Source organism: Oryza glaberrima, chromosome 3 (assembly GCF_000147395.1).
Source record: "Oryza glaberrima chromosome 3, OglaRS2, whole genome shotgun sequence".
Classification (NCBI taxonomy): domain Eukaryota; kingdom Viridiplantae; phylum Streptophyta; class Magnoliopsida; order Poales; family Poaceae; genus Oryza; species Oryza glaberrima.
Genome location: NC_068328.1, coordinates 27,865,212 through 27,982,722, shown reverse-complemented (window position 1 = coordinate 27,982,722; position 117,511 = coordinate 27,865,212). Strand labels below are relative to the sequence as shown.

At 41.9% G+C, this 117,511-nt stretch overlaps 6 protein-coding genes, 1 long non-coding RNA gene and 1 pseudogene across 21 annotated transcripts; 4 read left to right on the top strand and 4 right to left on the bottom strand.

The window, feature by feature from the left end:
- Nucleotides 1-11,988: 11,988 nt before the first annotated feature.
- On the top strand, nucleotides 11,989-21,383 carry LOC127765914 (uncharacterized). 9 transcript variants are annotated; one of them, XM_052290889.1, is made up of 20 exons: nucleotides 11,989-12,332; nucleotides 12,791-12,934; nucleotides 13,059-13,140; nucleotides 13,230-13,307; nucleotides 13,420-13,479; nucleotides 13,569-13,673; nucleotides 14,572-14,682; nucleotides 15,314-15,355; nucleotides 16,342-16,443; nucleotides 16,517-16,605; nucleotides 16,724-16,839; nucleotides 16,916-17,028; nucleotides 17,136-17,178; nucleotides 17,267-17,358; nucleotides 18,239-18,287; nucleotides 20,055-20,125; nucleotides 20,431-20,544; nucleotides 20,668-20,783; nucleotides 20,890-20,935; nucleotides 21,022-21,383. In XM_052290889.1, the coding sequence occupies exons 2-20, from the start codon at nucleotides 12,858-12,860 to the stop codon at nucleotides 21,052-21,054; spliced, it is 1,539 nt and encodes a 512-aa protein (XP_052146849.1). In that variant the 5' UTR covers nucleotides 11,989-12,332; nucleotides 12,791-12,857; the 3' UTR covers nucleotides 21,055-21,383. The 9 variants fall into 9 exon arrangements, with proteins under 9 accessions (XP_052146849.1, XP_052146845.1, XP_052146848.1 ...); XM_052290885.1 differs by having other exon boundaries at nucleotides 12,791-12,957; nucleotides 20,890-20,930; XM_052290888.1 differs by having other exon boundaries at nucleotides 12,791-12,957; nucleotides 20,890-20,930; nucleotides 21,006-21,383.
- A 955-nt stretch (nucleotides 21,384-22,338) lies between these two features.
- Nucleotides 22,339-25,444, bottom strand: LOC127765915 (uncharacterized). The gene is made up of 8 exons (XM_052290893.1): nucleotides 24,792-25,444; nucleotides 24,429-24,670; nucleotides 24,202-24,324; nucleotides 23,772-23,888; nucleotides 23,474-23,656; nucleotides 23,237-23,378; nucleotides 22,851-23,016; nucleotides 22,339-22,736 (listed from the first exon to the last, which is right to left on the bottom strand). The coding sequence occupies exons 1-8, from the start codon at nucleotides 25,162-25,164 to the stop codon at nucleotides 22,718-22,720; spliced, it is 1,365 nt and encodes a 454-aa protein (XP_052146853.1). The 5' UTR covers nucleotides 25,165-25,444; the 3' UTR covers nucleotides 22,339-22,717.
- Nucleotides 25,445-33,123: 7,679 nt separating this feature from the next.
- On the top strand, nucleotides 33,124-40,877 carry LOC127767097 (uncharacterized). Its single transcript, XM_052292320.1, has 14 exons — nucleotides 33,124-33,635; nucleotides 34,192-34,282; nucleotides 34,366-34,450; nucleotides 34,549-34,633; nucleotides 36,258-36,327; nucleotides 37,059-37,128; nucleotides 38,352-38,397; nucleotides 38,476-38,725; nucleotides 39,004-39,209; nucleotides 39,289-39,363; nucleotides 39,519-39,588; nucleotides 39,690-39,770; nucleotides 40,218-40,297; nucleotides 40,385-40,877. Exons 1-14 carry the CDS (start codon nucleotides 33,502-33,504, stop codon nucleotides 40,461-40,463), a joined length of 1,422 nt encoding a protein of 473 aa, XP_052148280.1. The 5' UTR covers nucleotides 33,124-33,501; the 3' UTR covers nucleotides 40,464-40,877.
- A 9,860-nt stretch (nucleotides 40,878-50,737) lies between these two features.
- On the bottom strand, nucleotides 50,738-61,335 carry LOC127765962 (transcription factor TB1). The gene is made up of 2 exons (XM_052290946.1): nucleotides 59,613-61,335; nucleotides 50,738-50,809 (listed from the first exon to the last, which is right to left on the bottom strand). The coding sequence occupies exon 1, from the start codon at nucleotides 60,836-60,838 to the stop codon at nucleotides 59,651-59,653; it is 1,188 nt and encodes a 395-aa protein (XP_052146906.1). The 5' UTR covers nucleotides 60,839-61,335; the 3' UTR covers nucleotides 50,738-50,809; nucleotides 59,613-59,650.
- Nucleotides 51,202-58,590, top strand: LOC127765963 (uncharacterized). 2 transcript variants are annotated; one of them, XR_008016184.1, is made up of 6 exons: nucleotides 51,202-51,477; nucleotides 51,647-51,781; nucleotides 53,394-53,912; nucleotides 55,750-56,483; nucleotides 56,663-56,764; nucleotides 58,230-58,590. It is a non-coding gene; the product is annotated as an uncharacterized LOC127765963 (long non-coding RNA). The 2 variants fall into 2 exon arrangements; XR_008016183.1 differs by having other exon boundaries at nucleotides 55,750-56,764.
- Nucleotides 61,336-71,873: 10,538 nt separating the features above from the next.
- Nucleotides 71,874-75,118, top strand: LOC127766389 (uncharacterized; annotated as a pseudogene).
- Nucleotides 75,119-76,216: 1,098 nt separating this feature from the next.
- On the bottom strand, nucleotides 76,217-79,954 carry LOC127765956 (uncharacterized). Of its 6 annotated transcripts, none has more exons than XM_052290937.1 (5): nucleotides 79,246-79,954; nucleotides 77,894-78,365; nucleotides 77,635-77,790; nucleotides 76,509-77,013; nucleotides 76,217-76,406 (listed from the first exon to the last, which is right to left on the bottom strand). In XM_052290937.1, the coding sequence occupies exons 1-2, from the start codon at nucleotides 79,848-79,850 to the stop codon at nucleotides 77,966-77,968; spliced, it is 1,005 nt and encodes a 334-aa protein (XP_052146897.1). In that variant the 5' UTR covers nucleotides 79,851-79,954; the 3' UTR covers nucleotides 76,217-76,406; nucleotides 76,509-77,013; nucleotides 77,635-77,790; nucleotides 77,894-77,965. The 6 variants fall into 6 exon arrangements, with proteins under 6 accessions (XP_052146897.1, XP_052146900.1, XP_052146898.1 ...); XM_052290940.1 differs by having other exon boundaries at nucleotides 76,221-76,406; nucleotides 77,635-77,992; nucleotides 78,122-78,365; XM_052290939.1 differs by having other exon boundaries at nucleotides 76,236-76,406; nucleotides 76,509-76,556; nucleotides 76,963-77,013; nucleotides 77,645-78,365.
- A 17,536-nt stretch (nucleotides 79,955-97,490) lies between these two features.
- On the bottom strand, nucleotides 97,491-99,609 carry LOC127765296 (protein FAF-like, chloroplastic). Its single transcript, XM_052290162.1, has 2 exons — nucleotides 99,417-99,609; nucleotides 97,491-99,285 (listed from the first exon to the last, which is right to left on the bottom strand). The coding sequence occupies exon 2, from the start codon at nucleotides 99,231-99,233 to the stop codon at nucleotides 97,929-97,931; it is 1,305 nt and encodes a 434-aa protein (XP_052146122.1). The 5' UTR covers nucleotides 99,234-99,285; nucleotides 99,417-99,609; the 3' UTR covers nucleotides 97,491-97,928.
- Nucleotides 99,610-117,511: the final 17,902 nt, after the last annotated feature.

Sequence of the window (117,511 nt, the reverse complement as noted above, 5' to 3'; positions counted from 1 at the left end):
CGAGCGAGCCGGCTCCTGCCACGTGCCAGGCAGCGCCCATGTGCTGCTCCCCGGTGGATCGCTGTGAGAGCACCGGGTCTTCGTGGACCAGACAGAGACCGTGGCGGGGGTGGGGGTGGTGGGGGCACAGGGGCGGGCGGCTGCACCTTCCCGGGAGATCGATGCACCGTGGACCGCGGTCACCGGCGCTGGAGTTTTTATCGTACAGGCGTACAGCCATGAGATGGAGGATGAACTGGTGAGCCTGTCTTTTTTTTTTTCCCGTTCTTCTTCTGGTGGCGCGTCTCGTGCGTCAGGACCGGGAGAAATCGCTACGCCTACCCGGCTATCCGGTCGGTTGGAGCAGATGGTACGCACGAACAAGTCGTGACTTGTGATGGTTCATTGGTGTTCATGTGAAGTACTACATGCCACATGCTAATACTTGAAATTTTTTAAAAGAAATATGTAGTACCTTTGTTTCATTGTTGAAATTAAAGGCTACACGCATGCATGCGGCCACATTCATCAATAAACCTAGAAAATGCATCTATTGAACTACAAAATTTCCCGCAAAAAAAAAAAGAGAACTACTCCTATATATATATATATATATATATATATATATATATATATATATATATATATATATATATATATATATATATATATATATGCAACAAAAAGGCAGTTTCGTTAAAAAAACAAAATAAGCAGTGGTGTCATTTTGTACATACTAGATTCTTTCGCAATGTATTTATGGTGATTTTACAGGCTAGTGAAGCACATCACTCGGTTTAGAAAAAATCTCGTTCATACAAAAATTAGTTGTTTGCCTGTTGTCACAAAACATAGTAGGTACATCCATGCTATGCAGGTAACATTTTCTTTAAGGCTGTGTTCGGGAGGTACGTGTGATCAATTAAGTATTAGCCTAAAAAACTTTGTTCTGTATATTTGATTAATTGTTTTTTTTCAAACTTTCTTTGATTACACACTGGCTACGGCTATGATTGTTTTTGGATGAACAACACCCTTCTCCTCCACTGGGTAGTGTTATTGTTTAGCCCGTGAATATTTCTTTTTGCAAGAGAAGATTCACTATTTAAATGGAGTACTAGCATACTACTCCTTGAAACATTTTCCTGTTATGTTAGATCATTCGATCAGACATTGGTACAACCATAAACTACAAAGAAGTTGGTCCCTCAATAATACTAACACTAATTTTCTTTTGACCCCATGTACGTACTACGCCACTTCTTGTGATCAAAACAATTGCCCATACATCAACAGAATCCTCTAGGGTAGACAGCCCAACCTTAGGTAGGAGTACAAACGAAAGCTGCTTTGTTCAGGGATCACTCATTACCCGTCTTTCCTAGGGTACCAAAAATCACATCTCAGGAGCTCTCAGCCATCTCAGCGCCTACTACTACACCACTTTCTTAGAGTCTGTCTTAGATTATGGGTGTAAAGTTTTGGCGTATTACATCGGATATATAGACATATATTTGAAGTATTAAATGTAGACTATTAACAAAATAAATTATAGATTCCGCCTATAAACTGCGAGACGAATTTATTAAGCCTAATTAATCCGTTATTAGCAAATGTTTACTGTAGCACCACATTATCAAATCATGGAGCAATTAGGCTTAAAAGATTCGTCTCGTAATTTACACGCAATTTGTGTAATTTGTAATTAGTTATTTTTTTTATATATTTAATACTCTATGCATGTGTTCAAACATTCGATGTGACAAGATGAAAAATTTTGCTAGGAGATTTAAACATGCTTTTAACTTCCCACTCATCGGGACATTAGGAGCTGCTAACCAAAACAGAAAAGGCTATACGTACTAACTTTTTCTTACTAAATTATTACTAATACTGATATGTCATGCTATGAGTGTATCTAGATTTTTTTTATAACTTTCATCTACTTAAATCAAACGGTTGAGATGATTGTTAGTAAAAGTTAGTAAGAAAAAATTTAATACGTGTAGCATTGCTCAATTAAAACCGGCAGGTGTAAGGAAACGCAGTGTACGTAGCAGTGCAGGGGCGCTCCCCCAATTCCCATGCATGCAGGTGGAGGACCAACCGAGGGGGTGGATGGCCCCCGCCCACCCCCGAGCAGCCGGCCGTACGTACGCACAGGCCACTCGGGCCCCTCCTCACTGCCATCCGGGCCCCATCTCCCGTACGCACAGGCCACTCGGGCCCCTCCTCACTGCCATCCGGGCCCCATCTCCCGTACGCCGCAGCAGAGCCAGCCACCCCCCCCCCCCCCCCCCCCCCCCGCGCAACAGCGTGGCCTCTGCCTCGCGAAAAAGCCCGCGTCGATCTCCCACCACGCTCGCGCACGTTCCCGTCGCGCTCGCCTCGCCCCCACCACGCCACCCACACCACCGCGCCCCGTGTCGCGGTCACGGGCTCGCGATGATGCGCTGCGCGCCTGCGCCTGCGTGAGATCGAAAGGTGGGGTGACGGCACGGCGAACCGTGGCGCAACGGCGTACGTACTGCGGGGCGCCCGCGCGGCGCGAGGCCAGCGACAACGTCACATGGGTTTGCCACGATCCGGCGCGCGGGACGGACGGCTGCAATGCAACGCACCCCGCGGCGCGCGCTACGGGGAGGGAGAGACGGTTACATGCATGATCCGCGGGTGGGACGTGTCCCGCTTGCATGCTGGCGCCGCGGCCCGCGGGTAGCGTGGACACCAACTAACTACTCCCGCTCTTCGCCTTGCCTGCGAGATCTCGATACCGTTCCCATTCATCGCATAACTCCCTGTATGCTATTGCTACTCTACTCCTGCAGGCTGCAGCTTCTATTTCTTCCAGAATAATTATAGTCGTACTAGTACTCGCAAGCTATATTAGGTTAGGGTGCATTATTAGCGGCATCAAAATCTCCCAATCGTAGAATGCTAGTAGATCTGTTGTCAGCGTGCAATTTTTATTCTAGGATTCTCTAAACAACAACCTAAGTGAACATATTTTTGAGCGGCTGTGGCTACGGTAGCACAATTCAGATTCGCTATATGTACATCGGTAGACCGTGGCGAGCTCTACCAATCTTAGCTTAGAGTGACCACTGACCACACTACCATGCGTTAGTGCACGACAGGCTAGGAGCTGGAGGGGGGGTACATGCTCGACTCAAACGTTCTATCCCTGGCCCTCCCCCACCTCACATTGCATTGTCCTCCCAGCGATTATTTTCGATCACTGCATAGGTCGCCCACGCTACACTACAAAGGCCCAGCATGTTGGCCCTCCTGGCACAATCGACGACGCCCCAGCCTTTGTTATTCCCATTTCTGGCTTAGCACAAGTGGGACGAGTGTACGTAGTGGTGTGTATTTTCCTTATATATAAAAAGTTGTTGACATGTATTCAATTCTCTGTTTTTAATGATTTACTCTTTAGCTTGTTAGCAGTAACTAAATTTTCAGTGTTTATCCCCTATAACTTTCTTTTTAAGTTTTTTTTATCTTTCTTTTTTCTCATAGTTTATTTTTTAGCATTGGATTAATATGATTAATTCACAGATCATTTTATATCCCTAATAAGCGTTACGATTTATAATAATTAGCTATAGACACCAAAACGATGCGTTGTTTCCGGTGTTCATCTTAAATATGTTACTTGCAATGAAAAAAAATAGTTTGACAAGGAGGGATCTGTGGAACTGTTACCGGTATCTTTTCGGAGTAAAAGTATCACAGTAGACGCATGTTTACGAAGCCGGGCATTGTGTCTGAAGCAATTGTTACAGCGACCGGACTGTGATATTTCAGATGGCGTTTATTGCTGGTGTGTTGTGCTCACTGTTGCAAGGGCATCTCTATCGTTTCCGGAATTTCGAGGCTGATGCTCATCAGGATAAGAAGAAGAACAGTAGTACTACTCAGGCTGGCTTGGCGGATCGACTAGCACCCTGTAGGTATGCTGTCAGTGCCAAGCTTTTCTTTTGTGTGTGTGTGTATGTAATGCTGAACTAAAAAATTAGTTACACGGTGTTGAAAAGCACAGCAAAGAATAATGGCCATGGCCCCCCTCCTTAAATCACACCAAGAATACACAGTGGTGTGGCTGTTTTGCTTTCCTATACGAGAGCTTAGCTCCAAAACATCAATCATATTAAAGACGTGTTTATTAGAGCATCCCAGCTTTACCTCTCCTATCTTTTTCAGCAACACCAGTCTGATCGGTTTGGCACCTTATTTTTGATATTCTCTAAGTTTTTTTCTTTCTTTCTTTCCTCTGTTTGGATAGGTTCCTTTGCAGCTGTACCGGGTCGCTTTGTTCTTTTCAATGTCAATTCAGCATTCCTCTTTTGTTGGGGGTGAAATTCCTGTGTCTAATTAAAGGTTTCTATTGTCCGTAGGACATAACGGTCACATTTAGAATGTGCGATTCCACATAAGTTTTGTAGTTAGTTCGACTTGTACTAAAATTTTATTCATAATGGAGGTTTTTCCAAACAAATTAAAACAACCTATGGACGTGAAAATTCTATAAAATGTACGGCCCGTTTATTAGGGCTTGATTACTTCAACTCTCAACTCTAAACTCCAACTCTACTGGGAGTTGGCTCATATATGAGCTGGAAGCGGGTATGAAAATGTTTGGCTAATTTGGTCAGTTCCACGCCACCATATCCAGCATCGCCATTTCGTCGAACACTTGGTTGGCGTCTCGTAGTCTCGCTGTCGTGCACCTCTGCTCCGCCCGCGTGCCACCGCACGCACGTCGTCTTGCCGATGCCGACCCTGCTCCGTCCACGTGCCACCTCTTGCTGCCCTCGCGAGCTGCCCAACAGCCACGCCACCCAACAGCTGCCGCTAGTCCCTGCGGCTGGTCGCCCTAGCCCTAGCTCAAGGGAGGAAGAATCGTGGGAAGGGGAGGGATGTGAAGGGGTAGTTCAGTGGCATATTGTGTAAATGAAAGAAAAAAATAAAGGGTAGTAGATCTTTTGAGATGGAGTGGAGTGGTAAAAACCCAACCCCACCCCCCGTCCTACAATTTTGTGGAGCAACTGTGCTAACTCCGCTCCAAAAAATATAGAATACTAGGTGAAACCCCGCGCATTGCTGTGGGAATTCAGTATGATAACGATAAAAAAAATAACGTGTAAGATAGCTAGATAACATCAGATTAAGTAAATTAATATGGTTTATGATAATTTAAATTTAAATAATATGTAGAATGGCGATTCAAACGTAAAAAGTAAGGTGGTATGATTTTATGGAAGAAGAAAAGTAGGGAGATAGTTTGGACCGTAGATTAATCATCTAAAGTCTAAAAACAATTGATGTGATATGACTTAATTAGAGGGAAAAAGGAGAAAGATAATTTGGACCATAGATTAATCATTTAAGCACTAACTAAGTGAGGATGAACTATATAAGTATGTAGGATATTATAAAACATAGTAAAGATATACATTGAAACATTATGTGAATTATGTGGGATGATAATTTAACATGCTTGTATTTTAAAAGCTCTTAAATTATAAAAACTATAAAATTATAGATAATATAACATGTTTGCATGATGTTTAAATGTGATGATTGTTAGTGGATGATGATGTGACATCTTGTTAATTAGTGGATTAGTGGATGATGATGTGGCATCTTGTTAGTGGATGATGATGTGGCATCTTTGCATGTTAAGCTTAAGGAGTTAGTGGGGGATAACTTTATAGTAAGATAGGATATGTTGTTTGGCTTGACACAACTCTATCTCTAGGTAAGTTAGAGTTGTGAGTTAAAGCTGTGTCAAACGGACCATACGTACTTCAAAGAAGTCATGAAAAGAGAATTTCCTATGTGTCAGAACAGGACCAAACAAGTACAATTGCTTTATGGAAACTCTATAATTGTTAAGAGGATCTTAAAAACATTAAACATATATATTCATATAATGTTTTAAACTCCCAGGTCCATTCTCATTTGTTTAGATTAGGTGCTCGTTGATACTCCCCCAATCAAGGAAGGACAGATACAGCAGCCACAATTTAACAAATTCCACACGCTTGGCTAGCTAAACATATCAGCAACTTTCGGTTTATCAGACCTGTGCAACTTGCAGGCTGTTGATCACCGGAAAACAAATTAAATTGTGTAGAAGTCGCCGTTCCTAATAGGCCCTGAGATTCTTCAAAATACGGGGAAACTAATTAATAACGAGCAGCGCCAGAAATGTACGTGTGGTTTATGTTGTTTTGTTTTACTCTAGCAAATCTTCCCCTTTCATCATCAATAGGATTTCTGAACCTAACTACGTACGTACACATGGCACTCCTGTAGTACTGTCACCGAATGATTTAGACAAGTAAACGTGCTGGTCGCTATTAGCATTAAGGACTAAGCGTTGGTCCTTAAATTGCACTCTACGGTTACGAAGACTACAGATGTGTTGAGTGATTCATCAGGAGACCAAATGAGTTATTTACTTGATATTGTAGCAGATCGATCACTTGCAGATGAAAACTTGCTAACTCATGTACGTAGTATCTTTCAGGAAAAGTAATATCAAGTGATTGATACTGAAGTACATGAGTTAGCAAGTTTTGAAATATGCATGAAATATATATAATGATAATCCATGCATATTTCAAAAGTAGGAAAAGTAATTTTACTAACTTACTCTGACTTCACAACTCAAATGACTTTGTTATCTGTCAGATTTACTCGGCATTGAAAAAGACAAGACATTTAGTTGCGAGAGGGACAATATTAATCTTAAGTATAAAAATGTGCAAAAGCTACGGAAGCGATCTACATTTAAAGTCGAAGAAAATTAAATCAGCCTAGTGTGTTATACTAGAAAATAAAATAAACTCCCATATTCCAGAGGAGATGTATATAACCTATCGAGCTGAGCGTAGGCGTAGGTTTTGAAACGGACGTTTGATGATTAATTGATGCCAGCATGGGACGTGAGCTTCGCTCTGATTAAACAAAGTCAGCTGGGATGATTTGTTTAAGTACGTTGTTAAACAAATTTGAGGTGGCTTTGTACATGTAGCAATCAAAATCAGCTGAGGGCACTTGCACCAAGTTGACCGCCTCCAACTATTCGCGAACCGTATCTGCACGCACCAGCCGTCTCCAAGCTAAGCTAAGGTGGTGTTTGGATAAAGGAACTTAACTTTAATCTTTATATTTAGACACTAATTTAGAATATTAAATATAGACTACTTACAAAACTAATTACATAAATGAAAGCTAATTTATGAGAGAAAATTTTTTAAGCCTAATTAATCCATAATTAGAGAATGTTTATTGTAGCATCACATAAGCTAATTATGGATTAATTAGGTCCAATAGATTCGTCTCGCGAATTAGTCCAAGATTATGGATAGATTTTATTAATAATCTACGTTTAATATTTATAATTAGTGTCCAAACATCCGATGTGATAGCTACTTAAAACAACAAAGTTGTTTTAGTCCCATCCGTCTAGGCCTTGCCGGCCAGACGGCCGGCCGGTTGATGTTAGCTCGGCGAGTGCTTGTTTATTGCCACTGGACGTGAGATTTGTTGCTAGTACGTGTCGCGTAATAATTTTTTGCTCCTGCACTGTTGCGTGAGAAATGTTGGATGTCAAGTTGGCACCACAATGGATTGCATTTGATCATCCTCTGAAAAAACAGAGTACGTCCAGTATGTGTGTATGTGCACGTGTACTCCTGCTTTCCTGCTCCAAGAGAAGTGTCCTTACTGGACACTCTCTCTCCTTCCGTCGATCGATTGAATAATTGCGTGGAGTATATATATCCAATAATCCAACATCAAACGTGATCGTTTGGTTTCTCCATTGAGTATACGCGCAAGATTTGGCCCAATTCATTTTTGTTCTAGCATACATACGTTGTTCATAGATTAGAAAAAGGGAAAAGTGAAATCATCCTTCGAGGGGATATCCTCTCGTTTCGTACATGTCATCCAAATAGTCATTAAAAAATATGACAAAAATTGGTAACATAGATTAATATGAAATATATTACTCCACAAACATGCAAGTTTAAATTCAGCTTCTACAAGTTGTAACAAAAATAACAAATATAGTTCTAAATGTGCGATAATTATTTTCAGTTTAATTTGTTATTTTTATTGCAACTTATAGAAGTTGAATTTGGTCTTGCATGTTTGTGAAGTGATATATTTCGTATTAATCTATATTGTCATTTTTTTTCAATTTTTTAATAACTATTTAGATGACATGCAAACAACGAGGAGATGTTCTCTCGAGGGATGAAAATCCACATCCTAGAAAAACCGGTGTTGCACCGAAACAGCCCCGCGCAACTAGGCAACCTCGCATCCACCCACCCGATCCCTCCACCCGCTGTGCTGTTCTGAGACGGACTGGTTAAGGCCGATAGACACTACTAGAAAAAGGATTTTTCCAGGCGGCCCAATACTATTTTCGCAGGCGGGGAGGAGGACCGCCGCTAACACGTCGACTGAGAAAATAGACCATTTTCGCAGGCGGGCCCGTGGCCCGCCTGCGAAAATCATCTCAGAAAAATAAAAAAAAACACGGGCGCTGCCGCCGGCCTCACCACGGGCGCCGCCACCAGCCAGGGCTCTCCTCCATCCACTACCCTCACATAGGAGAGGGAGGAGCCGAGCTGCCGCGTCGGCGCCGTCGTCGTCACCCGTCGTGGCTTGTGGCGGAAGCGGCGAGGAGGGAAGCCGGCGGCGGAGGAGGCGAGCCGTCGTTGTCGCTCGTCGTGGCTGGCAGCGGAGGGGGCGAGGAGCGGAAGCGGCCGGCGGAGGCGGCGAGGAGGGAAGCCGGTGGCGCGAAGGTCGTCGTCATGGCCGAGGGGAGCCGTCGGCGCACGGAGCCGGCGTCGCGGTCGTCGTCGTCCCCGAGGAGGGAGCCGGCCGGCGGCGGAGGTGGGGAGCCGGCGGCGTGCGGACGTGGGACAGAAGGGAGCCGGCTGGCGGCGCGCGGACGTGGGGAGAGGAGGGGAGCCGGCGGCGCGAAGGTTGTCGTCGCGGCCGAGGGGAGTCGTCGTCGTCGCCGGCGGCGGAGGTGGGGGTGGAGAGGAGATTTTTTCTAAGTGTGTGTGAGAGAGAGAGGGGAGGGAAATGAGTGGTAGAGAGGAGAGGTGAGGATAGGATAAGGATGGGGGAGGAGAGGATAAGGAGGTAGGTACAATTTTTGTAAGCAGATCACATAAGGTGCGCCTGCGAAAATTGATTTTCACAAGCATCGCTTAAGTGGTCCGCCTGCGAAAATCAGGCGGACAGCGAACTTCACCCCGATTTATATTTTTGTAGGCGGTCGTTTGGCTTCAAGGGTCATGTCCGACTACAAAAATAAGACCCTTACGTTGGGAAAAATTCTTTTTCTAGTAGTGAGATGGGCGTCGGTACAACGGTATACGCTTGCTAGCGGAGGTTGCTTTGGTGGGATGAGACGGGATAGCAACACCGGGGAGAAGGGAGGTTGTGGGTGAAAGCATAGCCATGAGTCTTCTAGGCCGACAATGATGACACCTCTAGGCATCGAGATCCCTCCTTAGGACATTGTCGAGACTTTAAGATTCCTTCCTGATGGGTCTCTTCCAGTGAAAATCAAGTCTAGGATTTTTTTTTGACGTGTGGCACTTCCACGCGTTGAATAAGAGGTTCTAGTTTCCCACCTCCAATTAGTTTGCGCTTCGTCAATGCTCTTCGAAGTCACTGTTGGGTTAGCGTGAGGATCGAGTGGTCTCACCTTCTTCCTCAACAACTTCTTCTATGTGAGGATAATCAGCAGTTCGCGCATGGTTAATTATCTTCTATGTTGCAAGACAATGTATTTGTACTCTTTGAGGGTTCATCGTAACCGGCTTGGTGCTGTCTCTTTTCTCATGTTTGTATAGGAGTCTCGATATGGGGTAGTGTGTGTGTGTGTTTTTTTTTTCTGGTTAGAGCTATCTAGGGTTGTAATTTTATATTTTTTTTTCTACTATATCGATATAAAATCTTGTATTATCTTATACTCCAGTTCGTTTATAAATAGATGAGGAAACCCTAGCTGATTTTTTCTCCATATGCCTCCATGGCAGTTCACGCCATACATCTCACTTTATCGATCGCTACTCGCTAAACCCTCACATGAACATGCGTACGTGTGCAACGACTAATCCAGTGGGCCGCACGCACACAGATTGAATTCCCGTTCCTTGTCGCCGGCCATGCGCTGCTGCGTATCATTGTCAATATATCGGCGTCTTCGTCACAGAAATATGGAAATCTGGTCAGGAGAAAAACACCATGGGTGCCTGGAGCTGACCGGGGAGGAGTCTATCTACCTTGCCTAACGACCAGTTGTAAAAGTGGCATGTCGCTCTCTCTCCCTTGCTGCTGCCCTCGTCGCTCCAAATAGCTAGCTCCTTGTAGAAGCAATGGCTATGGTTTTTAATCAGCTGGTTGATGTGGATGGCTAGGATTTTATAAAGATTTAATAGTCCCTGGGCTGAGCTGGGTTGCAAAGGTTTGTTTCTTTATCCTCCTTTCATCACCCACGTTATGGCCTAATGATTTTTATTTCCATTGTAGCAGTTTAATGCAACTTGGGAGACCATCATGTACACGATTTAGGACAATGTGAGTTAGTTAGATATTCATGTTCTAGTTGCGCATTGTATAGTCTAAGGTGAAAACATCTTTAAGGTTATCTTGGTTATATAGAATAAACGCGGCATCTTATAAACATGGAAGTGTGTGGTGGTAGTTTTAATTAGGCTATACCCTTTTTCAAAGCTCCGACATTGGAAAGCAAAAGGAATTGACAATTTCTTCCTGTTAATGAATACTATATCCGTATCATAATATAGCAATATAGGACCTATGAAATATCTTTTGTTCTATATAAAATGTTCCGTTCGGACCTATGTTGTTTTATTATAGGCCAGAGAGAGTAGTCTGTTTTGGGCGGTTATGTTGTATGTTACTACTTTATACTATAGTATGTGAAAGGGAATGGTATTTGCCCATGGTGATTGCAGCTAAGTTCTAAATATTCGTACGGTTTATCTACAGTAAGTACCATTAATCCTATTTTTGTTGATACTAATACAAGATTTTCTTCTGCAAACAGAGGCAAATCAAAATGGATTTTTTATCCAATCATCGTTTGGTTCTGATCTTTGAGTTGTGAATTGTAACACCATCAGTGTCCACCACACAAGCAAAAAAAAAAAACGTAACGAGCTGCAGTCACATGCGTTCCTTGGAGTTGGAGTCCGGCAAAATTTGCTGCATTTTCCAAATCCACTTGTCCCAACGAATCGCCTTTCCGGGACGACAGGGAGAAGAGGACCACGCTACTTTTTTCAAACGCGTTCCGTTTCTTTTTTGTTTTTGTTTAGGAACAGCATGCTCGAGAGGGAGTAAACTAAACTAAAAAAAAAAATAAAGAGGGCAATCAAGTTGTAGAATCAAGTTGCATCTTACATAATTCGGTAAAATCTTTACGGAGATCTATTCAAACGCAAGCCCCGTGCTCCTCCCGTAACATCGTCGATCTCCGTAGTCCCATGTGTGGCATCGATCTCCAGCTTCCTTGCCTTGCAACTGATTGATTATTGCTCGTTCCTTTATGTTTCTGAATTTCTTGCGCTGAAATCTGAATCGCTGCGCCTTCGCGTCACGTGTTTTTCATGGTTCGCACCTGCGAATTGCGATTGGCCCCATTTGGGATATGAAAATTTTGCTTCGGTTCTTGCGAGAAATGACCTGAAATTTCCTTAAAATTCCCGAGTTCCAAAAATGCCTAAAATGACCTGCTCTAATGACTCCATTCTAGTATATTCCCTATCGCTGGCTAGTGACCACTTTACCAGGCGCTTAACGGCGCATTTAGTCGAGCAGTTGAGCTAACAACGACCCCTGAACTGAGTATTGTTCGGTTGGGTCTGGCATCGGATGTTTCCGGCCCAGTTTAAACTTTCCGGCACGGCCCACCAGCTGTCACAAAGGGGAAGAATCGATCATTCGATCTCCGCGTCCCCTTGTCCTCCTCCCTCTCCCTCGACACCACCCCCCGTCTCCACCCTCCCCGCCGCCTGCGCCGCGCCGCGCCGCGCCGCCGCGGCGATCCCCACCACGGCGACCCGCGTAGCCGGCGTGTCCTGCTGCTTCCGCCGCGTGCTCTCTCGCCGGTGACCCCTCGGCGCCCAAGTCGACCTCCTCCCCCCCGCCCCCGCGCCCCCTCTGCCTTCCCCCGCTCCCGTCTCCTCCCGAGCTCGCCTCGCCCTCCCGCCCGCCCGCCGCCTGCGCCGATCTCCATCCGTCCCGCGCGCGTCTGCCCCGTCGCCCTGCTGCTTCCGCCTCCGGTGAGCACCCGTGCCCATGAACAGCCTCTTCCTTTCTCTCGGTTCTAGCCACACCTTCTCGCTTTTGCCTTAACCGTATCTTCTCTTCTAGATCTGTGGAAGCTAGGTTTCTTTCTGTCTTAACCTTAGTAACAATAGCAGTTTTTTTTCCCCAAAAGAAATTTGGGGTTGAACTGAATCAGCAGCATATGCCCCACGACCCACGTTAGGTCCGCCAATGGTGGGAGATATTGTGTGTTGTGATGTATCTCCTCTTTGATTGACCCGTTCGTGGACGCTGCCATTAGTTTGATTGGATTCATCCTTGTGTAGAACATAAGCGAATGCAACACAAGCGATCGGCCTAAAGTACTAACTTATAGTATTATTAATGATCAAACTAGGTAGAATTAATCCATGTGCTGTGTTTTTGTTATGCTGCCATGTGCTTGATCAGCTGATACTCCTACTTTCTACAGAGGAAGAACATGCGTGATCCATTCAGTGCCCCAGTCGATTTCAATAACGAGAATCACCGTGCTGGAAATGAGCTTACCAGGACTAACATGCCGTTGTCTGTTGGGGACTATGGTTTGCAAAATGGTGACGCTACAACCTTTGCTGTAAACACCGACACTCTAGTGAGGTCCTTCATTCTTGTGAGAAATACAACTATTGTGGGCATACTCGTAGACTGTACTCACTTCTTTGTTTATTGAGAAATGGGTCTATACCTTGTGCTCACAGGCATCAACTCCAGGGTGCATCCCTCCAGAATGACTTGACTGCAGAAGATTCTATTACTCGTTTGATGGATCCAGAAACTAAGGTAACTCTGCAGGAATCACACTGGCAACTGGTTCTTTCAGTTTGTACTCCGCTTTCTTCCTTTTAAGACCCTTTGCTGTTTTGTTGCAGGGGTTATACTTCAGATCACGGTCACAAGAGGAAGAGATCTTATTGCTTCGCAAGCAAATTGCAGATGCTTCTGTAAAAGTATGAGCTAGCCAGTGTGACTTTTTAAAATTATTTTACACACAAATACTTTTAACGTTTTCTCCTACCATTTCTGCTTAATTCCAATATCAGTTACTTCTTATCTTGGTAGGAGCTACAGTTGCTGAGCGAAAAACATATTCTGGAGAGGAAGCTTTTTGACTTGAGAATGGTCTGAATGAATGATTCAATTTCATTTTACTGCATGGCCAAATTGTGAGGCATTATATTGACCTATTAACCCAAATCTTACTGTGGTAGGCTGTTGATGAGAAGCAGGAAGATGCTATATCTGGTGCTTTGAAGCAGCTAAGCCAGAAAAAAGGCCATGTCAAGGAAAATATGAGACTAGCAAATGATCTGAAAGTATGGCGCTACTGTACATTAGAATAATGTTGGCACAAGATTAAAAAAAAAAATCTTAGTTTGATTGTCAAAACTGAAAAAAAAAGAGACTATTTCTTTAGGTTGATTATTTATATATTATGTTTTTATTTAATAGAATATGTTTCATGCGCAATGATAAATTGGCTTAGACGAATACCAGTGATGCCAAATTTATGTCTAAATTGTAATATGCTACGACAAAATATTTGCTACTGAAATTCCAAATTGACAGACAATGTTGCTTCCACATTTGCTTTGAGGGGCTCGAAATTCTTAGATTGGTCAAATGAATAAAAAGGTTTATGTCAAGTTGTTTTATGGTCCCAAATTATAACTGTGAAATCTCCCTAGGAGCCTAGAAATTCTTGCATTAAGCACAAAAAGACGGAAGATCTATGTTGCTTCTTTTGGTGGTCGTTGGCCCTTGATTGTAAAGGCTCAAATTAATCTCAAATAGGTTGAATTAGATTTACAGATATATTACAGTTGGTTGCTTGTGTACTGTCATATTAGGAACATAAAAAAATGCCTCACTTTCTTTAGAACTCAACTCCTATAGTCACATTGCTTCATTCATGGGATTTTTCAGTTGCACGCTACTCCAAAGCTTGTAATTTTAAGAAGAAATGGCAACTGCTGTGAGTATAGCGATCATCATTAGTTCTGAGTCCACATGTCTGTTAGTGTAAGAATGATTAACAGTTTACTGAACAAAGTTCAGGGTGGTATGCTTATAGTTAATACAGCTGTTGTCCTTGTTTTCTGTTTTGCATTTGGCTGTTCAACCTCTGTTCGTTACTGCCAACCACTTTATAAGTTCATTACATGCCATTGTCTTTTTAACAATTTAGATACTAACTTTTGATTATTCTTCTAGGGTGAGGAAGAAGAGCTATTCTTCTTCACTTCTTCATTGCTTAGTATGTTAGCAGAATACAATGTTCGCCCACCTCAAATAAATGTTTCAGCCATTACAGCTGGTACAAAGGTAACTCTTTCTTGATCATTATCAGTTGAATTGTCCATAATCTGGGAATATTTATCATAGTATTATCTCAACTTACACCCTTTGGATGCTCTTATGGTAATAGTGGTGAGTTTTTCCATAGACTGTTGTATATGAGCTCACAATTTGTTTACCTATGTTTTGCTAACCGCCTAATATAAAGTATAATCAATAATGAAGACTGAAAGTGAGGGGAAATAAGACGTACTGATTTAACTTCTGCTTAACAGCCACCTCTGCACAATGTTACTGTGTCACTCCTTATCAATAAGCTACAGATTAGTCTAATATATGTTGCCTTCTATGTTGTTTACAATAAGATTATTACATGGTTTCCACTTAGCATATTTGTTGCTTGGGCAACCAACTGTTTATGCAGTTTACTTAGGCTTAAAAAGCTGCAAAATAAACTAACATGTTACTTATTTTTGCTACTATAGTTATCATGTCAATTATTTTGGCATTCTTTTCTTGAAATCTCTGGTGGTGGAGTTGGTTCATTTACTTACCTAGATTAATATTTAAAACCGGACATATTTAGTAAATTCTTTTTGATATTTTTGCCCTGTCTGATATGAGGAAGTAATACATTTCTATTGGCCATAATTTTCAGCGCTTGTACCACCAAATGCAATGGAAGATCAAATATTTAAATGTAAGTGACCATAGTTATGTGAACTCTAGATATTGAAAGTATTGAATGCTGCACTCTCTGTTTGCTTTTATGGGTGGTCATCAGGGCATCTGCCAGGATTCTGTGACTTAAAAATGATCACATGATGACAGTGTGTTTGGATGAAAGTAATCATACAGGCTCATATTTTGGGTGACTGCAGCCTAGTTAATGTTGTTTCTAGAAGTAAATATCGACCGCAAAAAGTAGAGATATGAAACTTTCATGCTGTTATTCAACATCTCTGAAATTCCTGTGTCCAATCAGGATAAGCATGTTGTTGCCTTGTTGGCTGTGCATGAGTGTGTGTTTGTGGTGGAAAATTCATGTAAAATATGTTCACACTTGCTTTTACTTTTTAATGGAAAAATAATATCTTGCATGCAAGTAATCCAATACAATGAGATATGGGGTGCTGTTGGACTTTATTATTTATGTGCTGGAGACATTGGTGCAAGTAGATTTTGTATATCTGTTGGCATGGCTGCTCATTGACATTGTACGCACCCTGTTTTAATCAGCTGTAGTAGGCAGCTAGGCCACATACAAGGAATGGTCCCTTGTTCTTGTAAAATTGGCTGGTTTGATCATATAATCAGTTTTAGATGGGGTGATTGAACAATGATAATTGTTTCGTTGTTCTTTAAAATGAGTGATGAATATGCATGCCCCAAGAGTGATAGATTCATACACAATTTCACATGTTTTAGAGTTACGTCAAAGCAATGCCATTTCAACTTGGTGCAGAAGGGCACAAGCTCACAGCACAATTATGACAGTTTCGAATATTTGCTTATGGAAGGTCAAATGTCAATTGAATAGCTTGAATATCATATAGTTGATCATGCCCTCTGCATGTTTGCATGTTACACCAGCCATTTTACATGTTATATTGTAAGATACTGTCGCTAATGAATTGATATTTCAAAAGATTTGTTTTAGACACTCAGTTTATTTTACTGATTCAGGACAGTTTAGGTGAGATAACTCAACCTGGACACATATATAATAATCCCAATCATCAACAAACAACGCCCTTGAGGCATGAACCTTCCTCATCTTACAATACGGTATAGAATACATGGCCCTCTAGCTAGCTTGTGTAATAATGTAGCACCATGCATGACCTGATCATATCTGCAGGATGCAACTAGGAACAATTTTCATCAGTATGCTCAAGATCCAAATGACCGAAATACTGGACAGATGTACCATGGATCCAATTATCATCAGTATGCCAAAGTTTTGTTTCAGAGATTCTTTTACGAATTACAGTTATTGGCTGTCCAATTAATCTGTCATCTGATTGAAAAGATCCTTCATCTGATGTTTAACTGGCCTTCCTTTCAGGGAAATAGTAGCTGCTACCCCCTCTAATTATTTTGAAGAAAATAATGGTCCTAGAGAAGTAAGATTAGACGACTCACAGTTTTATAGGCAGGATAATCAAGAGTATTCAGCTGATGGTAAATAAAGAGCAAATCAAGCAACTAGAAAATATTCCACATCATATCTATTGAATTTTTTGTATTTATTATCTAGATGATCCTTTGCCTGGTATTGAGGGGTTTCAAATTGTTGGGGAGCCTAGACCAGGATTTACATTAACAGCATGTGGTTTCCCTACCAATGGTACCACCCTTTGTAATTTCCAGGTGTGTTGTGTTCTGAGTTCTGATTCCAGATTGCAATTACTTATCTTCTCTATTAATTGTTAACTTCTGCAAATAAAACCTCTCATTACGAAACGTTATTGTTTTAGTGGGTTAGATATCTTGATAATGGCACCAGGCAGTCTATTGAAGGTAAATAAGAGATTATTGCTCATTCTATTTGTTGCTGCTTAGAAATAATTTGATTGTATTGATTAGCTCTCTATATTTTGCAATTCAGGTGCTACAATGTATGACTACGTTGTTACTGCTGATGATGTTGACACTCTTCTGGCTGTAGACTGCACGCCTATGGATGATAATACCCGTCAGGTTATTCACTTATCTGCTGTAAACTGCAGTGCAATGCGGTTATTTCATGTGGTCAATCATAGCATAGTGGCTAAGTCTAAAGAGTTTGGCAACATGCATTTTGGAACTTATCTCTTTGCTAACTGGAGGGAGTGTAAACTTTTAGACGTAAAGCTGTGATCCCAGAGAAGGAAATCCATCAACTGACTTGGGAGCCATCTCTCGTTCAGAGGGGGTTAAAACTTTTTTCTGTGCCTAGCTGTTCAAATTTTGGTCCTGTGTCCTGTACATGGTATTGCATATTAACCCCATTAATTGCTTTAGTCTGAATGTGTTCTTTTACTGGGAGTGTGCCATCCTCAATTTTTTGTGAGTCTTTCGGTGGCTTCTCATTATTGGTATTCTCTAGAGGCTTACATCCATTTTGGCTCTTCAACTACTTGTTAACTATATGGTTTGCATTATTATTTTGGGTATTGGAATCTTCTTGGCATTCTGATAGGCTGATCTTGTTCTGTTGTATCTTTTCCATCCTTTACTGCATCAATTGAGTAGTTTACAGAGTACAACCCATTTTTGGATGCTATTTCTTTATTGCATCAGCCAGAAAAAAAACTGAGTCATAAATAACTGTCCCTTTGTGTATTTGTGGTATTCATTTTTAGATATATCTGATATGCAATAAGTGTACATAAAGGTTGGCACATCGGCTTTCCTTTTTGAGCAAAGACGTGCTTGTGCACTGATAATATGAGTGTGCTTGAAATCTGTTGTTAATTCATGGGCTTGAACTTCTAAACAGAATTATCCACACCATTGACACATGGTTATTTTACTATGGCAGTAATTACACCTAGAAACTATGCATGTCAATTTGATGAGTTGCTCTTCTTCATTGTAGGGTGAATTGGTTACAGAGTATGCTAACAACGGGAGCAAGATAACTTGCGGTGAGTTTATGATGCATGCATTGCTGGCTTTTTGGACCATTGATTGAATGGATTATTATATTGCCAGTCCCTGCTTCAATTTTGTTTATCAACATATGGGAATTGTTATACTTTCAGTGGCACATTTTTTAAAATTTATTAAATAATGGTTATATTTTAATACAAAGTAGACAAAGGCATCCTGTTGGTAAAAGGGCAAGTTTTCACCTTCACAAGTTGAATCTTTATGATTTTGTAGGTTTCACTGATTAACCTTTGACATTATTTAATTAAAATTTGACCATAGTGGAAATATAATTTTTTGGGGCATATTTACCTTCTTTGAGTTAACTTTCTTGATGTAAGGCTTGTCATATTGTAGCAAAAACAACATTTTAATGTAGAAAACATCTGGATTTCTTTTTGCATTGCTAATTTTATTTTCAGGACTTTATTTGTAAAAACATAAATGGTTGTATCATTATTTCAAGCACAGTTTGTGGAAAAAAAATACTTGTTTGCTTACAGCAGTAACCATACTTATTGACACTGGACTGGAGATTGCTGGCTCAGCCCTCAGTTCACCCGTTGAACGGCCAATTTATATACTAAAATTTTAGCATGTGGATATTACCTTTTTTTCCTCTGAAATTGTATTCTGCTTATTGAAACCTGACTGTAGATTGCTGGCCCAGCACTCAGTCCACTGGTCAAACGTCTGGTCTTAAAATTTTAGTATGTGGATATTATTTTCTCTGAAATCGTATTGTGTGGTACTGTGGTGGAAGAAGTACCCAATTCATAGAGCTTAAAATGTAAAATTACGACACATGAAATTTATGAAAACCTATCTGTTGTGCCTTGCTCTTATTTTTAACTCAAAGCATTACTTGCTCTTATTTTCTCAAGGCAATTTTACTCTTATACTCAAGGCATTACTTGCTCTTAGGTAAACATATTAGTTGTACCAGGATAATAGATCCAGGGGCCTTGCAGCTTTGTAGTGGAGTAGCTATGAGGTGAAGGACGAAGAACAACAGTTAACCTAGATAAGTCTCATTCTTGGGTCCAAGCTCCAAAAGGATAGTATGTGCATGCTTTCACTTCCGACTCACTGTAGACTTTGCTGACAAATGCTCCACCCGCTGTGATGTACCACGCCTCCAAGACTTTTCCAGCATAATGAAACCATGGATCAAGCACAGAACAATGTTGCTTTGCCTAATATGGAACTCATATTCATTGGAAGAAGAAACAGGATAGATAGAAAGATTGTGTGAGATTGATAGGGGAAGATGTAGGATTTAATGAGAGTCTGGAGCGATGGCTCCACACACGATCACTCAGACCTGCTGATCAGTTCAGCCCAAGTCTTGGCCACACCATGTAAATAGAAATTTCTCAACTGATCGGTCATTGACTGTCAGATGCACCGGCGTCCTTATAAAACCACTGATTCGCCTTATTTTTAGGTCAAAGTTCATAAATGGTCTTCAAAGCAAAGCCATCACACACAACTGCTGATCCAATCCAGTTCTAATGACTATGGCTGAAAGAACTAGGATATGATAACTCTATTTGCTGACCCATCACTAGAACCATTGGATACAGACATCATGAATAATTTACCTGAAAATGAATAAGCTTTCCATAACTAACAAGAGTTTTTGTTTCTTTGGTCCCTAAGTAAGCATAATCTATACAATCAGTTCTTAAGCCACCATAAGTAACTACATGGTACTATTGCCACATTTTATAGGTTTCCTAAAACTATTCATGTTTCTGCAGATCCGGAGATGCAGAACACTATTGATATGCATATATCGAATGGGAGAGCTCACTTTAATCTTCTTGTGCTGGTATGTGTTTTAGTGTTTAAAATATCTACTTACCATCAATCTTTATCTTTACTATTACCTCCATCCCAAAATATAGCAACTTTTAGCTATGCATCTGGAGAAACACTTGTATATATAGCTAAAAGTTGTTATATCTTGGGGCGGGGGTAGTAAGGTATACTGCCCCATGATCAGAAAACATGTTTCGATTGTTTCTTCTTCAAGATGCCGTATTGTTACCATTTCCACTATGTTGTGCAGAGTTTTACTTATGCCAGAATACCCCAGAATGGAGGCTGATTTGCACCGTTTTGTTTGCGACGCAGGGATATTCTTCTGATGAGTGGGAACTAGCCATCTTGACGCTTAAACGAACTGGGTACCATATTAAGGTCAAGGATGAAGTTCTAACCGAAGAGAAATATTCATCAAATCTACAGGTATGTTCTCTTATGTATTTATTGATCTTTTTTGTGTTAATTTATAAATGCTCAAGCATATTGGCTATTTTGATTCACGTGATATGTTTTTGTTTGATTTTGCTATGCTTCATGTTTTGGCAGACAAAAATTCCAAATGGACGCACTACTCAATTTGTTTTAGTTAGTTCTGGAGGTGTAAATATACCATTTAACACACAGGGAATATCAGAACCAAATAACGAGGATAGCGATGTTAGGTGCCAACTGCCTCCTTAACTCCTCTGTTACTTGCCTCCTTAGTGCATTTTTTTGGTTGATGATGGGAATAAAATTCACACTTCTGATACAATCCTACTTCTGTAGGTTACGTGATCTAATCGTATTGGTCTTGAGAACTTTCCAGAGTAAGGTATCTCCTATATAGTGCATCTTTTCAGATATGTGGCTGTATGTTAAACCCTTATTTAGTCTCATGACAGGTTGAATCTAATGCAGGCATTAGATGCTAAAAGGAAAGGAAAGGTTTAGACTTGGATTCTGTGTAGAAGAATTTTGCTCATTGTTTTGTGCAGTCTTCACTTTTTGGATTTTGAGATGAAAGGACACATTTTAAGACTTAAATGGTGGTGTGTAGGCAAAAAAAAAAAGAAGATCAAATCAGTGTTAAAAATGTGTAGTATGTGTTGTTCTGCTTTTCGCATTTCTTTTCTTTCCCCATGTTTTCCCCCTCTGCTAGGTTATTTAGTTTTAGAGATACTGTTGTATTTAATGAAGTCTGAGAAAAATCCAATGCTGTAAGTAAACTTCAGAGGTATTCTCTGCAGCCATCTAATTTTGATTTATTAGTGCGACTGCAATTTTTTTAATCTCGTCACTGATGTTGTATTTAATTTTGTTCAATGGAGGAGGTCCTAGACCATGTGTAATTTTGTATGACTTTGGATTCCCACTGAATCCCGCTGCTGTTTTTTTTTTGGCCCTGGTAATTGCCGCCGGTGCCTCAAGTTGGTGAGATTGTGGCTTGCCTTTTACTTTGGTGCATTCCTGTTTGTTCTTTGAATTATGTTTTTCAAGCAATATCATCAAGCTTGTGTGCTAATCCATTCTCTGACCAGTAGTATCTGTGTTCATTTGGGACTATTTGTGAGATACGGGTGTACGGCTCCAGAATATTGTGTTTGATTGGGCTTATAGCCAATGTGTTAGCATTCCAATTTTTTGGCAACAAACCAAAAAATAATAACCAAATTACATTGCCCTTGCCAAAATTTTGGTATGCTTGAGAATGGAAGCAAACCAAACAAACCCTATTTTGCTGCGCAACCTTGTAATTGCTTTATGCTTTGACGTTCACACTGCATGAGAAAATCCACTAGTAGCTGTTTCATACTTAAGGGCTTATTCGTTTCAAAGGAATTGCAAAGGAAAAGCATAGGAATAAGAATAGGTTTTAAACTACCATTCGTTTCATAGGAATGCACCATAGAAAAACTATAGGAAAGTTTTCCATTCCTCCATTTTTAAAGGAAAAGCATAGGAAAAAATAATCCACTCCAACCTAATGTTTGCATTCCTTTGGTTGGCTTGCTCAACAAGATAGGAAAAATTCCTGTGTTTCTCAATCCATAGGTTTGCACATGTATTCCTATAATATTCCTACGTTTTTTCTATTCCTACGTTTTGAAAATCCTGTGAAGCGAATGAGCCCTTACATTGTTTCTCGGCATGAGAAAATCCACTTCACATCTTGGTTATGCTTCCGAGGGCCAGACCAAGATGAAAACTGCCCGCTTGACATGCTATCTCTGAAAGTGGACTAATGTCCGATTTCATAGCAACATGTCTATGATTTCATGGGAGTAAGATGTCCCATCAAAGGTATGATTGTCTGTACACAATAATCTGCTAATTGTGTATACATGCATATCTATTTGTCTACCAACACTACAGTGTTTACCCCCCATAATTTACAAGCGTGCCGCTAATCTACCTTGATCTCCTTGTCCCCAAACCCCAAACCCAGTCAGTGATGCCTCATTTTTAATATGTATGAGGCATCTTCCTATATTACACACGATGCCCCAAAAGGCAAATGCACGTATGGGAGTAGGAAGCTTTCTGCATCAACTTTAGCGTCTTCCTCTCTCTATTTGTCTTCTTCAGATGATGCCTTTTTTGCCTTGGCGTTGGGCTACAACGTTTTGTCCTTCCTACCGTTAAGAATTGAGTACAGTAAGTAATATGAGCTAAGTAAGACAAAAGACTATAACAGCAGAAGAGGAGAGAGAGGTGACATAATTTAACAGCCAAGATACAATAATTACCTCTCTAATCGGCTTCCTATATTCTTCCTTGAATCGACTGGGATAGCAGACAACGAGAGGTAATCCTGTCGTTTCAGCGGGGTTTCTAAGGTATTGCGACTGCGCGTCTTAACTTTCTTGGATTTTTCAGGAGCTGACCCAAATAATTGAACAGTTAAGCTGCCACCTGACGAGAAGGGTGATAAGAATGAACCTGGTTAGATTGATGAACTTCTTTTTTTTGGCGTGGAGATTGATGAACTATTTACATTCAGGTTAATCGTTAATGTAATCTGCCTGTAAGATTAGACATCAAACAAGGCAAACGCCAATTTCGGATCAAGGTATTGCATGTCTGAATGTTATAGTGCAAATGTAAAGGGCAAAGCAAAACAAGCAGCACTTACATAATACAAGAGCGGCACCAACCCATGCAGCATTATCCCATCTTTCACCTAGGAGAAACCAAGCAAATGCAGCTCCCCAAACTGGCTCAAGCCCGTAAACAATTGCGGTTTCAGTTGCTGAAACGTCACCCATCGCTACCATCTGTACCAAGAGATGCATATAGATTCAGATGGATTCATAAAATAAAGCCACTTATTTAAAGCCATTAAGCTATAATAATAAGTAGGTAGACAAACCTCTGCCCACATGCATAACACCGTCGAGAAAACTCCGGTGTACAATGCTGGTATCCAAGGAAATGAAGTTGCCGTGTCCAAAAACATACCAAATGTCCATGATTCAAAGCTGGTATCATTGACATCGACATAGCTATCTTTGAACAAAAACCAGAGCACAGAAGAGAAAGCCACAACAAGGACCTGATCAAAGGATTAGTAAAGTTATTCTCCCATATAGTAAGGTGATAAGAACGGTATGATGGATATGGGATGCTGCGGTAGTGCAGGTACTGAGATACAGATTCAGCTTGCCAACCTCAAAGCTAAGGAGAGCTAAAAACTTCTTCTTATCCGTACTTCTTGAGATTTGCTCTGTTCTAAGCATATGGATCCCAAAGAACACCGCGGCTAAGAAGTTCAGCACGTCTCCAACCTTTTAGAAAAAACAAGAGGGGACCATGTGAAAACAAAAATACATATCATATCAAGTCAAATAATAAACAATTTGTATGCACATCACAAAATTCATACAGAATATAAGTGCTCTCTTATTTTTTAAGAAAATTTAGTCTCCTACAACTCTATAAGTAAGTTGATCATTTGATCATTGTGACTACAAGAAGATTCACTGAGGGTAAGACTGTTGATAGCAGCAGCAAGTGGAAAATTGAAAAATTAGAAATGTTTAATATGATGTCCAGTGCCAATTACCAAAGTGGAAATTGTGAATTTGCGATGCTACTTACGCAGGGAGGAGAACCGCCACACTCCAGCAGGCCAATTCCGAGCAGTGATACTATTGCACCAAACCAAGTCAGCTTGGGGATCGTGGCGCCAAAGATGCCATCAATTAGAGGCACGACTATCACCTGCTCACAAAACTCATCAGATCATCTATTCATTTTCTTTTTCCAATCCAAAAACAAATCCATCATTACAGCGAAAACCAAATTAGCGAGCGAAAACAGCATACCGTGAAGGCCGTAAGGAAGGATGCTCGGCCAGCATCAGACGAGATCAATCCTATTGCTTGACAAAGGTAAGCTAAACTAACCCACAGCCCCAGCTCCAAGCCTGAATTCCGTACATGGCGATCTCCGATTGCTCGGATCGCAAACGGGATGAAGGGGATGGCTGAGACCACGAACCGCACCATGTTGAAGACTGCAGGATCCGTCAGGGCTTCAACCTCCTTCAGAACCGGAATATCACTCGCTGCGTATCATCCCAAATGGTGAGATGGAGAGAATTGTTCAGTAGTAGTCGTGAATTTGTATGGATTCGCATCAGTGAGTGGCATCAAGAAGAGATCAAAGATTCAACGTGCATAGCATACCGTAGATGACGGTGAGGGCATTGAGGATGATGATGCTGCGGGTCTTCTTGGAGGCGAACAAGATCCGTCTCCACACCGGCCGCCGCCGCTGCCGCCGGCGAGGCTGCTCCTTCCTCCTCACCACCTCCTCCTCCCCCTCCTCCACCACCCTGCCGTTCCCCTCCCCGCCGTCGCTGGGGCCGGGATCCTCGAGCGCCGAGCACCGCGGCGGCGCGAGAGGCCGCCCCACCACCCGCCGCCGCGCCGACCCGGACAGCAGCGGCGTGTAGGCTAGCAGCACGCGGCATGTCGGCCCCACCGCCACCGCCGCAGCAACCCGAGCCTGCACCGGCGGCAGCACCACCCACGAGGCGGACGCCAGCGAGGAGGCCATGCCACTGCTACCACCACAACCACTACTGCTCCGACGAGCGACCAGTACGTAGTAGTTACAAAATTTTCACAGCTCGCGGGAGGAGGAAGCCGCCAAGGAATCAGTCACCTCCTGACCTCCGTGTGGAACTCGTGGGTGGTGGTGGTGAAGGAGAAGGCGCGAGGCGGAAGCGGAGGCAGCAGCAGCAGCAGCGGCGGTGGCGGAGATTATTTTCTGTGGAGAGCGCGCGCGCGGTGGGGTTGGGTGGTGGTGGTGGGCCGGGGGCGCGGCGTGCGGGAAAATCTGGGGTTTTTTGCAGCGTTTTCGCATCGTTTTTGTAGCGGAAACGGCTGCGTCGCGAGCCGTCGCGTGGGTGAGAGAAAAACTGAGGCGCGGGGGCGGGGCCCGTGCGGTGCGGTAGCGTCGATCGGTTGAAAGGTCGGTCAAACCTGTTCCCCACGAGGGATTTTCCCGTCTTCCATGTGTGTGGAATTGTGGAGGCGTTGTTGACACTTGGCAGCACATGTTGTATGAGTCAGATAATAAACCATTTTAAGGATGGAAATGGCATGTGTTCTCTCAAAACGATCATACTATATGTTACACTGGGCTGGTTTGGTTTGAGACCTAATTAGGCTTACCAATATTTAACAATTTCAATAGTGTTTAGTGTCTATTTGGTTTGAAACTAAATTTTAGCATATCTAATAAAATAGGTTATTTCAATAGTGAACTTAGACTATTTTGGCTTCAATCCAAATACAACTTTGCCTTATCAAAATTAATCATGCTAAAAGTTACCAAAATTTAGTAAGGCCTGTTTAGACCGCAAACCAAATCAAACCAATGTTTTTTTCTAAAGGAAAAACAGATTTAGATTCCCTGCAACTGATGCACCCATGAATATATCATATGTTAGAAATGGTATGGGTGCGTAACAGTCAGATCCCTAAACGTACTGAAACCATTAATGATTAATCATTAATCATTGGAGATATCTGAGAAAAAAAGAAAAAAGCAACAGCAGCAGTAACAGCAGCCACCAACCAGCAACGAAAACAATAGCAACGGTAAAGTAGCACCGTAGCATCTACTTTAGAAAAAAGTACACCGAGGGTCTCTCAACTTGTCATCGAGTTATAAAATCGTCCTTAAATCGTAAAACCAGATACAATGCATTCCTCAACTTACAAAATCAGTGCATATTAGATCCCTCGGTGGTTTTTAACTCCGGTTTTATACGATGTGGAAGCTGACTCAGCGTGGGTCCCGCATGTCAGCCTCATCTTCCCCTCTCCTCTCTGGCTCTCTTCCTCTCTACTCTTCTTTTCTCTCACTAGCAGCACAGCCGACGGGTGGGGAGGAGGCCGGTGGGGGAGGCGGGAGTCCGGTGGCGACGAAAACGCGGGAGCAGGAGGGCCTTCCCCCACACCACCGCCGACGTGCGGGCGCTAAATCCCGTCGCCACGGGCGGCGGTCCATGGTAGCGAGACGGACCAGATCAAGGAGCCATGGCGGCGGGATCTGGAGCCCGCGCGGTCGGCGACAACGGTGGTGGCTGCGTGGGTGGAGGCCCTCCTGCTCCCGCGTCGTTGCCGCCGCCGCCGCGTCACCCGTCGTCGCCGCGCCGTCGGACTCCCGCCTCCCCCATCGGCCTCCTCCCCACCCGCCGGCTGCGTTGCCAGTGAGAGAAAAGAAGAGGAGAGATGTAGAGAGGTGGAGAGGGAAGGGGAAGAAGAGGCTGACATGTGGGACCCACGTGGGTCCTACGCTGAGTCAGTTGTTACATTGGACAAAACTGGAGTCAAAACCATCGAGAGACCTAATTTGCACTGATTTTATAAATTGAGGGATGCGATGTATCCGGTTTTACGATTCGAGAACGATTTTCTAACTCGATCACAAGTTGAGGGACCTTCGGTGTACTTATTTCTAGCACCGTAGCAGCTACCAGTGCACGAACAGTAGCCAGCGGCCTAGCAAAAAAAAAAAAAAAAAAAACATGCCACACAAGCAGCAGGCCAGCAGGGCGATAGACGCCAGAAGGAGGTTTTGTCCTGATGGGCCTGATGTCATGTGAAGATGGCCCATCTTTCAAGCCTGTCTACTGTCTGAATAGGTGCTTATTGATTATTTTCTCAATTAGTACATGAGGAACACATGCGCACGCATACCACCATACACGCAATATCACACTTATACACAAGTTCTCACACATGCGTTTGAAGACAAAGATCATTGGCGAATTACTAGTCTCACTAAAAATCATGTACATCTATATATGTGCGTAATATTCGTACGCAACATGATTTGAACCCGGAATTTATTCCCAAATATCGAATATTTTGTATCATATTCAGTATTGAATATGTACCCAACAAATAACTGTTCAAGTCCCGTATCTTCAGATATTAAAAACCCTTACCATATCCCTATTTCACCAAATTTAGAGGTAAATCACACCAAATATTTTTCTTGTCTGATTTCATCCCTATTCATTGTTTACAATTGTCAGATGAGGTGAAATATCCACGCTAATCTGACCATACATTATTGTACTATACTTTTTTCTACTGCTACGATAAAGGTAAAGATAATAATAAAACACAATAGGATTCTCTATGCTAGTGGTTTTGGTAATCAGCCAAAACTCATGCCGGACTAATGCTGGGTGAGCGCTAGTGTAGATCACATGCAGGATTTGTCGTTTGGTTGTTACTCAATTGTATAATAAACCTCTCCCATATTCCATAGGCAAAATTTGCTACAAGACATCTAAAAAAGGTGTAATTAGCTGGGAGACACCGCAAAAATGCTTATTTGCTATATGACACTATAAAAAACTGGTAATTAGCTGCTAGACATCCGCGGAATTATTTTATTATATCCGGAGAAATTGAAGAGAGAAACAATCATTAAAGACAAGTTTACCCTTGGCTCAAATGAATCCAACGTGGATCCTATATGTAAGCCCAAATGTAAGCCCCCCTCTCTCTCTCCCTGCGCAGCGCCGCGTCGACCAGCCGGAACACGCCGGCGATGGCAACAGGTTCAGCAGGCCAGCGGCGAGGCGGCGACGGCCGAGAGGAACTCAAGTGGGCGGCGCACAATGTCTACGGCCTATTATGTGCAGGTACTCGACTGGAAGTCTTCCTGAATCGGCGGCTGGACATGCGGTGGCGACGCCGCGTTCTCCTTCGAGGCGCCCCGGCGCCGACGCGGCGGACGAGGGCGAAGTCCCCGGGCTGAGCAGCGCAGCGGCGGTGTGGATGGGTGCCCAGGCGAGGTCGGCCATGTGGTGCGGACACGGCGGGGCGGTGGCCGGCGACCAACCGATCCACCACCACCCTCCGATCACCAGCGCCATCCCATGGAATCGCCTCCTCCGCGCCCACCTCGGCCGTTCCCGCGGGGACCTCGCCTCGCGCTGATGTTCTTCAACTGTTCGGTGAAATGAATAGGAGCGGCTGTGAGGGGAACGCCGAGTCCATGGCCGTGGCGCTCTCGGCGTGCCCTTATGCCGGCGACCTTGCATTGGCCAAAGGGGAGGCGACACACGGCTGCGGCGTCATGAAGGGCGTCATCCATGGCTACGTGTTCATCACCAACTCGCTGGTGTGCATGTACGGCAAGCTCAGGGAGATGGACAACGCCAAGAAAGCTTTCAGGGACGCGACGGAGAAGAACATCGTGACATGGAATACCCTGATCACCAGCTACGCTACAGCTGGGCTGTGCGACGAGGCATTGGACGTGCTCGCCCAGATGGAGCAGATCGGCGGCACGGTCGCGCCCAATGTGGTCAGCTGGAGCGCGGTCATCAGCGGGTTCGGAAAGAGAAAGAGAGAAAGAATGAGAGAGAGAGAAGAATAAGGAAGGAGGAGTAGAGAGGATAGTGAAAAAAGAAAAAGAAAAAAATTGAAGGGTAAAATCGTACTTACACAGTTGTTTTTCTCTCCAATTTCTCCGGATATAATAAAATAATCTTGCGGGTGTCCAGCAGCTAATTACCAGTTTTTTGTGGTGCCCTATAGCAAATAAGCGTTTTTGCGGTGTCTTCCAACTAATTACACGTTTTTTGGATGTCCTGTAGCAAATCTTGCCTATTCCATAGGACACCGTCTTCCTCCTGCCCATCACACATGTACTCCTCCCTTCCTTTCATACTAGAAAACGTTTTTGATTTTTTTCCTAACTAAAGTTCTATTAATTTATGAAAAAGCATAGAAATAGTTTTAATACAAAACAATTATAATATAAAAGGTTTAGTAAAACTAATTGGGGTTGTAGATATCGCTAATATTTTTCCTATAAACTTAATCATACTTAAAATAGTTTGAAAAAAAATCAAATCATCTTATAATATAAAACGAAGGAAATACCAACTATCCTAAACTGCATAAGGCTGTGTTGTTATTTAGGGTTGGAGCTAATCTCTCGTGCACATAGATGGAGCAACTCATTAGTGTATGATTAATTAACTTTTATTTTTTAAAAAAAGATAAATTAATAAGATCTTTTAAAGTAATATATATATATATATATATATATATATATATATATATATATATAAAATACTATTTATTAGTTTAGAAAGCATGTAAGTGGATAATAAGAGAGATAAGTTGGGAACTTTCAAAAAAGAACTCAGCCTATCTTCTTAACCCATACAATACGGAGGAACGAGAGAGCCAAAGTATTGTTAAAATAAAGCGTAGATGCTCCTTAAGTAACCATCGAAGCTTATCTAGATAAGCCTGTGATGAAAGCTTGCTATCACTATCTTCATAGTAGATTCGTACGCCATAACTAATGCTATTATATTACCACTCTCACAATGCTAAGAATTAATAAGAAACAACAACAGAAATGTAAATAAGATGACTGACACTGTAGCTTGGGTCCGTCTGAAGCTGCCGGTCAACACAACGCGATTTGATAAGTTAACTTCGTAATTGTAAGGGAAAATTGAAATGAATGGACATGTAAAGGACGTCAAATAAAACGAACCAATGCAATGTTGTTACTTATTGAAGTAACATTGCAACATAACATATAGCCTCCGTGAGACCGTGACATAGTACACGGTGACATAGAGCAGAGCTTTCAGAGCCTGTATACACCTCAATATTCCCAATTTTTTAAAAAGTGAACTGAACCCACATCCGGCCAGAAAATAAATCCTTAAACCCCAACTCTTAACGAGGAACCCGAGACGCACACGCTTCTCACTAATCATCATCCCGTGCCACTACGCCAGATTGAGATGCTCCTAATTGATTTATTTAATAACGAGAGAATCTATTTTATACTATTGTGCATGTCCTAGCCTAATAATTTACAAAATGACACTTTTCTATGGGGGTAACTATACAATAGAATCCCATTTAAACGAAATGATACTAGTTAGGTATCGTGATACCTAACCGGGATCAGACGATTCCTACCACGTATCATGTGTACTTGCGAGGTGACGATACTCGTAAGTGTTTCCTACTAGGTATTAGGAGTTAGGAACCGAGTCGTCGTTGCTGGTGGGCTCATAGTCCACGTCCCATGCCGGAGCTCGTCGCTAGCGGCAGTCGTCCTTCGCCGTCCACACCCCATGCTGGAGCTCGTCGCCATGAACGTGGAGAGGAGCATATGGAGTTGACGCCAGAAGCACCACTGCGCACGCGATGTACCCGTGCAGCCCACGTCCACCGGCTCCAACTCCATGTCCAACCACTCCGGCGACAGCTCCGTTCCGGCCACCGTTGTCGTGGCCCGAGTCCAAGTACTCCAACAACAGCGCCGTTCTGGTTGTCATCGCCGCGGCTCACATACAACTACTCTGGCAACATCTCCATCACGGTCGTCTGTCCCGCGCAACCCATGTCCACCAGCCTCGACTCCGCGTCCAACTACTTTGATGACATCTCCATCCCAATTATCGTCGTGGCTGCCGCTGCAACCCATGTTCATTGGCTCTAACTCTATGTCCGACCACTACAATGACAATTTCGTTCCAATTATTGCCGTTACCACCGCGGTAACCCATATTTGTTGACTCCAACTCTAGGTATGACCACTCTGGTGATAACTCCGTCACGGGCACCGTCCTTGCAACCCACATCCACCACCCGCCACTATCGCAGCCTAGTCCACTGGCTCCGACAACACCTCTATCCTAGGCGTTGTCGTCGCCACAGCTTATGCATCCATTGTTTAGCTCAGATGTGGAGGAGTTGAGTGCATCCTGTTCCAAGCGATGGGAACATAATGCCATTACATAGCATTCCTGTTTTTTATAATATATACCGACGGCTTTATTAATTATTTTAGAACATATCATTGGGCTGAACCTTTTCCTCAAATACACCCAAAACACCCTTATGTAACAATTAATTTATCTTATTAGATTCTTCCAATAAATATGAAAAATTTAATGTGGCCTCCTTGCATAACAAGTTTGTATATAAGTTTCAGGTTTTTTTTTTCCATTTCTATTTTTTTTGTAAATTATAACTTATCTTATACTACCTCCGTTCTTTAATAGATGACGCCGTTGACTTTTTCTCACATGTTTGACCATTCGTCTTATTCAAAAAATTTACGTAATTATAATTTGTTTTGTTATGAGTTGTTTTATCACTCATAGTACTGTAAGTGTGATTTATATCTCATACATTTGCATAAAAATTTTGAATAAGACGAATGGTCAAACATGTGAGAAAAAGTCAACGGCGTCATCTATTAAAAAACGGAGGGAGTATATGTTATATAAAATACCTTTTATGTTTTTGTTTTTAATGTGAATCATCTTTCATACGTTACATAACATATTTTTGTGCTATTATCTTTTGTGGAAGCAATTGCTCTCTCATATACCACATAAAAATATTGTTTTATAAAAAGTAAATATATAAAAACTTGAAACTTATACACAAACTTCTGTGTTGTCCAAGGAGGCCACATATTTTTTTTTTCAAACTTCTAATAAGATAAATCGATTGTTAACCTCATATGTTTTTAAAGGTATTTTGAATATTTTTCTAAAAAAAACATAGCTGAATAGTATATTGTAAAACAATTGGTAAAATCATGGGTATATTGTAAACAGAGATAATGACAATGGTAAATTATTGAACTGGACAAACTTAATGACTTAGAGTAGATTCTCTGTTACTACTTCTTTCAATAGATGATGTTATTGACTTTTAGGCATATGTTTACAATTTATTTTGTTGTGAGTTTTTTATCACTAAAAAGTATTTTAAGCATAATTTATATCTTATGCATTTACACAAAATTTTTGAACAACACGAATGGTTAAACATGTATTAAAAAGTTAATGGTGTTATCTATTAAAACACTTAGCGAGTACTACCTCCATCCCAAAATAAGTACAGCCGTGGGTATCCGTGTCCAACATTTGACCGTTCGTCTTATTTGAAAAATTTATAATTTATAGTCACATATAAAGTACTATTTATGTTTTATCATCTCAAAACAATAAAAATATTGATCATAAACTTTTTTTAAATAAAACAAATAGTCATTAGACTAGACATGGGCAGTACAAAACTATATTTATTTTAAACAGAGGGAGTATTTAATAGCCATTGCTTGATTGCCCACTCAAGGTTAATGACCCCGGAAGCACGGCCCCACCCCAATCCTGCGATCCATCCACCCATCCAACCGCTCATCAACCTGGCGTGCGGGCAGGCGCCACCCACCGCCCGTCGTCGCGTACCCGCGGACACCGGCTGCACCCCGGCGCGTGGGTGCGAGAGCGAGAGCGAGACCGCGTCGCGGCTGGGCTGGTCGTCCTCCTCCCTCGCCCCGTGCGGGTGGGTGTGCCGTGCAAGCGACGCCGAAACGGGGACGGATCCACCAACGCGCACAGCGAGCGAATCCGCGGCAAAAAAAACCCAACAAAACGGCTGCCAACAAAAATATCCGGCTCGTCGGCTTCTCCCCTCCACCCCCCATCCGTATCAGATCCAAATCCAACCCATGAGCAGCCAGCCAGCCAGCATCAGCCTGAGAAACATACAAGTTTTACGACTAAAATACAGTAAAACGCAACGCAGAGAAGGAAGGATAGATACTTAGAATCATCTAATCACACTCCATCTCCAGCCAAAAGACTAAAGAAAAGGGCTAGAGTCTAAGAGGGGGGAGAGAGAGAGAGAGAGAGAGAGGAAGGAACCCTTCGTCCTCGTCGCCTCACTTTTGTCTCCCACTCCTTCATCGGCGGCTCGGCTCGGCGCAGGCGCAGCGGGGAGAAGACCAAGGAGGAGGGAGAGGCGGACGCGGGAGCGGAAGAGATTAATTTCCAGTGGGGTTTGGGGCGCGGTGAGGAGGTGAGGGATGCAGCGGCGGCGGGCGCAGACGTGGGCGGGGGTGGGGAAGACGGCGCAGGCGGCGGCGGCGCACGCGGCGCTCTTCTGCTTCACGCTCCTCCTCGCGCTCAAGGTCGACGGCCGCACAGCCTACTCCTGGTGGTAACGCTCCCTGCTCTAAACCCTAGCTAGCACCCTCCCCCGTCCTCCGCCGCCACGGTCCTCCGCTTCGATCTGGCTTAGTGGTTCCCGCGAGATTGCGAGTTGGGGGTGGAATTAGTGGCTGGCGTAGTGGTTTTTTTGGGGGGGTTTCCATCGGATGCAGATGCAGGCTGAGGGGGGAATCGGACTAGTCCTTTGCGTGCGGTTGAGAGTCGTCGCCTGCTTGTGGTGGTCTGGTGAACTAATTTTCTCCACCAGAACGATTCAGCTCTTTCGTGTCCTTGTGTTTGGACATTGATGAGTTGATGTAGGCATTTTGCTCACGCAGAGGGTGTGCTTCGGTTAGTCTTTAGCTGATGCTGGGCCACAGTTCCTGGTTCTACTGAAGGCTGCACTTTGAGAGCTCGTTCTTATTTGGTTATGTATTTGTTTGAGTAACCCAGCGCTCTTGTTCCTATAATGATGGTAGCAGATTCAGAAGACATTGTTGACTGCTTTGTCTGTAGCAGTGAAGGTATTAATACCGAATGCTAATTCTGCTATTTCCATCATGCAGGATTATATTCATCCCTCTATGGCTATTTCATGGCATTGTTGCCCGTGGAAGGTTTTCAATGCCAGCCCCTTCGCTTCCTCATGGCCGTCATGTAAGAATTGGTATCAATTTCTCTAGTTAGTATGCACGTGCTTACCCCACATTTTGATCTGATGGGTTTCTATTTGTATGTAGTGGGCTCCTTGCCATTCAATTGTTGCAGCGCCGTTGCTTATTGCGTTTGAGCTGCTGCTTTGCATATATCTCGAAAGTTTGAGAGGTAGGTTCTTAGGTTACCTAGATGAGAGAAGCTTTGGCGACCATACACGAATTTCCTGGAGGCTCTTATACCCCTTCTCTCTGTTTGTTCTTCCGCAGTTAAAAGTAAGCCTACTGTTGATTTGAAGATTGTATTCCTTCCTCTTCTGGCCTTTGAAGTGATTATTCTTGTTGACAATTTCAGGTAATGAATCTGAACAATTATTTTGCATGCCTTTAATACTATATCAGTAAATGCACAAACGCACTACCAATTGGCACGATTGTATGTGCCTTACTGTTTTATCTGCTTATGTATTCTGCAAGTCTTAAGTGCTGAATGTAACTACTTTTTTTTTTTCCAAGATTGTTTTTCTGACTAAGCAGCTAGCACTTATAAACTGTGCCATGAACTCGTAATATGCCCTAACCTATTTTTGGTTACGTCTGGGATTGTAGTAAGACGACCTGACCTATTGTCAAATATGGTATGCACCTTCAAGAGCAGCTAACGCGTTTTAGATTATAAATTTCTTGCAACCAAAAGAATTCAATTATCTGGTGTTCTGTTGTTCTCAATGGCCGGTTCTTGGTGTCTGTCTTTTTCTCCGCTGGAAAGAATACTGAAATTACTCAACTGCCTCTTTGTTTATTTTTGCACACTGCTTAGGCTGTGTTCGCCAGTCCACGTTCCCAACCGGAACAGTACGCGCGGAAAACGGAGCGGTCCATTAGCTCGTAATTAATTAAGTATTAGCTATTTTTTTTTCAAAAATAGATTAATTTGATTTTTTAAGCAACTTTTGTATAGAAACTGTTTGCAAAAAACACACCGTTTAACAGTTTGAAAAGTGTGCGCGTGGAAAACGAGGGAGATGGGTTGGAAAAAGGGGTGCCGAACACAGCCTTAGTCAGGTTCAATGATATCTTTCTGTTGGTTGCAAAATAAATTAATCATGATCATTATACTCATATGGTTTCTGTTGGTTGCAAAATAAATTAATAATTATCATTATACTTGACGACTTGGTATGTAGAGGGTAGCACTAAGTGCTTGTTTATCATTGCTTATTTGATAGCAGGTTGAATTATCTCAATTACAAATATACTCAAGTCTACTGTTGATATTATTCTTAGTTTTGTTATTCCGTACAACATTTTTTTGCTACATAATAATAAATGGTGGCATTCTATCCAAAAGTTACAAATGGTGTTTTTAAAAGGTAAATTTCGCAATACTGAACTACCATTTGCAAAACTATCGCAAAAGACACATGTTTATTCACAATTTTGGAGAACTACACTTTTTAGTTGCAAAATGTGCAGCAAAACTACACTCCTATCAGAGAAACAGGTCTGATAGGTTGGGCCCTCTCATCAGTCATCAGTATTTCATCCGGGTTGTTTCTGTTTCTGATGCATGTGTTGGTTAAAAAGAAACAGCCTACACATGCAACACTGACTAGTGGACCTAGCCTGTCAGGCTCATTGGCATTTTCAGTAATTTAGTTTTGTGAAACTTTTCACAACCAAAGGTATTCCTCCGAAATCGTCGCAAAAGTGTGTTTGCGATTGTTTTAGCGATGGCTTTTGTCTGGTTTAATGAAATTGAATCATTGTTAAAATTTAGCTTGTCACACAATCAGTACTGTTGTTGGTATGCAACGCATAAATTGGATGCAATTCATAAAGATATGTGCTGACCAAATCATGAACCTTAATTTGGCCAAAAATATCTAGAGATATTAGTTGTTAATACAATAGTAGCGCTAAAGTTAATTTGGATGTTAACCTTTATTTTTTTTCCTTGCATTGGTTTGACTATTCAGAATGTGTAGAGCTTTAATGCCAGGAGATGAAGAAAGTATGAGCGATGAAGCTATTTGGGAGACACTTCCTGTGAGTATAAGTACTAGTAACTAGTGGTTCTTTTTAAGAAATTATCTCCATTAGCTTCAATTTGAGCTTAACTTTTATTTACTATAAGTAACCATACTTCTACCAAATCATCTTCCATTTTGTTATAAAAATATATTAGAAACTTTTAAATACGATGATAACTAAATTAGAGAGCTGAATATCATGCAACAAAATGCATTATTTTTCAGTCCATTTTTAGTGGAATACTGGATTGGAATAATTTTATTGATAAGAATAAATCAGCTGCAAGGATGAAAGTAGAATCTCATGAACTTGTCAATTGACGATGCTGTATTTTCACATTATGGAGCCTATATGTTGGGCTTGTACCAGCTTAATATGGGTTGATGATTTATTAAGTTTAACAAAGCAAAACATATACAGTGAACAAATATTCACTACATAATGAAGTAAATTCTGTTCAAAGTTTAAGAGAATTAAACCTTGATCAGGGCTTGTGTTTATAGAATTATGGTTTGATCATTTCATTCTATCTGATACTCTATTTGTCACAGCAGAATGTACCGATTTACATTGTAATATTTCACACCGATGTAAAGTCTATGAATGAATAACATTGTGTGTGGCTCTTTTATAAGTTATCTATGATATCATATTTCTTATCTTGTGCTGACTGCCGTGTACTAGAATAGTGTGGACTATACACTGTTCTTTTCATCTTATATGACACGGCTTCTATTTGCTATCAGCACTTTTGGGTTGCAATTTCTATGGTGTTTCTTATAGCTGCTACAACCTTCACACTTTTGAAGCTGTCTGGTAAAGTTTCCTGGATCTCCTTTTTGTTTTTTGACCTTCATTATGGCATGTCCTATTTGTTATGTGTTTTCAAGCACTGTAGACTGTAGAGTTAAAAAGTTTGCTTCCTTGCACATGACTAATATTGTTTGTTTGTCTGCTAAGCCTCTATAGTTGGTAGGATATGGCTTTCTCAAAAGTCGCTTCATTGTTTACTAGAGTGGTTGTCACAATGACATTCTTCTAAGAGTGATTAGGTAGTTGCAAATGAGACAATAGTTACTAAAACAAGATTAGATTGTCAATTAACCATATAATCTGGAAACATTACATTCAGCAGCTTGGTTTTGAAAGCCAGGCAGTTTTCTACTATTTGGAAATGGCTGGTGATTTCACCTGAACTGGCCGGGTTTCTATTTTTGGCAGTTTAAAGCATAAATTCGTGCAAGTTAAAACTATCTTTAGTATAAGCAATACAATGTTGGATAGAGAGCAAAAAGATATTCCTAGGGTTCCCGTGATGTGAAGACCCACCAGCTGCTTTCCCATTCACATGCATATATGCAACATTTTTCCATGGTTTCTCACTCTAAAGAGTGTAATCTTCCAATTCCCACACAAAATCGAAGTCAGCTTCTCCACACTGAATCAAACTCCTTAATGCATTTCATGTGGTCGATTTTCTTTGACGATACTTTCAATTTGGTGATCTATTACAGTTCTTTTTTTTTTTTTGGTATACGCAAAAGACTTGTGTAGCATTAAGGAGTTTGAATGTTACATCCCCTGCCTAGCTCCATATAGCTGGGCAACTACCTAATGAGTAGTACAAGATTAATTCTCGTGATACAATTGTGCGACCTATGTGCCAGAGCGATGTTAGACCACAGATTGAGCCATCTTTGCTCCTGCAACGATCCAGAGTCTTGCCTCTGCGGTGATTGCTGCAATCACCGCATCCAGTTCCTACTTTCCCAATTGAAAATCTGGTCCTTCAAGATTACCCAAGCGACCAGGATCCATCGAAGTTCTGAGTTGTTCCAGTTACTAGGGGCTGCTTTGTCTGCCTCCTCCATGAGCTTTTAAGTGCTACTTTTTAAATCAAATCATTTATTAGTTCGATGTGATAAGAACAACATGTTCAGCAAACTATCTTAGATTGTACAATATTCAGGTTTTTATTTCTCTTCGGCCTAATTTTCCTCTACTCTGAAATGTTTTGTGATATTATTATTGCATGACAGGTGATGTTGGTGCTTTGGGATGGTGGGATTTGTTTATAAATTATGGGTGAGACTAGTCTCAATAGCAATTTTCTTTATTAACGAGATTGTTATAATATAATCCAGCACCTTCTTTTTTGTACAGAATTGCGGAGTGTTTTGCATTTCTTGTTTGTACTAGATGGTTTAATCCCATGATTCATAAATCTCCTAATCCTGGGGAGGCTAGCTCATCATCAGCGGCAATTAGATACCGTGATTGGGAGAGTGGTCTTCTCCTCCCATCACTAGAAGATCATGAACAAGAGAGGCTCTGTGGTCTTCCTGACATAGGAGGTCACGTAATGAAAATACCACTGGTGATTTTCCAAGTTTTGCTTTGTATGCGCTTGGAGGTACGTGTCATTTATATATTTCTATTGGGTTACATATGGTTGATAAACTGGTAGATGCACTTGTAGACAGACATTGGATGGGGATTGGGGAGCTTCCAGGAATTGTTTTTTAATTATGTCATGTAACAGAACACAGTAACACTATTTGGAAAAAATGCAAAACAAGAACTTTGTCCATTTTCTGAGTTCGTCTAGGGGGTCAACGCTTGTTAGTGGCTTTTTATCATGAGCTGGATCAATAATAATCTTGAAAACATCATTTGCTTTTGTTTTTTCAGGGTACGCCTCCTAGTGCTCAGTATATTCCGATATTTGCACTGTTCTCCCCACTGTTTATTTTACAAGGCGCTGGTGTCCTTTTCTCTCTAGCAAGATTGTTGGAGAAGGTTGTTCTACTATTACGAAATGGACCAGTTAGTCCTAATTACCTTACAATCTCATCAAAAGTCCGTGATTGCTTTGCTTTTCTTCATCGTGGTTCAAGGTAATATTTGATAGCTATTATGAGCTACTTCTCTATATGTTTGTTTTCTTGTTGGCTTATCTTACTTTGCATCACACAGGCTTCTTGGTTGGTGGTCTATTGATGAAGGCAGCAAAGAAGAGCAAGCCCGGTTATTCTATACTGAATCTACTGGGTACATGATAGTTGACTTCAGCCTGTTCATATTGTTAATTTAGATCCTATTAAGCTGGTCAAGTTGTTTCATTTCCTCTATGTTTACAGTTCTTTTTGCACATCCACATCCACTTTCTATACTGATTTCCTGCCTGGTTGCCTTTTGGTTTTAAGGTACAACACGTTTTGTGGCTATCCACCTGAGGTAGTCAGGAAAATGCCTAAGAGGGATCTTGCAGAAGAGGTTACATTCTCTCTTTTCATTTTATTATTGTTTACCTTATTAATGTTATGTGCACTCTATTTTATCATAATATAACTATTTTCCTACTTATTATCTTTCAGGTATGGAGGCTTCAAGCAGCTTTGGGAGAGCAATCAGAAATTACCAAATGTACCAAGCAGGAATTTGAAAGGCTTCAAAATGTACCATCTCCTTGTGACTTGTGAAGTTTCATCATTTTACATTATATAAATTGGTGCAATACATCCTATAGACATGATTGAGTCCATTAACTTGAGGACATGCCATTTAGGTCGCTCAGCTTACACAATAAGATCACATATGTCTGAGTCGTTCATGTTTAAGGAGACTTATGTGATATAGCCTTGAAACTTTTAGCAAACTACAATTTTAGGTACCGAGAAATATTGAATTATCAAGTTTGTGGGTTCAAGTGGGACATCCATACAACTCTAAGAAACTCATTTCATTTTAACCTTTTCTGTTGTTTTATTTAAGAACCTAAGTCACTACAGCTCTATGGCACTAACTGAAACTTCCAGAGAGGCAGAGAGCGCTGATGATGATCTGTTGGTTGTCTGACCGGCTCTTTTTCCTTTGTTGACTAAGTACTTCCTTTTCCATTTCAGGAGAAGGTTCTTTGTAGGATTTGCTACGAGGGGGAGATATGCATGGTCTTACTTCCTTGCCGGCACAGAACATTATGCAAGTATGTTTCCAGTCACTTGTTAAGCCACTTTGGATGCTCTTACATGTTGATTTGGAACTGACAGTTTTGTTGATGGTTCTGTGATAGGACTTGTTCTGATAAGTGCAAGAAATGTCCAATCTGCCGTGTGCCCATTGAAGAACGCATGCCCGTATATGATGTTTAAACTTCGCTAACTCAGATGAACATTACAAATTTGTACATGTTGGTTGTGCAATGTCGCGCCATGTAGTCTCAATCACAACTTTAAGCTGATTGAGGTTTGCACAAGTTCAGAAAGGTTTACCGAATATGGAGAAAATATAAAGCATGTCATGTCTAACCAAAAGCATGAAAAGGTAGTTGATGATCATTTTGCCGGTTACAATTATGTACTGTAAGTATGTCATCGGTGGTTTTAACTTTTTTTTTTTTTTGGTGATCGATAGATGCTCCAGTTAGATTGTGTAGCATCTTCTCAAGTTTATGCATTGTCTGAATGTAAATAAGAATATTGTCTTGTTTGAGTGTTGTAGTGCTCTTTGGTTGAGAAGAGAAGAAAAGAAAAATGTAAATCTCCCTCCCCATGTTTACCCGGTTAGCCATCTTTTGGGCCCTGCTTGCAATTGCGTCCGACAGAACAAAACATCTCATCGAGCTGACGTTATCCAATTAATTCGTCCTCTCGGCGAGGGGCCATGTGGCTTGTCAGGTTGTGAAGGGTTGCTTTTGTGCATACGTTGAAGCTATGGTAGTGTCCTGCATAATTGCATATGGTCTTGATTCTTGAGCAGGTAAATACTTTCCCCGTTTCAAAAACAAACCAACCTTGATCAGATTCTGTCTAAGATTAGTTGTGTTAGGTTATATCATATTTTTTTTTATTAAAGTTGGTTTATTTTGGTACGCAAGAAGTATATGTTAAGATTATTCATTTATTCTTATTGGTTTACGACATGCCGTTATGAATTGTAAGGATAGGTACTCCTAAAATGTGAATGTACTGTAAAGTGTACTCCACATGTGCCGGAGTATGCCATATTGCCATCCGGTTGCTTTGGTCGGCAGAGCTCTCATCAAAGTCTGCGCACTTCGATCTCGGTGGGCTTATGGTGGTCCTATCCAAGTACACTATCCAACTACAGCGTCGGCAGCTGCTAGCCTGCTAGAGCATTTTAGACAAGTCAAAGCGGCCTACTCCGTGCACAACAGAAGCCATCTTATCACCAAGTTTGCAGTTGTCACTCATAAGCATCTTCATGATGGACGCATGGCACTCTGAGAAATCGTGTTTATAACCTTTTCTGTGCAACAGAACGATCTTGCTAGCCATAGCACATGATCAACATCATACCCATAGCACATGATCAACATCACTGATTGATTGCTAGAGGCAAGCTTACCCTGCAAGTTCATATACCCTTGGTGGTAAGATACTTCCTCCGGTTTTAATTACTGAGTGGGTAACCAAGAATCAACTGCTTCTCTGCATTAGTTCTCTCAGGCTTACTTTTTTTTATTGTGCTCCCATTTTACTCTAGGTCCTCTAGTTTACAGTTTTTGTTTTGACCATTTTATCGTTTTGTTTCAGTTTAAGTAGGTTGGGTTATGTTCAACCGCTCCTTTATTTCGCTGTACTTTTGGCTAGGTGCACTAAATTCAACATATTGTATACATGTCCAAACTACCGTGAGATCCTCATAAATAATTGGTTGCCAAATAAATGGGTAGTGCACAAGATCTAAAAATGGATGCATGCGGAAGGCAAAGGTTTAGACAGATTCAGACACTCTCGATGAGAGGTAATACTCTATTTCTATTTAGGGATTGTATTCGCTAGATGTATATTGATATGATGATCTGATAGTGCTTATCTCGCTATTGTTCCCATGTGCCTTTGAGGGGTTCCCTGCTAACCTTATATAGGTTGGGGGCAGTGTAATAAAGAGGAAAAATCTAGCCGGACATGGCATCGGTTTCATAATCAATATGGTAGTATCTGATCGAGACTCTAGGACCTGCCATAGAACACAAGGCAATATTGTGACCGAATTATACTATATTACATAATATATGGATTTGGCCCACCTCATATCCCTAGTCAAATATGAAGGTCATGTTGGTTCCCGGTACTCATATTCTCCACAAATGGTCTCGTTGGAAGAACTAACATATCGATGTCTATATATGGAAACCTAATGATTGTGGCAAAATTAAAAAAAAAAGACAAATAGCCTTGTAATAATTAACTTTTGAAACTTTTTTCTTTAATATTCGCTGAAAATTTGTGTTTCTATTTGAGTCATACGACATCAAATTCTCATATTCCTCGGATGAAAACACTTCTACAATTCACATTCGGTGAAGGCAATTTGTAGAAATGGTCGCTTATCAGTGCGTAGAATTTCTCTAGAGAAAAAAAAACTAGCCAACGAAGTGAAAAAAAACCCTAAAGCTTATCATAAAATAAAATTGAAAATGTAAAATTATGTTCATTTTAGCCCACATCTAAGCCACCAATCTACTGATAAAGCTTGTGAATCCGGTTGATGATTAATGAAACAAGTATATATAGTCACCAAAAATGCTTATATTTATCAACGAATTTTAAATGAAATGTTTGTATTTATATATACACGGATCAGGAGTACTCCCTCCGTGTCCCCTCCTAGGTTACTTTTTTTTCGGATGGAGGAAATAGATCGGGAATAGATAAGAGCAAGTATAATAATAGGATGTAATCCGACTAAATGCTGAGGTGGAGGAGACGAGAGAGAGAGAGAGAGAGAGGAGAAGGAGGTTGTAAACTTACAGCCGGCTTGAACACAAGAACCAAGAAACTCTGTGAGAGAAAGATAAATGAGTCCTATATTAATTGTAAAGAGCTAACTATTATATAGGTGGGCTGAGAGAAGGCAAAAAAAAAAAAACCTTATAGCCAACAAATGGACTGTATTATTAGCCTTGCTCTAAATGGTCTAAATAATCCACTCAGAGCAAATTTAATAGTATAGCCCACTACTAACTCCAATTCATCTATAGCCGATCTAATAGCCAATTCATACAATAGTTGCTTATACTATTAATATATGGTCCCACCTGTCATATACACATTGCGTCTTGGAGTCCGTGCTGTAGCTGGCTATAGATATATAGCCCACTGCTCTTCTTTCATCTTTTATCTCATTAAAATATATTTATAGCTGGCTAATATTCTGCTATTGTACTTGCTCTTATCTACCTCGCCGATGCATCACACACACCTTCACATTTTCCAATGTGGTTATTTGGATTTGAGAAGTGCGGTAAAATCTCTCCTAGCTAGATCCCGGCCCCCTCTACTTTCCTTGCCGGGCTGCGTTGCCCTGTTACTGAATAGTGACGCTTTTAGAACATGGGAATCTCTGTTCATCCCCTGTTGATTGCTCTTGCACACGTTGTCACACTGTTGTCTTTGCCCTGTCAATCGGTCCCTTTCGCATTAAGAGGCTACGACTACTAGTGGGTCAAATTGCTCGTCTTGAACCTCAGTGGGATGCATGCATGGCTAGCTAGTGAGATCAGGCATATACTCCTACGAGGACTACCCTGAAGTGACTTATTTGTAGGCAACTGCTTTGTCAGTTGGGTGATGTCTTGTGGGTTGCCTCTCGAGGAAGAGACGTCAAATTGAAGTGCCTTCAGCCTTCTCTTCGCCAATTAGGATTTCAGATGATTTGAGGTGAGGTGTGGCCATCATGGATCGCTGGATAAGCATAGTCCATGCAATGCTTTACGGAGTATTTCCCGAGGAAGTAGTATGTGTTAAAGTACTCCCTCTGTCATAAATATTTAGCCTCTCATCGTTTATGTTTGGGTTAATTTGATCCATTCAAAATGTGCCAAACAGAAAAAAAAAATATGATATTACTATTCGTGATATTAGTTGGGGCCATCGAAATTTTCTAAATTTAGATCATACCATTGCCGTCATGTTTTCTGTCACACTCTCCTTCCTTCTCTTCTTTTCTTCTCCTCTCCTTCTCTGTCAATGGGCCGCGCGCTTCTCCTCCTTAGAGCTTCTCACGGACCGTCGCCACACCCGTCGTCTGGTTAGGCTGGGTTGGGGCGGTGATGGAGAACACGAAGGTGGCCCCGTTGGTGTCGTGCTCCCCGTTCTCCGTGTTGTCGCTCCCGGCTGCCGTGGACCCACGCCCCATGTTGCGAGCACCCCCACCGCTGCATCTAGGCCTAGGCGTCGCGCCGAGCTGCCGCACCCGTTCTAGCGGGCACGTTGGAGTGGACTCCAGTGAAGACGCTCGCTCTCATGGCCAAGGTCGTGGTGATCGACGATGGGTTGTCCCACTCCGTCTCTGCCTTCCAAAAGTGGGCCGTCCTCGCGGAGAATCTCGCTGGCTCCTACTTTGTCGCCGCCACGTCGTGAGGGAGGGCGCGGGGGGAGGGTGGCTAGCGAGTGCAGGCAGCGGTGGGAGACGCTTGCTGCGGAGCTCGCGCCACCACCAGGAGGAAGGCCGGGCTCCCCACCGAATTCGACGCTGAGCTCAAACGAGGTGGATAAGGAAGAGAAGAGGGGATGGTGGAGGAATAAGAAGAAATTGACGTGTGGGTCCCACGTCCACAATTATTTTGGTCTATATGAATATGAAAACCGTGACGGTGATGGTATAGATCCAATTTTACAAAATGCGAGTGGTACCCAACTGATATTGCGAATAGTAATATATTTTTTCTAATTTGGCACATCTTTGTAATTGCATGATCAAATTAACCCTTTATGTTTTGGCTTATTATTCACAAGAAAAATTTAAATTCTAAAACTTAATTTAAAGTTGATTTTGAGGGGTATTTTTTTTAGTTTAATTTTCAGCATTGGTTTTTAAATCGTTACGGTAAAAAAGTGTGATACCAAGAAGAGACTTAGCATTAATTATTGAGAGGGAAGGAAATTGTGAGGAAACCTTATGTGCTAAGGACTCGAATACAGGCGGGTGGCTTGCTCCGGGTAGTTCTCTGCCTGCTGAGCTATCAACCATTTTAAACAACAGCTAAGGACACACCTATATGAATTATTTTGGGTTGCTGCGTTTATTTCTCAACGGTTTATCAACCATAGCAAAATATATTAGGCTGTTGACGTTTAGGACAATATTTGTTTAACTTTTATAAATTTGACCATCAATTTTGTATTACAATATGTCTATAAAATTTAAGAAGTTCATGGTACAATAATATTATTTGTTGTTAAGACAAATCTACACATACCCATTTTTTTCCGATCGGCTGGAGAAAGTATAATTAATTAAGCACATTACCCACTCTTTCTAATCAACTTATGTTTCCTTTGGAATAGAGCAATTTTGGAGGATTTCGTAATAATTGAGCTAATTTCTATAAAATTCTTGTAAAATTCCTACAATCCAAAGGAATTAATCATTAAGATTTTTAAGTTGAATTAACCGGTGCAAAGCTGAATGTTTGAATTTGAATCATGTCAAACAATCCTTCCTATAGTCCATCCTTGTGGTCTACTTCCTCACCTTTGACGAGCCCCTTTGGAACACATGATAGAATAAATATCCGAATAGAAAAAAATGTAGAAACTGAAGTGGCACGTTGTTCTAATTTTATAGGGAAAAGGCATAAGAAATGAGAAGAGAAACCCTTTGATTGCACCACGGGAAATTTTGAACCAAAAGAATTCTAAGAGTTATAATATCTTGCTCCTATGAAATTAGGTCGCAGAGATGCAATTATATGGAATATTTTCTATCTTTTCCTACTAATTAACCAAATTAAAGTACTTTATAGGAAAATTTTCTTAAAGTTTAATCCTAGAAAAACTTTTGCCAATACTTTCATTTCAAAGGAGGCCTGAGACGGAGAGAGCTCTCCACGCGTGAGGAGCGTTGAATTATAAAATGTGAATTGTCCACCTTTAATCCACTAATAATGTTTCTTCTATGAGAAGGAGCAATTCAGATCCTCTGCAGTAGTGCACATGCAGTATTACTCACTGACATGTGGGCTCGAGGGTCTGTGGGGCCCACATGTCAGTCAGTACTGCTTGTGCAGTACTGCAGAGAACACTCACTCCAGGAAGAGAGCCTCCCAATGAGGAGTCTTGAAGTATAATTAAGTAATCCATCAATAATAATATAGTAAATTTCATCAGCGGTACACGAACTTATCAGGTGGGTGCAATTTAATACATGAATTTGTAAAACGTTCGTTTTGGTGCACAAACTTGTTTGGTGCATGCGAATAAGGTCAAAATCGCACGGCAAGGTTAATCTTATTGATTTTGTTGTTGATTTAACCTCTATGTAAATATGTGTTTAATTAAGAAGGATAAACATATAATAAGGCATAATGATTGCATAGAAAATAAAAAACCGAGCAATGATGTAAGAGATAGAAACAAAGAAAGATAAAGTGAAAAATAAGTTTATAAATATAACCTTTCTACTGTGTGCACGCACGTCATCTGCTAATTTATAATTTATAATGTTCAACATAGAAAAACCGGTCTTGTCGTGTCATTTTAGCCTTAGTTTGTATGTACTCCCTCCATTCATAAAAGTTGCACATATTACTTTTGACACCAAGACCAAGGAGAAATTAAATCACCTTGGATGTTACAAAATCAAGGAGTGAATGCAAGCATGCAACCAATGAGTATTTAGATGACTCCTTGGATTCTAATAAAACATTTAATTTATCTCTTCATTTAAGTCTTAAATGTATAAAGACTACAAATATGAACAACTTATTTGGAAAAACTCAAATATGAAATATGTGTAACTTTTGTGGATGGAGGGAGTATCAGACAAGTGCATGCACTAAAACGAGCATTTTACAAGTTCATATACTAAATTGCACCCACCTGACAGGTTCATGGACTGCTAATACAATTTACCCATAATAATATTTCACCTATAGATTTCCTACTTCTATTATGCTATATACTCACTTTCTTTTCTTAATTATAAGCTTAGACAATTTTTTCCCTTTTTAATCCTCCAACAAAGAAGGCCTTAACATCATTCAAACTAGTTGGTGCATAGCAGTACATGCTAGACATCCCTGTTTAGTTTCAGGGGTGAAAAGTTTTTACATGTCACATCGGATATACGGACACACATTTGAAGTATTAAACGTAGTCTTTTTTAATAACAAAACAATTTACAGATTCCGCATGTAAACCGCGAGACGAATTTATTAAGCCTAATTAATCCGTTATTAGCAAATATTTACTGTAGCATCACATTGCCAAATCTTGGCGCAATTAGGCTTAAAAGATTCGTCCCGCAATTTACACGCAATATATGTAATTGGTTTTTTTTTTGTCTATATTTAATACCTCATGCATTTGTCCAAACATTCGATGTAATAGTGTGAAAAGCTTTTGGGTGGGAAATAAACAGGGCCCTAGTATTAGAGACCATCGCAAGGGAAGTCAATTCATGAGCGGATACATTAACGGTGCGAATCAGAATCATATCGATCTCGGTTTAAAAACAAGTTGACCAGATCGGGGAGAGATCGAGAATGAAATGCCTGTCGGGTCCAACTCCAAGTGCATGTCCAACAACACAAGCTATATAGGTTGGTGTACACAGGCCATACATTTAAAGGCCATACATGGCTGCACAATTTGGAACAGTACTACGTTGTTACTGCCTGCCTGCAGTTTTGTGCGCGCGCTGCACCGGCGCGCGGCGCTTGCCCGGCGGAACCCGCGCGCGGCCAGAGATGGGACGTCTCACGCACGTAGCGCGCGCGGTGGGCGGGCGCGACGTCGACGCGCGCGCGCAGCTGCTGCATGCCTACGCCTACGCCTACGCCTACGACAGCTAGAGGCGTGGCGACACTGCGCGTGGCAGCCGCTGCCGCACGCACGCACGCACGCATCGCTCGCTGTTAGACCGAGACCGCGAGACCGAGACGATCAGGTGATCGATCGATCGCCGCGCGCGCGCGCGCGAGATCGTCTCCCGTCTCCGTCACGCCGGGCCCGGGCCCCCTCCCCGTCCAGGCCGCGCAACCGTTCACATCGATCGTGGCATCGTGCTGCGTCTGCGTGAGAGAGAGACGGCATGCATTGACGATGCTAGGCTATAGCTGCATCATCTGCGGCTTGCTTCTAGCTAGCTGGTGATGCATCATCAGTTTATATAAGCCACAGCTGCCCTTATCATCAGTATATAAATTGTCCATGCATAGTGCTGGTTAATTACTCCACATGGATCATGGATGTATCTTCTCTTTGTCGACGACCCGTTAATAATATCATTTGATCATCGATCGCTGTAATGCATGCGGTTGCGCGCATTGTGCCGGCCGATCGACCTGATAAGTGATTAGGGCTGTCATTAGATTTAGGGGTGTAAAGTTTTGACGTGTCACATCGAATATACCGACACACATTTAAAGTATTAAACGTAGACTAATAACAAAACAAATTACAAAATCCGTCTGTAAAACTGCGAGACGAATTTATTAAGTCTAATTAATCCATCATTAGCAAATGTTTACTGTAGAACTACATTATCAGATCATGAAGCAATTAGGCTTGAAAGATTCATCTCGCAATTTACAAGCAATCTTTGTAATTAGTTATTTTTTTATATTTAATACTCCATGCATGTGTCCAAACATTCGATGTGACAGGGTGAAATTTTTTTTCCTGGGATCTAAACAAGGCCTAATTCCATGCGTTATTTGCTGGATCTATATATAGCTTTTAGAGCTATCTAGCTAGTAGCTTCCCCAGCTTGGACGGCATTATATATGGCCGGTACTGGTTGTCGATCGTCTCCGGCGGTGCTTCAATTCGACATCCACAAGATTCAGTAATTATGCAGTGCAGTTCAGTATTTTTATGCGAGTGGATGCGCGAGTTAACAAACGGAAAGTTAATTTACAAACATATAACTCCGGAGTAAGTTGAAATCCATTGCCTGTCGACCATCATCTTCCACTCCGGCACCGGCGGCTTTTACCCGTCATTTGTGTTCGTGTGCTTATTTCGGTATCCCCGGCTTTTTTATCCTTTTCTTCCACATGGAGACCTCTTCAATATGCTTATCAAGTTTGTCTACCCAATAAATATCCATTTCTGAACCCGTGCGGCGTATGATGCAGTTATCAAATAAACAGGTTGACCTAATGGAGAACCTTGCATTATCTCACACTACCAAAAAAAAAAAAAAACTTGCGCAATCAGTTTTCTCTCATAATACTCTTTCATGTTCATTTGCAGTACCAGCTATACTCAATATCATTCATATGGATCGTCTGTTATGATCAGTTGTTTCAACGGACCGGATAATCATTTGATTAATTTATACAAAAGAGTAAATTTTAGATAACCGCAACCATTTTGTCAAAATTATTAGTTTAGTACAGCTTTAGCTAGACATTCTAGACAATTTTTACCAGAAAGCTACAATTTTATTTGCCAGGCAAATTTTTGGCTCACCTGTCATACACATGCATATATATAATGGTGTAAATCCCTCCCCCCATGTCGTACACACAGGGATGTAAAGTTGCAATTTTGTGATATAACGTTGTTTATTTGGTATATATAATTGCAGTTTTGTGAAATAGCCGACTAATAAAGTTGTAGCAATATTTCAGTATTGTCAACTGTACTCTTTATACAATGTAGAAACATATATGGACCACATAGTCTTTTTAGTATAAATATGGCACTGTAACACCGGCTACAGTTTCAGGTACCTTACGGACTAACCTATGTTAGCCCCTTAACACAGACATAAATTGAGACAATTTGTTGAACCGTTAATTTGTGATGACATAAATTGAGTAATGTCTAGCCTTTCACAACGATGACGTGTTAGGTGACACGATCACGGGACCATGCATTGTAATGTGGTGCATATGTGTGATGGTGCAAGTGTGTCGGCACAAAATTATCCTTGTGATAAAAAAAAAACTTTGCCGTTTTTACATCTTAGGGTCACATGCACTTAGACGTACATATATATATGCCATCAAAATAATTACCCCCAAAAAATTAAAGCAAATTACAATATAAATTATATATGATGTAATTAATCTACCTCTCTACAATACGCAGGCTGATTAAATTTGATCTACGCAGGCGTAAGAAACAAAAAACCAGCTATGAATTGTGCAATACTATGCACAGCAATTTTTTACTGTGTGTAAATCAATTTTGGTTTGGATTATTATGAAGGTGTATGTATGGCACCATAGTGCATATTATTGAATTTTTAGAATTTTTGTAACTATATTTGGTTGGCTAGCTAGCTTGTAAAGCGAGGGCATGCATCCATGCATTAGTGTGAAAAATTCAATTTTACACAAATATTCTAATACCACAAATTTGAAAGCAGATCTTATCACAAATGTTTAACGAATATCATCGTCTTTGTAGCACGGGATTACAATGTACATGAATTTATAGGAAAGGCATGCCATATCTTCTGGGCTCATTTAACTTGACTAGCTCAGGCCTTTTGATATTTTCTTCAAGAAAAGCGCCTACAAAAATCCAACAGTCCAAATTAAATCTCAGTTAGAACAAATGACGACATTTTTACATGAGGCTTTGAAAGTTCTAATGGCACAGGCCCACACATCATGTGCTAGCAAGTGACAACCAAGCAAGCCTGTACTTGTCTTCTGTACGTTTTTATCGCTCGTACACCCTGGAAGCGACCGTTCCTATTTGTTGTTGCTGCTTTATATTCTTTGGCCTAACAGTGAAAGTTGTCTTCATCCCCCCAATTCTATCCAAAGCCACAGAACGTGGACTGCATTGCGTTTCTCTTCTCCCTTTGTTTTCTTCTCTGCAAAAGAAAGTAGTATCTGCAGCCTTTTCCACATGAACTTTGAATCATTTCGCCGAGAAAAACACAAGGGAGGAAGGAAACATCACGCATCGGAGGACATCATATACATATCCATTCAGGATAGCCTTCTTTTCCCCTCTTGAGAAAGAGTTAGAGAGAGAATGAGAGAGAGAGAGAGAGAGAGAGGAGGAGGAGGAGGAGGAGGAGGAGATGGAAGAAGAGGAGAAAGAGAATGAGAGGGGATGGTAGCTCTATTCAGAGGTCAGTGTTCGTCATTTCTCTCCTTAATCAGTTTCACCACCTACATGGATTTATCTGGATCAGAGAGAATCTGCAGCAAATTACTCCATGGCGAAGGTAACTGCTCACTAATCTCTTCCGGACTCTTCCTCCTCTTGGCATCAAATCATGCTTCATTCAAATCCACAAGTCCTCTTGTTTTTTTCTTCTTGGAGTTCATGGCTTCTCTGTTGAGAGAGATCCAAATTAATTATTCCATGTTTCCTTGTTTTTGCACGAAATGCAGAACAGCCTTCATGTTTCCTCATGGCGATCGATCTCGCAGCGACACCTTGCAGCAGGGTGATGAGAAAGCTACGTTTCAATGGGTCAAATCAAGCACACGCATGCAAAAGTTAGTTTTGACCAATCCGCTTCTCATGTACGTGCACGTCAGATCGCGTTCCTGCTTCCATGACCCTCTCCTGCGTAATAGTCTTTTCTCAATTAACTGGTTGCATTTTGGAGGCTAGCATAAGTTTTTTAAGCTAGCTAGCAAGTGATGCATATGTTTCACTGCTCCATTTTTTGGGAACTGATGTATTTTGAAGGAACAAATAACTTAAAAATGGGAGTGCGTACCAATCTCAATTTCCTTTGGATGTGCTAAGGATTTACCTGGTTCTCTACTATTCTTATTTAATTTTGTCTTAAATTAATGTAACACCAAAATTGGTTGAAAATGATTTCTGGTATCCTCTACGATTCTTATTTAATTTTGTCTTAAATTAATGTAACACCGAAATTGGTTGAACAGTAGTACTAAATCTGAGATGGGACAGATTACTACTCTTGGCCTTTAGTTCTGTATGGATGTCAAATACAATTTACATTATTATATACCGTCAATGTTTCAATCTCAATTTCCTTTGTTCAATGGCAGGCCACTCACCATTTTGTTGAATATTTGAACTTCAACCTATCCTATATATATATATATATGAAATTAGCATCATATATATTCCTTCCCTAGAAATAACATATTCATTAGTTGCTCAGACGGTCCGATTGAATATATACTTATAGTATTAATGTTATATATCTTTGACATTCCCTTTTGAATGCTTACATGTGACAAAATAGTGATAATTTTTATGCATTTGCTTGATATGAACTTCTAGTCCACAATTCTGACCTCATTTAATGTTTTTTCAAGTATATATCCGTTGTTTTTTATACTGTAAATCCAAATTGATCATCAATATTATTAGTAAATTGGAAGAAAACATACCCACAAGGGTGACAAGACGACAAGAGGGTGGCCTGGTGGGTAGAATATCACCATTATGTATTACTAGCAACTCCCTCCGTCCCAAAAAAAAACTCAACCTAGGAGGGGATGTAACCTCGTCCCAAAAAAACTCAACCTAGCAGGGGATGTGACCTTGTCCAAAAAAAAAAACTCAACCTAGGAGGGGATGTGACCCTAGTTTGAGTTTTTTTTTGGACGAAGTGAGTAGTTACTAAAAATTTAACCGGTATATATATAATACGATATTTGAGGGTCACATAAAAATAGAAACTAATTACCCGTTAAGTATAAAAATGAACAAAATGATAATAAACTAAGAGCTCATCGGTAATACCTCCATCCGTTTATGGGATTCTAGGTTGTTTTGAACACATTAAGTAACAAGGAGAAATAATACGATGACCTTATTATGTCAAGAGTATAGGAAGAGTGTGGAAATTAAGGTAGTTGGAGTTAATATAAGGAGAAATTTGAATAAGAGTTGATTGATTGGACAACCGGATACCTTATATTGGTGAGACACAATTCAAATGCTTGGATTCATTATATTATGGGATGGAGGTAGTAATGTAATTAGCTAGCATTAAACAGACTTAACATTAATAACTCACATTTTACCACCAAATTAAGCATAACGATATATTGTGTAATATTCATGGTCCATTCATCCAATTAAGCCATGACATATATGCTTCAGTTGTTTTGTTCTAAGTTTTGAATGCTTTGGTTATCTCATCTGCAGGTATTCTTTGAGTTACTATTTCTAAAATTGGCTCTGAAATGTGATCCTTTTTCCTCTGATATTACGAGCTTAATTGGAAGGGAACAGCATGCACATATCACATATGTATATTAACAATATCAGAGGCCGGGCACCCAAACTCCCTTCCAGGCACGTTTTCTTTCCTAAATTAGCAATTGAATATAAAATAGCCATTTGCAGGCACATGCTTTGTTTACTAATTAATCATTCTTTTGGGAGACATGCACTATGATTTTTGTTTTCGTGTTAGCTAGGTAAGGTTATTGACAGCTGGTTTGGCGCACGCAAGAAGGTTCAGATGGTTTCAGGTTTGGCATAAGTGGATTAGGTTTTTTGTGGATGATTTTCAGTCAGTTCATCAGTTCTAAGAGACGAATCAAATTACTATCAGAACCAAAACTTTGCAATTCAAATCTGAAACAGAGTTGTGCAGGTGATCTGTAACTTTTTCAGCACAGACTGGAAACCTTCACCTGGAAAACATTCAACTTAATTGAGGTTGGTTTGAGAACTACTGAGTCATTTGAATGGATATTGAGAATTATTAAGTTACATGTGCCGACTAGTTCAACCCAAAACCTATACTAATGAGGAAAGATGGGATTCAAACTCAACATTTGGCTCTAATAGCACATATTGAGTTGCATGCACCAACCAATTTAATCTAAAAGCTTAAGTTGATGAAGAAAGATTAGCATTTCACTTGTACTCCAATAAGAACTTTCAAATATAAAACTTTTAACTTGAGGTAAACCATCCTACATATAACCTAGCTAGCTCTCTTTTTTGTTATCGATCCCTTCATATAACCTAAACATAATAAGAATTCTAAAATAATTCACATGTGTTTGAAAATATGTTACTTTGATTCATCCCCCGTGTTTATATATTTTTAGATGATGGAGATGTTTTATGTATATCCTTGGTACATATCTATACATCCTATATAGTTGTGATCAATAGCTCAACATGCATTGAGCCACATCATTTAGAAAGAAGAGTCATTGGATCATTTTCATGTTTAATCACAATTCTTCATTTTGTAGCTATTATTCCTCATTAATTAGTATATAAGTCAACATTGAGTGCTTCAATTAGTATAGAATATTATTGCTATAAAGAAGTTATGCCGTCGCCATATTTGACAACATTGGATAACACTTTTGTAGTCCATGTTATCCTATACGTAATATTTTCTCATATCTATGTATTAAAATTTTGCAACTGTATTGCACACATCACTATCCTGCTGCATTGAGCGGGATGTCCTCTAGTGTCCCTAGATAATTGTGCCATCAATTTCATTTGCAATTTAGAAATTTTTAAAATTTATTAAACACTTAAACTTCCATGATCCTTGCAGCAACATTAATCCTGTATAGGTTCATTTGTGCCAGACCCCTACAAAAGTTAATGCAGGAAGTGCTAATTAATCCTGTGCTTGTTTCCGTTAGGCCATCCCAACCCTCTATGTCATCTAGTTTTCATAGCATTAAATACATTGACACATAAGTAAAAATCCTATGTGGCAAGAGAGTTAATGATGAGAGAGGTAAAAAGATAAATAAACCATTTCTCATGCAAGAAATCATTTCTACACAATAACCAAGAATAAAATTAAGGGGGATAGGTGAATAAAAAGAGAGAGAAGAGAGGTGATTGGATGAAAATTTAATTTGAAGACACCATCCATTAAATTTCTGGATTGGAGATGGCCTTAAGCGCTAAGAAATTATATATAGTTAATGAATGGATTTATCAGAAATTGTCAGAAACTGCTTGAACGCATATTTACTAAAACAAATTTATTCCGCTTTTTTTTTTACTGAAATGTTCCTAGCGTTTTTTTTTCTTCTTGAGAATATATCAAGTGTGTAAGAGTCCTCCATCTGAAACCCTATAATAATTCCCCCAAATATTTGTAGGGGGCGAATTCCTTAGTGTGAAATATATTCGTTCTTAACTGTAACAGTTCTGAGATTTAATTAAGCACGTGCTTCTCAGCGAACATGGAGCATGCATGCGACCATATACATGCGGTTTTACTATATCATCACATAATTATTACACGGCATTTTTGATTCCACAAGAAGTCGATACAAGCCTTTGGCCATTGATTTTCACAGAGATTCATGTGTGTTTTCGGTTAATTTAGACACTCGGCCTGCAACTTTCGTAGACTTTGCCAAATTTGCTACACAACTGCGCGTTCGTCGATAACAAAATTTAATTTAGAAAAGGATTCTGTTTTCAGTTTGCTGTGAAATTTTGTGCCATTCTGCTATGGAATTTGTACAAGCACTTATATTCCATGCTAAGTCAAATTTTGATGCAGGTTGGAATGGTTTTCATTGGCAGATCCAGATCAATCGGTCATAAGAGGTTAGATCCAGACCAAAACCACTGTATATAATCCATGGCTAACCAAAAGCGTGTGGTTAAGGCTTGTACAGGTTTTAATAGTTTTTGCACTGGCAAAATCGATCATGACAGCAGGTTAGATATAATACATTATATATTGTGGACCAAATTGAAAGGTTAATTTTTGACCAGGTCATGCAACTGCTGCAGTACGGTTTTCACGTTAGCTATTGGTGCTATATATCGTGTAACCAAGGGTGCTCTGTTCTCATGCTACATTATATATACATTATATATAGCATCATTCCATGCGATGATCTATAAAATTTTTGCCAGTAAATGGTATGGAGATCCAATTGATCTTGCTGCAGTAAATATGTTTTTAGTGATTGAAATTTGTGGCATCACGCATGACCTGATTGATACTCTATGTGATCGAATACATGTCTCCAGGGGTTCAAACAATTAAAGTGTTTTATTTTTCTTGGTGAAATAAGATATGATTCTGACGATGAACATATGGAGTGCTCGTACTGAATTTTGTACAACGAGTTGCATGCATATATATAAGAGCAAAGCGCATATGCACGATACTGATAGAGTATGTACACATCTTTTGATGATGGAACTAAACTGCATTCTACGATTGGGTGATGGAACAGTACCCTTGTACCGTGACTGTGCGATGTACTCAGTTCATCAGATCAGGTACGCGTATTGACTGTGCATAGATACAATATCCTTGGTCTTTTTTACACAAAGTACTTCAGAATGACATGACTAGATACATGTGCACACTGTTTGTCCTTAGTCCTCTTGTAGTACAGCATGTGACCATTGTGGTCGTGGCTGCAATTAATCGTTGTACATTTTACGTGCCCAAACAGTTAGTTTTACTGCTACCGACCGGCCCATTATATTGGTGGTGACAGATCAATCGCAGTTCTAGTGCTGTTGGGACGAGGCGGCCGGTGGAAGGAATTTTGTTGGTAAATTTACAGATGCCCACCACACCTTTTACTTTCCACTACTTTATTTTTATTAGTAAAAATCCATATCATTTTATAGTCCAAGAATTCATTGTGTACATGTGTTCATCTGTTAACTTCTGTCAGCATGTTTAATTAGGGGACGCGGCAATAAGTATTTTTTTTCCTCCCATGCATTTTTGCAAACACAATATTGGTGGATTTTTTAATATGGAGAATCTGAATCTACATCATAATGTATTCAGCCAAAGCATTGGTTGATATATTAATTGATTGGTTGATATATTAATTGATTGCTTCAAAGTTTATCGAACCAAATTTGTATATACTGATATGCAATAAACATAGTAAAATGATAATTTTATCATGCTTGAGAAGGGAGAGGTACTATGCTTTCTAAGGATAAAACTTTGTACCGATAGGTACTAGCTAGTTAGCTCAAGGTACAAAAATTTTTAGGGTAAAATTTAAGACACCCGAGGTATTTCTCAAGGACAATAAAAAATATCTTATAAAAAAGAAATTACCTTGCTATCCAAAAGAAGAAGATATATAACCATAGAAACAATGAATTAAATAAAAGTTGTACAATGCACAAAATAGTTATGATCGATAAGGGGCTGCATTGATCCCTTATGTGAAGTGTATTTTTTTTAAAATTATGGTAATGAAAGAATGATATAGCTCAAAAAAATAATAACCTCATAAGATTATTTAGGACTTGTTGTGTTTTTTATTTTGGATTTTTCATGTACATATTTCCCAAGATCCTAGACAACACATTTCGTTCAAAAGAATTTTATATAAAATTTTCCTGGAATACTTCTATAAATCAACTTTTCAACTTTATAGTAATTAGTTCATTCTTTTATGCCTTCAAATAACTATAAAATCCATCAATTTCAGCTATACTAAATGGGAGCCTTAATACAATGTCGGTGGTAGAAAAAGTTGAATATATAAGGGGAAATCTATATATATTGTACTATCTCCGTCCCAATATAAGTGCAGTTGTGGATTTTCGTGTCCAACGTTTTACCATCCGTCTTATTTGGAAAAAAAATAATTAGTATTTTTATTGATAATAGATGATAAAACATGAATATTACTTTATGTGTAACTATTTTTTCTAATTTTTTTTCAAATGAGATGGACCGTCAAAAATTAGACACGGAAACCCACAACTACACATATATTGGGACGGAGGTAGCAGTAATCAAAATAAAAAAAAAAGTAGCAAACCGTAGTACTGTACTTAATCCAAATATATTCTCTAACTGACCTAGCACAGCGATTATGGTATTGGAATACATACAAATATGCATGATAATAATAGAACAGTATATACTGGAACATCAGTTGTATTATACTCGATAATATCAATTATATATTGTATGTTTTAACCTGATGCTGCTAGCTAGCTACTTTTATATGCCCTGAACAATAAATACTTCTTCACCTGCAGTCCCTTCATTATTTCACAAGTGGGGAAAAAGATCTTCTCTATCAACGAAGTCTTCAATTCAAGCCAGAATAATTTAGGGTTTCGATCATTTTTTCTTATATAAATTACAGTACTTTCTTATTGGTGCATTAGTTGAGTTTTTTTTCTGGGGAGTGGATACATGAGATAAATAGCTCCCGACCTCCCCCTATAGGACTTAGAAAAAAATATTAGCAATTGTATTAAGCTTTATTCTTTTTTTTAATTAAGGGCAGTACTTCCATACTTCAGTTTTATAGTATACCACACTTCAGTTGTCATTATAAGTTGGCTGGAAGACTTGTGTGTATATAGTTACAACTTACAAAACACGTCCATTTGGCTTTTAATTACCAATGAAGTATTTTAGTTTCCATTGTGCTTCCTACATCAATTTGAAGTGTTCTGCATCGATCTGTTGGCAAAATAAACATCAAAACATTGATGTGTTTGTGCTAGCTTAATATTTAATTACCTTTCAGCAAACAGATGCTATATGATGTGTGTCCATCAATGCGTGGAATAGCATATATGCATAATGGATAATGTACTTTATGGAATATGCATCTAGTGAGTTGTACATATATGAGTACCATGACCTTTACTCTCAAACATTCTTACTTACTTTCAAACATTCTTACTTACTTACTTACAGTAGTGAAGAAAATTCAATGTAATTTTACCACCACTCATCAGGAAATTAGTGAGGAATCAGGAGAAAAAACTAGCTGAATCGTGGAACTTACCATGTGAACCAATCAATGAAATGATCAACTACCTTTTCCAGAGGCACATCAATTGTTAAGCTGGAGTTGGTACAGAAATTCATCTTACATGCATGTCAAGTGTAATTATTTTATGAACATCTGATGATGATGAACTAAAACACTACTGCAAGTCTGGGTCGTATCCACCATATGCTCCCTCTTATTTATGATTGAAATTGGAAAGTTAGTGTCCTAGCTTCAGATCTGATCTAATACAGTAACAAGTCTCCAACTTTTGCAAACTATAAACCAGCTGTTTTTCACTCATTCAGGAGAGGCATATCTACCTGCTCGCGATCAAGGTATCCAGCTTATCAGTTTACAGAGAGCATCTGAACATGCACACAGATTAATACTAGACGACTCCATTGATGATGAATCATCGATCAGACGATAGTGCTAGCTATATATGCAATGCACACCATGCGATGACCAAACCAAAGTTCGTCTTCACCACAGTCAACTCCGGATAAACGCGAGAAAAAATAATAAAGAGGGAATTAATACACACCCGGATTAATTAACACGTCAAGAATTATTACTCTTGAGAAGCAAAGGATAATTATGTAGCTGCAGGAGTTCGATCTTAGTGCCGTACCGTTCGTTCGTTCGTTCGTGTGTGGATGGATGATCACATCAGCAGTAGTGCCGCGAATTGGCGTAGACGACGCCGCCGAGCTCCCACTGATCCTGCTGATGCTGCTGCTGCAGGTAGTAGCTGCCGCTGTCGCCGTACGCGCCGCCGTTGGCGAACGCCATGATCACGTCGCTCGCCTCGCTAGCCGCCGAGATTTCTTGCATCCGGCCGCCGCTGACGCCGACGCCGTTGTGGCGCGTTGACGAGGAGCCGTCCTCCAATTCGGTGCTCACAAGATTGGTGGACGATGAGTGGTTCAGGTTGTTGCTGGGGCTCGTCGGCGACTTGTCCTCCCCCGCGGCCGCCGCCGCGGTGGCCGCCTCGACGCTGATTGCCGAGGCGAGGGTGACCCACCGCATCCGGTTCTTCTCCTTGGTCCGCTCCCGCGCCCGCTCCCTCGCCTTGGCGCGCGACTCCTTGTCGGGGACGGGGTGCGCATTGGCCAGCCGCCGCGGTGGCTTCGGGTTGGCCGCTGCCCTTCTCGGCTTGGCCGGCTTCTTCCCGTCGCTGTGGCCGTGAGCGGCGCCCTTGTGGTCCCCGGCACCGCCGCCCCGATCCGCCGGGTTGCTGTGCTGCTGCTGCTGCTTGCCGTCGACGGAGAGGCTGCTGGAGCCGTCCTCCTCGCAGACGGAGGAGGCGTCGTCGCTCATGATCTCCCGGATGGCGGCCTTGGACATGTTGAGGAGCCATTGCACCGTCTTGCTGGCCTTGTCGAAGCCGAGCATGTCCTGGAGCGCGAAGAACTTGCGGGCGACGTCGAGGGACAGCCGCATCCGCCGGTCCCTCATCCCGCCGGCGGTGCTTATCTTGCTGTGCCGGTCCTTCCTCGCCGCCGCGGCCGCCGCCGCCGCCGCCGCCGCCGCTCCGTCGACGCCGAAGGGCACCCCGGCGTCGACGCCTTGCCTGCCTGCCCCGTCCTCCTCCTCCGCCGCCGCCAGCTGCTGCCCATGCGGCTCCAACTCCAAGTCCATGAAGGGGTGCATGGCCGGCACCGGCGAGGCGATCGTGGCGGCGGCGGGGGAGGGGAAGGAGGGGAAGGAAGGGGAGGGAGGTGGGTGGTGGTGGTAGTAGAAGAAGGTGGAATGGTGGTGGTGGTGGTGGTCGGGCTTTGGAGAGGGAGGGGTGAGCTGAAGCTGTTGGTAAAGCGGTATGTCCATGGGGCTTGGGGAATCGAAGAAAGGAAGCATGCTTTACTGATGGGACTCCTTACTCCTAGCCGCGTTGCTGCTGCTACTGCTGCTCGCTGGCCTCCCTCCCTCTCCGGCCACCTCTCAGCGTGCGAGGCGGAAGGGGGGAATAGTGCCGTAGTGGGCTATGATCAGATGTGTCCGGCCATGCACGAGACCTAGCAGGCAGCCTACCTGGGCGCTCAGCTTGTGTGGGAGAGAGAAGTAGAGATCGAGGAGAGGACGAGCTAGCTAGCTTGGTTGATGCTTGGTCTCTTCTCTCATGGTAGGAGTAGAACACACACACACACAGACACAGGCACACAGCATGGGCTCATGTGGAGTGGTAGGAAGGAGGATTAGGAGGCAGGCAGCAGCTAGAGGTAGAGAGGAAGAAAGAATTGTTCGTGCTTGCTTGCTTTGGTTGTGCTTGGTTGCTTAGGATGCTAGTACAAGTTGTAGCTAGGAGTTTGGATGTGAGGTTCCTCTCCCCTCTGCAGCTAAGCTAGAGATCAGGGTGTTGCCATCTTATAGAGAGAGAGAGAGAGGGAGAGGAGTGAAAGGGGGATGATATGTGCAGCAGCTGGTGGTCATCGATCAGTCATCACCAAGAGGAGAGGAGAGGAGAGGAGAGGAGGAGAATACAAGGCAAAGGACACTACTGTTGGGGCAAAAGCTGTGGTAGTACATGTGTGTGTATGTTGAATCGCTATTGGCTACAAGTGACCTAGGGCATTTATTATTGGCTGAATGGGAGGGGAGGGGGGGCTGGAAACGGATCTGCCTCCTTTGTAATCCTCTTCTTCAGGAAACGACTGACTTGTATTTTTGTATATATATCCTCTCCCAGTCTCAGCTCAGCACACAGGAATTCGATCGATCGCGTGTGTGTATATATGCATACATTGAACATTTCTGCGTTTCTCTGGGGGTAAGGACCATTTGCCATATGTGTTGTGTAAGTCCTCTGAACCCTACTCGACATGTGGGGCCTTGGTGAGTTGTGATATAAAGCTCATCAACATCAACATACATATTGGCACAAAACCACATGGTCCCTAGCTAGCTAGGTACCCTTGATGAAAAAAAGTGTCGTTCACTCGTTCAACAAAACATACTCCCTCCATTCCTAGATATACACATCTCTATACTACTCCAGTTGTTCAGCAAAAAGATTGAGGATAAGGAAAAGATTCTCTTTCCGACACCTCATCAGCCAAATTCTGACTTGCTCGAATTCCCCTCCAAAGCACCTGATGGATTGAAAAAGTTTTATTCATGTGAATTGGAATCAGAAGCTTACATTGTGTACACAATTTAAACACTAGAAATGCTTACATTTGAAAACAAAGGGAGCGGTTAGGGTCATAATTTTTATTTAATTTGCAATTGATCAAAGGTAATAATAAGGACCACACAATTCTCTTGGGAAGATCTTAATACTGTTAGAGTACGCAGCACCGCCCATCAACCGTGGGCCAACCAGGTCACATTGGGCCTGCTACACCACAGATCGAACCGGAGCCACAACTTTAGGTCCTCTGCCTACACAACCCAAAAGACTAGTGTGATGGGTGAGGATCACCCCCACTTTTTAAGTCGTGCTCCCCCATTATCAATTACCGATGTGGGACTAAACTCAACAATCTCCCCCATCACACATTGGGCCCAACAAGACAATCCAAAAGACTAGTCTGATGGGTGAGGACCGCCCCCACTTTTAAGATGTGCTCCCCCATCATCAATTACCGATGTGGGACTAAACCCAACAATCTCCCCCGTCACACATCGGGCCCATCAAGACGATCAAAAAGACTAGTCTGATGGGTGAGGACCGCCCCCACCTTTTAAGTCGTGCTCCCCCATCATCAATTGCCAATGTGGGACTAAACCCAACAATCTCCCCCGTCACATCAACCCATGTGACCCTTAAGACTTGCTACCTAGTCATCAATTGCCGATGTGGGACTAAACCCAACAATCTCCCTGTCACATCAACCCATGTGACCCCGAAGACTTGTTACCTGTCACATCAACCCATGTGACCCCGAAAACTTGTTACCGGGCCTCTCCACCATGTGACCCGTGGAGATTGTTCCGGATTCCAAACCTTGGTCTCTGATACAACTTGTCAGAGTGCGCAGCCCGGCCCATCAACCGTGGGCCACCCAGGTCACATTGGGCCTGCTACACCACAGGTCCAACCGGAGCCGCAACTTTAAGTCCTGAGCCTACACAACCTAAAAGACTAGTCTGATGGGTGAGTACCGCCCCCACCTTTTAAGTCGTGCTCCCCATCATCAATTACTGATATGGGACTAAACCCAACATATACGATCTTAGTTGATGAACCATTTCGATATTAAGCATGTTTTACATCATAAGGTATCGGCGCCATCTCTGGGTTTGAGGCCATAAGATGAAATGAAAATTAGGATCCTAAAATTTTAAACCAAATTCATGTCTAAAATAAATAAGGTATACTTTTACTCAATTATATGACTTCAATATATGTTATTTCCTATAATATTTAGACATACATCAAGTATTATAATGCTAAAAGAGTCAAGTAGTATTACTGACATCATGTTCTCAACTTACCATTTTACCAGGTCCGTCTAGGTGAGCTATCGACTATCGACATCGAGGATGAGGAGTCAAGGACAACAAGGTTGAGGAGGCAGACGTCAACCGCTCGCCTGCTAGTCACTTAGGGTTGGGTCGTCCAGGGCGTCATCGTCTCGTCGAAGGTTTGGACTCGGAGTCGTAGAGCAGAATACAAATACATGACGCCATTAAATTTTCGCAAAACGTTTGACTATTCGTTTTATTTAAAAATTTAGTATAAATATATAAAAGTGTAAGTTAAAATTATATTTTATTTGATGATAAAACAAGTCACGATAAAATAAATGATATTTATACAATTTTTTTAGATAAAAACAACATCATACATTTTGAAATGGAGGGAGTAATATAATTTAGAAAAAAAAGATTTATGGTCATATATATGTTCCGAACAACTTGGAAACAACTCCAACTAGGATCCGTCGTATATAAATTTAAAACATGTTGATTCTAGGAAGACCACGTACACAGTACACTACATATATAATTATGTGTGTTTGATCTATATATTGCATATTCCTTTCAGATATGTTTATTAGGGCATTCCAGAATAATGTGACCGGGTAGATAAAATGACAATACGAATGTACTATAGGTTATAATGAAGTAAATATGAAAAGTTCAATAGAACCAAAACTTTATCGGATAGGCCTGTTTGGCACAGCTTCACCTCCACCTCCACCTCTCCTGGAGTGGAGCTGGGTGGAGCTCTCTTACAAAATGAACTAGAGAGGTGGAGCTGGGTTTAGGCAGCTTTACAACTCCACTTCAGACCTGCTCTTGTAGCTAAATTTAGGAGATGAAGCTCTACCAAACAGACGGATCAATATATAACCAAATTAAACATATGACATCACTTTGTTGGATAGACATATATACACAAGAAACTTTTCAACAAGGGCCTACAAACATGAGCATGTGTATGCTAACTTAATTACCAGGTAATATATGTTGTCTCTTTGGTTTGTGCTTATGTTTTTTTCCTTTTGCGCCTAATGCTTGCGATGTGCTTGCACTTAGTAATGGATATTGGATCAGCAAAGAGATATTTCTACCCCAAGTCAAAGTCGGAGATCAAGTGTATCACATCCATGTGCCCGGTTTGGCCTCACGAGACAACAGTGACTTGAAATGTGCATATGCAAACTCTGATTTGGTTCATCATGACTTAATGGAAATCTTATCTTGCCATATTTCCGATGCAACAGGTCCATGTCAAAATTCATTCCGAGCGAATTAGAATCATGAGAACAAGAAATATTATTGATATATAAAAATGGGTAAACTTCTTCGGTCTTGGACTTACAATTAAGGGCCTATTTAGCGGAGCTTCTTGCTGCTGTAGCTTCTCTCAGAATCAGAAGCGCCCTTAAACAATCCAACTTTTGGTCCAGATTCTTAGAAGCTGGCTACCAACTAGCTGCTTCTCAGAATTTTAAGCTCCCCCAAACAAGCCCTAAATTCGTCTGTTGATTTGTTGTGTCAATCAGACCGCCGCTTTAATCTCAAATTATACTCCTTAGCCTTAATTCCTAATGAGTAAATTATATATGCTTAAGGTATAGAAACTTGATATGTAGGGGCAAAACTTAGAAATTGAGCATAGTGGTGCAATAATTTTGCTTATTCTTGCATTTAGACATGCACATGATTTTTTTTGTCCATGTAAGCATGCCATCTTACTAGGGGCATACATGATAATACTGATTTGGCATAATCTTAAAAAACAAAACTTACGTGTCCAGTTTAGCCTCCATGCATGATCAATATTTCATAGAACAAGTCCTCAAGCAAATCTGAAATACAAGAGTATGCCATGGTGCTCTCACCAAGGTACCACAAAAAAATATTAGGTAACGCAATTTGTTTTTACCACCGAATTCACTTGTTAATTTGCTCACATATTTCAAGTTCTCAAACTAGATCGAACCCACATAACTACTATATCATCAACATAATTTACTTATTCATAATTTGGAATGTTAAGATCCTAGGACGTCCTAGATTTGTTTGTTTCTTATTCATAATTTAGCCTTTTAATTAACACCACATTCTATCACGAGAGGGCATCTTAAGTCTGGTTCTCCATCATCCTAAAATATAAAGCATAACTATTTTTTTATGTTGCCTAGTATGAAGCTTGTGTACATGCAATTAACTATAGCACCTCCATCTCCTCTTTACTTTGTTTTTCAAATCCTTCGATCTCATGAAAATCTCTAATTCCATTAGGTATATATATTGTATTTATCGGGGCAACGTATTTGGTGCACTCATGCACACACACACAATTAGGCCCCTCCAATCTAGATCCAAAGGCTAATATTTAGGTGAGGTAATTTTGCAAAAAAAAAAAAATGCCCGCCTCTTGCCCTATAGTTTTGCGAGAAACCCCATGGTAATTAGTTTCCTATCCGCTCATCGATCAGATCGTGTGTTCTCCTGCGAACACCGCCGCCGCCGCCATGGCTATCTTTTCTCTAGCGCTTTGTCACTCTTGGTGTTCTTTGTGCGTAGTGGTGGAGGCGATGAGTGGGGACTAGATGCACTGAACGACAATGCCGCCCATGGCGGCTGGGGCGGACGAGGACGACAACTGCAGCGGAGGCGGAAGAGGGCGACGTTGACGGCTGCCATGGACGAGGACCACGGTGGTGGACGGAAGTGACGAGCACGTGAGCTGCAGCGGAAGAACGTGATGACGGTGGTTGCGGTGGAGGAGGGCCGCAGCCAAGGCGAACGTAGGCGGCGGCGGCGACGGCGGCTGGGGTGGACGACAATGATGATGGTCCGGTGGATAAAGGAGACGGTGACAACCGTGCAAGACGAGGGCACCCGTGCGGCTGTCGCGAAAGATGGCGACCGCCGGACTGGACGACGTGGTCATGCGGCGTACGCAGCCGGGCTGTGCAACGGACGTGGTATACGGTGATGGCTTGGTAGACGCCGGTGACAACAGCGGCCCCCGCGGACGAGGGCGTCGTCCCGACGGTCGTCGCAGTGCGCTCGCAGGAGGACACATGACCTGATCAATGGGGGAATAGGAAAACCAATTGCCAAGTGTTTTTTTTTTTTTTTTTTTTTTTTTTTTTTTTTTTTTTTTGCAAAACTGCAGAGCAAGAGGCAGGTGTTTTTTGTGCAAAATTATCTCACCTGAATACTAGCCTTTGGATCTATATTGGAGGGGTCTGATTGTGTGTGTGTATAAGTGCACCAGATAAGTTGTCGTTTATTGGAGTGATAATAATAATTGTTTCTTGGTCTTTGCCTTATTGTCTATCTTATATTTTGGGATGGGATAAGGCCATGTTTAGTTCGCGAAAAGAAAATTTTTGGCTATCATATCGGATATTTGACTGGATGTCGGAAGGGGTTTTTGGATACGAATGAAAAAATTAATTTCATAACTCGCCTGGAAACCACGAGACAAATCTTTTTAGCCTAATTAAACCATCATTAGCACATATGGGTTACTGTAACACTTATGACTAATCATGGACTAATTAGGCTCAAAAGATTCGTCTCACGATTTTTATGTAAACTGTACAATTAGTTTTTTGTTTTTATCTATATATAATGCTTCATACATGTGTCTAAATATTCGATGTGACGTTTTTGAAAAAAAAAATTAGGAACTAAACTAGGCCTAAGTTTTTTTTTTCCCGAAGGAACTGCCTCCTTATCTGTCCTTTGGAATGGTTGTGCATGCCCGTACCTTTCTCTCACCACATAAATTGAGCAACGACACAAGTAATTGAAAGAATCTAACGATCAATTTGAATGTCTGCCCTGGACCTTTTGAGCGCAGTTGATCTCACCCTTAACTTCAGAGCACCTTGTAGGCCAACGACATGCATGCGCATGCATTGTACATGGACCACTGACAAAAAGAGTACGTGCTAGTAGGCTGCTAGCTGCAACATGTACTAGTTCGCTAGGATGTTTTGCCGATGAGCCCGAGTGTAGTTACAAACTTTTTTTTTTCAAATTTCTAACTTTTTCGTCACATTAAAATTTTCCTACACACATAAATTTTCAACTTTTTCGTCACATCGTTTCAATTTCAACCAAAATTTTAATTCTAACGTGAAATTTGCATGGCCGATTAGCTGGACAAAGCTACTACTAACCCATGTAGCAGATATATTTGGGGAGAGATATAGCACACTCTCAGTTTTAAAATATATATATAAGCATTTCTATGATTCATGTGTCACGGTACTTTCAATCAACTAATTAATCATTTCTCCACCTACTTTCAATCAACTAATTAATCACATTTATATCTTTTTTAATATATTCATATACTTTCTCTTCTTAATTAACCTATCACAACTATTTCTTCTCACATTTATGGTAATCTCTCAACTACATCTGTCCAAGAATATAAGAGATTTTATTGGACAAAATCTCATAGGGCAGCCACAATGTGGCAGTAAAAAGAGATCATAAGGTCTTACGGTGACCATATACATTGTGGAGGTAAGCTATGATGTATTAAATGCAAAAGAGATAACTTTAAACTTATGGCTCAACAACAAGAAAAAAAATTAATAGGCTAAAACTAAGATGACTAATAAAAATACAAGGACTTTACACTTGTGGGTGTTCAATCCTAACATACATTATTATTTTAAGCACTATAATAATGATCATAGAAATAATAGGATCTACCTTAATGATATCCATGACCATAAACACGGTAATGATCTTTATATTCTCGGTGCCGAGGTATGTTTTAGAGTAGAGGGTTGATAAAAAAAATGGGCCTAACTGATTTCAGCCAGCTAGATATGCATGACCACGTGGCTAACTGATTTCAGCCACAGGAGTACAATAACTCTGTGTCCTTTTCAGCTCTGACCAAGAGTCAACTAAATATATCTAGCTTCGTGCTAGTCACTAGGCAACTGCATGACATTTCTACAGAGTGAGGTTGTGCCGCATATAAGGCTGTCAAAATTAACTTGAAGGAGCGTATCAAAGGTTGTACACTTGTACTCCCATAACTGCAATCTCGTACAACCCTGGAGAGGAGCGTTAATAAAGAGAGCACCGAAGAAGGAGTGAACCAGGTTAATAGTATCAAGGAGATTGCTATTGTACATGATCATGTTCCGGAACGGTACGATAGTAGGTCTGGGCTAGACTTAGAACCTAATTGATATGATATACTCTCTAATACCAGACCAATGCCCATCGGTACCAGCTAATACTCATTGGTTTTAGACCGCCCTCCATAAACACCTCATCGCTTACGTCAACGATGACGCCTCATGACCCGGCACCGCTGGGCTGTAAGAACTTACGTATGCGCTCCTCCAATCTAGCTCGCACGTATACGCTCCTCCAATCCAGCCCGTCACCGGTGGAATCTAACAGTGGGGGCCTAGGCAGCCACACCTCACGGTGCTCGCCCTTCACCATCCATCAGAAAAGGCTTAGCATGCAAGAGAAGCAGTGGTTCGTGTTTCATCAGCGAGAGGCGAACCGATGGCCCATGTACACCATCAAGTGAAGTGAGTACCAAGTCGTTGGCACACCGGCGGCAACGATGTATGTAGTGGAGGTGGCAGGGGTCCGACAAGGAGACAGTTCGTACAGATGTGTTCCAGTTGGTGGTGCAGCTCAACGCCTCTAGCGATTGGTCACTCGCACTGGCTGCTGCAGTGGCACTTGACTAGATGGCGAGATCGAGGAAGGGGAAGGGCCAACACTACCGCATGGGAGAAGCCTAGCGCTGACAGGAGCCATCATGAAGTGGTGACCTGACGCTTGACCAAATGGTGAGGTTGGGGACAGCGGTGGCGTTCGGGTCAGGGAATAGGAAAGGCAGTAAGGGGCCGATGGGAGCTAGAGGAGTAAATTGCGTGTAATGGGGGGACGGAATCCCGTCCAATAGTATTTTTGTAAAATCAAATAGCCCTAACTAACATGCTTCAACCATGACCGTCGAGCAGATGGTTTGGATTTATGTGTAATGCATATGCCTCACCATTTAATACCATTTGACAAAAAACACTGTGCATCCCCTAACAAATTTTAGTTATGGAAGGATATATGATAACATTTCTGAAAAAAAAAACGTCTGATGAGAACATCAGATGCAATTTTTGTCAAAAACTACTACTTTTTTAAAACTTGTCATTTTGGTACATGGTCAATACACATGTTTCATCCCTAATATTAGTTATATGTTTATAAAATCTAATGAAAATATAACTATATGGAAGTGATTTTCATGACAAATCTACCAATATCATTTTTTTTTCATCTCAAATCCCAATATTTTATTAATTAATTATGTAGTCTTGAGTTTTGACGGCACACATATATATAATAAGATAATAATAATAAGACATCTGTTTAAGAACGAAGCTAGCATATATATAGAATGTCTCAGTAGTTGTTCTAAGCACCTCTATAACATATCATAGACAGTCATACTAGCCAGACAATGTATGTGTTTCTACAGTTAACAATGATGATTTGTGCAAAGCTCTCTACAGTGAGTCATCCATTATATGAGTTTATTTTTGTTTACTTCATAACCCAGTTCTTGACATGTGTGACCTAAAATGATGTATAGCATTTTGGTTCGAAACCCATGGTTTTAGGTAAAATATATGTTTCATTAAACCCATGATTTATATATTTAAAGTACTCATCATATGACATCATAATATACAATATTTTAGTATATACCCACATTAACGATACTTTTAGTATATACTCACATTGAATGTCCCTAATCTATCCCTCACTCTCCCATTATGCGATGGCAAGAAGGAAATGTGAACCGGCCTATATAACAACAATGCTCTAATTGGTTATGTAAATGCACAATACCATGCTAGCTAATGGAAATTAACCAAAGTTGTTCAATAAGAGGATATGTATATGCAATAATTAAACTATACTACAATTGTTCTTTTTTTTTTGCATATTTTACATGTGTTTATGGGTATATTAGGAATTCCTTTACAAGCAATATGAATTGTTCTCACAAATATATTATCGTCTAACACTACTACACAAATGATTTTTCTGTATGAGGACACCTATAGTTTGCAGACGGACCATAATTGATCGTACCTGCAAAAATTAATCTGCATTTTCACATATGGCTCCTTAAAAGTCCCGCATGCAAAAATTACCTCTTAACATGCCCAGATGGAAAATAAGATTATTTTCGCATGTGGGCCTCTTAAGTGGTCCGCGTGCGAAATTACGTACCCCTTGCCACCAACCCCCCTCTCCTCTTCCGACTCCTCTCACCTTTCTCACCGCTGTGCTACGAGCAAGTGCGGGCGGCAAGGCACCGGCGGTGGGCGGCAAAGGCGGATCCGCCCCCCCCCCCCCACCCTCAGGAGCGACAGCGGTGGGAGCGAGCAACTGGCAGTGGAGACTGCTTCGACGGCTAGGGTTTCAGCTATTTTTATTTTTTTTTGGATATTTTTGCCGAAATTATTTTCACGTGGGTCGGCTTAGGTGACAGTGTGAAAATCTCATTTTCACATGCAGATGCGCTCCCCGCACGAGAAAATGACAATCTTTGCGGACACCTAGATGCAAATGGAACAAAGGTCTGCATGTAGCGTGAATAGAAAAATCATTATCTGTGCAACCAATTACTATTGTGTGATTTATTTGTTTCCATATTTGCATTTATTCTTTTGAAGGTATATATGTTCTTGCTTAGCATACGGTTCAAACTCCTGAATTCTAGTAGACAATAGAGTTTAAGATTAAATTAAATTGGATTAATATTTTTATTTCCGTTTGAGATATGAACAAAATGTGTCACCCTAGCTAATTATAATCTAGTACCAATAACTCCAACGACTCCAAGAATTTTTAGAGTTAGGAAAATTCACTAAAATAATACTTCAAGTTAGAGCTGTACTACCAAACTACTACTAGACGTCAAACTACTGTTCATGGGTGATGTACTAATACAGGGAAAGGATCGAGGACCTGTTCATTTTTTTATTCTTTTATCTCCATACCACTGCCATGTACTCCCTCCGTCTCATAAAATGGCAAACCCTAGAATCCCAAGACAAACTTAGGACTAGTGGAAAAAGGCCAAAATACCCTTAGTGACAGTACAACCAATCATTAGCAGTAGTACTCAGCCATCCAATAAACTAATAGTACTGGAGTACTACAAAACACAGAGACTCAGCCATCCAATAAACTAATAGTACTACTACAAAACACAGAGACAATAGGGCCGGCAAAATTTTGAATCAACATTTAAGCGCCACTTTGTGGGCGGCAAACCATACAAATCTTAGCACTACAAACACAAGTACTACACCATGCCCTATAAAACTTTGAAATGAATCAGAACACAAGTTTCCCTCCCTTCCACTTCATCCCTTCATCAATTTGCAACAAGCACCTCCATCTCCATTGATCAATCATGGCTTTAGATCCAAATATTCCACTAGATGAGAGAGATGAGGAGGTTGTTCCTGATCTGAATGAACCAATGGGTCAACAAGAAGAAATGCTTGCTGGTGAAGAGGATGATCATCTTGGAGGTGTTGTCCAGGGAGCTGGCAATCATGTGCTCCCTTTTTATCTCAACCTTCATGCACCTGACCAACAAGAAGATATGCTTTCAGGTAACCTTAATGTAAACACCATGAATATAAAATCATGCTTCTTTGAAAACTTTCAACTATGCAAAAAAAAAAAGATGATCTATTCATGCTCATAGATTTTGAAGGCTAGTGGATTGTCATGTTAGTCTGCAGATAAAAATTAGAGACGAGTAGTACATCATAAATTTCAGGCTTGATAGCCATTTGACATTTACATATGCTAACTGCTGAGTAAGAAACTTCAGTATTAATTTAGGTGATTGGTGTACACTAAAAAAGGTGCCATAGACATTGGCTTTAAAGATATATCAAGTAGAGACTAAATTTTCTTGTACCTAAATAGATTAAGGTGCCCCCCAGGCCTCATGGACAAACCAGAGCCTATTGTCATATGGTGACCATGAGTTATTCGCTTGGCTTTCAGCTTCAGGATTCAAAGGCAAGAAAAGCCCTAATGTCCAAGAGAACCATTTGAGTTTGCTATCAGCCTGTCACACAGTAGAGAACGTAAATAATTAAAGTGTAAATTAATAAGTAGAGAAGGCATATATTGCAATCATTAAATAAGACAGGAGACACAAACCTTCTTATTCTTGCCAATAGGTTTCTAGCTTGGTTGGATGCAACCTTCTTATTCTTCTTGTCAAAATTTTCGAGCATATTCTTTAATTTTCTATAGTAACAGATTTGAGATCCTTCACTCAAATGCTATCCTTCAGATGTTGTTCCTCACCATTAATGGACCTACAAAATAGAAAATGGAATATTCTTCACACCAAGAATTTAAGGAGTGGATGAAAAATATCTTAAACCTGATGAAAGCAACATGAAGAGAGTTGTAATAGTAGTAATCAATCTCTGTATGAAGATCTATCATGCTATGAATTTTTTTTTTTGGTAATTTACCAACACAATTCTGTCAATGAATATTGGGCATAATAAAGTTCATTCCCTTCGATGTAGTTAGGTACAAATAGTACTCACATGAAGCTGGTATCATGTGTACTACTTGTTCACACTGACATCAAACATGAACTATGATTTCATTGGCTCAGAAGTACTCACATTGTAATTGTTACTATAGACGGTGATGATGCCATGGAACAAGTTCTGGAAATTAATGGAGGTGACAACCAAGATGCATTTCCTTTTGATCTCAACCTTGATACCTACTAGGAACACCTACAAATGCAAGCAGGTAAGCCCTTTTAGCTAACATGAAAAACAAACAGCCAAGAAAATGATAAATTGTGGTTTTACCCAAAGCATCATTTATTTAAGGATAAGATTATTCGTCTAAAACCATGTTTTTATGCCAATTATCTAGAACAATATAGCCATGTCAATGTCTATATATCCATCTTAAAATCTGTATGTATGGTCAAAGCATATTGCAAATAAAACCACATAGTAAACCTAACAACTTGCACATGAAGTTTATTATCCACATGATCACTTATTATGGAAAGCTCATTTCAAGCTCACTAGGACAATACAAGCCTAATATAGATATTGCATAATCATACAACAAGAATATGCATGTTGTATTAGCCTTAAACTTGCAAGCAGGTTGATCTACACTAAAATAACCACAATCTGATTGGTACAGACGACTCACCTAGTAAATGTTTTTGTAGATTTGCAGGAGTACGGCGTGTATGCCGGCGATGTGAACATTGTTTTTGAACAAGAGGAGTTGGATGATTCAGATCTGGAAGATGAACATTCAAACAAAAATCTTACTAATATACAAAGGCAAGCGATATATGATGCATTGGTTAGGAAAACTATAAATGGAAGACTAAGAAAAAAAAGCTACAACTGAAGTTGTTGAAATGTTCAATGTGAAAAGGGGTAGAGTGCAGGATATTTGGCGAAGAGCGAAGCAGTGCCGTGCACAGGGAATACCAATCAATATAACATCTCGAAAGAAAAAGAATTCTGGTTGCAAAAAGAATGAAATCGACTTGTCAGATGTTGCTAATGTTCCATTGCAGCTAAGGGGCACTTTACGGTCATTTGCATCAGCCTCAGGTATACTGAAAAGCACACTACATAGGATGTTGAAATCAGGGATGCTAAGACGTCACTCAAACACACTCAAGCCATTGTTAAAGGAAGAGAACAAAAAATCAAGGCTACAATGGTGTCTTTCCATGTTAGATCCACATACTTTGCCAAATGAACCCAAGTTCATTGATATGCGCAACATTGTGCACATCGATGAAAAATGGTTCAATACCACTAAAAAGACAAGAAATTTTTACATGGTCCATTGGGAGGATGATCTATACAGACCTGTGCAAAACAATAATTCCATTGATAAAGTTATGTTCTTGGCAGCAGTTGCTAGACCTAGATACAATGAAGAAGGTATATGCACTTTCAATGGCAAGATAGGCTTGTGGCCTTTCACTAGCCTATCTGAAACTTAATTGTTAATCTAACTTGTTAATGTACTACTTAGGAACCAGCACAACGGACAAGTCAAAACAGACCTAGGGGCACTCTTGTCACCAAGACAATCAAGGTTGATAGAGATACCGTAAGGTCATTTCTGATTGCTAAAGTGTTACCAGCTATTATATCATGTTGGCCTAGAGAACATGCACACAACACTATATTGATTCAGCAAGACAACGCTCCTTCTCACGTGCTATTGGATGATCCTCAATTTGCATATGCAGTATCACAAACAGGGTTTGACATCCGCCTAATGAATCAACCTCCTAATTCCCCAGATATGAATGCACTAGATCTTGGGTTTTTTGCGTCTCTACAGTCATTAACATATAGAAGGATATCTAGGAATATGGATGAGCTAATAGATAATGTTGAGCAAGAATTTCATGCCTATGATGACAGTAAGTTAAATAGGGTGTTTTTAACACTACAATCATGCTTGTTGGAGGTCATGGAAGCTAATGGTGGAAATGCATATAGGATCCCTCATATGGGTAAAGAGAGGCTACAATGTCTACACATGCTTCCTAAAACTCTTAGTTGTGGTTGTGATTTATATGACAAGGTTAGATCAGCAATAGCCAACCAAGTGCAGTAAATCAAGCAATATGGCAGTATTATCATGGTTCGAGCTTTTGGTTAAATGGCAGATTGTATATATGCTAATGTAAGATCAGGATTGCGCATCAAAATGCATCAAATCATGTCATGTGGGAAGTTTTATCATGGTTTTATATTTTGGCCAGCTTTCAAATTGTATATATGCTAATGTAAGATCAGGACTACGCATCAAAATGCTTCGAATCATGTCATGTGGGAAGTTTTATCATGGTTTTATATTTTGGCCAGCTTTCAGATTGTATATATATGCTAATGTAAGATCAGGACCACGCATCAAAATGCTTGAAATCATGTCATGTGGGAAGTTTTATCATGGTTTTATATTTTGGCCAGCTTTCAGATTGTATATATGACGATGTAAAATGAATTAGTAGTAATCAATGTCTGTGGGAAGCTCTATCATGCTTTTGTCTACGAAAAATTTCAGATTATATGGCAATGTGAGATAAGCATTGCGTGCATCATCATCATATTGTTGGCAATGATAAAAACATCATCTTAATTTCTTTGACCACAATAAACCATCATATTACTAAGTAATTTGACAGGCTACCATTCATAACCAGCTAATTTCATGTACTACCAAAATTACACATACTTTCATACAATCCCAAAAGTCTACCTACTTTGACATACTTTGTCAGGCTACCATTCATAATCACCTAATGTCATATACTACCATAATTACACATTCATACAATACCAAAAGTCTAGCTACTTCAAGATACTTTGTTAGTCCATCATTCATAACCACCAAACCAGCACAAAAGCAACACCACTACAACAGGAACCCCCCTCTAGCAATGGATTTATGTATTGCTACAAGTCCATATAAGTGTTGCAAAGGTCTACGACAACGCATTTAGTATGTGTTGCCTATACTGGTGTTTCTAGGTTCTATACGTTGCTGCTCGGTAGCAATATATAGATAAGCGTTGTAAATATCCATTGCAAGTTAGCAACAGGGTGCAAACAATCCCAGAAGATTTATATGCACTCCTATTTTCATTTGCCAGTGATCATTACTCACATGCCAATATTTCAATTAATAATTCACCGCAATATGATGTACAACTGATTTCATTTTTAAAAAATAATTCATATATTATAAGCATAAATCTCAGTATTCTTTACAAAGATCTCACAGAGGTACATTTTGTCAATACACCACACCATAATATTGACTAGTCTAGCCTTTGATTATTCAGTATTCCCATGTTAAGGCAAATGTCCAAAATATGAAATCTTCCTTTGACTATTTAGGCCTGAAAGATCAACATTTACTTGTAAGTATCAAAGAGACAAAGACTGGAGGAGATAACAGAAACCACTGATAGTAGTAAATAAAATGAAAGCTAGTTGATTACCTTTTAGTTTGAAGCATCTTCAGGATTATGTATTGTATATGTCTTTTGCTGAAGAAAAATGGCACATTGAAAATCTCAGCACTTATGTACTTTATTTGGGAACTAACAAGAAGCAGGAACATTAGTTCTCTACTAGATTAGAAATTAACACCTTCATCGTTTCATTAAATAGTTTTTGGAATATGTTTTAGTTATGAGGATAGTAGGAAAAGTTGCATGATTTCTTTTTTTCTAGTATTGAAGATCTTATATGATTTCCAACTCTACATGCTCTTCCATAGCATACCAAGTTATAGCTGATCAAATCAAATGAAATTGACTCAAACATGAAGTGCTCAAATTTATCACTGATGCAGTATTGTGATATATTATGAGTATGTATACGACAATACTTTTAAATGCTACAAGTCTAGGACACCAAACATGAAAGAGTTTAAGACAGCTGACTGTTTACAGGTTGCAGGCTTGCTGGAGGCATCTTTGTAATTTTCTAAGTTGTTGTCCCCTGCAAAAAGGGTTGGCAGATCAAAACAATTAATTGATTCAGAAGTTAATACAGCTATCATTTCAGAAATAATATAGATACAAAATCTGTGAAGTATGTATATATGATCTTGGTTCTTGAATTAATATTACTAGAACGCAGTTTCAGTTTCAGAAATTATTATCATAGGACACAACCCCATTGTTTATGAACTCCATATGCTCTCGTTTCAGTCAGAACATGGCTTTGTTTGTGTAAGTAACATAGGAAAAATTATTATTAGAGCTCAGAAGACTAGGGCATAGGTTTACAAATATCAATCTTATAAGCCATACATGTTATTTACAATATCAATCTTATGGATTAATCAGCAAGATGAAAATACTGCTTCCTTTTTGACATGCATATGTATCGTTAGTTGTGGCTTGATCATACCCATATATCTAAGATGATTAGAAGAAGTTGTAGCCTTCTCAGTGGAACAAAAATTAGCAACTTAACGAGTACTGGTTGATTGCTGCAGCAAGGATTCGTAAATCATATGCACCATCAACACAAGAAAAAAAAAGAAACAAATGAAGTAGATCTGCAGAGGAACAGAGCAGCTCAGAGCAACAAAGAATTCAGGAGTAGAGAGCAAACCTTGACCTACACGGTCCTTGTCGCACAGCTGTCGTCGTTCCAGCTAGACTGGATGTCCCCCATCTGTGCGTCGCCGCTCGCCCGTCGCTGCACCCTGCCAACTCCTCCCATGACGATGTGCCTAGCGCCCTAACTGCGCATCCCACCTCACCATGCCTGGAGACCATGCCATTCCCGGAGGTCGACAATGGTGATTCTGCAAGTCGGCTTGCACCCACTGCGCCACGAGAGATTGGAGGGGATGGGGATTCGGTGATACCTTTCGGGATCCGCAGTAGGGAGTTAGGGTTGGCCAGTTTGGTGGGCTTAGTGGGCTGGGCAATTGGGGAGCTTATGCGTTGCTGGATTGACTCAGTTCCTGGTAGTTGTGGACCCAGCAACGCATGAGAGATCCGTTGCAAGTGGAGGGGGGTTCGTGTTGTAGTGCACATAATTTAATCATTCCTTTATATTTTGTACTCTTAAAACACTCTAGAAATTCATTTACCAATTTTTCCAATGCGCCTTGGTCTTGCACGAGTTCTTCTATGCCGCTATCATCATATGGATCTTGCGCATCTCCCCCAATGACCATGCTAACATCATCGTCGCTTGCCTCCATCTCCTCGCTACTCCCCTCCTCACTGCTCACATCCTTAGCTTTTCCCCTCATCTCCTCGATGCCAATTTGCCCAACGCTTGCCTTCTTCTCAAATAGGGTCATGTGGTCGCTATCGTTTGCCAACATTGTGCTGCAAAGGATAGAACATAGTGCCAATATAAGATGGGATCAGCTTTTAGAGACTCATAACAGCAACACATATTCAAGTATTTCGATTTGTGCTATACAGCTGAATCTATCACTGAATCAAACTAAAATGTACTATTATTCCATTATATATTTGATACAATTTTTAAAAAAGATAATGCTCACACATGTGAATAATCAATGTATAAAACGAAGTAAACACCAAGGGCATGTACCCCTCTTGAGTTAAAAGGACATGTACCCCTCTTGAGTTAAAATGATATTGAAACAAGTCACAACAAAATAATTAACCATATATACATAGTTTTATATTTAAAAACAGAGGTAGTAATATTCATGCATCAAAGTGTCACCACAATTTTGGATTTTTCATGAGCCTCCTGATTGAGCAATACACCAGTCAAAAAACCTTGGGAGATAAAATTTGCTGATGTTCAGTATCAATTTCTTACAATTTCTAATTGTTTCCTATACTCCTATGTGCCTAGGGGGCAACAAAACAGAAAGGAATACCTTGGTTAGGTTTAAAACTGCTCGGATTTTTGCTAACACTAATTTATTTGAAACATATGACCCCCTTCTCACTCCATGCCAAATTTTGCACACAACAAAATGTAAAGCCCTGCTAAGCTGCATTACTTCAACATTGGTAACACTAACCGATATACAACAGCTGGACGATTATAAAGATACAAAACACCAAACAACAATAGTTTAACCTAAGATATTCTATACCTAACAGTTCTTTAAAAAAATTAGGGATGCAACCGCACCCAATGCATCTGCTCTACAAACGTCATTGAAAGCATTTCACATTGCATAAGGGGAACACATTGGTAGCAGGGAGACCGAGTGGAAGATACCTTTGAGTCAATCCACGCATATTGCCGCCAAAGTCCCTAGCTATTGGCGCCGGAATCAGAATAGGAGGCTGAGGCTGGTAAGCCTCCTCCTCGGTCGCACCCTCCTGTATCAGATCCGTGGGAGCCGCCACCTCCTTGTGCATCACATTCGTCACCTTGCAAACCTCAGATGTCGCTGCTGCAGCTGAACTGCCTCCACCCACCGCCGCCGTTGCCGCCGCCGCCTTCTTGCAAATCTCCAATGCCACTGCCACATCCGAGCCCCCTCCTGCAGCCGCCGCCGCCGCCGCCTTTTGCATCAAAACCGCAAGCCGACACGCCTCCTCCGCCTTGGCTCGCGTCTCTTGAATGAAAACCATAAAATGTTCCGTTGCTGCCACGAACGCTGCTACTGAGCCAAATCCTTCCACCGGAGCCACCTCCGGTATCGGATCTAGCAACTCGGAACCCTCCCCCACCGTATCCAAGCGCCCACATCCTGGTGGACGATGAACTCCGCTGGGAGTTGCGGAAGTGAGGGAGACCGGCGTGGAACGGGGAGAGATGCGCGGGGAGGAGGAGGACGGAGGTAGGGAGGGAGCCGGAAGCTTCGTAGGGTCGCACATCTGGACGTCGCCACGTCGATGGAATCGATCTAGGAGGGGCGATGGAATCGATCCAGGAGGAGGCGGGGAGAAACGAGAGAGAGATGCGAGAGAGAGACGCGAGAGAAAAAATCTGGGAGGTGATAAGATTCATGTGGTGTGAACGAGAGGAGTCGCTGTCCACCTATGGCCCACACACGAGTACGATAGTAGGAAGTTTCTGGTTTTCTGTGTAGGAATCGGTTTTTTTGGGACAAAGCCCCCCTCCAGAACTCATCTCTTTTTGGGACGAAGGGAGTATACTACTAGTAGTATTAGCGGGTTTGACCAGTTTGACCGCAGAACAGGCCAGCTTTCAATACATCTTCAAAATTTTTACTATTCACTTTTGCGAAGATTGATTGAAATGCATATCTCTCAAGCAATAAACTTAGGGGTGTTTAGATCCGGGGGTGTAAAGTTTTGGCGTGTTACATCGGGTATTATATAGAGTGTCGCATGGGGTGTTCGGCCATAATAGAAAAACTAATTACAGAATCCGTCAGTAAACAACGAGACGAATTTATTAAGCCTAATTAATCCGTCATTAGCAAATATTTACTGTAGCACCATATTGTCAAATCATGAAGCAATTAGGCTTAAAAGATTCGTCTCGCAAATTAGTCATAATCTGTACAATTAGTTATTTTTGAGTCTATATTTAATACTTTATGCAGGTATTCAAATATTCGATGTGACAGGGTGTAAAATTTTTATGTGGGAACTAAACAGACCTTAATTAAAGTAGGGTTCATCGTATGTAACCAAAGTCATCCCTTTCAATCAAAGATGGAGTAGTTGGGTGTTCCTTTGTTTGTGGCTGCGTGCACTTCTTTTGGCATTATTCCTTACCTGAGCATGAGTAGCACAAGACTCGAAGGAGATGGGATTGTGGTCGGAAATAAGTACATGGTGCCACATATAGTACGTACATTGATTAAAACAATACTCCACATATAGTACGTACATGGAGTACATGATTAGCTTAATTAGTTTACTCATCCAAAATAGTTAACCTAGCATGCAGCACATAAACCTTTACTTAGGTGCCGAAGGATGAATATGTCCTTGACTCCAAAGCACTTTTTAAGATAATGAAAGCTAGCACACCAGTACAGACATGTTTTTAGCGTGCGGCCATTTTCAGTTTTTGCATACGGTGATCCACCCGCCTCCAACTAGGTGTTTGTGAATGAAGATTTTCACACATGAGCACCGCACTCGTATGAGATAATTGTTTTTCACATGTGGACATGTTAAGCCGTCCGCTTGCACTATAATTTTGGTAAAACAAAAAAAAATCCAAAAAAGTTGTGAAACCCTAGCCCGGATCCCATCAACGCCTGCACTGGAATTTTGGCAAACAAGAAAAATAAAAAATCCCAAAAATTTGTGAAACCTAGCCTTATCCCCGTCACCACCCAAAGCCGTCGCAGTCGATGTTATCATCACCATCGAGATCGAGGAGCCGAGGCCGCTGGCGGTGAAGAAGAACCCGAGGCGCGCTATGGGGGAGCCCAAGCGCTTGTCTGTCGCCGCCGATCACTCCCGGCCGTCGAGGGGCCGCCTCATTTGGATCTAGCCGTCGCGCGATGGTGGAGGAAGAGCTGAGGCACGCGGTCACCACAGCAGTCCCCACAACTCCTAAGGCCGACATTGGCGAATCTGCCTCTCCCGAGTCCGGTGCCACTAGGATCTGCCCTCGCGCGGCTTGCCATCGTCAACGTCGTCATACTAGCCCTAGTCGTCATTATTGTCATCATCATTGCCGAGGACGGCGGAGGCGGATCCGCCGCTCCCGAGTCCGGCGCCGCCAGGTCTACCCTCGCGTGGCTTGTTGCTATCGTCACCATTGCCCTAGCTACTACCGTCATTCTCATCGTCGACATCACCGAGGTTAGCAGAGGTGAATCCGCTGCTCCCGAGTCTGGCACTGCTGGATCCACCCCTTCGAGGCCGGGGGTCATGGATCCGCCGCCATCATCGTCGCCTTGTCAGCTAGCGTTGGATCCGCCCGTCGCAGGGCCGCAATGGAGTAAGTCGAGGAGGAGGGGATAGTCACTGAAGGAGGGGGTGAGGAGAGGAAAGGAGAAGAGATCGAGAGAGTGGGAGAGAGGAAGGGCGCTAGATATTTTGAAGAGAGGAGACAATAAAAGATGGGGAGGACACGAAGCAACCGGCCGGAGCGAGCCTCTTAACAGCACCCCCCGCCCCCAACGAAAATAAGTTTAGTGTCACCGGACGGACATGCTAGGAGGCTTACCTGTAAAAATTGTCTTTTACATATGGGTTATGTTCTCCTTCTGAACCGATATTATCATAGGCGAATGATGTTATGGTTCACCTGTAAATTGGAGTTGGGCTCGTTCGTGAAAATTATGTCTCTCGTAGTGGTAGAAGCAAATGGAGAAAAAAAATGTGCTTTTATACTTCACTTGTTCGGGACTTTTATTTTGCCGCGTCAGTACTGATTTATTGGATGTATATTTGCTGTTCACTACCAGTGCAGTCCATTAATTCAAGCTGCTGCTTCATTGACGTGATGACAATGTTTTTTTTTTCTTGCAAAGCAGATCAATCCATGTCTTACGAGTCAGACATACACTATTGAGGCACAATTGCACTATATCCCAATTGATTTGTTGGAGACAACTTTTTCCTACTGTAATTATCATGCCTACCTAGCTTTGTTAACTTCACTGGTGGTCAGGCACAAAAGTTTGGCAATGTTGGGTGACAACTGACAAGCAAGGCTGTGGCATTTCTTTTTGGGACTACCTGTGATTGATCTGGACAGATTAATTTCGTCAAATAAAACTATCATTTCCTAAATTTTGCATTGGTCCTACTGTCTTAAGATAGGCAATCCAGTGAGAGAATGAGTGGACCAATCCTTTTGCCCCTCCAAACTCCAAAGAGGAATTTGCCTCTGGTCTCAATGCCGTTATTGGGGCACACGTTTCGGGATGCCAGAGGGATGCAGACACAGGCTCTCCTGTAGCCTAAAGTGGCCATTGGAAAGTGATACTATATGCTTTAAGCTCACATGTCACAACTATAGATGAAAACTGGGCAGCAAGCCGCCAGGGCATCGTCTGCGCAGCCAGAGCATCATCTGCGCTAGGATGTCTGTTTGAGATAAATAGGATGAAACAAATGCCCAGTTTACTGTCTGAAGTAGCTGATCTGTCTATTTTAACCCTTAACTTCTATTTTATCTACCTACTAGCAAATTGAGGTTAATTTATATGTGTTTTGTATTTCATATCAAGGAATCTAAATTTATTTGTGTGCTTAAAATCCAGTAGCGATGGTGGTAGTGAGTCTTCCTCCACCTCTACCACCACTATCAACTAACATGTGAGACCTAACAATAACAGGAAGGGGAGAAGTCAACTACTTCCCCATTCTTAAAACATGAGAGATGGTTGGATGTGACATATCGTATTACCATGAATACATGTCTTTTTCTAAATTCGTGGTATGAGGATATGTCTTATCCAACAAAATCACTTATGAGATAGAGTGAGTAGGTCATGGGGTGTGAGGGTAGATGGTTGTCTGGGTTATAACATAATTAAGTTATCCTTTTTAAATTCTTTTGGGGGCAATTAGCTAGTTTAGAAAACAATTGTATTTAATCTTTTTGTTGTCGGTTAACCTATAGAGAGAGTGGCACCATTATTGATTGGTTGAGCTACAACTAATAAGCTGTAAAAATATTAATGAAATAACCAAAATTAATTTATGGGTAAAACTTTTATATCTGTATTATTCGTGTTATGAATGTCGGTACTGAAAAATAGACTACGATGAAATATCCTAACGATAACTTCAAATTTTGGCTGCAGTTAATAAGCCAAACCGAACCAATAAATGTGTGTAGCTTATTTATGTATCCCAATATTTTTTAATATAAGTGTTTTAAAATTTCTATGCACTTTTTCTATGCTCTACTTTCATGCATTATTCCCTGATATTTTCCCTGGGATAGATTAAATCCCGGGCAAAACTTTCATGTCTGCCAGCTGCAGCAGGTGGATGGGCCTTGGGCCTCGACCTATCGCCTGCATGCCTCATACAGTCATACTGTCCTAACCTTAATACCTTGTTAGTAAGTCACATGGTCATTAACATTATTGAAAATGTTAGCATTTGGGACTATTTTCTAAAAAACTTTAGGGCTGTCAATTTTAATGGTGATAGATGAAAATATTGACATACTTAAGTGTCACTAATAAGGAACTCATCTTTAGTCCCGGATTACAAACCAGGACGTCCAATCCAAGACTTAAGATGTGCATCTTTAGTTCCGGTCAAAATAACCGGGACTAAAAATCCATCTTTAGTACCAGTTGGTGATCTTTGTTTTTCTTTTTTTATTGTTTTTTATGTTTGCATCGGACCAACCAATCCATCCCTAACTCCCTAAAAAGATATGCATCGATGCATCGAACAACAACCAATATAATCAACCATTCCTTAGGTAGGGATTTGTACAAGAAAAACCTAGCACATCAAGAACAACCGCTAGGGAAGAAAAGAGACGTGGATCTGCTCATCTCAACCAAATTCCTAAACGGCGAGCAGCGAGCGCATTGCGGGCACGGACGGAGTTTCCACGGGGAGATGGCGAACGGCGAGCGGCATTCCATGGATGAAGTACCTGATCAAACACCACACCGGGATCCGAAACGAAAAGAAAAATGCAAAATCCCGCAAAATAAAACCTCACATCGAGAACAAGAACGTGAAAAGATGAGACGTAGTACATGAGAGAGGACAACGCACTTGTCGTCGTGCGTCGCCATGCCTCTGTGCCCTAGCCTAGCCCCCTCTCCTCTGTGCCCTGGGCCACGCGGAACCGGTGGGTGAAGATACAGAGGAAGCTCTCTCCCCTGGGGCACCTCCTCGCCACTCCCGGCCATGAGAAGGGGGGAGGAGGAAAAGACGGCATCAAAGAAAGGGGCGGCGCCACCAGGAGAGGAGGAGGGGGAGTGGCAGCGAGTGGAGAGGGGGGAGCGAGAGGAAGAGATGCGGAGGAGGAGGAGCGCACGCCCGTCGTCGCCGTCATCTCAGCCACGTGAAGACATCGAGGGGAGGGGGAGGAGTAGGGCGAAGCGGGGGTTCTTCTTCTCAGCCACGAGAAGAAGATAAGGACGATGAGGATATAAGCCCGTGCGGCTCGGCTAGCTCGTTCCGGTTTTTTAAATCTTTACTCCCGATTGGTATAAACAACCGGGACTAAATTATTGATCTTTAGATCGTTGGCGGCCTAACAACAATTGAATCGGGACTAAAAATGATCTTTAGTCCCGGTTGGTGCTAACTAGGGCTGAAGATCATAAAGTGTTATTGGGCTTATGAACCAGGACTAAACATATTATTTAGTTCCGGTTCCTATTCGAATCGAGACTAATGTGAATTTTGCCATCCGGGTAAAGATCAGTTCTCTAGTAGTGTGTAATAGTTTCAATTAGGTTCGCTCAGGCTTCATAAAGTTCCTAGCTCCGCCACTACTTCCAAGAATCAAATATAAGAGGTATAGTTTGTAGGCCCTTATAGAATTGGAGCTATGGTGGGGGTTCTTAGGAAAAAAAAATATTTTTTCCGACGGGTATATTCCAGTATTCTAATCCTGACTTCAAAACCAGAAAAAGAAAGTGAGGGTGCCTTAAATAATTGTGGCAATAAAAGGCAGTACCTTCACTCTTTGTTATCAAGTTGGATGCACCAAACAACAAAAAGAAAACAAAGCATATGTTGTCTCAGTCATGTCTAAGCCATCTCATGACTACTTATCTTGTTCATTTTAACAAGTCATATACTTCCACCTATTCTAAATGTAGATATTTTTAGGCTTGTGCATGCGATCAGCTACTTTTATAGAAATGACTGTATTAAATTAGTAAGGACGGGTTGCCAAGCAACATGGTGAGCAGTGCTGTTGCATGTACATTACGCCATCCACAACGGTTCAAACACTACCGGAGAACTCATTTTTATTACTGGTTAATAACCCTCTTTATACTGGTTGTAACAACCGAGAACGATGTAAATTAAGACTAAAAATATCGATCTTTAGTACTGATTAAAAGAACTGGTAATAACGATACATACTAAATAAAAAATAATATGTGGGATTCGAACTCAAGATCTCTCACCTCAGCCCTCACGCGTATGTATTTTCGTTTGGATAGAAACCCATGTGAATTTATATATGCCCACATGTATTTTTTTTAGAGAAGGATATTTTTTACCCCGCCTCTATACCCAACCAAATATATGTAACTTTTTAAATTGGGAACTTAGCCCCTTAAACAACCCAATCTGAAATTCGCTCCTATGAAGATTTGAACTCAGTACCTTGAGGTACTACTCAGGTCACTACATGCACTAAACTACATGCCCTTCCGTTTCCCACATGTAAATATTGTGCTTAGTGAGTTTGCAGGATCCGTAGATTTATCTTTGGCTATTACTGCTTTTTAGGATGGGATGATTCCATCTATCTGTTTGGTACTCCCTCCATCCCAAAATATAAGATATAACTACTCATGACATAAATACCAAGAAAATATTTAATCACCTTCTTAGTTGGATCACCTTGCATGCAAACAATGTAATTGGGAGGTTTGATGATATAAGATTTAAAACAAATTAGTTTTATAGGACCAAGAGATGCTAGTTAATGTATGCATGTATGCACGTCTTATATTTTGAGACATGAGAGAAAAGTGGTTGTGTCTTATATTTTAGGATGGAGGGAGTACAAGGGATGAGATTATCCTACTTTTGAAGAAATAGCCCACATGTCAGCGAGAAAAAAAAAAGGTTGGATTGATCCGCTAGTTTTCGAGGAACCATACCAACCCGGATCTTAGGGGAATATTTTTTGACAGGGACCATTCTATCACACATGTCCCCAAATCAAACACATTAAAAAATGGGTTCAACCCAACCCAACCCTTTAAACAAACACATGCTTAGGGAGGCTAGATTGGGTTCTGGCCCCATTAGTTCCATGCAAATAATTACACTACGCAGTGTATATATATGTTTGTGTTCATATATATTGATTAGCCATCTTTACAGTTAATTTATGTAGAACTCATACTAACGGCTCTCTCTTGATAGTCCATGAATCTCCGTCACAGCATGAGTGTTTACTCGGATCAATGAAAATTTACCACAACAAAATCTTTTTTCAAGATAGATGATGATTTCCCGCAGCAATCTAGTACACCAGAATAGTTTGCGGTAACAATGATGATGAAGATTCACGTGATCTCTCAAAAAGGGCGGAAAAATACTCAAAAGAGCATCCAGATGTTGGTAAAGCATTTGGCCAAGGGGCAGAGAGGCGTGTAGCTAATAGTTATGGATAAATCGATCTATCCATCAACTGGCGTCGGGAGGGACAGTTGCTGTCCATTTGCTGCGTGTGCGGCCGGCGTCTGTTCCGCTTTCACTTGTCGCTATAGGTGAGCAGTGACTGATCTGAGTTTGGTACGTACGACCATATGGTGGGTGCTCAGTGCAAACACTCCACCTATATAGCCTATACATGGCTAGTACAAGCTAAGCTAGCTGCTGCTGCTTACCGCAAAGCCGGAAGGGACAATTATTTCTCGCTGGTGCCGGTACCCTCCACTGCTAGTGTTGCGCACTCCCTCGTCCTATAAAAAATCTAATACCACATGTCATATAAAATTAACCTAATACCGTATGTGATATATTTTACTAGTACTATTAAACTGGACAGAGGGGTATCCAAATTCGTAGTACACGATATGTCACATTGCGTAATAGGTTTATTTTTTATGAGATGGAGGACTTCCTTCGTTGTAAAATATGTTCATCTTGGTCCCTCTCTCATATTTGTATCAAAATAATATCATTTTGAACAATATCTTTTACTGAGTTTACAAAAATAGAAAACAAATACATTGAAAAAGAATATGGAAGACAATTGCATTGGAATTTACTTTCTCAAGTAAAAAAAACTTAATCCAGATAAATATGACATATTCTAGTACAACGACAGCCTCTATACAGGAATTCATCTCTCTCTCTCTCCAATCTACACGAACAAGCACATGGCAAAATTAAAAAAAAAATCTGCTGGGTGCTGAGTGGTGGCTCCTGCTGGCATCCCTGCTGATAATGGTCGTCAGAACTGATGGGGATCCGAGCGGTTGATGCTAAGAGCACACGGCGCGCGTCTTGTTCCGAAGGACATCAGGTGATCAGCATGATACTCCCTCCGTCCCAGAATATAGTAACCTAGAATCGGATGGAACGTATCTATAAATCCGGACAGGGGTTGTACAGATTCGTACAAATCCAGACAAGGGTTGTACAGATTCGTAGTAGTAGGATACGTCATATCCGATTCTAGATTACTATATTCTGGGACAGAGGGAGTACCCTATTCGACGGGAGTTTTTCTGTGAACCTGAGAAGCGACCCGCAAACTAAAACCAGAGTTTTAGGCAAGTATCAAAGCCCCAAACTCCCAAATACAAAAACAGCACTATCGAGTTGAGGGTTGCTTGATTGGGCCAAGGGACAACTCTGTAGTACTTTCGAACATGCCGGGCTGTTCAAGCCTTAATCCGTCCCAACACCACGTGATCATCAGGCTTAAGTGATGGGCTGAACTGTGCCAGTTCAGCACAATAGTTGGCCCACTATCCATGAGAAGGTCCAACCATGACCCTTGAGAATTCTCTGTCAGTTGGAATAAGTTCACTTTACATACCTCCTATTGATGTCCTCGGGTATAAAATATATCCCTTCTCCTCATCCCCATAATGTATACGAGACAAATGTACACATTTCGATTAAGGTTGTGTTATATGGTTACGACTCTACTAGATATGTCTTTTTAATTCCGTCGAAAATTGATTTTACAGTATATGCGCTTATGACCTCTCCCTATATGCTTTGCGGTAATGATTCGACCTTTACCACAATAGTGTTGTCCATGGGTTAAATTATTTCGTAGATTGGATTTCACTTGTTTATCTGTGTTCCGTTGCGTGTGCTTGGGATAAGTGTTTTGTATAATGTTTCCCCGTATTATTCAGTATTTTTCTTTATTTTTTTTCTCTATCTAGAAGTGGAATAGAATAATTCGGTCGAAGAGTAATGATCATATACATCCGTAATGCATTGTATGTAATATAATAGGGCCCATTCTTCTACCCTTTCTGGGTAGTCGATAGCTATTCACAGCTACTACCTTAACTCTACAAAGAAGAGTTCGAAACAATGTTTTATTTTTTTTGTTTTAGTTAATCTCGAGTTTTAAATCGTATCCTGAACCTTAATAACAAAATTCATGAACCCCCCCCCCCCCCCAACTTATAGAAACGGGTTAAATTAGGTCCTCCAACAATATAAACAACTAATTTAGTTGATGTGGCAAGTTAATCTGTTCCACTCATGCTAACTAGATGATTACGTGGCTTTTCAAAAAGTGGTCCCCGCATGTCATCCTCACTCTCCTCTCCTCTCCTCTCTCCCCCTTTTCTCTACATCTCTTCATCAGCTCGCGTAGCGCCTACGCCGTCCTCTCCTTAGCGACCAGACGACCACGGTGGCGGTAGCGTCGACGAGCAGCGCGATGACGCTTGCCTTGACCAGCATCCCTTTGTAGGAGTCGAAGCTGATGACTACGCGCCGGTGTCTTCCTCCTTGAGGTGTGCGTCTCTGGATTTGACGAAGCTGGCGAGGAAGGCAATGCCATCGTCAATGTGTTTATCTTCTTCACATGTGTTTATAGCTGATTTATAATCAGTTATTGTACCTGTTCTTAGCAGCAACGATCGTGATGTAGATCCTGTCCTCAAAACTCGATATCAAAATGAGAGACTTAAGCTAAACTTATTCACCGCACCAACCAGACTGGGCGGCTGGGCTATTTCCTACCACTCGGCCTTATCAACATGGGAAAACCCACAAGCCCCGAGCCCAGCTCCGCGATTCTCCTCTTGGGCCGCTACCGATTTCCAACCTGACGCCGCCCGCAGCGGAAACCAGAAAGAAACCTGGGCCTGCCCTTTCGCTTCCGCCGAAACGCGAAGATGACAGCAACGAGGCCGTAGCCACAAGTCTGCACGGGAACGTGAACGTTGCTGGCGCGCGGACTCATCAGCACGGACGGAAATCCCGTGGTCCGCTTTGCAGTTTTCCCTCACGGGCCGCTCCCGACTCCAGCTCGGGCGGTCGGGCGCGCGCGCAGACGCGGAACGTGAGTACGTGACACGGAGGCCCGCGGTTTTGCAACCAAGAAACGCAGAAAACCCAGTCGCCATCGCGCTGTCTCGCCGTGACCGCGCGCGCGCGCGGCCGCAGCCAGCGAGCGACTGGGGGGCCGAGCCGTGCGACCAAACCAACCAACCAACCAGACGCCGAGGACGGTGGACGTGGATGGACGCCCCGGCCTGGGGGCCGTGTGGAACGCGTGCAGAAAACCGAGCAAAGCGAGGCAGGATCTCTCGAGGAATCTTCTCTGCGATGTACCCCCCAAATCGCACGCCAAAAGGCCCTCCCATCTCCTCCTTTAAATTCCTTTGGTCCCTTCTACAGTGATGTGGACTGGCATGCAGCTACCTTTGCTCAACCTTCTCCATCGCTACAGCTTTGCTCATCCAATGCTTATCTACGTCTTCGTATCGGGCTCACGGCTTGATTTCCCGGGCTAACGGAATCTGTCACTCACTCACGGTAGAGAAGGAAAACAATACCAAACCAAACCAAACCATGCAGTGAGCTCAGTGCATGCAGCATCCACACAAAGCCGTTCACTGCATCTAATAAATTCTAAAGTTGCAAACAGTTGTTCCGATTCGGCACTGCAGCGACGACACAGGAATAGAAAGGGAGAAAAAAAACAGTGTCGTCGCGTCAGCTCGATCTTCTGCTGCTGCCTTGCATGCATGGGGAACCACCATATGGGCACGCATCTGCTACGAGTTGTATGTAGGTACCTAGTGTTGTGCCCCCAACTTGGCCTAGGTCGGTCTCAAGCCTTTTACACTGAAGCTCCTTAACCACATAAACCGGCCGATCCTATCTGCGTGCTTACGGAGCAGCGTCAGTCGGAGCTGCACGCTGCAGGGGAATCACGAGACGCTCCATGGTTTCTGGCCACATAGATTATTCTAACCTAAACACCATTCTTAACGTACGTCAGATCAAATGAATTCCATCTCGGATATGTACTGTACAATAGGGTTGAAAGATGCCAAGGACACGTCCTGTAACGTAAAGGCGCCTACCCGTCTTGTTCATACCGGTCGAAATCATGGGGAGGGGATGAACAAATTCCATGACAGCAAAAACTAATCGAAACCATGCACCGATCACTAATCCATCCATAGGATTCAAGCGAAAGCACGCCTGCAGATCGAGCTATAGCTAACATATATATATTGTTCATATGCAACAAGGCGACAGGCGGGTAAAGGGGCGAGGCAATTAGCCATTGTTAGGAGACGCTTTTCTTGCCATAGGTAGCTAGGAGAGTGCGTGTGTGTTATGGTAGCTAGCCTTTGTGCTGATAGAAGAGAGAATCCGTTTGTGTGATGCCCCTGTCATTCTCACGTCTTACATTCGTAACTGTAATGTCCATTTCACATCTAAGTGGAAGGGGGAACCACTGCTTTTTATAGGCAGCAAAAGAATTGGATGATGCGAAGTGTTTTGCTAATGTTCCCTCCCGGTGTTCGATGTGAGCCGTGCAAGTCCACAAGCGAAGAGTTATATAGTTTTGTTTTTTTTTTGTCGCTGAAAGGATGAAGGCCGGGAGGAGAAAGTTAAAACAAACAAAATAAAAGAAATAAAAGAAAGAAAGAAAGAAAGAAAGGAAGAGGAAGAAAAGAAAGCAGTATGTTTTTATTCGTCAGTTTGAGATAAGAACGCATCTTGGGAGGAATTAGAAGCCCACGAGTGTGCCGAACATCTGCTCGTGAAAAGGCATTGACATCAGTAGTAAATCAAAAGTGAAAAATACTGCAGAGGAGATGATGGTGATGCTTATGTGTTCTCAGCATTTTGATTTTAGGCAAAGCAGAGCTGCACACGACATGCTAATAAGCGACAGTCAGAAAGAAATCTTGTTAAGATAATTGATAGTGCAATACAGAGAAGCACAGACATATACCTGAAAAATACCTAAAACGAAACATTGAAAAAAATATATAATTGCAGTCCAATTGTTTTGACAAGAAAAAAACAGAGAGAAACAAAAACAATTCTACTTGCAATAATAAGATGCAGCCAGTATACTAATGGTAAAATTAAAGTGACTTTTTCCGAGGAGAGGGAAAGTATTAGGTTCTTCTTTTCCACGTCGTGATGCACCATGGTTGCAATTGTATACTGATTATGCCCTTGCTTTTGTTACCAGTAGCCTGCTAGGCAGTAGTGCCTCCATGCCTTTTCCTTGACTACATTATTGTTCGTGCTGCATACCAATGGGAGTGAGTCCTTGAATGCAATACGTCATTTTTGCTTGTCTAATACTTGCTATTATGGGTAGGTCAACATCATAATAGATCCACTTTGTTCCTACTTTACATTAGGAAAACTAGATCCTTTAGCCCTCGTCATTGCACGCCATCGAGTATATCTAATAGTAGTTGTTTTAGGAGTACGGAGTATGCTGTTAATTTGTCGTTAGGTACACTAAGTTAATAGGTATACTGTTTATAAATGTTTTCTCTAATTCTATATTTAATACTTCATGCATGTGTCCAAACATTCGATGTGACAGAGTGTAAAATTTTACGAGGAGATCTAAACAGGGCCTACATCTTAACATGCATGCAACTCACTCCTATGTTGACCCATTGTTGATTCCACAAGTCTCCTCCGCCCTATGGCTTCGACAATTTCACCGCCTTGTTGTAGGCATTGTCTGCCATTGTTGTGTGTTAACTCTCCTCCAATCCTAATAGTCATTGATGTGCTCTGTGGTGACACCCCTTGAATGGTAACCCAATGGATTCCCACACTAACTTTGCCATCACCAAGGATGCATTGTCTATTCCATAAGTCTCCTCCGCCCCTTGGCTTTAACAATTTCACCGACTTATTGTTGTCATTGTCTGCCACCCCTGCCTCAACTCTCGTTCCATCCTAGTATAGTCACTGATGTGTTCAGTGCTGACCCCTTGAATGGTAACCCAATGGACTCCCACACTAGCTTAATTACCATCACCAAATTAAGCTGAACAGCACACCAACGGAGATGAGAGGCGGGAGCACAATGTTGATATGGACCCAATAACCAAGAGATCCAACTGGGCTCCACCTCAAGATGTGTTGACAAAGTTCTAGCAAAACTGATTACGTATAAATATCCGGTCAACATTATGAGAAGCTCAGATATATGGTGGATGTTTGTCGATTAGTCAAAGGCTATGAAATTATGGACTAGGTGTGTTCTTATTAGAATTCTTAATTATCACAATTCTCCTTTACTCTTAGAGCTGCTAATTAATATAACCATGCATTTATATAGTGATTCACAAAAAAGTTTCTATTATACAATCGATAGATTCTTTTGTTGTGTAATAGATTGATACTTTTCCTAAGCTAGACGATAAGAGCAGGTCTACCTTTTAATTTTTTTTGCAATAACAGTATTACCTTAACTCCTACGCAACTGTGCCCATTCGCCACGCATCTCTTTCACTCGCTTATTTATGAAGTTGACTTGGAGAAGAACATTTGCATGGCTATAATATTTTCTCTTCTTCGTTCATCACTATCTATGACCAGAGGTAAAGAACCTAGCTTACAAACACCTCCACTCATGCTGCCATTACAACATGTAGAACAAAGTTTGACCTATGAGAGGAGCACTTTTATGGCTGAAACTTATTTGAGCACTAAGCCGAGGAATTTAACCTGTGGTCAGCTGATAGCTACCTGGGTTTGGACCATCATCTAGCTTAGAATCATAAGTGGGGCGGCTATTATATATCACTAACCCACGACACCAACTAGCTTAATTGTTTTTTTCACAGCCTTAGCAGTGATCATTAGTGTCCGTACGTACCAAACTGCCAATCCAACTCAGTTCCAAACTCTCTGTATGGATATATATTTATGTGCACGGATATTAACTACTCACATAAATATCCAAATGATATGATCGTTAAATAAGAGCTAGGCATTTAAAATCTTCACTTAAGTGATTGTGATTCAAAAGAAATTAAGGAAGCGTTTCGTGGCAGAATGGCACAGCAACAACTGTAGCGTTGGACAGCGTCTTTTCAGACGGATTAGCATCGGTTCTCCGACGATGCATACGTCCATGCAGATCTTCCGTATGATCGGCCTGGACTCGTTGGACGACATTCCTCTCTCTTTTGTCTCCCCCTTTAATTTCCTTTTGCTCCCCGCGATTGATTGAACCTTGGTGGAGAAGAAGAACAATGGGCGATCAGCAGGAATGATTTGGTTCGTGCGGTTGCATTGTTTTCGCTTTTGACATCAAACCTTGTTGCTGAAGATAGATAAACGTGTTGTAAGTGGTGGTGAGGGAAGAGAACCAACACTTTCTCGCATCACACCATACATCCACCGACCAGCTACCTAAATAGAAGGGAAAATAATATTATTCCTAGATATTAAAATTTACTCCAAGTCGAGATATCAACTTGCTAAGCTTGAAATCTCGATAAATATACATAAATGTGCACGCACCAATCAGTGTCTTTTTTTACCCTGGTTCTAGCTTCTGGAGAGCGCTCACGGGTTTGGAGGGCCGGGAAACTCTTGCCAGTGTCATGTTCAAGCCAACCAGCACTGATATGTTGTTCCATTATAGTGATGCATAGGAGTATTTCTCAGGGATTAAAAAACCTAGATAAAAATATCAAAAATAATTTATGCTTGCTAATTAAGAAAAAAAAGTAATTTTATAATATTTAAGAAAGTATCGGGAGAAACCATATTTTTGTTAAGTGTAAAACTTGTTACCGAGATATCTCAAGATATCAAAATTTTAGTATCTACAGGTACTTAATTTCTTTAAGACCATAAACTTTCTCTTAAAAATGTTGCATCACTGTCAATACTGTTCTAGAAGGTGTATGAGAACCATGTTCGATACTTAGTTATGGATGGTCCACTATATAATTTTTATTATATTAACTAGCACATATACTATAATTTTTAATTTTTAGGTGGTCCATGGACCACGGTGCCACCTAGATGGCTACGCCCATGATACGGAGTGTTTTCTCGGGGTTTCCAAAAAAAATATATATAACGAGAAAAACTGCTACTCCACTTGCTAAGAAAAAACGGTCGATCAGTACCATTCCAATAGCATACGTGCAAGGAATTGAATGTATATATGTTGAACACTTGCAATTTGCTGCTTGGAGTTTTGTGTTCCTGATGAGAGAGAGATGATGAGCCCAGGCTAGCTAGGCAGCGGCATTCTCCTTATGATTGGTCCGTTGGATCAGCCTCTGCGAGATCGGTAAAGCCGGATCCCGATGCAGGGGCGGATCCAACGTGGGTGCGGGGGACTCGAGTCCCCCCTAAACCCACAAGACCCATGGATATCCCCGGAGCACCCCCTTCAATTTTTATAGTATAAATGATAAACTAAAGATCCTTAGATGGCTGGAGGTTGAAGAAACTATGTAATTAAGCCCCTCCAAATTTTTTTTCCTAGATCCGCCCTGCCCGGATGTATATATGCGCCGCGCCGGCCAGCCGGCCTACCCGGCCAGCACAGGCTGGGTGTGTGCAGAACTGGCACACAGCAAGTTGCCATGCAGTGACAGCGAGCGAAAACACGCCAACTTGCGACGTGAAGACGACATCCTCAATCACCGAATTAACTTGGGCATTTCGTGCCTTGGCCCATCGAACAGTGCTTCCGTACGCCGTCGCCATTTCTTTCGGTCGAGAGGATCGACTAATTAATTAATTCCTCTCCTCGTGCGCTAAGTCACCTCCAATCGTGTGTCCTTTTTTTTTCGTTCGGGCCAATCATAAGCTATATTTTTTAAAAGAAAACAAAAACCGTCTATTTCGCTACAGGGTGTGTTTAGTTCACGCTAAAATTAAAAATTTGGTTGAAATTGGAACAATGTGATGAAAAAGTTGAAAGTTTGTGTGTGTAGGAAAGTTTCGATACGATGGAAAAGTTGAAAGTTTGAAGAAAAAATTTGGAACTAAACTCGGCCATAGTTATAAATCAGAAACACGATCTACTTATAATTTCATACCCATTTGATTAGTTAGTGTGGTGGTGCCGTTCTAGTTGGTAGGGCTATGCAAGTTTTCTTGATGTGAACACTTACGTAACTTTATGATAAATTGTCACTAAAATCACCATGATAGGACAAATGAAAAACATAATAAACTAGATACCATATTACTGATCTATAAGCACCTATTTTGGAACATATATTGTGAAAAGCTAGCATCTATTTCTTTAGTTCAAGATACAGATGATTTCGAGTGGTGGAGGCTTCCTTTCAAATACAAAATTCTTCTATAAATATATAGCCCTACAATGCTTGAACCGATTTAATGTGAAAATTTTAGTAAATATTTCACGAGATTCCAATGTTCCAAAGAAGGCATCATAACGGCTAAACGTAGACATCGCTCGTACAAGCGACTCCCCATACATGTTTTCTTTTCCTTTTATTTTTAGCTCGATCTAGAGAATTCCATAAGATTATTCGTACGTTTGGTCACTATAATTCACTATGGCCCTATTTAGGTCCTACCCTAAAATTTTTCACCATGTCACATCGAACGTTTGAACACATACATGAAGTATTAAATATATGATAAAAATAACTAATTGCACAGATTGCGACTAATTTACGAGATGAATCTTTTAAGCTTAATTGCTTCATGATATAACAATGTGGTGCTACAGTAAACATTTGCTAATGACAAATTAATTAGACTTAATAAATTCGTCTCGTTGTTTATTAACGGATTATGTAATTAGTTTTTTTATTAGTGCCCCAACACCCTATGTGACACACTATATAATAACCGATGTAACACGTCAAAACTTTATATCCCTGATCTAAGCAACCCCTATGTCTACCTGCATTCCTGCAGTGACGCCGACCTCCATTTACAGCCGGAGACAAACGTATTCGTCCGGAGATATATATGTGGATCGCCAATTTGCCATGGACATACTTGATGAGGTGACGTACGTCTATCCAAATATTCAATATATATCCATCTCCATGATGATCAATAATCTACCGTGTCTAGTCTAGGGTTACCCAAAGCAGAAAGACAAGATGCTCCAACTCGCACATCTTCACATCCTACTCGCCCCTAACGTCGTCTACGACAATTGTTGGGCACGCACGTACATGATGATATATATGTCCCCTCAAATCTTCATATATCCGGATAGGGGAACTAATCATTCATGCATACCAAAGATTAACTTGCTTATCCAACCCAAGATTTCGTTTGAAAATGACACAATCTGTTGCTCGATGATAGAGTAATAATTAGGATATGATTGATTGTTGCGTCATCTGGCATGCACATGACAGTTATTTAACAAGAACAAGCTAATTAATTAAGCATAACTAACAAGTGTTTCTTGAAGCAAATCTGTCAATTAATTACTCAAATCACACTGGAAATACATGATGATGATGACTATATAAACAGTTTACAACACGAGGTGCACACTCGACGCGCACAAAGGCAGCCGCTGCAGAGGCGATCAAAGAACCGACCGCGGTTAAAAAGGAAGAGAGAAAAAACTGGAACACCAAACGACACATGCCCAAAGCATGTGTCACAAAAAGGCCCAGCAGCAGCTACTGTGTGTCACGACGAGCCAAGGTTATTAATAAATAATATTTTGAGTAATTTTGTAGCAAATCGTGCGTGTTTTGCTTGATTGATTGGTTGATTAATTAAAGCCTAAGCTAGCAACCGCGACGCGCGAGCGAGGGAGACCGAACTCTCGCATTAATTAATTAATTAGCAGCTGTGTGCGTGTGATGTGGCGGCGGCGGCGGCGCGAGCTTAGGAGGTGGCAATGCAGTAGGGCTCGAGGATGAAGAGGGGCTTCTGCCGCAGCTGCCGGCACTGGCGCACGCTCTGGAGAAGCTCCTGCTTGTCGCGGCAGCGGGAGGTGAAGAGGAGGAGCTGCTTGGTGTCGGCGGCGGGGGCGGCGGCGCCGGGCGGGTGGTGCGGCTCGTCGTCGTCGTCGTCGCCGTCGGTGGAGGTCGACGCCACGGCGACCGCGGCCGCCAGCGTCGTGGTGGAGGTGGAGGACGGCACGCGGCGAAGCGCCGGGGCCGGCGCGTCTGTCGTCGCTTCGGCGGCGGCGGCGGCTGCGCATGCCGCGTCGGCGTTGCACCGGGGCTGCAGGTCGGCGACGGTCAGCGGCGTGCTGCCGACGAACTTGTTGATGACGAGCGTCGAGCGGTGCACCTTGGCCGCGGTGGGCGTCTGCGGCTGCGTGCTCACCTTGACCTCGACCACGGTGCCCCTGTCGACCACCTCCACCTCCTCCTCCTCCTCCTCGACCTCGTCGTCCTCCTCGACTTCGGCGGCGACCTCCTCGTCCTGATCGTGCTTGGCGTCCACGACCGGGAAGTAGGGCGCCTTCTCGGTGGCCACGGCGGCCTTGCTCGCCGCGCTCTGCTCGCGAGCAGAGCAGTCGACGAAGGAGAGGAGGAGGCGGCCGCCCTGGCGCCTCGCGTGGAGGTACCCGCGGGGCCTGACAACCACGGCGTCGACGATGAGGCGACCGTCCTGGCGGCGAGGGCGCATCTGCAGGCACGGCGCGTCGCGGCTCGACATGGACGGGAGCGGCGGCGGGAACGAGCGTGGCGGCGACCGCGTCCCGCCCGAGCAGTGGTAGTTCACCGCCGCGAGCTCCTTCCTCTCCCACGCCTCCTCCGGCGCCGCGCTCTGCTGCCAGAACGAGTCCTCCGCCGCCTGATCCGCGCGCTTCGACGCCGGCGCAGCCGGCGCGCCGAAGAGGCTGGCCATGTCGACGTCATCCAGCGACGCGGTGAAGTCGCCGGAGCCGGTCTCGGAGCCGAGGCTCTCGGTGCAGACCTCGAGGCTCTTCTGGCTCATCAGGCTCGAAGATCGCCGCACCAGCGGGTGGACGTACGGCTTGGCGGCGGCTTTCTTGGCGCCGGTGGTGGCCGACTTGTCCACCACGTCGGCCTGGATAGCATTCCATATGTCCGCCTGCGCCGGCCGGTCGTCGACGGCGACCTCCGGCTTGCTGTACGTGTTCTCAGCCGCCGCGCGCAGCCAGGTGGACGGCTCGAACGCCGGCATGGCCGGGCCACGGCACACCGCCACAGACATCCTCGCCTCCTGGAGAAGAAAGGTTGCGAAGTGGCAGTATAGCGCTTGCTCCCTGTGAAGAGGCAAGATCAGAGAGAGAGAGAGAGAGTGAGTACAAAGAGACGAGTCACCCGTGTGCAAAACGAGCAGAGCTGCAGAGTGAAGAAGTCAGAGCACAACAAGCGTGGCAGCTTTCGTGGTTACCTCAAGCAAGCAGGCAAAGCATGCACGTCACAACGCTGCAACAACGGAAGAAACACTTGTGGATTTTTTTTGGAAGTTTGGGAGTGAGCTGTGTGTTGTTGCTAGATCTGCTTGCTGCTGCCGCTGCTGCTGCTGCTGCTCTTGGGAGTCAAGAAGCAGCTTGGTTTTGCAAGCATCTATGGTTTTGGATGGTGAGCTCGGGGGGGCTATTTGTAGGCTCGAGGGGAGGGAGAGGGAGAGAGTGAGGAGGGCAATAGCCGTCCAAGGCCAAAGGGGAGGGTCCCATGCACCTCCCACTAGTTGCCTCCACCATACTCTGTTCTTCCTTCGAATTTTTTTGCAGTTTATACTTTGGCGTTTTTTATTCAGGCATATACTCGGTTGCATCATGCAGCGTTAACACCCTCTTTTTTCAATAGGAATTTCGCGGTAGTTTTCTAAATTTTTCATATGTGGCTATTGAAAAAAAAAGTCTCCCAATGTCCTGAACAAGGCATATAGACATGGTAACATGGGAAGAATAATACTACCAATGGATTGGTTTATATATTGCAACCTTACTTCAACGGCTTGAAATGTTACTAGCAGCAGCTACTATACATAAGCCGATTTATCATCCTGCTAAGTTACAGCTGGTATCTATCTATCTATCTATCTATCTATCTATCTATCTACTCTCTCCGTTCAGGTTACAGGATGTTTTGATTTTGGTCAAAGTCAAACTATTTTAGATTTAACTAAGTTTATAGATAAATATAGTGATATTTACATTACCAAATTAGTTTTATTAAATTAATAATTAAATATATTTTTATAATAAATTTATCTTAGGTCAAAAATATTACTATTTTTTTTATAAACTTGGTCAAACTTGAAGCAACTTGACTTTGACCAAAATCCAAACATCTTATAACCTGAAATAGAGGGAGTATTATATTATTGAAATAACTTGAAAAATAAGACACCACATTCGCTATGAATGTTGAAAATTCCAACATTAATCAACGAAAAGAAAAAAGGGTTTTAAGTAAGAGTACGATTTAGAAATAACTGAAACTCAAAATAAAAAATATTAAAAGAACGGTCTATATATAACACGATATGAGATTAATTAAAATTTAAATAAAATAAATTCTAAATTTAGAAAAATCAAATAAGAATTTAAGTTGGAATACAATTTATAAATAACTAAAATTGAGAATAAAAGGCAATTACTAGCAGTGGAATACCATCCTGATTTTGACAAAGGGATGAAATGTGAACGGTTTTGATAACTAAGAGAATAATAATTAATAAATGCTTTCATAATTGTGAGCCTAAATCAAATGATAGCAGTATGAAATAAAAACCAAATGCGAGCATATCTCTTGTTTATATTACCACGTCAATTACTGGCAATAGAATTAAGAGGGTATAATTGTTGAACTCCTCCCCATACCTGCTATCTTTTCAAGGCTCTACTCCGTATGTCCTATCGTCTTGGATTGCTACTACAGATTTTTTTTTTTAAAAAAAAATAAGAAGGCAAGAAGATTGCCTTATACAGTATATTGGATTGCTACTAAAGATGCTACTTAAGATATTGTTGGTCCAAGTAAATACAATGCCAATCAACATACCCACCTCTAAATGCGCAATTGCAATTGCATATAGGAGTATATGTCATCTTCAACACAAATCACTGTGTGTACTAGGCCATATATAGGCATTCAAGTTGCAGATGCCATTTGTTTCTCGACTGAAGAATGTGGATGGAAAGATTCCATTTTTTGTCCTTTGCATATTTTGTTTGCATCTCCATACATGAATGAAATTTGTCCCTCAAACACTATCTGAAGTTGAAATGACAATCACCCAATTAACTACATGCAATTTCTTCTCCTTTTATGCTCTTAAACACCTTTTTCATCCACTCAAAAAATATTTATGTATTCAAGCATAAACCTTTTCATCGTGCTACTCGTTGTGTCATGTTCTTTTCGGTGGAACAGTGATACCTTTTCTAGACTATAACACATCTTTACTGGACAAGCCAAGTATAGTTGTCATAATCTTGTCTTCTCATTGTTTTGTTGCCTCTTAGTTATTTTCTTCTATCATTTGAGGTTCATATGGATATAATAGAAGTTCTATAGCAATTTTTGGGTTATATATAATGCATAAAGGAACAAATAATAAAGACACAAAATAGAAACTTTGCAACGTGTATGTGTTGAGTCATGCCCCAAAGTTAATCGATCCCTAAAACGTGAATTACAGCCACTTCTGTAAGGATCAATGACGTACTATTAGATGTTCTTTGTCCCATGGAAAGCAAAGACAGTGATTGGTTAATCATCGCCTTGTCTTCCGGTGGAAAGTAAATTTGCGTGAGGGCTCTTATATAAAATACTAGGTGAAACCCCGCACATTGCTGCGAGAATTTAGTATGATAATAATAAAAAAATAACGTGTAAGATAGCTAGGTAATATCAGATTAAGTAAATTAATGTGGTTTATGGTAATTTAAATTTAAATAGTATGTAGAATGGTAATTCAAACGTAAAAAGTAAGGTGGTATGACTTTATGGAAGAAGAAAAGTAGGGAGATAGTTTGGACCGTAGATTAATCATCTAAAGGCTAAAAACAATTGATATGATATGACTTAATTAGAGAAAAAAAGGAGAAAGATAATTTAGACCATATATTAATCATTTAAGCACTAACTAATTAAGTGAGGATGAACTATATAAGTATATAAGATATCATAAAACATAATAAAGATATATATATTGAAACATTATGTGAATTTTGTTGGGTGATAATTTAACATGTTTGTATTTGAAAAGCTCTTAAATTATAAAAACTATAAAGATATAGCATGTTTGCATGATGTTTAAATGTGATGATTGTTAGTGGGTGATGATGTGGCATCTTGTTAATTAGTGGATGATGATGTGGCATCTTTGTATGTTAAGCATAAAGAGTTAGTGGAGGATAACTTTACAGTAAGATAGGACATGCAGTTCTGATGCAAACTCAATATGCTTATATACAACAAATTTCACAATATTTACACCAATATGCGACTGCAGCTGTGTGAAAAAATGGTTGGGACAAACCTTGATAAAATGAACAAGTATATTCACTAAATAATCTGGTGGTATTTCATTTATCGTCCCTTAAACAGTTTGTATAAACTATACTGTAAAGTTTTTAAAAATGGTTTGGATCATTATAGTACTCCCATAGTTCGTATATTGGTAATTTCACCATTCTTTAAAAATAGCCAGAGGTATCATATTTTCTACTCTAAAATTTAATACTAATGTAGATGCATGGAGTCTTAAAATTTTTAGTATAAAATTTTGGTATCTATGGTTACTTTTTGAAAAACAAAGTAAAATTTCTCTACTTATATATGCATAGGTGTTGTTCAGTACTGCTATGGAGCAGCCAACCAATTAACAAAGGTTTATAACCAGACAGCAAGAAAATGATGCTTCTTGCAGCCAACGTTATTACAGCAGCCAAAGCTGTCGGGCTGTGCAATACACAGCCCAAAACGCTGTAGCAGGCTGCAGTCGATATCAAACACATGGTATTTTATCTTGGTTGTATATTTATTTTGCAATCTGTGAATCAATTTTAAAACTTCAAACGCAAGCTAGCTCCGATCCTTTTCTCTTTTTGTTGATTTTGTTAACGAAGCTTTCAAAAATTTTGATTTCCGATATACTCTACGTAAAGCTACTTTCAAAACCACGTTGAAACCCCATCTACGGTGGTGTTCTTTTCTCCTGAAGATGAAGATTAAGTTTTTTACGTAAAATAAGGTGGTATTGACGTATGATTGATTGAGTTTTAATTATTACAAACTTAAAAAAAGATTAATATGATATTTAGAGCAACTTTCATATAGAAAGTTTTCGCACGAAACGCACTATTTAGCAGTTAAAAAACATGCCATAAAAATCTTAATCTTCATTCAATTCTTGTTGGAGAAAAGAACACGACCTACGTCCTCTAAATATTTTTCTCGAACAGTGGCAGACACAATACACAGTCAGAGACGGTGGGTTCGATCGATCGAGGACTGTTACGCCGGCAAGTATCAGTGACCAGTATTGCCCCGGCCTCCACACACACTGTAGCGGGCTTTCCCTCGAAAAGACATCTCCGTTCAAGCTTTCGAACGGGCGGGACACCTGGGCGAACCAGGTAAAACCACGCCAGTATAGAACAGGAAAAGAAAGAGAAAGAAAGAAAAACACCGGATCGCGTTCTTCCGCCCGCTTTATGACGACACGCCGCTCGCGGCCGTCCGATGCGCCCGCAGAGCACGATCCATCCGCCCTCCGCGCGCCCCGGGCCGAGAAAAAGGAGGAGATAATCGATGCGTTCTCCTCCCGCACGCCAATGGAAAAGCGGCCCCGTTTTGTGTGGCCGCGCGCGCCCGGCGGCGGCAACGCGGCCTTCTCCGCGCGGCGACCGGAGAAATGACTGCGCGCAGCGCACGGCCTCTGGCCGGCCACTGCCGGTTGTTCGCGACAGAAGTGGAAATGGTTCGGTTCTTCACCTAAGCGAAGATGCTGGTGTTGTTGTTTAAAGATATGTATGGATTGGACAACACGCTGAGCGAGTAATCTTGTTTATGTATATGTGGGCGTTTGATTCGACGAATCGACATGGTTTGGTTTTTGCTCAAACTTGTCGTATTTGGTAAATCATTTGTTGTTGTTTTTTTTCCCGTTGTAGTGTGACGGTCTGTTCGCTGCTGCTTTTGTTTTTTTTTCATGTGAAAAATGTTGCTCGTAAAGGAAATGAAAGAGGCAGCGCATTTCCTTTTGGTGGATTCCCGTCGCTCGGGTTATTGCCAAAGCAAGAGAGTTGTAGTTTATTTATAGAAGGGGAAAAAAGGAAATACACGATCGAGGAGGCATTTCCACAACCAATGTTTGTTTTAATCCAAAGCCTTCAGAGTTGGCAATGATCTCTCCTAGAACGTCAAAGAAAGAAGACAGAAAAAACTTTTCTTCTCCGTTTCAATTCCATGAATAACCCCCACCAACTAGAGCCGCACGTAATGTAAATCCCGTTGGTCTGCCGACGAAAACACACTCGCAAGAACTCACCATCACCGCGACACCAAACAAACATTTTCTCCAAAGGCGAGGGGCACGCCAATACGACGCCGCCACCAACCGCGCTCTGTCCAGTCGCGGCGCAGCAACATCCAAAATGACAACGAGCGTCACCACCGGTAGCGAAGCGCGCGGTAGATCTCCCAAAGTTGTCGCGCGCCCGCGACCGCCGAATCCGAGCGGTCCGTCCAGTCACGGCGCCGCTTGTGACGCGACGGCACAAGGGATGGGGTGCATGCGCGCGTGTTTCCGTGAAAATCGTCCGTACGATACGATGCAGTGCAGAGGCTTGCAGGCTAAGGCGCCCAAATCGGGGCAAACCGGGCTCGGCTCGGCCAAGATTCTCGCCGCGGAATTATTGCGATATGTATGTATCTCTCGCACACCAACCTTTGCTGCTACGCGATCTGCCTTTTTAGGCCTTTCTCTCCTGCTCTCTTTGGAGAGCGAGAGAGGGGTCGTTGGTTGGATTGGACCAGAGCAACGACGCAGCGGCTGGAATTCCAGATGTACTGCAACACACACGGGGGGAAAGAGCTGATCTGGGCCGTCGGCCACCGATCGGACGAGCTACGCGCCGTGAAAAGCTCTCGTCGTTGGGGGGGGGGGGGGGGGGGGGCGAACAAAGCTGCCGCTGCTACTGGCTAGCTCTGCTTTGCTTTGCCAACCCAACCCAACCTGCACGATGGAACGAGCGATCTATTGGAGGAGATTTTGGGACGGAAGCGTGTGGCCCAGGGGTCTAACGTAATCAAATCTAGCGTGATCTATTCTAAAGCTCGAGTGGTCCGTGGTCCAGTTTGCAAAATTCGGGGGAAGTCATGCGCCGGCCGGGACCCGATCGAGTACTACCAGCTACTGTAGCACGACCGGCCAATGCCGAGGAGAACCTTTTTCTTTTTATTTTTTTCCCCTCCTGAGTCTGAGACTGACAGCCTGACAGGGGCCTCTTGAGATCTCTGAGATTGCACGGTTGGCTCGACTAGTGTTTCGGTTAAACACATCGAGAAAAGAATCATCGTCGACCTTGTCTAGTACAGTAGCAGCTACAAGTTAGCTGTAAACACATGTGTAGAAGAGAAGAGGAGAGAGAAGAAAAATGGGTTACAGATTTATAGCTAGCTGCAGCACGGACTCTAATACGTTGTGTGTATATGAGATGTGAGACCATATATTAATGATGTAGCATATGTTTATAGGTAATTATTATATAAATGAGCTATTAGATTCGTTATAGATGCATTGGAGCTAGTAGCTGGCTATACTATTAAACTTGCTCTTAGATTGATGTCTAAGGGCCCTTTTGAATCACATGAAATAAAAAAACGGAGGAATAGGAAAAACATAAGATTCTGACAGGAATGTAAGTGTAAAATAGATGATTGCAAAACACAGAAAAAACATAGGAATGACCGTTTGATTGGACCACAGAAAAACACATAAATTTGAGGAGAGATAAAGACTCAAAGGATTTCTTCCATGAGGTTCTACCTCTTGTTAAAATTCCTCCAAAACTTGTATGGGAAGAGGCATTCCATAGGAATTTCATAGGATTCCATAGGGTTCATTCCTTTGATTCAAAGGGCTCTGTAGGAAAAAATCCTCTAAGGGCCCCTTTGAATTGGAGAAAAAACATAGGAATTTTGGAGGATTTCAATCTTATAGGAAATTTTCCTATGAAGCCCTTTGAAACAAAGGATTGAATCCTATCCAATCCTTTGAAATTCCTATAGAATGGACAATTCTATGGAGATTTTGGAGAAAATTTAGCAAGAGCTTCAACTTCTTGGTAACTTTCCTTTGAGTCTATCTCTCTCATCCAATTCCTAAGTTTTTCCTGCGGTTCAATCAAACGGTCATTCCTATTTTTTTCCTGCGTTTTACAATCCTCTATTTTACATTTACATTCCTATCAAAATCCTACGTTTTTCTTATTCCTACGTTTTCTCAATCCTTCGATTCAAAGGGGCCCTAAAATTCTTATGATTTTATTTGAATCAAAGGAGGCCTAAATTAGATAAATCAGACATCCTTTAGGTAAAGTTTGCCCGTCACAAAGTGTGATTAATAGACAGGCACAGGTACTGTGATTGTTAGATTGGAGATTTTGTTTTCAATTGCACAAAAAACATATAAGCGCACACGTGCCACAATACACACAACATTTCATGAACATATCCGTAAATATAGCTAACAAATCCTCGAAGAGTACTATGAAAATTATGCACATGGACAGTACAACTAACACACGCTCAAAGAGTACTATGAAAAGTATATCTGAATTGCCATAGTGTTATGAACACCACGATTTTAATACTGATGATTTCAACATGTACTTATAGCTTCAATTGAAGCAAATACCGAGTTTGTATCCTTTATCTTTAGAAAAATCAAAATTTTCCTTTATCAAAATTTCTAACTTCGTATAGTTTTGGTAAGACTTATACCAAGTCCTATCGCAATTATTCTAACACTTCAAATCAATATTGCGTTATTTTGTCTGCTTGTTTTTCCAAAATTTTCCTTTATTGGGAAAAGCACTGTTAGTATAGTGGTAGAGTTGGGTGAATGACTTCACCCATTATGATTTATATCCAACACCCACAAATATTACTTGCACATGAATGTACTTTAAATAGAAATTTAGTAGAGCCAGGGATTTGTCGCTTATTCAGTCTCTTTGAGTGTGTGTGTTTGAAGGGGCACTCTCATGGTTTTGTGAGTGTGATGTGCGTGTGTACTAGTGTTATGTTTGTGTACATGTCTTTCGTCTAATCATAAAAAGAAAAATCATCCTATATATATATATATATATATATATATATATATATATATATATATATATATATATATATATATATATATATATATATATATATATATATATATATATATATATATATATAAATATATAACTTTAGTTCGGTTGATAAACAAAATTTGTATTTCCACTAAAGTTTGTTTCCTGTAGGCATAAACTGGCTTCAATCTAAACCAATACTTTTGAGTCCCTATTAAATTTGTCTAGTGCCAAAGTTGCTATTACCAAAGTTTTAGTAGGATTTTAAATAAATACGATCCATTATTTTCATATTTTGTACCTTATTAAATTTAGTATGATTAAAATTACCAAATTTTTTATAGTTAATTCCGATAACAAACCAAACATCCTATAGTCGATCGCTTGCATAATTTGTCTGCGTAAGTAGATGTGTCAAATGTCAATTCGCACTTGGACTGTTTCTCAACTTTCTTGTGGATGAGTACATCCAAAGATTCCAATGGTAATTGTGAAGAGGAGCTGCGTGATCCTTAGGCTGGAAAATTGGGATCCATCCATGGTTTATAATGCGATATCTTTTGACGATCTTGGTCGCTAAGTGGGACACATTTTTTATATGTCATGATGATGTACTCCCATGTCACGATCAAGGGCAAATAAAATAGTTTTCTCCTCAAAGACCAACCTAATAAAGTTGGACGACTATGACAATGAATCGGTTGCCAAGTCCGTACTTCCTGATGCACGAAAGGTGCAAAACAGAGGGTTTTATTCGCTATCACCTTATATAACCCATGTTTTAAATACAAGTTGTCTTACTTACTCAACTCTTCCTCCGCATAAAAAATTTTAGACTTTTAAGCATTTTTCAATCTTTTCTTCCTTGCTTATTCTTACCAAATAAATGCCACCCTCTAACAGCAACAAATAAACGATAGATCTGCTAAAAAGAGGCACTAGTTTTTCAGCTTAATTTCAGTCATTATTTTGTCCGTTGGATTGCATTGGCCCTCCATCAACTTTCAAAAAAAAAAAACATCAGCCATGTGTCCTCCTCCTTCCATTTCATACTATAAGTTTTTTTATTTACTTTTTAAAAAGTTCGACTAAGTTTATTATAAAAATCTAGCAACATCTAAAACAATAATTAGTTTCATCAAATCTAAAAATTTAATATATTTTGATAATATATTTATTTTGGGTTGACAACGCTATTATATTTTTCTATAAACTTAGTTAAACTTTAAAAAAATAACAAAAAAGACGAAACGACGTATAATATGAAACGAAGGGAGTACGTGCATTGACAGTTTGTTTTTCCAGCACCGCTGTGGTGCTATAGATATTTAGAGATACCAAAATTTACGGTACAAATGTTGGTACCTTTTGATACTTCTCAAGTGCTGTAAAATTACTTATCATGAAAATACATCATTTTTGTTTTTTTCATGGACAAGAACCATAAGGTTCTAAATTCATATCCCATATCTCAGCTATCAACTTGAACATTATATTCTCTAGGCTTCTAGATTAACATTTTCCACCTATAAATTTTGTAAAACTACTATAGAACTATCACTTTAATTAGTGCAACTTAATTTAAATAGATATTTAAGTGAAATGCACTCGCAAATGGGTGGATAGAGAATGCGCTCACAAGTCAGAACTCCGATCCATGTCGCAATTCGCATCAGGTCCAGCTGCAGTTTAGCTAGTACTTAAATACGTAGAAACGAATCATGATGTGCAGTAATTCTCAACTGGACAATTAAATAAGCGTAGTCCCGTTCAGGCATACAGATAGGTTCGGTGATATCACGAATTAGGTTCTCAAGACAGAAAGACCACACTATTTTATTTTTTAAAAATTAAATTATGAACTAAAGTGGCAAAGGGAAATGCATCAAGACGTCATGGGCGGAGTCTTTGGCTTCTGACTCTACCGTGGAACAGCTGAAAGCAAATTTGATTGCGTGTATATATCCACTGAATCCAACTTTAGGAGGCATCTTTAGCTGTATGCGTACACAAGCATAATGCACGTACCTGACGAACTAATTCTTGTTATTTGGACACAATTGGATCGGGAAAAGCTCGCTAATAATGTACAATTTCTCTCCTTTGGCAGCTTGCTCGTGCAAATGGACCGGCTTTTACTGGTACAATTGAGAGATGATCCAAGCAGAGGGCATACCTTTTCCATAACATGAACTTTTGTAGGAATGGACCAATTTAACAACCCTAACATGCATATCTTTTCGTGCCCCAATGGGGGCCTCGAGCTTAGCTAGCTCGCTCACTCGCTACTTGCTAGGTCATTGTTTTTGTTTGGGGCCCGACCTGCAGCTAGCTAGCCTGGATCATGTAAGCAGCTCACTGGTTTGACGTTGACATTTTTCACATCATCGTTAGCTAGTTAGTTAGTTAGTTAGTTTCTCAAACTAAGAGAAGAAAGACAAGACACCAAGATCCAATCAGATTTGGATTTTACTTGAGAGTATCTTCGATCTTTACCCTGGAGCGATTCACATGGAGGTGATGAGCTCCGGATAATTGAGAGAAGGGTAGCTTAGCTTTTGCTCCATGCCCAACAGGCACAGGTTGTTCCATCTGTTCTTCACTTGTCTCTCTTTCTCTCTTCTTTTCGGTGCCAGCTTTGAGAGAAGAACAACTAAGTGGAGTTGCTGGCCCGGCCGGCCGGCCGGTGTCCTCAGCTAGCTAAGCTACGATCACCGATGCTGATCATGCATATCATGGTAGTACTAGTACTACTAAGGATCGATCGACCGACAGGCACAGAGCAATCGATCACGGTCATGATCCCCAGTGAATTGACACACTCGATCGATCACTGACTGCGCCATGGTGTATATCCACCACACGTGGCCGTGGATGTCTCGTACAAGCACGAATCTCCACGGGGCCCAGGCTACAGCGAAAGCCCGACCCAGCAAAGTACCTGGCCGACCCGACAGAGAGGCCCAGCCAACCCAGGGCCTACCCAGCTTATACTACCACCATATACTCCTCCTACCACACTGATCTCAGCAAGCACTCATAACTAAGAGCAGGTACAATAATAGATTATAAGCCAGCTATAAATATATTTTAAAGAGAAAAGAAAGAGAGAGAAAAGAAGCGGGCTATAAATCTGTAGCCAGCTGCAGCACGGAATCCAAGACGTAATGTGTGTACGACAGGTGGGACCGGATATTAATAGTATAGTAAGAGCTATTGTATTGACTATAAATGATTTGAAGCCAGTAGTGAGCTATACTATTAAACTTGCTCTAATAAGTTTGCAGGGCCTAATGATCTCAGCATGCATGCAGCACTGTGAGCTCCACACACATGGCACATGCTCCAGGATTGAGATGGATCGGCAGCTGCAGTGCAGAGATCTCTGTGCAGCGGTAATACTTCCTCCGTCCCAAAATGAAGTTATTTTTGAGGTTGGCACTGGTATTAAGAAAGTAGGTGAAAATCATTGGAGAAAGTGTGTGATTGGTTGAAAAGAGAAAGTAGGTGAAGAAGAATGGTTGTGATTGGTTGAGAGGAGGAGGTAGGTGAAGAAATAGCTTCATTTTAAGACAAAATACTGAGCTAGAAATAGTTACATTTTAGAACGGAGGGAGTAGTAGTAGTAATAGAGCACACAGGTATCAGTAATGCAGTGGGTGCAACTACGAGAGAGGAGGCCCCCACCACGAAGGGCATGCAGGAGCTGACATTTCTCGCATGCATATTTGCAGATGCAGGAGCTGGAGATAGAGCTGGATTTTATGGGGTTTGACCCCACGATCGAGAGAGATATATGGAGGGAAGAGAGATCGTGGACGCCGTTGTTCAGGTTCACCACTCCATTGTGGCTTGGAAATGTGGCTGGCTCGCGATCGGGGGAAGATCGTGCGCCCGGCGGAAAAGCGCCGTGCAACAACAAGGAGATCCCGCGGGATACACATGCTGTCTCTCGATCCAGTGTGTGTCCTCCCCAATTGCATGCGTCGATCCATCGCCGGTCGAATCGACCGATCAGTCGAGGGCCCCTGGTCTTTTCCACCCCACTTTTTCCTGTGCACAATCTTTCTTCTTTTCGCGCGATAGAGAGAGAGAGAGGAGGCTGCTTGCTTGTGCTAGCTAGCTGCCACCTCGGTTAATTGAGTTGGTTTGGTTGGTTCGTTTTGACAAGCGGGCGAGGCGAGACCTCCACACGACGCGGCGCCTTCTTTTTTTTTTTTCCTTTTTCTCCCCTGGGCCGTGGGGGCGCGTAATAATGCGACGCTTTTTGCGCGGTGACGCGCGCACTAGCTTAGCCCGCTTCTCCGGCGGATCGAGCGCGCGCGGGGCCGGGCGCGGCAAGTTGCGAGTTCGTTGCACGTACGTTGGCACGCGGCACGTCCCCTTCGCCGTGTCGCGGGGCATACACTTGGCGTCGCCGCGAGGGCTCGCACGGCCTCGCGGTCGCGCGGGTGCGGTGCGGCGTCATTCTGCAATTAGCGCGCGCGAGCTGCGTATGCTTAGTCCCTAAGCAAGGGAGACGGATCAGGCGCCTCTCTCTGTCTCTTCCGCGGCCGGCCCGGCCGGGCTAACATCAGGCGGCTGATGCGTACACGCGCGCACCGGCCGGCTGCGGATTTTGGAGGGATCGGGGGTTCGGAGGGGGGGGGGGGGGGGGGGGGGTTCGTGCGATCTCGGGTGTACAGCCGGATATGGCAATTAACCTGGCGTGGCATGCATGGGCACGACTCAGGTGTACTTTTTTTTATGGGGCGTGAACGCCAAATGACGCACATCTATCATCGAGTGAACAAAATAAGCCGCCGATATGCAGAGTTTAAACTTTATTTCTAGATAAATCAATTCTAGCATTTTTATCTACATTTGGTTTACGAATTAGAAAGTTTTATTTTTCGACGCTCCTTGCCTACCTACCGATCAATAATATTATTCTGTCAGTGGTGAATACTGTAGTCCTTTTTTTATCAGTAAATTTGTCTCAGGATGTTGATTTTCCATGTATCATTTCACTTGTTTATAAATGACAAGAACACACGTTTAAAAGTAGAACTAGATTTGATATACAACTCAGACGTATGTTTAGTATAAATACAATTTGAATTATATATCACTATCGTTTCTCTTTCATATATACCGTTTCTATTTTCTTACAAAACTATATCAAATCCTTTAAATATTTTTGTATTTTGTAAGGGGCGGATAATGGCTTGGCATGGCTCGTGGACCCGTTAAGTTCTATAGATTTGTTAACAAGCTAGAGGTGTGGAGGCAAATTTTGGTAAAGTAAGGTGGATGTGGATAGTGTTTGGTGCGATAGATTACTATATGTGAGTATTTTTGTGAGTAGAAAGTTTCAGGATTTTTGCGATAGATTACTATTTTGGTAAGGTTGTGTTGATAGTGACATGTTTAGTTTGTTATCTTATCAAATTTTAGTATTATCAAAATTTAAAATGGTTGTGAATTGAAGAAAACGAACAAAGGGCATAGCTATATTCGCGCACGCGGCTACGTGTCGCTGTCTCCAAATCTCTCCATCTGGAACCTGCATATGTCAGTCTAAGGCCCACCTTTCTACGTACCTAAATGCATGCAAATTTAACTGTTCATTTTTTTTAACAGATAAACTAATAACTTCCAATTATCGTTAAGAATCTTTTGCCGTGTATGCAAAAAAAATATTTATTCTAAAACTAAAATTTAAACATAAAACTCTGAACTTAAAATAAAAAAAGATCAACCAATTTTTAAACTATCAACTCATCTTTTAGAAACTCTCAACTCAGAATTTTAAACTTTCAATCAAATCGAAACTCTCAACTCAAATTTTAAAAACATTCAACTCAAATTTCAAAACTTTCAAATCAAATATCAAACACTACTAACTCAAATTTCGAAATTTCCAATTCAAAACTTTTAAAACCTTACCCAAGATTTGAAACTTTCAACCCAATTTTCAACCTAAAATTTAAAACATTCAAATTCAAAATTGAAACTTTCATCTTATATTTAAAACCTTTAATCAATTATACTATTTGTTATTTTATATTACTCCTTAGAAAGACCTCAATGATGATGGTAGTGAATCTACATTATAGATTTTACATATTACCACTTAAATTTCTTAATATGACATAACTGCTAAATCTAAATCTAAGTGGATAGCCACCCATAAAATTAAATTGAGGTGGTTATTTCTTATAGGAAAAGGCGGGTAACATATACATTTCATGAAAAATATGTTATTGCTTATTTTAGGCAATATTATGACAATTTTTATTTTATGTATCCGTAGCACCACACATGTATCTATCTAGTATTTTTTCAAAGTCATTAAGCACATTAAGCACTATACTTACAATTAATTGCATATTTACGTAAAAAGGAAGCGTGAGGTTTTGCTGGTGCCTGCTTGCACGAGTTTAGGTTGGCCTATGGGGCTACGTTCTAGGCCAGCTTTTCCTAATGAACAATCCCTAAACCTTTAGCACTTAGCAGTGCCCGAAATTGGCGAAATATACACGTATACTTTTAATGAAATATACATGCACCCGAAATTGGGGAAATATGTACAACACCATATGAACCTTTTCACGTACTAGTACATGCAAAACACAGATCTGTATTGGCCAACAGGCTGCAGTTCAAAGAACACGGCCCACTTAGCTCACTGCGACTACAAAGGAAAAAGTACACCGAGGGTCCTTCAACTTGTCATCGAGATACAAAATCATCCCCTAACTGCAAAACCAGATACCGACGTCCCTCAACTAACAAAACCGTTTACTTTAGATCCTCCAGTGGTTTTGACCCTGGTTTTATCCTACGTGGCGGCTGAATCAGCGTGGGACCCACATGGGCTCCACATGTCAGCATTGCCACATCAGTCTTCTCTCTCTTTTCCTCTCTTCTCTCCCATCCTCATCTCTCTCTCTCCGTTTTCTCCGACTGCGACAGGCGACATGGCGCGTCGGTGACCGGCGGCCGGCGACCGGCCACGCGGCGAAGCGGCGACGCGGCGGCGGGGAAAGGGGCGGCGCGCGACCGGGCGGTGGAGGCGCGGCGCGCGGGCGGTCGGGGGCGGAGCGGCGACGCGGCGGTGGGGGCCGTCCTCGTCTTCTCCGAGGCCAACCGCCCGTACGCCTTCGCCGACCCGTCGTCATCCCTCGTCGACGACGCCGTCCTCCGCAGCCGCTGCTAAGCGCCCGTCCCCGACGTCCACGACTGCGAGCCCGAGGCGTTGAGGCGGGCGGCGGACGAGGCCAAGGTGGAGGTGGCGCGGCTGCGCGACGTCGCGGGGAGGCGGTTCTGGGGGTGGGAGGCCACCAACGTCGAGGCGCTCGGGGAGGCGGAGCTGCCGGAGTTCGACAGGGCGCTCGGGAGGCTCAGGGGCGCCGTCGTGCGCCGCCGCGCGCTCTGACGCGATGCTCTCGGCCGCGCAGCTGCCGAATTAAGCAGCCGTAGCATTGGAGGAAGAAGACGAAATCAATGCAGACACGCTAGCTTCTTCTTCTAATTACGTGTCTAATCACACGCTCATCGCCCGGTTAATCAATCAATCACGAGTTCATCACCCGGTTAATTAATCATGTCACTGGTGCTACTAATTGCTTCTCGTCGATCTCGTTTGTACCCAGTTCTGCCGCTGGCGGCCGCCGTCGAGGCGCCGCCCTCCTCCTCTACCGCCACCCGCGCGCTGCTCCTCCGCCGGCCACGCTCCGCCCCTCCCCCGCCGCCGCCTCCAGGGCCTCGTGAGCGGCGGCCGGAGGGGGAGCCCGCGCGTCGCTCCTCTTCCCGCCGCCCGCGCGCCGCCGTGTCTCCCCCGGCCGCCCCTTCCCCCGCCGCCGCGTCGCCGCTCCGCCCCCGGCCGCCGGCGCACCGCGCCTCCCTCGGCTGGCCGCGCGCCGCCCCTTCCCCCGTCACTGCGTCGCCGCTTCGCCCCCGGCCGGCCGCGCGCCGCCCCTTCCCCACTGCCGCGTCGCCGCTCCGCCCCCGGCCGCCCGCGCGCCGCCCCTTCCCCCGCCGCCGCGTGGCCGGTCGCCGGCCGCCGGTCACCGACGCGCCGTGTCGCCTGTCGCAGTCGGAGAGAACGGAGAGAGAAAGATGAGGATGGGAGAGAAGAGAGGAAAAGGGAGAGAAGACTGATGTGGCAAGGCTGACATATGGGGCCCACGTGGGTCCCACGCTGACTCAGCCACCACGTAGGACAAAACTAGGGACAAAACCACCGGAGGATCCAAAGTGAACGGTTTTGTTAGTTGAGGAACTTCCGGTATCTGGTATTGCGGTTGGGGGACGATTTTATAACTCGATGACAAGTTGAGGGACCTTCGGTGTACTTTTGCCGACCACAAACAAGCATCGGACGGCCTACAGCCCATACATGGCCCACGATGCCTGGAACAATAATAGTAAGTCTACTTTATCTCCCTTAAACTTTTGTTCCTAGTTCAATCGCATACGCTCAACTGCAAAGCCAGGTATAACGCATCCCCTATCTTTGAAAACCGGTACAAACTATCTTCTTCAATGGTTTGTAAGGCGGTTGCGACTGACGTGGCAGCTTTTACCCTATTGACTGACTGAGTCAACTCGTAGGCTCCTCCTGTCAGCGACTTTCTCCATCTATCTTCTTCCTCACATCGCCCCTCGCTCTCTTTCCTCTCTTCCCTCGACAACTGATGTGTTGCCGTGGTGGCTGCGGCAACCGACAATGATGACTATGTTCGTGTCTGTGACTCTACCGGCACTCTCGATGGACGGTGCCGTGGCAACCGAAGCAGAGGCAGCGAAGTTGATCCGGGGGTGCACGTGTACAGCAGCGCACCTGCCGGCGGTGGCCACCCGTTCCTCAGCGGCGGGGACCACCGACACAACCGGCTCTCAATCCGTACCACTCCATGGCACAACCCTCGTGGTCGCTATGCTTCACGTCACCGACGCCGCCTCCTTCTCCTCCGGCTGCTCTTGACACCACATCGTCGTTGCTGTCGCCGACAACGTACCACCGGCACCGGTGCCCTCCACGGTGTGCTCACCGACACGCTTCCACGGCGGCAGCCTCGCCTCCTCTCGCTTCATGCCGCATTTGCTCTTGGCGCCCTGCCGCAGCATGCCTCCCCACCCCCCCCCCTCCTCCTCACTCAACCACCCCCCCAAGGATGTGTTGGACGAGTTGTCGAGCAATCTCCACGCCCGCTTTGTCCACGCTGTCGAGCTCCTCGGCAACCATCATTATGCAGTAATGCATTATGTGTGTCCTGACCACTCAGTCACTCACTCACTCAGCTAGGGAACAAAATCCCAGCTAGAGCCAGATAGGAGAGAGAGAGAAGCTGAGAGCAGCTAGAACGCAAGCTGATGCAGTAGTACCAGTAGTGTTTTTCTCAGCTGAGACACATTAGTGCAGTTCTTCGGTTTGTCCATTCTTGGTGTTTTGGTTTGTTTTTGGCTGCCATGATCTCCTGCTTGATCCATCATGTTTTGATGTGTTTTACCTCTCCCCCTCCGAATAATCTGATTGATCTACTGCCATGAACGCAAGCTGTTGCTGCTGCCGCCGTGGAGCCGTATCCGATATATGGAGCCTGTCGCGATGGCGCTGTAGCCGCGGAGCGTGTCAGCGAGCACGCCGTGCAGGTGCCCCGTGCTAGAGAGCATCCGGTGCCGGTGGTACACTGACGGCGACAGCAACAACGGCGTGGGGTCGGAGCAACCAAAGGGCGAAGAGCCGGCGTCGGTGACGTGGAGCATAACGACAATGAGGTCCACGCCGTGGCGTGTTAGGTGCTGAGAGATGGTTATGCTGGTAGTCGCCGCCACCCAGAAACGGGTGGCCACCACCGGCGCGGGTGCGCTGTGATACATGGGCACACCCAATCGGCTGCACCGCCTCTGCCCCGGTGGCCGCGGTGCCGTTCATCGGGAGCGTCGGTGGAGTCATGGGCACGGATGCAACCGCCGTCGTCGATTGCCGCAACCGGCACGGCAACACAACTATCGTCGGTGGAAGAGAAGAAAGAGAGAGAGAGAGGCAGAGGGGAGGAATAAGACGGGACGGAGGAAGTGTGGTTGATAAGTGGGGAGCCAGTCAACAGGGTCAAAGCTATCATGTTGACTAAAAACTGCCTCCCAAATCATTGAATGAGACAATTTATATATGTTTTTGAAA

What these genes read in the sequence shown, in the direction of transcription:
- LOC127765962 (XM_052290946.1), bottom strand. Translation starts at nt 60,838, where the DNA reads ATGCTTCCTTTCTTCGATTCCCCAAGCCCCATGGACATACCGCTTTAC.
- LOC127767097 (XM_052292320.1), top strand. Translation starts at nt 33,502, where the DNA reads ATGCAGCGGCGGCGGGCGCAGACGTGGGCGGGGGTGGGGAAGACGGCG. An exon ending in TTTCTTCATCGTGGTTCAAG is followed by an intron (nt 39,210 to 39,288) that starts GTAATATTTGAT and finishes TGCATCACACAG; the next exon opens with GCTTCTTGGTTGGTGGTCTA. An exon ending in CGGCACAGAACATTATGCAA is followed by an intron (nt 40,298 to 40,384) that starts GTATGTTTCCAG and finishes GTTCTGTGATAG; the next exon opens with GACTTGTTCTGATAAGTGCA.
- LOC127765915 (XM_052290893.1), bottom strand. Translation starts at nt 25,164, where the DNA reads ATGGCCTCCTCGCTGGCGTCCGCCTCGTGGGTGGTGCTGCCGCCGGTG. An exon ending in TGCCCTCACCGTCATCTACG is followed by an intron (nt 24,671 to 24,791) that starts GTATGCTATGCA and finishes GATGATACGCAG; the next exon opens with CGAGTGATATTCCGGTTCTG. An exon ending in CCTTCCTTACGGCCTTCACG is followed by an intron (nt 24,325 to 24,428) that starts GTATGCTGTTTT and finishes TTTTGTGAGCAG; the next exon opens with GTGATAGTCGTGCCTCTAAT.
- LOC127765914 (XM_052290883.1), top strand. Translation starts at nt 12,800, where the DNA reads ATGCGTGATCCATTCAGTGCCCCAGTCGATTTCAATAACGAGAATCAC. An exon ending in GACTAGCAAATGATCTGAAA is followed by an intron (nt 13,674 to 14,571) that starts GTATGGCGCTAC and finishes TTATTCTTCTAG; the next exon opens with GGTGAGGAAGAAGAGCTATT. An exon ending in CTTCCTCATCTTACAATACG is followed by an intron (nt 16,444 to 16,516) that starts GTATAGAATACA and finishes TCATATCTGCAG; the next exon opens with GATGCAACTAGGAACAATTT.
- LOC127765296 (XM_052290162.1), bottom strand. Translation starts at nt 99,233, where the DNA reads ATGTCTGTGGCGGTGTGCCGTGGCCCGGCCATGCCGGCGTTCGAGCCG.
- LOC127765956 (XM_052290937.1), bottom strand. Translation starts at nt 79,850, where the DNA reads ATGTGCGACCCTACGAAGCTTCCGGCTCCCTCCCTACCTCCGTCCTCC. An exon ending in ATGCGTGGATTGACTCAAAG is followed by an intron (nt 78,366 to 79,245) that starts GTATCTTCCACT and finishes TATCCTTTGCAG; the next exon opens with CACAATGTTGGCAAACGATA.